The 144179-nt window shown below is 27.1% G+C and overlaps 6 protein-coding genes across 13 annotated transcripts; 5 read left to right on the top strand and 1 right to left on the bottom strand.

Annotated features, from left to right (window-relative positions):
• The first annotated feature begins 14007 nt into the window (after positions 1 to 14007).
• Positions 14008 to 14877, top strand: LOC129962815 (FMRFamide-activated amiloride-sensitive sodium channel-like). Its single transcript, XM_056076814.1, has one exon. The coding sequence runs from the start codon at positions 14008 to 14010 to the stop codon at positions 14875 to 14877; it is 870 nt and encodes a 289-aa protein (XP_055932789.1).
• Positions 14878 to 25510: 10633 nt separating this feature from the next.
• LOC129963245 (CAP-Gly domain-containing linker protein 3-like) lies at positions 25511 to 48385 on the top strand. Of its 3 annotated transcripts, none has more exons than XM_056077473.1 (13): positions 25511 to 25541; positions 34380 to 34681; positions 35232 to 35487; positions 36264 to 36407; positions 37735 to 37934; positions 40243 to 40378; positions 42331 to 42477; positions 43937 to 44053; positions 44898 to 45021; positions 45185 to 45261; positions 45367 to 45433; positions 46167 to 46267; positions 47286 to 48385. In XM_056077473.1, the coding sequence occupies exons 2-13, from the start codon at positions 34415 to 34417 to the stop codon at positions 47492 to 47494; spliced, it is 1845 nt and encodes a 614-aa protein (XP_055933448.1). In that variant the 5' UTR covers positions 25511 to 25541; positions 34380 to 34414; the 3' UTR covers positions 47495 to 48385. The 3 variants fall into 3 exon arrangements, with proteins under 3 accessions (XP_055933448.1, XP_055933446.1, XP_055933447.1); XM_056077471.1 differs by lacking the exon at positions 25511 to 25541 and adding an exon at positions 32664 to 32864; XM_056077472.1 differs by lacking the exon at positions 25511 to 25541 and adding an exon at positions 32669 to 32765.
• A 7171-nt stretch (positions 48386 to 55556) lies between these two features.
• On the top strand, positions 55557 to 72625 carry LOC129963138 (peptidyl-prolyl cis-trans isomerase E-like). Its single transcript, XM_056077236.1, has 12 exons — positions 55557 to 55722; positions 62606 to 62704; positions 65538 to 65581; positions 65669 to 65695; positions 67341 to 67422; positions 68478 to 68578; positions 69472 to 69598; positions 70250 to 70329; positions 70608 to 70713; positions 70796 to 70871; positions 71182 to 71248; positions 72506 to 72625. Exons 1-12 carry the CDS (start codon positions 55689 to 55691, stop codon positions 72572 to 72574), a joined length of 912 nt encoding a protein of 303 aa, XP_055933211.1. The 5' UTR covers positions 55557 to 55688; the 3' UTR covers positions 72575 to 72625.
• Positions 72626 to 73008: 383 nt separating this feature from the next.
• LOC129964098 (eukaryotic translation initiation factor 2-alpha kinase-like) lies at positions 73009 to 103053 on the bottom strand. Its single transcript, XM_056078780.1, has 17 exons — positions 103033 to 103053; positions 102442 to 102568; positions 99533 to 99667; positions 98654 to 98682; positions 94018 to 94101; positions 89292 to 89338; positions 88150 to 88249; positions 87075 to 87155; positions 83904 to 83997; positions 82840 to 82972; positions 80606 to 80756; positions 79198 to 79276; positions 79001 to 79104; positions 77171 to 77350; positions 75624 to 75761; positions 74487 to 74582; positions 73009 to 73392 (listed from the first exon to the last, which is right to left on the bottom strand). The coding sequence occupies exons 2-17, from the start codon at positions 102533 to 102535 to the stop codon at positions 73117 to 73119; spliced, it is 1821 nt and encodes a 606-aa protein (XP_055934755.1). The 5' UTR covers positions 102536 to 102568; positions 103033 to 103053; the 3' UTR covers positions 73009 to 73116.
• An 821-nt stretch (positions 103054 to 103874) lies between these two features.
• Positions 103875 to 119543, top strand: LOC129963068 (FAD synthase-like). Of its 6 annotated transcripts, none has more exons than XR_008783951.1 (5): positions 103875 to 104148; positions 107676 to 108748; positions 109238 to 109501; positions 112439 to 112578; positions 116267 to 116404. XR_008783951.1 is itself a non-coding variant. In XM_056077100.1 (5 exons), the coding sequence occupies exons 2-4, from the start codon at positions 107694 to 107696 to the stop codon at positions 112570 to 112572; spliced, it is 1467 nt and encodes a 488-aa protein (XP_055933075.1). In that variant the 5' UTR covers positions 103879 to 104148; positions 107676 to 107693; the 3' UTR covers positions 112573 to 112578; positions 116267 to 116404. The 6 variants fall into 6 exon arrangements, 5 of the variants coding, with proteins under 5 accessions (XP_055933075.1, XP_055933078.1, XP_055933077.1 ...); XM_056077100.1 differs by having other exon boundaries at positions 103879 to 104148; positions 112425 to 112578; XM_056077103.1 differs by having other exon boundaries at positions 103882 to 103997; positions 112425 to 112578.
• Positions 119544 to 124528: 4985 nt separating this feature from the next.
• On the top strand, positions 124529 to 128451 carry LOC129963604 (28S ribosomal protein S14, mitochondrial-like). The gene is made up of 3 exons (XM_056078073.1): positions 124529 to 124716; positions 126340 to 126483; positions 128219 to 128451. Exons 1-3 carry the CDS (start codon positions 124621 to 124623, stop codon positions 128399 to 128401), a joined length of 423 nt encoding a protein of 140 aa, XP_055934048.1. The 5' UTR covers positions 124529 to 124620; the 3' UTR covers positions 128402 to 128451.
• The last annotated feature ends 15728 nt before the right edge of the window (positions 128452 to 144179 follow it).

The raw sequence follows: 144179 nt of genomic DNA on the forward strand, positions 1-144179 counted from the left end.
TCCCGACAGACGTCTACAGGCATGGGTGGTCCTACAATGGGTCAGTTGGCAGATTTACGACCATATCCGTAAAGGAACGGAGCTTTACCTACTCACCATGGAACTCTCATCAATTGAACTCAGAACCAATTATGACACACGCGAACACCCTTTATAAATAAAGATAGAACACGCAAAAATGTGGCGAAAGGGAACGACCAGCATTAATACTTGATATACATTTATTAAGAAACGACATATAAGTTAATATAGGGTCAAAACATTATTTAACTAATAAAAAACATAAAAAGTTAAATGAATGTGAGCGGCACCTCTTACCTACTTACCGTCGAACTTTCTCATTGCCAATTTAGGCGCGAAACAATCATGTGATTATCGTGACTTAATCAATGACGCAACATGCGCTGAACAAAATATATTAGATTAGCTGCTCCCACTTATCTACGAGTTGTTTCTCTGATAAGTCAAACTCTTACAAAGAACAATTTTTCTAACAATAACTTTAAGAATCAGAAAGTTAAATGCATTTCCCATCAAAGAAAATTGTTCTTATTTTATCAAATAATTAGAAACTGATTATTTGATTGATTCTCTTTCAACCAATCTTCTTTATCCATATGATATGCTTACAACTTGAGAAAAAAAAAAGTGTTTCGTGTTTTTGATCTCATCAGGATTTACCCAATTTCTTTTGAAGACGAAATGATTACAAAAGCCACAAAAATCTAAAGCGCCATCTTCGATAATCGTTTGATGTTTTTTTCAACAAATTCTCAGTTCTCTGAGCAGAATGGATGATCTTGTCCATATAGCATTATATTATTATTATAATGTGATACCTGTAGATAATACGAAAGCTAATATTTTTAAAGATGTATTATTAAAGATTTCTTGATATAAATTAAATCCTGTAATGATGAATCAAACCGTTGCGAGTGATCAGCTACTGATCATGCAAGAAGGAGAAAGAAAGGTCCCTTGTTAAAAATTTAAGCGACTTGAATAATCATTCAAATAAATCTATAATCCTTCATTGACAGCATGTAGTTCAAATTTACATACTTGATTTAAAGGCTCTTTTCTGTCCTTTCCGTGTATATGAGGCCAAGTATTAAAATGAAAATCATTTTTGTATTGTCTTACCCTGTTGTGATTTTTTTTTCAACTTTGTCGCACACGGAATACTTAAAGAGAACTTATTGTAATCCTCAAAATATTTGTAATTCTTAAATCTTTAAATTGCAATTATCCCAAATTTGAAAGAATCATTTCTAGAATTTCGAAGTGTATTAACAAGATTACTCTAAATGGAACGACTTGGAAAACTGAATTTTAGTTTGTGAAATTTACTCCAATATAACAGTTATGTATAAAGTTTTTGATAATATATGATGAAGGGAAGTATGCTTGTTGATCCATGAGTGTGTGAACAGGATTACATAATAATGTACCGAACTAAAGAGACGAAATTAGAAAAAGCAATTTACTATCAAAATTGTGTATAAAAATTTTGGAACAATCGATGAAGGGAAACATATTATTCCACATTGGATATTCAATCTATTAATCATACAATGAATTTTAACACAAGATGATATGTAGTGTTAAAGAGATCATAACAAAAGGAGTTCAACATACTCAATAAAGGATAATATTGCTTCATTCCACTAGACAAAGCGAAGAGCAGGTAAAAAAACACACACACACAGCCGAAACAAATACAACACTTGCAACAGCACTCACGCAAAAAGAAAATCTTCCCTAAACTGTAACAACACTACAATAGTGCTCTGATTGCAGTTAGAAATTTTAATCCATGCTCAACATTCCGAAGAGAAAATTGGTTCCCCAAGAATATGACCTCTCTACTTTTTATAGTTTCTCAACAGAATATAGAACTGCTTAGAAGGATTATCAGACCTTTGCTCCTAATAGAGATACCGTCAAAATTCTAGTACTTTCTGGAACCTTCATTATTATCACCAGATTCGTTTCAAAAGTTTAGGCCATTTATCTGATCCATTAAAGAGATTTGTAAATCTTTCTTCTGTTCTACGATACTAACTGCACAGAGAAGCAAAAATTCAGATTCGGAGCAAAATTGTAAAAGTGCGCGAGAATGTCTTTGATATAGCGGTGCAACAACAAAAACGCAAGATACATCCGAACCTTAGCTGGAAGGCATTACAGATACTAAACAAACTCATTTATGCCCTTTTTTTAAAGACAAATTTGATGAAGAAAAAATAATATCACATGTTGAACGCTACTTATTCTTGCTAAACCACTCGTCATGACTGGGGGTGAACACCAAGGACTACTTTGCTACTAAGGAAAGAGCTTCTGATATTATGATTGTCTAAAATTCAGTAAATGAAAATTCTTTGACTAAAAGGTACCATTAAAATTCGTTTAATATCCATCTTTCATTGATTTTCCTTGTCGTAATCGTTTAAGCGTAGAAAAACATTTAAACTTTGATCCATTTTTAAATTAAAACCTCTTAATGAGCATCTATTATCCAAAAAGTAACTATTAGCTAAATTTGGTAGTTCTAGATCGAGTGCCCAACACGACGGTTTAAATTATTTTTGTCTGACGCTTAATGAATTGCGCAATTTACAGAAAATATGCCAGCAGATAAATTTTATTATGTCAAAATACCTATGTGTGGTAGCCTCAGACGTCATCAGCCACTTACACCTCTTTGTTAAAAATATCTAAAATTATCACTAATCAATTATTTTTATTTTTTATGCTTTATTATTTATTATTACTTATTGGGCCAAAAAAAATTAATATCATCCGCTCCAGTGAAATTATTTGCAGTCAAAAAGGTTATTAAAAGATATATATAAAAAATTACATTGTATAATTGCACTTGTCAGCTTTATAAAAAAATGTCTATATATGCAGTTTAGTTTAGTTATATTAATGTCCCGTTGTAAAGCAACACTAGGACTATTTTGGGACGGACCTCGTCATTTTGAACCGTGGTCAGATGACGAGGACTGAGCTGTCACCCCCTCTCCACACCACACCACACCACACCAACGGGAGGACGTTTGGCATGACGGATTTAACGTGCAACAGATCCCCTTACACAACGGTTCTTCGGTGGAATTGGGCCTCGTACCTGAAACCCTACGGCTCACAAGCCGAGACCTTACCACCAAACCACCGCGGCCCCTTTCTATATATGCAGGCTAAGCGAATAAAGATTTATCAAATTTATTCGTTATGTTCAACTTTAAAAAATAAAACATTTATTCATTATGCTAATATTTTTTAAAAATAAAACGGTGCAATCGATTCCCAAGTGCATTCTGCAACTCATTGTAAATTATATCAGAATAATTCGAAAGAGCTTCTGAACTCCTACAATGAAGTTGTTAAAAGAAAAGACGTGTGAGAGAATATCTACATTCATTCCGATACCCATGAAAAAGTAGTAGTAAATAGGAGGAGCATGCTAGGCAGAATTGAGTTGTTTTCCTCCAACTTATTATTAATTTTACAATACTATAACCGAAAAAGAATATCAATTCTATATTATATAGTTATCTAGTTCCTTTGTAGGTAAATCTCTCAAAATATCAATCATGTATATCAATGGTCTCTCTAAATTCCAAAAGTAATAAAAGAAAAATGCGTTTTTAACTAACAAAATCAAATACCTGGACTAGTTAGAGGAACGATTTATCACACAATAGTTTGTGAATAAATGAATAAATCATTTAAAGAATAAAAGAATTTCTTTAAAATAATATTTGAACATTTTTCAATTCTGTTATAATAAAATGTCACAATTTTTCGTTCGTTTTTCGTATCTTTTTTAATCAGATAAACACATGATATAAGTGGGAAAAAAGTGGAACTAGCCTGATGATGTATAAGTAGATGATAGGTATAAATGGAAAAAAATGGAATAACAAAATAAAAAATTTATGACGAATAAAAAATATTAGATAACACTTTTGATTTCTAAAATTGAAATTGTCGTAATTAGAGAATTGTCCTAAAGTTTCAAAATTAGTTTCACACACTTAAACTAAAGATGCCAACTATTTCAGTTAACAATACTGATTATCTATGCATTCTCAAATTTGTTTCTTACTTTGTAGAATCATAATCTGCAAACTGATAAAATTTGCTTTATAAACAAGCTAATATTTAAGAGATAAAATCGTCCCAGCTGAGAAGTAACTGAGCAATCAACAATAAATAGTCCCTGATCAGCAACTCATTTTAACGAATCCAGTTTCTTTTATCATCTGCAAGCGTTTTTTTTCGTGTTCTTGAATTAATCCAGTTGTATTGCTATTTGCGAAGTTAGCAAGAAACCAATGAATTTTATTTTCTTTTTAAACTTTTCATTGCGTAGTTAAAATTGTTAAATTTTGTTTCTCAAACCCCATTGAGATATTACAGAGCAATACTCTGTTAAGATCGTTATTATTTCTGTATTACACATATCTCATTCTGCTTCAATCTATATATCAGAATTTAATATTGACTTCACATCCAGAGATCTAACCAAACGTTTTTCGTTTCAGAATATTGTTTGCAACAAGGATTTCCGTTTTAATTTCTTCTTTATTTGCAACCGAGTTTCCAATCTTCCTCTTTGGATCGTTTGCCGTTCCATGCACTCCTCCTCCACTTCCCCGAAATGAGAACACCGAGGGTGGAGGTTGGCGAGGATGGAAGGTCTTATTGAAATCCCCTCTCCTCAAATACAAGATGTCATCGGAATCAATTGGAGCAAAAATCTGTCTCTCTTTTTCTGCCGCCTGCATTTCCAATTTCGAGGAATCCGTCGTTTTTTCCACCCCCCACCTCCCATATAATCGTTTGCTTTTATCTATTCATTGATTCACCACTCTATAGGTCTGAGGGGACCGAAATGTTCGTCCTGCTCCCCCCCCCCTCCCCCCCGTCATCCCTGATTCATTCCACGCTTTCATTATAGAAAAAGAAGAAAAAGCAACTTTGCAGTAAGTTACAACTTCCATTGCTTTTGGTAAAAACCTGGACTGTATTTATTATGTCAGGAAATCTAATCTTGTTGGTATATCAAAGTGTGTAATATATTTTCTTACTCGGGTTATTCCCAATTTCAAAGATATCGTGGCTTGGAAAATTTCTTTTCTGTTCATATAATGGTACAAATTTTCGATGAACTGGCTTTTAAATATCATACCAGTTCTTTTTACATAAAATTCTTATCTTAAACCAGACCATACATTCACTTCCTATGACAATAAATTTGATACTGTCCCTAACTTTTAATTCATAGCAAATCCTATGAAAAGATTTTTGATTCTTTTATTGATTTTTAATTCATTGCAAATTACACTAAATGCACGTGTATCCTATGACAAGAGTTTTGATTCTATCACTGATTTTTTATTCATATCAAACCACAATAAATGCGCATACATCCTATGACAATATTTTGATTATGTGGCTGATTTTTAATTTATAACAAATTACACTAAATGTACGTGTATCCTACAGCAAGATTTTTTACTATGTCTCTTATTTTTATTTCATAGAAACTACATTAAATTCACGTGCATCATATAACAAGACATTTGATTCTGGTACTGATTTTTAATTCATAGCAAACTATGCTAATGCACATGTAACGATTCTTTATAAAAATTGGATAAAGTATCAGATTCCAACTATTATAGTTTAAAGCCTATAGTAGCTGGAGGCTACTATAGGTTTCATACAAAACCTATACTTTAAGACAGCGGTTCTTAACCTATGGGTCGCGACCCAAGATTGGGTCGCGAAGCATATTTCTTGGGTCGCGCTGAGTCGAACCAAAAAAGTTAGTAATACACCAAATTTCAGACATTTTAGAAATGACGACTTGAATAAATATCAACAAATGAATGTGTATCGAAAATGAATGGGATTAACAAGATCAAAAAATATCAGCTGATTAAAAAGCGAGAGCAAAAAAAGTACGTGTGATGATAATAACGGTGAGAACTAAAGGGAGCAGAGCTGGCGAGGGCGTACAAGAGAAGCGCGCCAAATATCTTAATTTACTTGTTGAAGACAATAATATTGATATCACAGATTTTGAAATACAGAAAATTATTATTAATCATTTAGAAAAACTAATAGCAGACTTTGATCGATATTTCCCTGCAGACAATGTTTTCAAATATAATTGGGTTCTAATGCCATTTCATTTTGATGTAAGTGATTTGCATGAGGAATTTGTTAGTATTAATCAATTTCAAGAACAATTAATAGAAATACAAAGTGACCAAGCACTTCGATACAATTTCTACAAAAACACTGAATCTTGATTTGCTTTCTGGTTAAAATTAAAAACCGAAAAGCCAATAATTGTTAAAGAAGCCCTAAAAGTATTATTGCTCTTTTCAACAACATATATGTGTGAGGCTGGGTTTTCGGCTCAGTGTGTAATCAAAAACAATTACCGGAACAAGTTAAATCCTGAAATAGATATAAGGTGCTCCTTGACAAGCATTCAACCGAGGTTTGAAGATCTTTCAAAATGTATTCAAGCACAAGGTTCTCATTAAAACTGTATGACTTGCATTTAAAATTTAAAAGACTTAACATATGTTTTGATATTTCTTTTTTTTAGGACTAAGTTAAAATGTCAATTATTTTCAAAAAGTTATAAATATATTTTGATTTGGTTAATAAAAATTATTAAAAACACTTGATTATTAATTAAATTTTTCTTGGATCGAAAAGTACTTTTGTTTATCTTTATTATTAAAAAAATAAATAAAAAATTTGTAAGTTAAAAAAAAATTATCATCGTAGGATTGAAGATTTTTTAAAAATACGATCTAAAATAAAGCAATGAAAAAATTATGACTTTTTCTCAAATATTTCTCAAATTTGGGTCACGGCTTAAAAAGGTTAAGAACCACTGCTTTAAGACCTTCATACTTTCACCTTCTTAAGACTTTACTTTAAGACCTTCATAAAAAATTACATCTAAAATTATGTTTTCAATAAACGAAAATATTGCACATAGGCTTTAATTATGGTGTGCATTAGCAAAATAATCTTCACTATTAAAAATGACTCCCACGGAAGTTTTCCTTTTTGACTTTCTCTTATATTTACATATCATAGCCCATTTTGTATTTAGCTTCGTAGTATAGTAAAGAAAATCGATTATGTGTCTTATACCTCCTCACTTTAGTGTATTAGGTCCTAAATTCAGTATAGGCTATAACTGTAATGCCAAGATCACATATTGAATTTAGATTATTAAGTTTAAAAATTCAAACATATTATCACTGAAAAATTTATGAATAACATGTCACGAAAAATTAGGAATAAATTATCACTGAAAAATTTATGCATAGTATTAAATTAAAATACATATTCAAGCGCGTTAATAAAATCAAAGGCATGCTACGATTAAAATATTTTGCTGTTTAACAATGTAGTTGTATTATGGAGAATTAAATCATTGGATGCATTTTGTAGGATTAGAAATTACATGGCTATGATCGATATATATTTGCTTCCTATCAAATAAAAACGCTAAAAAAATTAACAACTGTTTTTCTCTTTTCAATTTTGGCAACATCATATAGGTAGTTAAAAGGATTCCATTGCAAATGAACGCCACCTTTGTATTATATTAATGCTCTTAGGATGGATAATGGATTAGACAAGCATGAAATGATTCAATGTACTGAATGAAATATTTTGATTGTCAGTGTGAATTTGAAAATTTAATTACGACCTATTACAATTTCTGACTTTTTTTCTTGCTTAGAATAATTCAGACGTTTTTACTTCAGGCTCTTTTTCGAATTGTTAATTTAAATCTATGCTTTTAGTCCATCTCTGTTTTTCACATGCATTTAGATATATATAATCTTACTGGAACTCGTAGAATCAAAGATTTAAAAAATAACCCAGTAATTACAAATTAAGATAAAATCTTATGATGTGGAATTGAATCAATAAAAATTCGTTTCATTCGGTCTAAAAGATTTTTTTTTCTTCCGATTTTGTCTAGCACGAAATGATGTTTATAATAGGCTAGTCTGCTACAAATAGAGATAGTGAACAAAAGTTTCTTTTGTCTTCATTGTATCCTTTTCTCTCTCTCTGTCTTTGTTTATAACTACAAACTAAAATTAATTGACATTAATAAATGTTATATATGCTTATAATAAACTTTCTTTGCCTATATTTAAATAATAATACAATAACACAGTCGAAAAGAAAAACAGTTTCTAATTTCATCAAAAATAAAATCATGACTTGGATCAATTTGTTCACTCTCATTTTATATATATATATATATATATATATATATATATATATTCTTGAAAGGAAAAGAATTTCGAAATATCAATTTGTAAATTTATTATTTCAAAATAGTAATACAATCACCAAAATATATGTTAGGAGGTTATAAAAAAAACACCGACTGTTCGTTTTTTCAGAACTTAAATCAGTCATTTCCAGAGACCGTAGTTACCGTATTTGAACATAGAAATCATTACAAACGACTTTTCTTTGTGGTGCCATCTATTGGCAAATTAAAGAAATACAAGTTAAATAAAAGTCTTTTGAGGATGTAATTCGAAAAAGAAAGCAAAAGAAAAGAAAATACAACATACTTGCTATTTCATAAATTTATAATATTGAAATTTAGTATTTTCCAGCTACACTCCCCTCACCTCCCCTCCCCCCCAAAAAACTATGGAATTAATGCTCAAAACTGAAATCATTTAAGATATTTTAGAATTTCTGTTGCTCTAATAAAAAAAATAACCGCAGCAATTTTTAATATCCTCATTTAAATTGATCATTAACACAGCTATATAAAGTAAAATAAAATCCCTTGCTGAAAGATATTTATTAAAAGTAAGAGAATTGTAAAATGTAATAAATAATTGGAAATAATATATATGGGTACTTAAAGTACTTAAATTTAAAGTAATACGAACAGCCATTTTTTCATTCATATATTATCAGGAATATATTATTAAATAGGTAAAGTAGGCAACGGCATAGGGGCTTTGCATCTATGAAGAGTTCTCAAAAGAAGGCCTCAATATTTTTTGCAGCATTTTTAGAGTAATTTAATTTTATACAGTAATTGAATTTATAAAGAACTTATTCAAATTACAATCAAGTAACTCTTAAAGTTTGAAATTTCATTCTAAAGTCATTCTTAATTAATTACCTTTTACAGGTTTCATATTAAGTTTCTTCATAACTTGAATATATATATATATATAATTATTTTTTTTAAAAAAACAGCTGCTTTTATAATGAAAGAGTAATTAAAATCTATTAAAAAGTTTTGTCATTTTTTAAATTACTATAATAGTATAAAATTTATTATAAATCTAAATTTTGCATTTTTTTTATTCGCGATGTATTGGAAATAATTGTTTTGAAAGTGGTACGCAACTTAATATTATATTTATTCAGTTTGTCAAAAAGTGTTCCTTAAAACTGTTTTTATAGAGATAAAATTAAAACCAATACAAAATTATGGTTTTTGGGCGTTGGAGAAGGAAAATCGAGAGGGGACCAGAAAGACTTGCATTGTCTAAGGACCCGTCCGGGGCTTAATCGGGTCTCAACAAAGTCGAAGGAGTGTTTCCACTTTAATTTTGCAATTTCGATTACATTTCAATGTCGGAAATGAGAAATAATTTGTTCGCAAATGATTTAAAAGCAACCGTAAAAACGTCATTCTTCTTATCTCCCGGTTATAAAAGATAGCAAGGTATGAAAGGAATAAAAACTCCCTATCTGAAAAGAAAATCATTTAGAATGTATATATATATATATATATATATATATATAATGTTCTATTTAAATATATTAAACATATTCTATAAACATATTAAATATTCTATTTAAATGGACTTATAGAGGTATCCATGTCTCAAACAGGCTTAGGGCCTCATCAAGTCTAAATCAAGCACTGACTGAGTAAATTTTCCAATATTGTCTAGTCTCAGTCGGAAGCGGGAGCAAAAAAATGGACTATAAAATAGGCTATATAAAAAATAAAATTTATATTTATTGAACTGGGAAAATTTAAAATCATACAGAATGGTACACAAAATCATAAGCATCTTAAAGCATTAAATTAAAAAATGTTGTCAGGGGATTGGAAATGTCATTCTTGAAAATAATATGAAAATAACATCTCACAAATGAATTAAAGTAATATTTTTAGTTACATGATTTGTTATTTGTATTATTCAAATTTCAGAATTAATTTTGATTGCCTTCTTTTTTCTTTTAATTCCAGTTCGAATTGGGACCAATATTCAACTTTTACTGGTATTATATTACCTCGAAATCTGTCTGTCTAATTCAATATTTCATCAATATTGTTAACAATATATTCATGTCATTTACGTGCTTGCTAGATCAAAAGAATGTTTCACGAATGTCATTTGCTTTCACAATAATCATGTGCTCTAGTCTGGAATCGTCATTAACAACGTAATAAGTGCAGCGTACGAGTAAAATAAATCGAGTTAGACCTTTCATGACTGGAGTCTGATACATCCGGCATTCTCTAATTGCTTTATATTGACTGACAACGATTAAATCTGACATTCCCAGTAACGAAACGCTAACTCAGTACTATGCTCTGAAAATGATCAGAAGGAAATTTTTGACACGAATTACAGCCAGATCCGTTGCCATTAAAAGGTCAAAGAACCCAATACCATTACTAGAAGGATTATTTATCCTCCATGCCTTTTCTGAATTCTCACGAAATTCAGAGAAATCTCAGCTAAAATTCTCCCTAGAATTTTAAATTGATATTGTGGACATTTTTCAGAACATTGAATAATAGGAGAGGGTATATATTTAAAATATTTTCAGCTGCTGTTTTTTGCGAAAAAGAAAAAGCAATAAATGCTTGTGTCAAAAATTTAACAAAATAAAACAGACCATTGAGTTAATGGATATAAGTTAAGTTTATAAGAAACAGTTGAGTTTTTATTCGAGTTAAGTTTTAATACGAAAGATGGTGTTGAATTTCCTTTATATACAATGAATTTTTGAATTATACACTTATTATTTGTTACTTCAATCACAAGCTTTTTTCATTTCTGTACTTTTTTGCCGGAAAATTATCTTTCACACAAATAAGTAATTTCGAAAAGCACCACTGCTATCAGAGACAGTCATCCAAAAACTGTGCTTAAAATTTATTAAAAACGATTCAAATTTTGAATCAATATAATAAAGGTGCTGTATCAGCTACAAGGGAAAATGACTTGCAAATTATCTCTCATAATCCACAGAAAATCATAATTTAATATTTAAGGCGAGATTAGCAATCGCCGAGTGCTACCATTTAAAAATCCGAAAAGTATGCAGAGATTTATTAAATTCAAAACATTTGATGTAAATTATAACTAAAACGAAATGTACAAATAACAAGTGACTAGAATTAAAATATCAAAGAAAAATCGGCAAGGAAACAATACTGGCAATTGAAAGATCATTAAATATTATCAATAACATTACAAAATTCGTCTGGTAATTTTATGAAATGCGATCAGCAAATTAGATAATGGAAAGCGACACCTTATTCCGAATATTCCAGAAAGTACCAAGCGCAATTAAAATGTAACACAGCCAAATATGTACATAAAAAATTGCACTTGTAGAAAGCAATAATACAAGCAAACAGCAGATCGCTAATTAAATAACAACAACAGAACTCAGGGAACACGGCTTACCTGCTCGCTCTATGAACTCATTTCTGGAGAGATAAAGTGCTCGTGTGAGTGCCTCCTCTTTATACAGTCTCTCGAAACTAAATGATGTGCACAGATATTTCTTCATAAGAATCTATAAAAATCGGTTCTTAATAGAAATAAAATACTAATTCTTGTAGTTTCCAGAATCTTCATTTTTGTAGCTGAAGTCAGGGTGTCATTGACTTGTCCTGAGTGATTCCTGTGAGATTCTTATGAACCATTAAGAATCTCACTAAAGCTCTCAAGATTAACATGGCAAGGAAGCAGTACTAAAAATTCTTAGAATTACATAGATCATCCAGCAAATTACGTTTAATAGTTATGTGATATACGATTTGACACCAATAAAAAGGTCCGTTTATGCACACAAAAGAGACGGAATAAGTATAATGATATCAAAACAATATCGATCAGAATTTGATATATAAATATATATCTTTGAGGAAATCATGAAAATCCAGTTTCGTATAAGAAATTTAATTGAAATTAAACGCAACTAATGTTCTGTCCTAAATAGCTGGTCGCCAAAAGCGACGAGTTTCAAAATATGGATATATGTATTATTAATAATTCTAAAAATGATCAAAAGGGAATGAAAGTGTATAAAGGAAATCAAATAATCTAATTGAAAAGGAATTTGAAAAAAAAATGATGATAAGAAATAGTTCAATCTTAGACGTTATGCCTAATAGATAGCTTAATATATTATTTGGAAAAGTTAAATGAATATACTAAGAAATTTAATCCTAAAAAGTGTTGGGTTTTCAGGTAGTAAATTATAATTTTGAATGTGTCGTCATTATTTAATTCGTTTTTCATTATTACTAAGCACTTAAATATGATAAATTTATCGATTGAAAAAAATGACACAATGCTTTCAATTCATTTTTATTGAATTTTCAGCAAGCAATCATATTATGTCTCTTGTGATCATTTTAAAAACATAAAACGTGATTCCGTGCAATTATGGAGGATTTAAATATTGCAAGATTGCAACTAAAACTACTTTTCCTAATGCATTATTTTCTACTCATTAAAAAAAAATAAAAATAGGATTTTTATTTCGTAATAATAATAATTGCACTCTATTTTTATAAAAGCCTTTTTTACAAATAGATTATGTTTTTATATTATTAATGTATTAAAAAGATATTAATTCACTCTAAAGTCATTAGAGAAATCTTTTGTTCCGAATTGTAGATGGATTTGATTTTTTTAAATAAATTTTGCCTTTTAGATCGATAATTTCTGAAACACACTTGGCTAGTTAATTGTAATCGCTGGTTCACAAATGTTATCTGTAGCGACGAATTCATTTAAATGCATCTCTCTCTCCCAAACTATGCTTCGTTTGGACATTTGTAAAATCCATTTGCTAGGAAAAAAATTTCCCATCATTAAAATCTCGACTGAAAAAAAGACAACATAAATAGGCCATCTCTATATACCGTTTGCATATTCAAAGATTTGTTGCATTATAAATCTTTCAATTCTTTGCAATAGTAATTTTCCTAAATAATAAAAGTTTGTATATTGTCCAAGAATGTGTTCAAACCGTCAGTAAAAGTATATAATAAAATGAAGATTATTTTAAATAATTTATAACATAATATCCAAATTAGGTAATCTTTAAAAAAATTCAGTATATAATTCTAAAACAATTAAAATTCTAGAGTACCTTAAGATGACTACCTTGATCAAAAAATTGTGTAGCAGAATTTCAAGAATATTGGAAAACTCATCAATTTACGCCATTTCACAGATAAATAATTCTTATTATAGTTTCTGTAAAACTTTATGGTTCTTAGTGTTTTCAGCATGTCTTATTGGAAGTATCTACCATATAAGAAGATTTTACAACTTGTATTGCCAATTTCCAGTTGTGGTAAATTTTAACATCAATCAGAAGAGTAGGTTGAAATTTCCAGGGGTAAGTGTTTGTAATTTGAATAGAATGAAAAATATTAACGATAGCAGATGTATTCGTAAAACAGTATCGCCAGATTTTGAAGGAACACCCCTCATATTTTCGGAGCACCAAAGTCTACACCATTGCAGGAAAAGTAAAGGTGATACAGATATTTATAATAGAAAAAAGAATTCATCATTAATTTTTTTGAAATCCTACTATGAATTAAGCAAACAGGCGAGATATAACATAGGGCATTATCCTTTCAAATTTATCTCTGAATGTTCATTCAATGGCAAACCTTGTTCTGAAACTCAGATGGATCCATTTGTAACATTTCGGTATGGAAACTGCATCACATTCAACAAACACTCAAATTTACATACTTCGAAAATCGGCGTTGGAAGTGGTTTAATTCTCAAATTAGAACTTGAGTGCTTTTGTTATTTACCTACTACAGATACATATGGAGCAAGGATTTTAATTCATGATCCAAACGAAAAGCCAAATCCAGAAGAAGAAGGTTTTAATATCAGTCCAGGATATGAAATATTAATATCCATGAAAAAAATCATTACTCAAAGATTGCCTGCACCATACAAAGATAAATGTATGGACTATAAAAAAAGAACAAATGGATCTCCAGTGAGCAAAAATGATTGTGTTCGAAGATGTATTCAAGAAAAGAATTTTGCAGAATGCGGGTGCATCGACCAAACTTTGGGAGTAATGATTCACTTGAAATCTTGCGATGCCACAAACGAGACACAATCATGTTGCTTGCACGATGTTCTTACAGATATGGGTAGCCATGGCCCACCCTGTAATTGTCCCTTACCTTGCAGTACGTTTAATTATAAATCAGTGTTATCAAGATCAACTTTACCGAAAGGAAATTCACTCATAGAAATGACTTTATCCAATGTTTATGATAACAAATGCATGTTAAAGCAAGAAAAAGTTAGAGTAAATGTATATTATTCCAGCATGGAAGAACACATTTATAAACAACATCCTAAGTGGTTAATATCAGAGTTCCTCGGATTTTTAGGGAACGAGTTTGGAATTTGGCTGGGATTGTCTTTAATGGTGGTATTTGAGGTTATTGAAAAATTGAGACAGTTTGCAGCTTATATCTTTATCACTTTGCTAAAAGGCAAGATGAAGTGTTTTTATTCGCAACGTTAAATCTCGTAAAACATGATGAAAAATACCAATTCTTTTTTCTAATGTGTAGCTAGTGAAATTCAGCTTTAGTGCATTAATATTACAGTACTCGAATATCCGGCTTAATGTGGCGGAAGTGCAGACCGGATAACAAAAAGGCCGGATAGGCCGAGACTTTATGAACTCATTTACTTTAACTACCAACACCAGAAGACATAGTTTTTTAACAAAATGTTTTACGTAATACGTATTTTCTCACTTTTCATTGAATACTAAACCCTCCATTTATCTCAAGCCATGTCGAATGTGAACACGGCCGCGGCAACGCGTCGAATTAAAATAGAAAACCCTGTACATGTCGTTTAAATATGTTTATATACTGCACTGTACTGCACATTCAAGAATTTAATAGAGGAAAAGTAAGCTAAAGAACATAAACTGTTCACATTTTAACAGAAATCTAGTGATGCCTAACTTAAATGCAAGAAACATTGACGTAAATCGTAGGCCTCATTCTTAAGAAAATTGACTCAAACTAGTTTTATTTTTCACTGATAAAGGATTACACAGATAAGAAAAGGTAACCCTAAAATAAGAATCAAACTTAGCAGTTTTTTAAAAAATTTTGAAAAGTTAATAGATTACTGCTTCTGCAACGCCTTGCCTTCCTCATTTAATTAGATTTAAAAAAACTAGGCCGGATTGTACGGAGGCCGGATTGTACGGAAGCCGGATTATCGCGAATCGGATACTCAGGACGTATTGTATATTTTTACCGCAGATTCGAATGTCAGATCTATAGGTAATATGCATTAAAACAGATAATGTAAATTTTGACTTTTCATAAGCTATTCGGATTAGTAATGTGTAGTTTGTTTATAAAGTCCTTGTGCTATTTAACATATTCGTAACTGTATAAGTATTTAGAATATTATCAATTTTTTTTAATCTCTAAAATATGAATGTTAAAAATTCAGCTTATCAATTGCTAATTAAATAAATCATGTAAAAAGATAATATCTGAGAAGTTTGTGAGATTTTCTAACACAATTCCGTTTTTAAAAAAATGAGTTGCCGACGAAATGTTTTTGCCTAATTTTAAAGAATATTATTAATTTTTTTAATTTTTTTTAAATTTGCAAAAAAAAATTAAAATCAGAATTAAATGCATAATTTTGAAGAAATCAACTGGACTTCATTCTAGGTAAACAATAAATTCAATAATAAAGCAAGATTCAATCACATACTTTTAAATGTAATTTTAATATCAAAAGTAAATACATTTGTGGTTTCATCTATGCATTTTATTCTTGCAAAAATTGAGTTTCCTGCAACAAAATCAATGTCTCTCAATAACAGCTATACTTTTCTTTCATCATAATTGTTATTTTAATTTACATCTGTTACAAAAAATTTATTTCAGTGAAGCAGAGCAAATTTTAATAAATATTTTTCTTTTGTAACTTTGTTGAATACATTCAAAGCAACGCTTTTTCAGTGTCCGTTTGTTCACAATTTTGTGAAACCCGATTATAAATAAACAGAATGTAAAAAATTAAGTATTCCAGATGTTATGATAAATTTAAAACCACCTCATTGAAATCAAACATGCAAACGATTATTCATAAACTGAATCAGAAAGCAAATCCCGCAGATTACTTTTTTTTATTTGAGTTTGGCATTGCTTTTAATATTTTAAATTAATAGATCTAATTTTTTTTACTACACAAAGAATTTTTGAATTTTTAGTTGAAAGTATTTTAGCTACGAAATAAACAGATTTTAACAATATATTGATGCAAGTAAAAAATTCCAAATTACTATTAAAATGTCTAAAAATAAATAATAGAAATTCGTTTTTCAATTCAAAATTTAACAAAAAAGCAAAATGCGCACAATAAAAGAATTTCATTTCATTAATTATCTATAATGTAAACTAAAATAAATAACTAAAATTTTGTTTTTTATATAATAATTTTAGTTATATTTTGTTTTTTATAACTAAAATTTTGTTTTTTATTTGCAGAACAAAATCTTTATTCTGCAAATCCATTATTTTAATACATTTAACTAGCGTTCACTGGAGGACAAATGCTAGAAAGTTGAAATTTTTTTAAAAAAATCCTCTTTACTTCATTCTTTAAAAAAAATTCGTGGATTCTTAAGAAAACAAACGATATGAATTGAATAAAATGTTATCTAATACTTAAAAAAAAAAGAAAGAAAGAAACGATAACCATTTGCATAAACATCAATCAGGATAATACATGATTAAGATGTTTGCGACATGTGTTCGCCAAATTTTAATGCGTGTTTACTTAACCGAGTAAAGCCATTGATTTTTTTTTTTTTTTTTTTTTTTTTTTTTTTGTAATTACGTGTTTTGTTTTAAGGAAAACAATGAAACGATTTCCACTTTAAATAAGATGAAAAAGAATGATAGCTTGATTTGCTTATTGAATTACGCAAATAATCGTAACATTAATGAAACAATTAAATTTCCAGTTCTTTCAATGTCTTGTGTATTTTTCAGCTGCCAGCCAAATACATTAATGATAGTTGCTGTTATATAAGTAAGTGAGGTTAAAAACATTATTTTGATTTCAGTAATTGTGTGAATTTTTTTTTTTTTTTTTTTTTGATAATTTCCATCGATAAATTCGTCTCTCGATAACTGACGATTTATTTTAGAATCTATGAATGTTATCTTGAATATATAAATATCCTAGTTTAATATCTAGTCAAATGAATGTATTTAATTTATTGCTTTCAATAAATAATTTCATTTGTTACTGTCAATAATTATGTAGTTTATTATTGTCAATTTCTGGATATCCTTAAAAATTACTATGTGCAGCAATTATTAAATTTCTAAGAACAAAATAATTTTTTTTTCCTGAATATTGAATTTGTCCTATCTAGAGGGAGGGTGTGGATGTTTCATTTGTCCAACTGATGCAATATTTGAACTATAAATATTTCGGACAATGCAATTTATTAAATAAAAAATAATATTAAAAATTCATTTAAAATAAAATAAAAAAATGACAGAGGCTTTCTATCGATCTTTTAAAAAGTTGCATAACCAGCAATCACATGGAGTGAGATCAGGGCGAAGAAATTGCTGATCATTTTTTCATCATGGAAATTTGTCGTAATAGAAAGCAAAGGATTTGAATAATATGGGAAGATACACTGTTCTTCATTCATATTGTGTTTTGCGTACACCGATATTGTAAAGACGTTGGAATTACAAAGTTCGGCAACATATATAATAATACTGTTGCCCAATGATGGAACAGTTTCAATTCTTGTAGAAATCACCACTTCAAAATCACTAATAAGATCTAATATTATTTTAATGTTTCATAGATCTTCTATTCCTTTCTTATCTTTCGAATCATTTGAATCTATTCCGCATAATTTGAGCGGTAGGATTATAGATATTGTATTTGAATTTTTACTGCACAATGCCCTTAATCGGAAAAATTTTGTATTGTTCGTTATTTAATATATAGCGAACATTTTATATAAAGCACTTATTATTACTTTATTTCACAAACAAGACGTCTTCGGAGCTGTCTGAGTGGATGAAATTTAATCTGAACGAGCCTTTATTTTTATAAAGGCTTGTTCAGATTAAATTTATTTAATTATTAAATCATTTATTATTTAATAAGAAAGAAGAGCCTCTATTTTTATAAGAAAGAAGAGGAAGATTTATATTTCGTCCAATAATTTATTCAATGATTTACTTAAAATTTTGAGGATAGCTTAGCGAATATATTATTTATTCCTGAACTAAAACATAAACTGTCTTTCTATCCATTCTTTAAATATTGGCGTTCGACTGATAAATAACAGGAAATTTTCAATTTTTTTCACATTGTGAAGTATTAATATGACCATGAAATATTTCTAATTGAATAGATTACTTATTCTCTAATTCAGAAACTGCAGAACTATCGAGAAATTATTATATCAAATTTGAACAAAAAATATGCATTAGATTTTTATTTATGAAATTTTTCGTAAGAAAATTCTATATATTTGAAAAATAGCATCGAAAGATGTAAAACAGGATTAAAACGTATGTAAATGTAAATATAAAAATCAGTGTAACTTCCCAAAAAATGGACTTAGAAACAAATTCTAACAGTTTCATAAATAAAGCTGTTCTAATATTAAGAATATTAAATTCAAAATTTCATAGATTTTGACAAAAAAATACTTTTTAACGTAGTCTTCTACTGTTTAAAAAAGTTAAAATTTTGCAGTTCACATTAGAAGAGAATGGCTAAGCACAAACAGAACTTGATCAACAATAAAAATCAAAATAGCCAGAATTAGTCACAATAAAATAAAATTTCTTACATCGAAGTATATTAGCCCAAGCACAAAGACTATTATTAAATCTTATTAACAACAAATAAAGGCAGTTACGCGTTACTGATTCTCAAATATTGCATTTAAGCTTATTGTTATATTATGAAAACGATTTTAAAGTTTTTTTTTCTATAATTTGATGGCTCGGAATTTACTATCCGATATATAAGAGTAAGAAATAAACAAAAGGTTGTTAAAATCGGAGAAAAACCGAGAGTCTTTTTTTTTTTTTTTTTCTATTTACTCTTATTTTACTTTCCTATTTTGTTGCGTTTTTTAAATGTTTTATTTAGTCCACTTTCTTTTTTTCATTGTCACATTTGTGATTTCGACAGGCACATACCTAATGATGGATGGCGTTTTAAAAATGTATGCATATTTACAATTTTGTTGATAAAACCTTATATCAAATTCCATTTATTTAGAGCAATAGGTTTTTAAGTTATTTTATCTGCCTTCACATAATACAGATAGTCGAATTTCTTCCAAAATTTCACAAATATCAACAGTTTTAAAGATGGGATCGCAAACCAAATTTCAGCCTTCTTTTTGCCTGTTTATGAGCTATCGTGTTTACAGACTGAAAAACAAAATTTTCGAAAGCACATATTTCTTTTTATCATTTTTTTTTTTTGGGGGGGGGGGAAGGGAATGACAAAAAAAAAAACCCTCCAAATTTTTTAGTTCGATTTTTTTTTTACTGCAATATTTTCACATTGTATAAATGTAAAATAATGATAATAATAAATAAATAAATAACATTCAGTAATTCGTAGCTTTCTCTAATATTGGAAGTAAATATTTAGATTTCTAGAAATTATTAAAAAACAAGACTTATGAAAGAAAACATTCATATTCTTAAAAAACATTATAAGACTTTTAGCAAAATGTATAAACTTTTCAGTTTATTTTTGGTGCTTTTATCAATTTCAAAGAAAGATTGATTTAGAATACAAATGAAAATAAGATTTTAAAAAATAAATAATCCCGTAAAAGACTGCCATTTCATTCAAGCTTATACTACAAACAGAACAGATCTCAAATACAGCTGTAAAAAAAGAATTTACAGGAAATTCGAATCTTTAGTCCAGGACATCATGAATATGTTTGAGGTTTAATTTGCTGGTCTTCATTTTATTTTTAAAATTTTTGCTTAATTATATAGCAGTGATAACACGCATACGATGCATATAATAAATATATCGACGCCAAGCTTTTGAATATACATCCAGTAAATAAAACAATGAAAAGCGTTGTGATAAATATACCTAAAAATAATTTTCAATTTATTAAAACTTTTATAAAAATTGTTCGGAAAAATAGTTGGTATATCTTAAAAGCTTAGTTTTGACTCTTAGAGTAGTCTAAAAATGACTTCTGTTCAATAATATTTTCAGAAGTCATTGAAGATAAATGTAAAAAATTTTATTAATTTTTAATTAAAAATCTAATTACTCTTTTTCTAATGAGCATCTATTTCTAATAAATAAATTATTAAATTGTGTAGTTCTAGGTCCAACAGTTTACCCTATGGAAATGTTTGAAACGTTAATTGCATTCATGCATAGTACTACTCGCAGATGCAGTTTGCAGATAGTGTCAGAGTTTATAAGCATGATCATGTTATAATAACTTAAAAATGAAACATGTTTGCTATTACTTGTAATGAATACAATTTTTTTCTGAAATCTCATTATGTAAATAAAACCACTTGAAAACTAAATTCAGAAACTGAAACCATTAGATTGAAACCATTGAGACTGAAACTGAAACCATTAAATTGAAAACATTTTTAACTCTAAATTAAGAATTTCGAATACACACATTTCAATATAACTGCGTAAAAAATAGTGTTATTTTCTGCTATCGCGGTATGTGAATTAATTCATTAAATTTTACAAAACAATTACATTCATTAAACCTTCTTATTTTGTCATTAAATAATACTATATTTGTTTTATGTCTTTTTCCTAGATATGCATTCATTTGAGAGTTGAAAATTCTTTTTTCATTCGGAAACAGATCACGAGACAAAATGTAAGAGATAAGAAATTATGATATCCGTCTCGAATATCCTTATTGTAGCTTCAAAACCAGACATTAATCCAACATATCAAATCAAATCACAAGGATAAAAAGATCAGTTTCAACTCAAGCCATTTGAATTTCCTGCTGATATAGTTTTCCTGTTCTTTTTGTTCCCACCGTAACTTCCTTTTTTTTTAGAATAAACATACACTACTTCTCATTCAAGAACCCGAAGCACCAAAAACCATCACATCAAATAATCATGACACAAATGCAAATGGTTTATCAACCACAGGCATCTCACTGCGAAGAGTTTCTTTTTGTTTACTCATTCGCTTGCCTTCTTTTCATTTGATGTTTATTTTATTTCAATGGATGTCTACTTCAAAATGCAGCAGATGTTTAATGGGTTTTGGGATGTTTGCCTGTTAACCACTGAACCGTCTAGCTGATAGATTTGGCCCTTCAATTGATTACAATTTCTTCTATTTTGAATTTCTTTTTAGTTTCATATTGTTTATAGGCTAGCGTACTACTTCTAAATTTTGACATATGTGATGTGACACGATGTGGGTTGTCATAATTGCTAGCATTAATTTTTTTATTAAATAAATAAAAAGTATCATATTAAATTAATATTAAGTAATCAAAATCTCAAAATCGAATTTTGTGACAATTATTACAATATTTATTCTTCATATGTTTCCTGTGTGAGGAAAGGAGAGGGAATAAATCAGCGGGAGTGGTCTCCATAAAACTTTCTCGCATACTCTTTAATAAGGATGTTATCCCAGTGAACGCCTCGCATGGTATTAACGTACAATAGCTACGAAATATTAACTTTTAGCGTGAAAGCATTTTTACTGATCGCGCGAACCTTGGCGAGTATTTTGGCGATCAATACCTGGCATGCCAGCAAAAGTATAAAAAATCGAATTTGTGTTTTAGACGAGTTGTTTCCAGCCGATTCATACAAAAATTCGAGATAAAACTATACTTATAGTCACAAAAAACGTTTGGTTTTATAAATTTAAGTCATTTCTTATTGAGCAATCGCGTTTACATGTTTCTAAAAGTACAGACAGACGCACAATCAACCCCTAGTTGAATTTCGTTCAAAATTTAGTAGGGGTTCTATACTAAAGAAGCTAAAATTATGTACTGAATTTTATCTATTTAGCTGCCTTCGTTTTGTAGTTATCATGCTAAATTATGTTCAAACAGCCGGACAGATGGATCTCCTCGGAGCGAAATTTACACAAAATTTGATAATCTACAAATTTGGTTTTAAGCTTGCATACCAAATTTCATCTCCCTAGCTCAAAGCGTTGTTTTTGATCACAGACAGGCAAACGGACATTTTCTAAAAATGAGTTTTTCGAATCAAAGAGATCTAAACGTGGAGATTCGTTAAAATGTCGAATTCGAATTTTTTGACGATCTCTATACTTTCTCTTTCTCTATGTATACGAGAAAGTAAAAAAAAAAAGATATTATCATAAAACATGCATGTTGGCAATTACTTTTAATAAATTTTTAGCTGGAAAAACTGAGCTCCTAGAATAAAAATAGTTTTTTTATGTCACTTTTTATATCAGATCGTCACATCTAAAATACCGCAGCAATTTAAAAAAATATTCACGTTGAAACAGGAAATGCGGTAATGGATCTGAGTGAATCTCTGAAGTCACTGGATCTAGGCATGCCACTGCCAGGGACTGGTTGGTAAAGGCGGCAGCAAGAAGGTTGGTTAAAAAAGTGCAATTAGCCGGTTATCAAATAAATACATTTTAAAAAATACGACACTTATGAAAATATTAAGACTAGAAAGTATGTTTACATTGAATTATTAAAATCATTATTATATAAATCAAAGTATAATTAATTAATTGTTTATTTATGATGTATCGGAATATCATTCATTTAACTGATTACATTATATTCCCTGTGGTTTAATATAACATAAATTTTATAACATTTAACATACTTAATATTATTTGTTTGAATTTTATTATTTCTTTATAATTCATAATAATAATTAAGTGCTTTTATTTATAAATAAAAAAAATTAATAATTAGGTGTCATTAATTTCGTCATTCTTTCCATTATATTAAAAACATAAACATACATATATTCACCGAGTTACTACAAAAATTTAAATAAAATTAATCATGAAAATGTTAAGAAAAGTTTATATCATGGCTAAATTGAAAATATATCTAAATTTTTTGCTAACCAAAATGTCTCAAGGGATCGCGTAATACCAGAACAATATAAAGCTATTATTTGTATTTATCCTATGAAATATTATTACATCAATGTCTTATGTAATCTAAAATAACCGCTGTATATCTCTAAATGCAATGAAAGACAAAAAATCTATTATCTTTGAAAGAGAATTCGTAAAATAATTAGAGTCGATGGCATCTTCGACCTCAATTGTGTCAATGGAAACAATTGTTCCAAGATAGGGAAGACGACTTGAGGCGACTCCTCACAAACAGACTCTTTACCTATCCGAAGTTACTGACAGACTGACTGATACATTTTCCAAAAATGTATTTATCGAACTCAGTGAGGTCTAAAACGCGGAGATTCATCAAAATCCTGAGTTCGACTTTTTTGACGATTATTAAACTTTCTCTATACCTGCGTATAAGAGAAAGTAAAAAATTATGAATTAATAATGGCAATCATTAAACCACAATCCAATAATATTTAAACTATTTTTACAAATTTTCGATTAAATTAATGTAATTTCGGTTTTAATTTGATATATAGTAACAAAACAATTAATTCTATTTATAAAAAATGTCACGTCATTAAAATTTGTTCATCTAAATATTTTGAACTAATACACTATAATTTCTCTCATCATGAATTTCTGCATAATTCAGAATTCCAAATTTAAATGCCATGCAAGGTTTTTTTGTCTTCTCAGAATTCATGAGAATTGAAACTAAAACTAAAATATTATTTTGAATTTAAACTGTTTAGATTCACATTAATTCATAGATTCATTTATTGTTACGAGAAATTGAAAGCGACATATCCAAAGGCGAAAGAAATGTTGGTCGCTTCAATTGAACTATTTTTATTGATTGGTCGATATACATTTTCTCTACAAGATAAACTCTTTGAAACAGCTTAACTTAATCTTTATGATAGATTAATTAATTAATTAAAATAATTAGCTCATCTTCAATATTTTTAAAAAAGGGGTTGAAAGTTAATAACATACCGTTCTTGATTAATTATTAAAAAATGGTAGAAAAATAATTTAAAATTAATAGAAAATTAGTCATTAAAATTGATACACATTTTCACAGCTGTGCATTTCTGATACACAAAGTGAACTCATCAAAACGGCTTAACTTGCTTTTTATGGTTGAAATACGACCATTAGAATAATTATCACATATTCAATCAATAAAAAAAAAGAAAATTAGTAACATCGCGTTCTTGATTCATTAAAATCGATACACATTTTCACAACTGTGCATCTTTGATGAACAAAGTAAACTTTCCGAAACGGCTTAGCTTGCTTTTTGTGTTAAAATAAGATTAGAATAATTACCTCATATTCAATCATTAAAAAAAGATGGAAATTAGTAACATAGCGCTCTTGATTCACTAAAATCGATACACATTTTCACAACTGTGCATCTTAGATGAACAAAGTAAATTCTCCGAAACAGCTTACTTTGCTTTTAATGACTGAAATAAGATTAGAATAATTGCCTCATATTCAATCATTAAAAATGTGGTATAAAATTAGTAGCATGGCGTTCTTGATTCAATAAACCTTTAAATTTCAATTCCATTAACCTTTAATGTATTAGTCTTTTCTGACATTATTAAAACGCCATTATAAATAAGACATTCTAGCCTCGAGGCCATTTCCAGAACATACTAGAAACATAAAAGGAAAGATTATGAACTCACTATATTATTCGCTACCATCACTATTCAAACTATTTTCCTAAAGCGTCCAGTATTTATTTTGAAATCTGATTTATTTATTAGCGACGCTTTCAGCCTGCTTGGTGTTCTTTATGAAGAGTGACATAAAGCCTGTTGCGCGAGTTGACCAAAATAAGGCGATGTCACCGCATACAATACTTTCCCACATCAGCATACTTCACGCTTGGCCAATTCGGTTCCGTCTCATCCGCACGCTCCATTGGCTTCTTTCCTTCAAATCGAATTTCGCACTTCGCCCAATGCAAATCTGTCGGATACAACCTTTGGACGCCGGAAGTCACACCATGTGAGTGTTGTTCTTCAGTTTCTTTGTTTTTGTTGCTCAAACGCATCGTCTGCCTCTCATTTTATAGTTTTAGAAAATCATAACATTTTCGTAAAAATCGGTCCCAAATTTGATATTGTTTCTCATTCGAAACTGTATTAATAGTTTAGAAATTTTTATCAGTGCGAAAGTGTTAAAGGAATAGAAGCTGAAAGTCAGCGTGCGAAGCGTCATTTAAATTTCCTTAAAAACAGCTTAATTTTAATAGCCCTTACATAAGGGCCTTAAAAAAGTTTTTTTTTTGTTGTTATTGTTCAGATTTTTTTTTTTTTTTTTCTGTAGAAAAAGTTATTAGAGAGCAGACAAACTTAAAGAATTAGGTAACGAAATTTCAGAAAAGAAACATACATTTTTTTTTTTTTTTTTTTTTTTTTGCTTAATTGAAAAAATTATCATGAATTTTATATCATTCTTTCATATTCTTTCATAACCTTTTTTTTTTTTTTTTCAAAAAATTGAGATGTTAATGAAGTGATGAGAATTAATGATTGTTCTTAATACAACTAACTAACTAATATGGTAATAAAATAATTTTAGATACTTACTTAATTCTTAATAAATTAATTTTAGATACTTCAGAAATATTTTCGTAAGAAACTTCTATAAAAAAACAGTTTACATTATTTGTTTTAATGTTTTTGATAAATGTTCAGTGTTTACTGATGATATTTTATGATTGTATAAAACTGGATACTTTCCTGTTAAGAAATATTTTCGTAAGAGACTTGCATTAAAAAAACATTTATACTTTATTTATTTTAATGTTTTTGATAAATATTCAGCAATCGCTAATAATATTTTATATTTATATAAAACTGGATATTTCCCTTGGCTTGGTTTATTTCAATATAATACATAGCTTTATATTTAAAATTATATTTATTATTATTTTTTTAAAGCTATAAAATGTTTATTTTTAAGAGAGAATTTTACTACTGACCTGATAAATATTTTCACAAAAAGCACTGAAACTGATCATTGGTCCTTAAATTTGCAGTATGCTCCAATAATTTTAATGAATATTCCCGATTTTATTCATTTTTTCCCTTCTCTTTCTTTTCGACTAACGAAAATTTCTATTTATAACAATTTTTTTAAAAGGTAAACAAATCTCATTACGCTCATTTGGAACACTTTAGTTCTACTTCAGAATTGTAATTTAATAGCAAATTTACACTGTTCTACAGAGTAGTGCTTGCGTAATGTGAACATTTTAAATTCAAGTTTAATGATATTTTGATATTTCTTCACTGTTGCCATGGATTTCCTCGTAATGTAACGTTTAAACATCGTCTGTAATTTAGATTTAATTTGATGAATTCGAAGTGAAAATTAAAAACTGGGGAAGTGAAAATTAAAACGGTTTTGTAGAGTTTATTTAATTGTTTTACAGCGTTTATTAAATTTAAAAATCTCCAAATATCTGCGAAAGTTTTGAGTCCTATATCATCTTATATTGAATCTGGAAAAACAATTTTTTTTACAGGTAAAACCCGAGGAAAAGAAAACTTCTATTTAAAAAATTTTCCCCCCTTTTCTTTCTCTTGGAGTGTTTATTCGCGCTTTTACGGAAGACTCTATTATATTTCCAATATATCTAGGTGTGTAGCCATGTGCTTAAAATAAAATTCTATTACGATACACAATAACAATAAAAACCGATTTAAAATGTAGAATTAGTTATTCCATATTTTTAAAAGGTATATTTCTTCACTTAACGAACACTTCGTAATACCAGCGATTCGTATGACAAATAAAACAAAATGTAAAAAAGTGACTCGTTTAATGAGAGATGTTTCGCGGAACTGGTAACGATCAAACGCCGCGACCTGTATTAATCTGTATTGATCCTTGTTTAAAGAGAGCTCTTATATAGACACGGAAGACGTTTTGACCGGTTAATGTTAAAGAACTCGACTTCGAGGGATTTTAAAAAGTGCTTGTTGAGCTTTACTCGAAGAAATTTTGTCCCTGGCCAAGATTATGTGGATTCAGATCGATAGCAACGGCCTCGATAAGCTGACCGGCGAACATAAGCAGAATTAATGAAGAGCTTATAGAGCTTCAGTCTGTGTCACAGTAAAAAGGAAATTAGTCAGTAGAAAAAGAAACATAACCCAGCAACATCCTTCCAATTAAATAAGGGAGATGATGAAATTATGAGAAATCATTGCATCGCATGTTGAGAAGCATTACACTCTAATACGACAGCAGCTATGCGCGCTACAAATTCATTCAACAATAATGCTGTGCTTCATTTTTGCTAAATTTTGAAGAGTAGTCAAAGAAAAATATCTTTAAATAAATTTTCTTGTTGAAAAAAACTCACACTATAAAAAATAAATTACAGTAATTTAAATTTGAGATATTTTTTCCGATATGAAGCTCATTGTTCTATTTTATATGGATTTCCAGACAGACGGTGGTGACGGTTCTGTTTGCCGATTCTATCAACAATAGCATTATGCCTTCGAATGAAGAGACCTAGTTTCAGTGACGGATTCAGGCAATTTGTTTCCCTAAGCAGTGCAAATTAAGAAGTTACATTTTAAAATTAATTGATTAGTTTAGTTTTACATTTCAGCACAATTTTACTTTTTCGTATGCGAAATATAGTGAAAATCGTCAAAAAATTAGAATTTGTGATTTTAATGAATTTCCACGAATCAGAATGTTGTCATGGTTGTTGGAATGTTGTGTCAGAATGTCACATTTTTGGCATTATATCTGTCTGTCTATGAAGACGATGGATCAAAAACGCTTCAAGTTATATAGCTGAAATTTGGCATGTGAAATTGCGACCAAATTTGTAGATTTCTGTCAAATTTTGAACGAAATACAGGAGTATTATCCATTTATTGAACTCGATAACTACAAAATGCAAGGTAAATTTTAAAAAAAAAGTCGATGAAATTTGATATACTGGTTTATCATCTGAAATATAGATTTTAATCAAATTTTAAACAAATCCGTCAAACGTTTGACCTTCTGTCAGTCTGTACTTTTGCATGCATATAAATGCAATGACTTAAATCAATGAAATTCGCTATGTTATCTTGTGACTACAACTGCAATTTCGTGTCAAATTTTAGTGTTACGTTAAAATATACTTATATAAAATATTTTAGCGTTATATTAAGCATATATTTAAAATCCATAATAACAGCCATTCATTAATGCCATGCAAGATATTCGTGCCCTCACACAATGTCCACAATTTTATACGAAAGACGAGATTAAGACATTCATTGGCGGAAAAGTTTAGGAAGACCACTCTTGTGGTTAACTTATCACTTGCTAAAGATTTCTTTTTGATAAATGTTTACTTTGTCATACATGGAATATATAAATAAAAAATATCGCAATTGTCAACCACTGTAATTCGAGCTCAAAATTTTGATGAATCTACAATTCAGACCTTCTTCCTTGAAAAACGCATGTTTGAAATTATATCTGTTTGTGACCATGACAACTGGAAAATATTTTGAGCTAAACGGATGAAATTGGTATATAGTCTGTATACTATTTCTGTCAAATTTGGAACGAATTCCATGTTGTGGAAATCTGTCGGCTCTGCTGTCCGAATACAGCTGAAAATGAAAACTACAAAACGTAAAGGGCTAGATAAATAAAATTTCATTAAAAACATATCTTATACTGGAACCCAAATAACGCAAAAAAAAAAAAAAAAAAAAAAAAAAGCTTTATCTTGATCAGAAAGAGTGAAAAAAATTTAAGTTGAAATTATTATAACAATAATGAAAACGATTTTGAGTTTCATTAGAACAATAAAATATGCTGTTGCAAAATATGCCTAAAATATTCTTAAAGTTAATTAAAATTAGAAAAAATTGCCAGCAAAAAATTAATGTAATTAAAAAGATAATTTTTTGAAATTTAAGATGACGTAAAAATCATTTTTTGTTTTAATATTATCGGCAGTTGTAATTGAAAAAAAACATCAAAATTTCGGCACATTTTTGATTAATTTAAATGTTAAAAATGTGCTCCGAAGTGCAGATTTCCACTCTCCAAACTATATGTGTGTCAAGTTTGTAAGCTCTAAGTCAAACAGCTTAGCTTGTAGAGTGCCAATACACATATACAGAGAAAAAAATACTCTCATATTTATTACTAGTAGGGATAAAAAAGTATTTAAAATAAATCTTGCAATAAATTTGCATTAAAATAAAAAAGGAATTCAAGAAATACTAACAATTATGACTTCGACTGGTGTAGTGAAAAGAGCCATGCCACAATGCCATAAAACATTAAAGTTATTTTTTTGTATTGAGTTTAAAGTAAAAGAATACATTTGATAATTATGAGTTCATGCAAACGATCATGATGGGTGCACACAAAGCGTGTTAGGCATGTAAGGAAATTAATAAGAAATTTAATAAGGTGCCTCAGTTTTATTAAGAGGAGATAGTTTTCTCTTAACTGTTGGTAAATAAGGGAGTGAACTGTCCCAATTGGTACTTGGCCGCTTTTGTGAAGACGCAAATAACAAGACTGAAGGCAAAAGAAACCCTTAAGAGGTTCATTCAAATCTGAGGATTTTTTTTTTTTTTGAGAAAATTTAGCTGAAATATATTCTGGATATGCTTTAAAATTATCTATCTTTTTAAATGTTATGCAAGATTTCATGTTTGATACACATGGCACATTTGTGATGCGCATTAACTACTGATTTTGAAATACTTGCAGTTTCTTTAATCATATAGTCACGACAAAATAAAGTATTTCTCTAGCCACGGCTACTGGTTTCCAAATGGGGAAAGCCATAGAGCAGCACTGATCGGATGATGGATTTATATTACAAAAATGTGGGCTAAATTAGCGATTTGCTCTTCCGAGTCATAAATTGACTCAGATAAATATTCATGTCTCGGACTTGATTGATGACCGCTTTCAGCTATTCATCCAAGATTAATTCTGAGTCAAGTAACAGTTTTAAGTTTTTGCATTCAATGGTCCAGAGGACGCAATGATCGAATATTCGGATTTGGTATAAACATGGCACCTTTTTTCGTTGAAAGTCAGATAAGCACATTTATTTGTATCCTACAGGCAACGAACCAGAACTGTAATTGAGGTGCATTATTTAATGAACTTTTGATGATTTGCTATGGACTTAAATGTTTAGTATTGAAAATAGCTGCGGTGTCATCAACAAAAATTACTAAGTGACAATGTGGAATCTATAAAAAAGTTTAGTGGAGAAGGCTCCTCCTGATTATAAAACTAGCCCCAGTGAAAAATCCATGATTAGCTTTATTATTATCATTATTTATTTATTTATTTGCTTTAATGTCTGGAAAGTTTTTTTTTAAGCATGTAGATTTTTTTACCATATTCAGCAAATTTAATTTAGAATGAAATAAATTTGTGAAGATAAATTCAATTGATATCCACAATCATTTATGGCTAAACTTAATTCTCGCATTGTTGGCAATTCAATATTTCATATAAAATTCGACTGTTTGCCCGAACTGATATTATAAAAAATAAATTTTAATGTAGACGTTATTTCAATTTCATTCTTTTACTATAATAACTAATAACAATTTAAAAAATTAATTAAATATGCACGAATTATGAAGAAATTTCTTTTGTGGCTTAAACTCTAATCCTGTGTTTTTACAATATTAAAATGATATTTCAAGAAAATTCTCTGGTCTAAAACTTGAACTGAAAAAATGATAATTAAATATGTAAGATAGCAACTTCATTCATATATTTAAAGGGTAAAAAATTGGGGATTGCATTTTTTGGAAATCTATTTAGTGGAGTATCATAAAATTATCGTTATTATATAAGATTTATATTGAACTTTTGCTTTTTGATTTCCTATATCTTCGTATTCCATCTCCATGCGTGGATAGCCATTATAATAACCAGACCTCATTGAGTTCGAATTATTTTTCCCTGAAAGCAAATACAATTGATTATTTTCTTTTAAAAAAATTATTTAAATGATTGCTCATTTAACTTCAATGAATTTCCTGCAATATATATAGAGAGAGAAGGAAAGAGATGGTTGTGTTTTTTCCCCTTAAGCAAATAATTATTTTTTATAATATATATATATATATATATATATATATATATATATATATATATATAGAAAAGACGATTCTGATGATGTTTTTTTTCAATATTTCTTCCATGTTGTGTGTGTGTGTTTTTAAAAGGTATCTGAAAAAATGAATTAATATTGGGTAAATAAAATAAATTTTTTTCGTGTTTGTTATGTACGTTCATAATTTATATTATGAATACGTTAAATAATTCTAGTTTCATTTTTTTATGTTCAAATAAAGATTAACATTAAAAAATTTTTGCTTACCTGACAAAAAATGTTTGCCTTGAATATGCCCCGTTTATTAGATAATCAAATATAATAATTTGAGCTAAAAAAATATTCCTCTCTAACATATATTGTCTAATAATTCTCGTACTGTAGAAGAACTATATATTAAGAGAGTAAGAGACTGAGAGAAAATTATGCAATACATTAAAAAAAATTAATATTTTTTTAATAAATGTGTTGATTTATTTCGCCTTTTAACCAGTACAATTACAAAAAGAGAACTTATTTAAGCTTCTGAAGTATGTTTATTAAGCTTCTTTAAAACAGTTTAAGCGAATCTAATAATATAATATATAAGCGAATCTAATTTTGAAGTTCTGTAACCATGGTAACAACGCCTTATACCGAAAAAGAGCAAGTATGTGCTGCCATCATGATTCAAATTCTTATCCACTCAATTAATTCAAATTGTAAAGACAGCCAAATTTTGTTAAATAAAGGGCGAATTTTTGTTAATTTAAATTAAGGATATAAAACAAAATTAAATTTAAAATTTGAAAAAAAATTACATTTTAATGACTTTTTTTATTGCCCGTGTGCAAGATCTCTTAATAAAGAAATTTAATTATTCTTTTTGTGTAATTCTTTTTTTATAATTTCAAAATATCTCACGTAGAAATAATTCATATTTTAAAAGATTGCCGAGTAAGTTTGACTTATCAAGGACATTTCATAATTATCTTTGAGTTGGCAGTTGGCATGGTGACAGCAATCCCCGGGATGTTGTTTTGATTATTTTATGAATTTGTTATACGCTTGACGGTGATGCGTTACATTACTAGATTAGTTTTCACTGCTTGGTTTTAAATGTGAGCAGACTAAAATTTTTGTTTTAATTATAAACTATTTGTCTCAAAGTGATACTGGTATAAAAAATAGCTCATATTATGTGATGTTATGATGACCAAGTAAGTCCCGAAAATTTCGTTTATTTTCATCAATTTTCAGATATGAGAAACTGAGAAATCTGAATTATTGTATCTAAGGACTTTTTTTTCTTTCAAATTCCTAATCAATTTAAAAAAAAGAAAAGAAATGTTGTTAAATTTACCATTTTATCTATGTCATTAGCATTAAACTAAACGAATGTTATTGGCCAAAATTTTAGATATAGCTGTAGAAATGTTGATTTATTATGACCAAATAATGGTAAAATAGAAAGGGCCTTCTTGTAAACAAAAAATGAAGACAGGTTTCTAACATTAGTTTTACGTTTAATGCTTATTGAAACGGAGAGGAAAGATTATTATCTATTTTGAATTATTCTGATCTATTATAAAATATTCTGGTTCGTCCTTAATGCCTTTTTTTAATAAATATAGTATTCCTTTTCTTATTAAGAATAATAAAAAAAAACTTTTTGAGAGTATTTATCAATTAATTTTCCTTTTGCTAGTGAAAATCCTTTAAATATCTTATTACTTAACATGTACTCTAATCGTCATGGTTTAATTATATGCTTTGGGCTTATCGAAACTATTTATTTACAATTTTTTTCTAAATCATTGTATATAAAAGCAATGCATACCAATAAAAAGAAGTTTCTCTTTCTGTTGAATTACAGCATCTATTTATTAGTCTACTGGAATTGAAAAACAGTAGTATAATTTTAGCTGTTTTCTTTAAAATGGATAGAAACATTTTCTTTAAGCTGTTTTATTTAGTATTTTTATATTACTTCAAAAGCATTGTTCATCAACCATAAATGTTGGAGCAAATCATAACTTTTTTATTAGTATGGTAACTTCCTAAATATGCCCAACAACATTATATTATGAAATGTACAATTTTTCACTGATGCTGCTTTAAGATCATTATATTTGGTACTTTTTATTTTTATTGTTAATTAGCCAATGAAAACAGTCCTTTCTTTTATTTTATAATATTCAAAGCTAATCAAAAAACATAAAAGTTTATTAATATTATTATTTTTTTAATATTGTTGTTTCTTGCATTTTCAGATATTGTATAATTAACGTGTTGAATGTGATATGTATGATCTTGAAAAATTAGTACGTTTCATTTTCCAAGATTTGGAATAAGGTTTAAAAAGCATTTATGGAGTACTATTTATATTTGTATATTCTAAACTCCCATTAATGTCATTAATTCCTATTAATTAAAAATTATTCATAAAATTTTGATTGTATAGAAAAATCTTTTATTTAAATTCTATACCTTAATGTTAAGATGTTTAACTATGAATTTTTCATTAATTTCTTTCATTGTTTAATTTGTGTATCATTTTATTGCCTTCAATTTTAGTTCAGTTATTCTTAAAATTTCTTATATAAAATCAAATTGATCACTAAATTATGAAAGATTCAAAATGTGTCGGGGGGAAAACCCAGTTAACAGTGTATTTAAAATCTAAATATATATATATTATTTCTTTATTAAAAATTATCATGCTTTTGTAATAGGTCTTCCTTGTCATAATTTATTGTCACAAAAATTCATGACTGCCACACAAGATATGGCTCCCAGCAAAGCTGTGGAGAATGTGAAGCCAGTAGAAGGACGACGGCAACCTATCATCCATCCTTCATCTGATGCTCCTCTTTGCAAAAGCTGTCACCAACTAGACCTTCTTTTCTTTGATCCCAGCTGCCCTGGCTGCATGGAGATTCTTCAAAATCCAGGAACCTCTATTCCACAAATATTTGCCATTATCCGTCAGTGGATGCCTCAGACGCAGCAAAACATAGAAATGTTGGCGAATGAGGCATGTGAAATTTCTGATACATTCTCATCTTGATGACTTTTTACAATGCCTAAAAATTAGTAATATTTTGGATTAAAAGAATTTTTTTTTTTTTTTTTTTTTTTTTTTTTGTTCTATGTATACTTACATTGAAGGCTTCTACAAAAATATTTTTCTTTAGCAAGATACAAATTACATAAAAAACATTCATTAAAAGACTTTTTAAATATTTAAAAAATATATTCAATTTCAATTATTTGTGTATTTATCCTTAAAACAAATGTGTGTTAGATTTCTTATTGTTACTTTATGATTTGATTATTTATTTTACTGTCAAATAGGAAATAATCATTCAATTTTTATTTATAATAACTATTCATAGGGAAAATTGAAATTGAATGTTTTCTAGTTTATTATACTTTAAATATGTTTTTAATTGTTTTTTTTTCTTGTTTTAGTATAGTTTTTAGATTATTAAAATATTTTGTGTTAGACTCGTCATAGTTTTTGATTTACACTCAGAATTTTTAAAAATCACTGAATTATTTCTAATTGTTCACCTGTATCATAGATTTTGAAGCGTGGTGCCAATGTGAATGATAGAGATGGATTAACAGACATGACTCTACTTCATTACGCATGCAAAGCAGGTGCAAGTGGGGTAGGAGATGTGACTGTAGCCACCAGGACTGTTGGGCTACTCCTTGATAAAGGAGCTGATATACATTTACGATGTCGTTGGACTGATATGGCTGCTATACACTATGCTGCATATTTTGATGTAGCATCAGTAATTGAGCTTCTTCTGAAAGCCAGCAAAGGTTTAGGTATGTGGTTTTTAATTATTTGTAAATAAATATTGATTTTTTTTAAACTGTAATATTTTTGTGCTTAAAGTAAAAATTATCCTATATAGCATTCTAAATGATTGATTAAAACAGAATGCATGCACATATAATTTATCACAGTGTTTATATGTGCATTCATTTAATAATTAATATTGTTTCCAATTTTCCTTCCTTTGAATTGTTATTTTTTGTTACATTTTATAATAGTTTGTATTTACAAAATTCTGATAGTTGTTTAATGTAAAAAATGTGTTTTTATTCTATTATCTTTTTATGTAGGCAGTATTTTTCTATAAAATTAATATACCTAATATGTGCTATACTTATTTATCATAAACTGGTGGCATTTGAGAATAAACAATTTCTTAATGTATAATTTTTTACTTCTGGTTTCTCTTGAAATGTGTAAAAAAATATGTAAAGAAAGTACATGAAAATTATTTTACTTTGAATTTAAGTAAATGTTTACTTGATCTATTTCTAAAAGCACTTGAGAGATTAATCTTGGTATTATGATCTGTTTGCCAAATATAATTTTTTGATCAGTTTTATTTTAAATGTGAAAAATGCATATTCAGATTAATTATAATAGATGTATTGATTTTTTTTAAAATTTACTATCTGAACTTAATGTATAATTTTCAAGAAGTTTTAATTTTTTTCAAAGATCCCAGATAAATCTGAATTGTCATATGTAGTATGCATTTAGACAACTTAAACAATAATTTCTATAAAATAATTGTGCTTGTCTATAGACATCAATAGCCCTTGCCGAGAGTTCGAAGGTGGCTCTCCCTTGCATATTGCTGCCACAAACCTCTGCACAGAAGCTGTTAAACTCTTATTAGAACATGATGCAGATGTCACTCTGAAAGATTATTCTGGACGTACTCCTTTAGGTTTGTATTCAAGATTTGTTTATAATTTTTTTTTAAAGAAAAGATTTTGTGATTTACTATTATAATGTTATAATTGATTGTTATAAAATTTAAAACAAAATATCTTTTGATTTTGAAATATGTACTATCTGAACTTGAACTGTGGTTTTCATGTATATAAAATTATTTCTTGAATCAAAATCTATGAGATGGCAGATACTCCTTTTAAATCCTTTACAGACTCCTTTTAAAATCCCATATTAAATTATCTTGCATGAAGTTACAGGAATGAATTTTTCTTCTGATTCCTCACTTAATTAAACTGTTTCTAAAAATGCAAATGTACATTCTATTTCCCTAGTATATACTGTTTACATAAGTAGCATATCAATTACTAAAACTATATGGTGAAAATGAAAATTATTTTAGATTGTTATTTTTTTAGACATAGATGAATATTGATGAACATTTTATAAATGAAATAGAATGTCTTATAAGTGATAGAAAATTCTAAGAAATTTTTTAATACATCCCCTGAAAGTAAAAAACAGCAATGAAGAGAAAAAAATATTAATATTCTCTTTTTATACTATGTATATGTATTCAGATTAATATTACCAGGTGAATCAATTGCTCTTTTCTCCATTTTAATTATGATAAAATTTCTTAAAGTTTGCTAAACTGAAAAACCCATGCTTTATGAATTATCTTAATACCTCGTAACTTTTCATCCATGTTTTTTTTTTTTTTTTTTAATTTGCCATGCTCAGATGTAGATTAAAGCACAAAGTTTTCATTAAATAAGACAAATATGATTTCCTTATTTAAGACTGATATGAAATCTGTTGACATCATATTATTTATTATTTGTGTTTTTTATTTCTTACTGCTTATTTTAAATAAATGATTATATATATACTTACCTTTAAAAAACTTGAAACTTCTCTTTGTGAAATATTTGTAATGTGGTTTTCATGTATATAAAATTATTTCTTGAATCAAAATCTATGAGATGGCAGATACTCCTTTTAAATCCTTTACAGACTCCTTTTAAAATCCCATATTAAATTATCTTGCATGAAGTTACAGGAATGAATTTTTCTTCTGATTCCTCACTTAATTAAACTGTTGTTTTATAATATGTATTATTTTAACTGAATGAATATATTACTAAATTAGGATTTACTTCCTTAAATTTTATTAATTTAATTTTACTTAATTTTTACTTACTTACTTAATTTTTAAAAATATTTATTTTATATAATGTATTGTAGTTTTAGTGCTAGAATCTTTTTAAGTATATAGATGTAAGTGAACAATTTAAAATATATATATTATTTTCTTATAGAATGCATACCTGACTTCCCTTCTACCCAACATACTCCTGACTTGCGTGAAGTGATTAGCTCCCTACGCCAACTTCTTGAGGCAGCAACACCTAAGCACCTAGTTCAGGAGCAGCCACAGTATGGAAGTATTGGGGGCAAAGCTGTCCTGAAAGCTATCGGAGTTCAAATAGGAGACAAGGTCTTGGTTGGAGGAGCTAAGGTACATTTTGAATTCTTAAATGGTTCTTTTATTGGCACTTATGTTTTTTTTTTTTTTTGTCCCCTAATATTTGTTATTTCCACATTTGATTTTTTTTAAGAGGCTTATCACTCTGACTTAGTCTTACTTTTGTAATGAAACAAAGACAATTTTGATGCTTACTTTATGATTTCGAAGCCTGGTCAGATAATAATCATGATACCTAAACCCTTATTTGCTACAGGATGTCAGAGGTTTTAACTTATATCAAGTAGCAGATTAAGAATCATGTCTCAAACTGGCAAACTTCCTGATTCGAAAAATGAGATTGTCACCAAGTAATTGTAACCCTTTTTAAGTACATTGATCCCTTCACAAATTGATAAAGTTTCTACCAATTTCCCTTTTCATTGGTGATAATAACTTATAAACCCACTTAAAGAATTTATTATATTTTGTCCAAAACTATTATTGAGTTATAAATTACAGTAAATTTAGAAGACTAAAATCGATGTTTTCTTAAATATTTCAAGCATCTTGTGGGATCATATTTAAGTTGTGATTAAAGTAAGTTCTATGAACAAAACTTTTTTTTAAACTTAAATTTAAAATAAGAGTCTTTTCATTATCTTTATTATTAATAATGAAACAAAGAAGATATTGTAGTTCATCAAATTTAATTTTTGTTTTGTAGATTTAACCATTAAAGCATCACACATAGCATTAAAGCATGCACATCTTTTAAAATAGACTTAATTCATTGGTAGACTTTTCTATTTTCCTGTCTTGTAATGTGATTTTAAGAGAGTAAGAATGAAATGCTCATAATAGAAATTGATTCATATATATATATATATATATATATATATATATATATATATATATATATATATACTATGACAATATATGGCAATGCAAATGCATCACTTGAGAAGGTAAATAAATTTAATTTTGAAGTTGTAGTGTTTCATTTTGTATTAACCTATTAATTCTTTGTTAATATTGAATATTCAATATCTTTGACAATGCTGTGATTGCTTCAGTGTCAAACAACAGTTTGTCATTTCTATAAATTTCAAATAATAAAAAGTAACATATTATTTTGCATGTGATAAATTTTCATTGAAGGAAAATATCAATATTTAGCTCCAAATTTAATTGCTTAATTCAATCTGCAGCTTTGTGTTATTAATATTCCAAAAATAACTAATCATGATCATTAATTGATATGAGAATGAATTTATTTTAGGTTTAATTTACTTTATCTCATTTTTAAAAAAACACAACAAATATCAAAATTACTGTTATTTTTATCTACTATTATTAATTTACAAATTAGAAAGTATTGTTCTGGATACTCAGAAATATATTTTGATTCGATTTCATAGTTAAATGTGAGGCCTTGATTTTTTTTCTCCATATCTTTTAATAATTATTTTTAAAGATGCAACATAATATTTTTTATTTAGAAATTCTTTCTTGATAATATTTTATACAACACTTTACAACCATGTTTACAATAACCTCCCGGTTATTTATGAATTACACATATGTTCCCAGTTTTGAGGACCTCCAACAATGAGTTGTTTGAAATGTGAATTAGAAATTATTACAAAATTGTGAAAATCTAACCTGCATTTGCTTTTTGTATTCCCTGGCCCATTTGTATTTCCACTCAAATTAAACATATACAGAAAAGAAAAAAAAATTGTAGTTATATGCATTAAAAATATAGCCTAATATAATAGATTAAAATATCAAGGAAAATTGTGTGTGATTGTGCGTGAGGGAGAGAGAGAATAAGTGAGTGAGAAATATTGTGATTATGAATAATGTGGGACCCATTCATTCCTTTTTAATATTTCAGAAGAGTTTTTCTTTGCTCTGTGTTAATATAATAAATAATTTTCTCCAATCCACATAATAAAAAATCGACTGTCCAACTTAATATTGCTTTTTGTTAAAAATAAACTAAGCAAAAGCCTAAATTTAAATGAGATAATAGATAAATTTGCTAAAATTAAAAGAAGAAAAATATTGTTAATGTGCTATAAATTTATTAGTATTATTTATTAAAAATCAATGTTCATGTTATCTTTTTGTTTTAAAAACATTTTTATTTATTCATTTGCTGGAGGCAGCATTTTATATTTGACTAAGATTTTAAAACTCCATTGGCATTAAAATATCATAATTCAGATTCACTCAAATTAAGTTTCATCACTTTATATTTTTATTTATATTGCATTAAAAAATTGTTTATGTGCTTTGTATGATCAAGAGCGTTAATATATAATTTTTTTTCATTGAATATTTTTCTCCTTAAAAGATGGGGATATTAAGGTACTGTGGAGGTACACAATTTGCTCAAGGCATCTGGGCAGGAGTAGAATTAGAAGAACCCCTTGGGAAGAATGATGGAACACTCAAAGGTGTCACTTACTTCAAATGTGCCCAGAACCATGGTAAGCAAATCAGTACTATATACAGAATTTAAAAACCCTATCTATACTAGAAATTTTGTTACATTACTAACTTAAAATTAATAGATTAAATAAAATGGTTCCTTTCTTATTTCTTACTATGTTTCTTTTCAAACTGTTTTACATAAGTTAAAATTTCATATTAATAAAGCAATTTGATAAAAAACCAAACTTTAAATATCTTCTGCCTTTGTTATTATTCTTGTTCTGTATAAATTTAAAACATAATATGATTTATAAAAACCTATTTTATGCTTAACAGCATTGCCCTATATGTTAAATGATAAGATCTTTTTTATATATATATGAAAGAAATTGTTATAAGTTAAGTCTTTCAAAAAAAATAATTAAATTATTTCAAAATTATCTAAGATTTGCAAAAAAAAAAAAAAAAACTAAGAATTAGTGAATTGATAAAAATCAAAATTAGATTTCACAATGGCAACCAAAGTAATCTTTTTAATATAACAAGAATTAACACTGCATGTAATTAAATAAATTGACAACAGTGACTATATCAGTTAATTCTGAAATTTGATTTTCTGAATTCAACAAAATTCCATATTGTTTGCAAAGCATATTATTGGGAATTATTAATAAAAGAAACCAGTATATTGTTGATAAAAAAAAAATTCTATAAATCCTGATTCTTTATAAAAGGAATGTGTAATATTATCTACATTACTGAGATCTTATCTTGAAATCATACATCCTATAGCATTGTTAAAAAAAAAAAAATGCCTTTTTAATTATCTGTAGTCTGTAATAAATTCATTGATTATGTGACTGTATTATTAATCTAATGAGAAATTTTAAATGATTGATCATGAATATGAAAAACTAAATTACAAATTTCAAAAATTTTGTGTATAAATCAGTTGATGTTACCAATCATATTTAAAAAAATTCCACAAATGATTTACATGATGTGTATATATATGCATTTTCCATCTGTAATTACCATTATCATAATACTTATGCATTTTCTAATTATTGGCAGTGTAATTACAGCAAAAATTATTACTATTGATTAATTATTATTAAGTAAGTGTTATTATTGATTTTCATAGATATAATTATTAATTTGCATTAATATAAGCAGATTTTAATATCCTGTGTTTTAGCTTATTACTTTTGATTAGTAATTTCTATTTTCATACAAACTTTTTACATGCCTGTGAAAACCATTGAATAAGCAGAAATTTTTCATGAAATATTATTTCTTTACATAAATGATTTCTAAATTTTTGATCATGTGTTTTTAAAACTGATTAGTTAAAGCAATTGCATATCAATGGATTTTTTTAATGCATAATGACATGCTATTGAAATAACTTAAAATGTAATACATAATAACATTGTAATACATAATAACATAACAACATTTTTTTATCTGCATAAGATAATAAAATAAGGTTTTTTCATATTTCATTTCATTTTTAACTTGTGAAAAAAAAGGATATTTTTATTGTTTTAAAATGTACTACTTTATTATCACTCATTTTGTATTTTCTTAGAAAAAAGTATTGAAATTAAAATTCATTATGACTTTATGGTTTGCTTTTAAAAATCTATTATGCTGTAATTATACTTTTTCACAAAAATTGATTATTTCAGTGTCAACTTAACATTATTTTTCTTCAGCATGCCAATACATCGAATTGAATAGATTCTTGACACTTCTTGTTATTGTATTTTTGGGTTTTCTCACTTCATTTCAACAAGCGTTTTTTCATATTGGTAATTTTTGTAATTGAAATTTTGATCCTTCTTTTATAATTTTTTTACTAATCTATTTCTGCATTATCATTTTTTTTATATATTTGTTCCTGACTTAAATTTTTTTTTTTTTTTTTTTTTTTTTTTTTTGCAAGAAGTAAGCTATTAAATATTATTATGTATAAATTTTTGAAGAGTCTTTGTGTATTTTTTAGGAATATTTGCTCCCATCAATAAAATTTCAAAGTATGATTTCAATCATTCACGTAATCGATCACCATGCATCTCTAGGAATTCTCCTCCTAGAAGCATATCATTTTCTAGAGTAAATGTATCTCATGTCACTTCCAAAATTGAAACAGGTGAAGTTTTGATTTAATTATTTGTATGTTTATAAAAACCATTTCAATGTCAATTGTCTTATTTTTCCCCATTTTTGTATCTTACTAACATGCATTTATATTTATGTTTTTTAAAAGATTATATGGAAAGAAATTTTTTATTCCATTTAAATCCAGAAACTAACTTTTCTGTCATAAAAAAAAAAAGATATTTAAAATTTTTCTATTTCTGTTACTTTCATGGTACAGTAATATTATTTACTTTTGTTTTATTTTTACAAATTTATTTTCCATTTTTTTTATAGTTTTTAATTTTTTTGAAAATTTTATCAAATTTTTACTTACATTATTTAAAGAATTCTTTTGAAGATTATGGAACTTAGTATGAATAAATATGTAGCTTAAAATAATTTTATGTTGCTTGTTATTTCTTAGGGTGGGGGGAAGAATTATTTTATAAAACTCTTTGGAATGATATATCTTTGATAATATCACAGAATGTGTCAAATAAATGAAAGATAATAGCTTAATTATGTTATTTTTCAGCATATTTCAATTATGTTAGGCAAAAAGAATTATTGAATCTTACTTCATAATTTTAAGATGTCACCTTAATGTTTGACACTAATTTTAAATGATAATTTAAAAAAGATATTCTTGAATTCAAAAATTAGTTATTAAAATATCAGAACAAATTATATTTCTGTACTATTTATTTATCTTCAGATTTAAATATATCATTATTTTCTTTGTCTCGGAGCATTGTTTTGCTGATAAAATCTGAAAGTAATGTACTTACATAACAATAAAAAAAAAGTCTGCATAATAAATTTAGTGCTTTCCAGGACATAATTTTTTTCCCTTCTTTTCATATTAATAAATTTATGTTTTTTAACATGAAAAGAAATTAATGTTTACCGAGAAAATATTAATTGTAATAAATGCTTTCTTATTAATAGATAGTTTTCAGATTGTATTAAGGATTAAATTCATCTTTTTAAAAAAATAATAATAATTGACTTAAAATTTAAAAATGTATGTCTTAAAATTTAAAAAGACATTTGTCTTCATTTTGTCTTTAAACAAACAGTGCATAGACTCTTTCCCAAGTAATGCTTCATAACCATTTAATTAGTTTAACTAGTAATTAATTTTAAATAAATTATAATATTTGCCAAATATAAAAACAACTGCTGGTATAACCTTATATTTTGCATCTGGTAATATTTTAAATGTGTAGATTGATTTCATCTTTTTTCATATAAATAAAAAAAAAATGTGCTAATAGGGTTTCCTGTCATTTACTTAATGATAGTTTTTATGATTATTAATGGCATCTTCTTAAAAATGGATTTTACATGTTTAATTGAAGTTTAAAACAAATTCAGTTTGAGATGGAAACTTTATTATACTTTTAAATTTAAAAATAAACAGATTATTATTTTATTTATTTGTTTTGTTAAATGAATTTAATTTTCAGGTCTCTCTACATTGCGAAGACAGAATTCAGATGATTTTGCTGTTGGTGACAGAGTTCTAGTGTCTGGACATCGAAAAGGTACCATTCGTTTTGCTGGAGAGACAGAGTTTGCATCAGGTAAAAAGACAAATATTTATTTTTAAAAAATAAAACCAATATCATTAAAGATTTTATCATAGAACAACTTGAAGAAAATTTACTTGTTAAGGGAAAAGAATGAAATTGCAGGTCTTTTGAGAATGCATATCTATATATGTATGAGAAAGCATTATTTTTATTTTCTAATAGAAATCTTAAAACAGAATTTCCTGTTTTAGTTGAGATTATACATAAAAAATGAAAAAGCTTGTTTTCTAACTTACAAAATTGCCAAATAATATGACCTAAAAAGATTGTTTAATATTTTAGGAAAAACAATTATTTGTTTTGATAAAAATTTATATATATTTAATATTTTTTTTATATGAATTATTTTTGAAGTACTCTAAAATTTTGTTTCCTTAAGCTCTTTCTGATAATCTGGTGAATTTCAATTCCCAAATATAGTTAATGTTCATGTCACATGTTTTGCTCATGTATTGTACCAAAAGTAACTGCATATCTAAACTTTTCAGATTTTGAAGCTCTGTATTAGATTATGAATAAAATGTTAATGTGCATTTATTAAAGATTTTTTTTTTTTCCTGCCTCTGCGAATAAATTTGCATTTGTTAATCCCTTGTTTTTGCACCTTTGACATACTTAACTTTTGTAATAGTATTTAACTCTTAACCTAATATGCTTTTTGATTATTCATTTCCTCATTTAGAGTTTTTCGTTTATTCTCATATGCTTGAATATAAACAAACTAATGTATAATTTGATTTTATCAGTTTTAAATTAAAATATTTTTCTAAACACAATGTAATGAAAAATTTCAGTACAATTTGTATTTTCCCATCTGAGTTATTATTATTTCTAGGTTTTTGGTATGGAATTGAATTAGATAAACCCCAAGGAAAAAATGATGGTTCAATAAATGGTGTTCAGTATTTCACCTGTTCGCCTGGATATGGACTATTTGCACCACCTCATCGCATTAGCAGGTGCAATGTTTACTTTCATAAAATTTCTGTGTAATTTTCATGCATTAATTTAATTTTTTGTAATTATTTTAGTTTATAAAAATGACAAAGAATAATGTACACAGTTTAATGTGTTATTTTTATTTTTTTAATTACTTATTGTTGTCTAATGATCTCGTTTCAGGCTTTTCAAGCATTCCGAGGAAGATTGCTCAGATCATGACTCTGCTGACCTAAGTCTGATGAGCAAAAGCTCAACAGGTTATTCATTTTTAATTTGCTGTGCTATTTTATTTTGCTATGGTTAAACAGTTATTGAATTATAAAATTTGAATTATATGTAAGCTTTACTTTTTCTTCTTCTAGACGGTGAAAATGGAATTTTAAGTCCAAGTTCACCACGTTCCACACTCACTAGCCAAAGATCAATTAGGTATCGAAATTTTTTTTAAAAAATTATAATAATTATTAAACATTATAGAACTTGAAAGTTGAATCTGTGTTTTATAAATTTTATAACTTGATACTATTAATTTCAAATGCCTCTAATTTTAATAGTCGGTCAAAATGTACAATTGTAATTTTTGCTCATAAAGGATTTTATTATTTTTTTTATCCAAAATTGTATATAATTTAATTGCAGAATAAATTTGGACTTTATATATGAATATTTATTAATTTTTGGTTATTGTGTTTTATATATATATATTTTTTTATGTTATGAGTTGATTTCTTAATAGCATGTATAAAAAAATGCATTTCAATAAATTAGACTGGAAAATGTTATTTATAAATTAATCTGTTAAAACACCATATTATTTTGTTTAAACTATATGAAATATTTTACAGTAAAAATTTTGTGAAAAAATTCCCTTTTGTATATTATTTTTGGTATTATACCTATATGAATCACATATAGTAGTTAGTTATGTACTTGAAAAATAATTATTCAACTGTCATATTTGTTTCAGTTTTCAAAGCCTGGTTAGAATATGAAATAATTATATTTTCCTGTGTATGCAGTATTATTTTCCGATATATGTGTGCATTAAAATTATAGTTGTATAATGAAATAAATAATGGCTTTGTTTTGGATTTTTTTCTTTTGTATTGTAATGTTTATTTATAATGCCATATTTTCTTAAAAACTCTTGCTTATTTGCTAGGAAAAGTTCCAGGTTTTCTCATCAACTTTCAAGCCCTTCCAATTCCCAAAAAAGTTGCTGGCTCACAATAGGCATCAATGTGTTTGTTAATAATGAAATAGGTATGCAAAACATCTTAATTGTTACAATTATTGTTGTTTATTACCAATCTTATAAAAAATATTTTATTATATTTAAATATGCATATATTACAGTTCGTTTAAGGGGGGGGGGGAGAAACCTTAGTGAATGAAATTTTAGCAAAATGTTTGGTGTAAAAAGTAGCATAAGTAACAAAATAAAGTTTTTATTTCTATTTCCCATGCATACTTCTCAAAGTATCTAAAATTTCATGTATCAAAAGATAAAAATATAATGAAGATTTTTTTTATTAATTTAAAAAGACAAGATTTTTCTTAATAAATATTTTATGAGCATTTGAAGCTTCTTTCTGTTTGAAGTATTTAATGATTTTTTGTTAAAATTTCCCTATATTTTTAAATTGAATGTTACTATAAATCATGATACTGTGATAAAATTTGAAATATATTACTCTCTTTGACATATGTGTATGAAATTTCGTTAAGTTTTATTTAATTGTTTTTGAGATATCATATGTTCTGAAAACCATTCGTAATGAAATCGTACTTTAAAACATGTATTTAAAAAATGTATCTTGCACATTAGTTAATCTAATTTTGATAGACACAAATGCAGTCTTCAAGCTTTTTTAAACAAATTGTCTGAAATAAGCAAAGTGGCTGAGTAGACAGAATTGACATAAAGAAATATTATTTTTGAAAAATTGTGTGGTAAAAGTAAAATAAATTGGTCCTGTCTGGCTTAAAATAAATTGGTCATGTCTGGCTTCATTTTTATCTCTTATGTGTTATTGAACTGCTGTATGTATAGTTCTCTCTTACATAGATAGAATAAGAATACTGTTTTAGAATTGATGAAGTTTGGGCTTTATTTTTGAATCATAAAATAAATCGTGAATTTCTTTTTAAGGAGAAAGTACCTTTACCACCTAGGTCGATATCTTATTTTAAATTAGAGCTTTCCCAATTTGTATATAAGTTGTTTGTATACATTTTATTAAATCAAAATAGCTAATTAATGTGAAATATTATTTTGTAGGTGTTGTTCGTTATATTGGCCCCGTGGACTTTGCTGATGGAACTTGGTTGGGCATAGAGCTTAGAGCACCCAAAGGCAAGAATGACGGAACTGTGCAAGGGAAAAGTTACTTTTCCTGCCGCCCTAATTATGGATTGCTTGTACGTCCCAATCGAGTGACAGTGAGAGGTATAAATGGGGCAAAACTTTTAAACGAATCATCATCCTGATGATAATGAAAATTGTGGCTGTTATATATTTGTTAGATTGATTGCTTTGAAAGGTTATGTTGATTGTAATTGTGGCATGTTTGACACTTTCTTTCATGGCAACATTAAATCATCTTTGTTCAATATCAAAATTTTTTTAAATTATAAATGTTTGTTATCTTCATAATTAAATGTTCCTTGCTTACTGGACATATCATGATAAGAGGTATAACTTTTTGTCCTATAAGTTATCTTACTACTTTATTTATCAGATATATATATTAGGCACTTAAAAAATGTTCAAACAACTTTTTTTTTAGTTGCGATTAGAATAATCTCCATGCCCATCAATTTGTTTTAATAGTATAATTATTTATTTAATAAGTATTCACGGTTTATTTTATTTCACAAATGAAGCTAGTGCTTTATGAATAAAATTTTAAAAAATCCATTTAATTATTTATAATTTACTTCTCTTTGATCAACAACAGTCTTTTTTTTAGAGCATAATTCTGCTTTATAATCATTGCTTTTAAAAATTTACCATTTCCTTCATATTTAGTAAATTTCAATGTGATGTTTAGTATTTAATACTTTTTCATTATGTTTTCATTATTTAGTTGGCATGTGTATGTTGCATTTGAATGCACTTTTTAATTATTAACCATTCCATGAATTGTTTTAGTGATTATAGTTTTTGTTGCTTTTGGGATTATATTCTGTGATATTGTTGTTCCCTGCTTGTAAATTGCACTTTTACACTGTGACTTATTTTTATCTATTATTATGTGCAATCATTTTAAAATATTGTCAGTATAAACAAAATCAATCATGTGATTTTATTTGTAACTAAATTTTATTTCAGTTTTATGTTGCAAAAGGCTATTCTACTTAATATTATAATATGTATATTGCAGTTAGTGTGATTGATTAATTATTATTAATAAGAGCTGATTTCAAAATTTGGTCAGTGTTAACAATTACCAGTTATTATTAACATCAATTATTGTTATTATTAATAAAAACCAATTAATCACATTGACCATCGCTTATACAATCTTAATAATTTACTATTCAATACTTAAAACTTCCATTCTATGGAGGATAAAATTTATTCAGAAGAGAATAATATTTAAATTTATTTCTCAGTTTCTTTACAACTATATAATGTTAAACTTTTTAGAGTTAAATGTATTTTGAAACTATGGAAATAAATGAGAAAGTTAACTATTTTAAAATAAATTTTGATAGTTTATTGCTTAAGTCACTGTAAAAGTTGCAAACTATAATCATTTACAGAATTGTTTTTGCTCCCTTCCCAAGCTTATTTTGTAATATTTATTTCTTTGAAATTTTTCTGTTGTTTTTCGTTGACAGAAAAAATAATTGAACTTATTTTAATTATATTTAAGTGAATTTGCAGTTTAAGTATTGAACTTTTGGTTGTGATAAATACAATAAATTATAACATTCCATTTAATTAATGATCAAAATTGTGATTTTTTTCCCCCTCTTGTGTATTATTTATTTGTAAATGGTATTCTTGTAAATTTATTACATTTTAGTTGTCTTTATGGTTATAATGTTTCTGAAGTATGGAATCTGAGTGATATTTTGTACAAAGTCTTAAGTATATTCTTGTACAGAATTAGTAAATGTCTATGAATTCTTAACTTTTTCATTGTGTGTATATGTATCTGTAAATAATTAGTCATGTTTTTTAAATGTTAAAAATTAGGTATTTATTATCCTTATTATACTGAGTAAAACCCTGTGATATGTAATTATTAGTTAAATTGTTTGAAGTTTTTCAGTTATTGATTATAGTGTTAGCGTATTTTATCTATTTAAATAAAAAGTATACACAGTAAATGTTTTTATTTTATGATTTTATTAGAAATTTTCCATTAATTATCATTCAGTCATATTATTTTATTTCTCATTAACTTTGAATTTATGCTGTTGACAGTGCAGTTTATATGCTATAATATAGTGCATAATTTATTTAAATATTCTTATGAGTTTAAAATAGTTCAGTTTCCTATAGGATTATATGAAATCCGTATGAACATGACATCTTAATGTAAATATAAATAAAAAAATATTGTCTTCTTGATTTAGATTTATTAATAGAAGGAATTTTGTAGAATATATTATGTGCTGTACTGAATATTATGTACTTGATCTTATATACAGTGTAATATCATTTCATAATGCATTTTAAGATGATAATAACTGTATGTCAGAATTCCTTCAGTAATGTTTTTCTGTTGTACTATTATTATTGATGATATAAAACAGCATTATAAACAGTATGATTTAAAACAGCATTATAAACAGTATGATATAAAACAGCATTAGTTATTATTTTTTGAAAAAAATTAACCTAGAAATATACAAGATTTGAAATATACAAGATTGTAGTTTGTTATTATTGTTGTTGTGCATACTCCTTGTTAATTCAATATTCTCCCCACTTTTTTGCTGATCCTTTGATATCATCATTCATACATAATGTATTACTAAAGTATTCCATTATATTTCATCTTTTTTTTATATATGTATATTATATACGTATAGAATATATAAGCAGTATTTATTATTGAATATATATTGCATTTTTGTATTATGTGTAATTTAAGTAACATAATTTTTCAAATCAATTCTATCAATATACTTTTTGTTTTGTTAAAATACAATTTTAGTAAATACTCTTCATTTTTATTGTAAAGAAAAAAATTATTCATTTCTGAATGCTTTTACAAATATTTTCTTTTCTGAATAGGATTTTCTTATTTTTACTGATTTCAAAGGCATTAAAAAAACAAACATGCAACAGTTTTACTCTGTATTGCATTGTACTATTACTGATTTATGCATGAATTTATATGCACACAGTTTTTTTTATTAATTAAATTCAAATTGTTATTAGTAAACACTAAATTGTAATGATTATTTATTTTTATTTTTTTTATGTGAACCAGTGTTTCTTTTTTATATGTGTTTTATGTTTATGTATTGACATTAAGTATGTCTGTCACTCCCTCTAATTAATTTTTTTAATATTAAAAAGGAAATGCTTATTCAGTTGAAATACTAGTACAGCTGATGGAAACAAAATGAATACTAGTACATTTGATGGAAACAAAATGAAAGTTTTGTAGCTGATATTTCTACATTGACCTCAGATATTTAAAGTTAAGATCAAATATTAAAAATTAATCAAAACTTACTATGAATATTTATTTTTCCTGATTAAAACTTTTATTAGTTTTACCTCCTTTCTTCTTCTTTGTTATTAAAAATTAAATCTCTCCAATTTCTATAAATATAGATTTAAAAAAAATATTCACATGCAATATGGCTACTTTTATTGACAATTGTATATTTACTAATGAATTTCTATCTGTAACAATCAACTTAATTTTTGCATTATAAATACATTTTGCTTGTTGCTTACCATGTGAACTAAATGCACTTTGACCTTTCAGAAAAGTACACTTTTAAAATAATTTTCATGCAACTTTTATCCTCTTCACTCTAAAATGTAATTTTTAATGTAATATTGAAGCACCTACTGTTTTAGATTAATGCAAATGAAATTTGTTAAGTGTACATGTATATTTTTATGACAGTATTATCAAACCAATGTAATATAACTATAGTAAATATATTTTGTACAATATTTTGAAAAGCCAACAAATAAAATAATTTGTTATATCTTTTTTATTGCTTCATGTGTTCATAGTAATGAATTGTTCATTTGAATAATCAGTTTTTTAAATCAATACTTAAGTGTAAATTCCAGCATCAATCTATCCAAAGGTGCTGTGTGTGGCTGTTGACTTCCTAATACAGATATATTGAAAAACAAGTGTTAACTCATTTTTTAAATTTGTTTACTTTTATTTGTATTGATATAGCATATTAATAGGGATTTTGGATCTAACATAACATATTTTGGATATAACATATTAATGGGTCTCTGTACTTGTCTTCTAATGTAGAATACAAAATAAATAAATAATTACATAATAATAATATAAATTCGAGACTTTAACATAGTATACAAAATAAATAAACAGCTTTGTGTATGGCCTTATTCACAAAATCATTTGAATTTATTAAATAACTATATTTGCAATACCACTTTCTTTCCATAAAATGGCTTTACATGGAATTTGAGAACCTTGTAATTTAACCAACAATCCACTGCAGATCGGTGACACAAAATTATATATTTAGAAGAAATAAAACTTTAATATATTATTAATGAGATACCACATATTTAAAATTCTCATGCTTATTACAATAGATTTTTTTTTACCATTGGAAACCTGCAGATCTTTGACAGATGTTCAAAATAACCTAAGTCTTCGATCTTTTTAACACAGACTAAAAATTAATGTTTTTGGATTGCACACTTTTTAATACTCTTTTAGAAATAATGTATACTTTCTATCTGTATATCTTATGGGAATTCTATAAAGAAAAAGTCAAGATGCTCAATATTTTGTCTTTCAATTAAATAATATATAGTACCAAACATTTAGAAAATTAGCAAACCTGATGTGCATATGCGTTTACTTTCAGTGTGTGTGTTTTGTTTTTAATATCTATTTTTATATGTTTATCTGTAAAGATTTCAGTTTAGTGCAGATATTTTAAGGCTTTTTATAAAAATAATAATCAGTATAATTTTAATGGACATTGAGGATTTACGTATTTAAGCAATCCAATTTTAAATTATCGATTATTTGGTTTAGTTGTTTAATTGGCATTTCTATAAAATAAAAAAATAGCTCCATTGTTATAAATTACAAATTCTGCTGAAGATATTTAAAAAAATCAAAATACATTAAATGCATTTTGTATATCACACATTGACTATAAGTGACTGTAGGTAGAAAACAAAGAAAAAGGGGTATAACTTGCCAATAGCAATAATGCATTTAGTAATGGTTTTTCCATTTCAGCAATAATTCAACAAATTATTTTGCAATTATATCAACAATTATTATATCAATTATATCCTCTTTTTAAAAAAATAATAATATTTATTAATTTTTTAATTCAGCAATTTTGGCTATCTAATTTGCAAATACTTATTAAATCTTTTTTTTATCATCTTACTTTTAAACAATTTAAATAATAATATTTTTTTTTTTAAAGCCTTCTGTAATTCTATGAATGCTTAATGCATGTAGAATGATCAGAGTACGATATTTATTTCTGAAACTTAAGCAAAGCCACATAAGAGTGAAAGCTAAATGATGTATTAATAAAAAGGAAGAAGGATGCTTCTATCTTATTTCTAAATATGTTAGAAAACTTAAAGCTTATCTGTAAGATAATTTTAAATAAGCATTGAATAAGAACCTTTTTAAATACCACCTAAATTAATTACTGTGATTTTTATGTTCTAACATCAGATAAATGTTTCACTTCCAGGTTGATTCTTCATGAATTTTGTCTTTATTTCTTTACTATAAAAACTTATGCTTTGCTAAATTTTTAAAAATGCACATTTTGGGTAAATTTTAACATCTATGGTTTAGAGTTATATGAGAAATGGGTGGTGAAGCAATTAATGCCCTGCAAAATAGTCATGTCAGTAGTCATTCACTATTTGAAGGCTTATACTAAATATATATATATATATATATATATATATATATATATATATATATATATATTTCACCCTTTAAAAAATGTATGGTAGAAGTTCTATACCTTGATAGCAAAATATTTTACATCGAAATTTTTTAATGTTTTTAATTTTCTTACAAAGGACTTAAACAACACGTCCCCTCCCACCTTTGAAGAAAGTTGAATATTTTTTCAACATCCTTTCATGATTCTTATCCTTGTTAAATATTTTTCATTTGCACTGGAAGTACAGAGGAAGATTTTCACACAATCAGCATTCAAAATCTGCTATTTTTAAATAATATTTTGTTGGGTGTTATTTTCTTTGAAGGTTCAGAACAAAGCTAGTCACCTAGGCTGGATTTTTTCATTAAAATCTCAACCTCCTTCTATATTTTATTTAGGAAACCAATTCATTTTCAGTATATGTGCTTAAATTTATTCAGTTTTTTTAATAGAATTTCTAGACCCAAAAGACCATAATGGACAATAAGTTTAGCGAAACGCATATCGAGCAAATTGGGATTCAAAATAATATATCAATTATAAGCATAAAAAACATCACCATAAATTATTGCCTATATGGATAACAATAATTTTAAATTTAGAAACTTTAATACTTTTGATAACAGATTGCATTTAATAAATTACAAGAGCATATTTTACAAATTTTTTTCCATTAATGTTGGTGAATATTTTCACAGAAGCTTCCTTTTAAAAATTACTTTTGGAATTAAAAATATATATATATATTTTTATTAAAAATTGTCAATGACAAATTCAAAATATTTATGTTATGAATATACCAGACAGCAGAGAAATAGGACAAAGATCAACAAAGTTTTTTTGTTTCCAGCTACTTATTTTTGGATAATAAAACATGTTTTAGTAATTCTTGCTTCAAGAATATTTTTTAAGTTTGAGAAACTATAACATCACTGTAAATGAGAAATCCATTCGTGCTTTCAACAAGTTTACATGGAGCAAGTTTGTGTGTGTGTGTGTGTGTGTGTTATTTTAGTCAAAAATTTATAAAATGAATAATTTTACTACTCATGTTTAAAACTCCTTTTAAAGCAATTTTTCAAACAAACTAGTAATGAAAGATAAATCACATTTTTGTTGTAAAAGTGATTTTTACGCATCTTGCTATTTACCCCAAAATATATGTCATATTGGAATAAATTTCTTGGCAGTTTTACAAAGATCAGATAGATTCACATATTTTGAAAATCATCTTCCCAGCAACATTTCTCTTAGAACTAAAATTTAATTTTTTTCAAGTTTCAATGAAAATCGCCTGAAAATATTTTGAATGCAATACATGAATGTGAATGATCATACCTGAAATTGAAATTTAGCGAATAATCTTTCAATTACTTTTGATTTACAGTATAATACGCATACTATAAATCAAAATTTTTTGTGTCTTGAATGACAGCATTATTGATTATTCTATAATATAGCAATATGAAAAGGAGTTTCTACGAAGTATTTCTAATCTTAACAGCTGCACTTAAATAGAAGCCCCTACTGCTTTGAAATTGTTAGAATCTACTGCCGGATGTAAAGATGTCTTACCAAATCTTTCATGCATTGGTAAGTGTATCAGACAAAATTAGTATTCTTAATATACCCGATATGTCAAATGCAGCAATATGCAATGATGAGAATAAACATCCATTCACACGATCAACAAGTCCTTTATATAGAATTGAAATTTTAATTACTTCTTCCTTCCCCTCTAATACAACATGATATAGTGGGCCAATTCCATAAACATTAAAATTTGATTCACTCCCCACCTTTGAAGTGGTTGTAATTTTAAGAGACAAGAAACGCGTCTTGTCTCGCAAGGCGATTTTAAAAATCGCGCCAAGTAATGGATTCTTAGATCCGAAGATTACAATAATCATTAAATTTTATTACCCAATAATTATAATAAATAACTGTAATTTTTTTAAGTAATTAGCCTTTCTTTGGATGAAATATTTAGTAAAATCAAACATTAAAAAAAAAGGCGTTGAATTACGTAACTTCAATCTCACTTATCAGCTGACTGGTTTTACTGCTAATAACATATAATATTCAAAAACAATTTAGAAATAAAAAAAAGAACCATTCATTTTGTGTTTTTGATATTTAGAAGTGACATTACTTTTTCAGCATATGGAAGGCACCGGCGTATAATAATTTTCTGCAGTAAATTGTTCGATCATTGAACATTGTGAATCCCGCTAACAAGAAGGATAACGAAAGATAATATCCGGAAAATAATAAATTAATAAGTTCGAATGCTCTCAGAATCAGTCAAAAATAGAATTCCACCAAAGTATATTACAAACGATTTTAGACATTTTTTTAATTTTTTTATTTAGGTCAATTGTTATACTTTTTAACTTTATTTTTGGCAACTATAACACATGCGGTTTTTCAAAACATAAACATAGTTCATTTATGTATTGTTTGGAATGATATTTTTTAACTATAAATCTCTTGCACTTATAAGTGGGAATTTTCGTTTTAATTCATAGAAAATATTGGTGATATCTCCCAGATTACAAGAATGTCTTCAAGTACAAAGCGTACTGTTTATGTCGGTAAGAAAAGAAAATACTGTAGTTTGTTGTTTGTTCCTTTCTTTAGCACAAATTCCAACATCAGTAGCGTAAGTAAACATTTTGCGGTAGCTCACATTATGAGCCCCCCCCCCCTCCCGTCTCTCTTTTAATAAACTGACCAATTTAATTTCAACATTTTGTTTCATGATTTTATGAAATTTTAATTGTTTTGAATTACTATGATTAATGATTGCGCGGCATCATGTTTATATGGAATATTATTTAAGCAGAAGCTTTTAATTTGTAAATGCTACATGAGAGTAATAAAGCATAGAACCTGACTAATTATACCTGACTTTATTTACTTATCGACTAAGTTATTAATTTTTTTTAATTGATCTGTCTATTGTAGGGTTTATACAAAAACCGACTTTTTGAAAAACCGGTTTTCGAATTCGTCATTTCCAAAAAAAAACAGTTTTAGCCGGTTTTCGAATTTTTGTCAAAAAAAATTGAATAGGGAAAAATAAAATATTTTTCCCTATTCTATTTTTTATTTTATTTTAATTTATATAAAATAACAAAAAACGAAATCAATATCGAAGCCAAAATATAAAAAACAAAATTAAAGATTACATATACATATTACCTACATAAAATAACGAAAACTCAATCAAAAATTTCAAATAATATTTATATTATTTTCACTAATTTTAATTTCTTCTAAGAAAATAGGATTTTTAAAAACATGAAATATCCACTGAACGGTGGCTAAGTCTCGTTCTTATTTTGGACACAATATTTCCTGAAATTGAAAATACTCGTTCACTAGTTACTGAGTTTGGCATCAAATTACAAATCTAAGTTTTTTGTTCTTTTATTCGTTTGTTCAAAAAATGAAAATTCAGCTTTCAGTGTCTTTGGATTTGTAAGTTTTTCTTCAGGGTCTTCAAGAAACTAAACAATTATATTATTTCCGACAATTATTTTATGAACTGATTTCAAATGATTATGTAGATTGCTCGTAGTTGATCCTTTGCAGCTCAACATTTTATTACAATGATTTCAGATTGCCTTGTCTATCCCGAACTTTTTGAAACTATCCCAAACTTCCAACTTACATATTTTTATCTAAAAATGAAATTAAAGTTATTGAATAAATATTTTTGACGTTTACTTTACAATTTTATTATTTCAACTATTAATATTAATACAATTTAAAATAATCTAATCTACACATTTTCTAGAAATTAAAAAAAACATTTCTTAATCTAATTCCGATGCTTGCTAAAGACATAATTTATGTTAAAACATTGCGAAAGAAAATATGGAATATTTTAACACCCTGTGTTTAATTTAAAATTCCATTAAACAGAAGCCAGAACTTCTTATTTCACACTAATTTTTGATAGAAGAAATTTATATAATAAAATTTAAATTTTAAAATAGAAAATATAAACATAAAAACTAAGCATACTTAATATTTACGTTATTTTTACCAAATATAACAACTTTATATTTTTGTTCCCAGTTTTCACATTCACAATATTAAGCAAACCTGTCGTGACTCGAGACGGATCGGATTCTGAGAACACATATCGACAATTCCATTTCATTTAGGGATGAGACGCAGAATGATGAGACATTTGATCTTGGATTTCTCGCATTAGATACTTTTTTAATTCTATTTTTTTTTTCACGTGTATATGAGTGTTATGTCATTTCTGACAGCATTTTATTTTAACTGAATATTTCGTATTGATATGGCTAGTTCAAGTGATGTTAAAAAGCTTTCAAGAGTGGTACGAAGAAATTTTATATGATATCATTAAATACTGTGATCAAGAAGCAGAAAACTGGGAATTATTTATTCCTTTCACATGTTCTTCGAAACGAGCCAGTCAAATTGCCGACGTTTCTATTAGCACCGACTTCATACCGATAGACAAAACATCCAATGAGAAGCAAGAGATGAACTTTATCAAACTTTTGTTTCACCTAGAAAAAAAAAGTGAAAAGGGATGTTCATGAAAAACATGAATTGACGAATTCGAGGCACAACTGTGCAGTGCACAAGCACTGGCCAACGCAACTTGCAACATTGAAAAAATATGTTTGCTGCCCATTGCATAGAATGAATAGCAAATCAAATAAATTCAGAATTAATTTTTACATAAATAATATGAATTTTTAAAACCGGTTTTCTTAATTTAAATACCGGTTTTCGAATGTGACAAATTTACTTCAAAAAACCGTTTTTTTTAAAACCGGGTTTGAAAACTGTCAAACCCTTGTCTATTGCCTTCCTCAGCCAGCAGCCCTAGGTATCTCCCAAATCAGAAACTGTCACTGCCCAAGATTGTAAATTGGCCTTCAAAATGTACATAAAGAGACATATAACTTTAATTCAGTCATAGCTACTTTCAGTCACCTAAATAAAAAAAAGATTGTTTCTTCATCAATTAAATAACATTTTCTCATAATTTTTATATAATTCGTGTATCTTAATCGATTTGCAAGAAATTCAGAAAAATAATACATGTGTCAATCATAAGGTTTTTTTTGTTTTCATTTTTTTACCTCAGAAAATAGGGGCCGCAGTGGCCTGATGATAAGATCTCGGCTTCGGAACCGGAGGGTTTCAGGTTCGTGTCTCAATTCCACGAAAGAACTGTCGTGTAAGGGGGTCCGTTGCACGTTAAATTTCTCGTGACCGGACGTCCTCCCGCTGGTGTGCCGTGGTGTGGAGAGGGGGGTGCCAGCTCAGGTGTCGCCCTCGTCATCTGACCGAGGTTCAAAATTACGAGGTCCGTCCCAAAATAGCCCTAGTGTTGCTTTAAATGGGATGTTAATATAACTAAACTAAACCAAACTACTTCAGAAAATATATTACCTTGATGTAACACATGTATGTTGACAGTGCAAGAAAAATAATTGAATATTATTTGAATTGTTAGTTGTGTTTTTATACAGAGTACAAAATACAGATTTTTGTTTTAAGTTGTCAATGTGATTTCGTTTGAATTCTATAAAATTCAATTTTACATATACAGTTAACAGTAATTTGAATACTTGATATTCAGTATTAATGAGGAAATGCTTGATAAAGGATTTTAGTTATGACAAAATTTCCAATTGAAATTATGTTTGTATTAAATTTTAGTAACTACTAGAGAGTTTTCATATATGTTTGCTACAGTCAAAAACATACTAGTTATTAATTATCCCTATAAATGGAACCTTATGCCGAAACGGAAGCACAAAACTGGATTACAGCGAGGGCAAATAATTAGGATCTATTTGCCAAAGCGGATGTAAAAGCACTGCTTCACACCTAACAGATCATAATACTCACAAGGAAGACACGAATGGATAACCGACGTTGGTGAGCTATTGCTCGCTTGGTTTATTACTTGGAGATAACTCTTTGCGACCATCCACAATAAGATAAGAACCCCCAAATCTCTTATAAGAGTACTCTTAACAAAGTAGTTGGTAAGCCCTGATATTTTAAGTTTCAGTACTGTTTTGTATATTGTGCATAATAACCTTTCTAATGAAGTTGAATCTCAACCCTTCATAGTATCTTTAAAAACTTAAGTGTCTAGGTAATCTATTTCAAATCACACAATGCTTTTTGCCTTTATACAATTTCACAATCTGATTCTTTAAATAAACAGTTCAGATAATTAGCAGAATATTTTTTTCTTAGTTTTCTACAATAGAAAAACTTATGTGATTAAATATTTGATCAACAAAAAGAATAATATAATTTTCTTTGTAATAATAAAATGAGAAACATTTTAAAAATCATACTAAAAAATTATTTTTGAAAAAAATGATAAAATGCATGAAAAATTGTAAACAATTAATATAATTAGAAAACAAAACTTTTAAAATTTTTAAGAATTGGTTTTGTGCAATTATATATAGATGTAGAAGAATATTAAAATGTTGCTTAATTTTTAATTATATGACATTTTTAAAAAGGCCTTTAATATGTACATTTTCACTCACCCAATTGCCAAATTTGATAGCTGTAGGCCAAATGGGCTATCCTGTAATGTACCAATGTATGCATATCCTTTCTCTTTAATATTAATTGAGATATATATTTTTATTTGTTTTAGTTGGTATATCATGGGGAAATAATGACTCATATTCATAAAGAATTAAACAGAATTTTTGGTTAAAATTTCCTTATTAACAAATAAAAGCATTTAATTGCTAAAATTACAATATGTACAGATTTGCAGATTGAATAGATTTTAATTAAGACATTACTAACAGAAATTTATTTGAGATAGTTATTTATATATACATAGTGCATATTTATCAAACAAAAAGATTCCAGTTTTCAATTAATTACAGATTATTCACAGAGCATGGACGCTATACAGTAAATCAGCTCAGATTTGCAACCAATTTTTAATAGTTTTAAGGCAGTCTAAAGCACCAATGATTGCATGCAATACTGACTCATTAAAGACACAATAGTAGTTCTTTGATTTGTGATTTCAGCAAGCTTTTATACTCTCAGTTTGGTTTAGTTTAGTTACATTAGCATCCCACTTTTAAAGCAATATTAGGGCTATTTGGGGACGGACCTCTTAATTTTGATCCACCATCAGATTGCGAAGACGACACCTCAGCTGTTACCTCCTCTTCAAACTTTCACACCACACCAGCTAAAGGACATTTGGTCCCGATGGATTTAACGTGCACCAGACCTGCTTATACAACGATTCTTCAGTGGAATCGAGTCTCGAACCTGAAACCCTCCGGTTTCGAAGCCAAGACCTTACCACCAGACCACTGTGGCCCATTTATACTCTCAGAAAACTCCTGAATTAGAAAAAAATAAAGGAATAGAAATTTTGCAAAGTGAACTCGGTTACAAAATCCCGAAAAATATTGCTAAGTCACCAACTTAGTGTGAAAAAAACACCGAAGAATCAAAATCAGATAAAAATCACATGCTTATTATAGGGAAATGATAAATCCTACACAAATATAGAGCTAAAGATTATTACAGGTTGTCCAAAAGAAAAGTGCAGATTTAAAATATGTATTTATTATGAATAATTAAAGGCACATAGAATACATTACTGGATAAAGGAAAATTTATATTATGCATTCAAGATTAGCTGTATTTGTTATGTGATAAATGTTGAACTGGAAGTTCATTTCTTGCCGCATGTGAAGTAAATGGTTCTTGCTTATTGAATCCCTGTTCTAAAAATTAGCCTTCCCTGTCTTGTAGAGCATCAGTCATAAATTTTAATCTTACTTCATGTTTTTGTTATAAAGTCCTAACCTGTTTCTTCCTTTACTTGTGAATTTCTTAAGATTAAGGTCAAAGAAAGCAGTTTGGATAGATTCAACATTTTCATTTGACATGCAAGGATGACCAATGCTTTTCCCTTTGCATATTCAACTATTTTCTATGAATTTCTTGTTCTATCTGTAAATCTGTTTACAATAAAGTGATTCTTTATTTAAATTATGACAAAACAATAATAAACAATGCAACAAAGATTCACACTTTGCATGCTGCAGCATGTAAAATAACTTTCCTTTAGGCCTTGACATTTTTTGATAAACAAATAGTCTTTTTTGAGATTATTCTAATGTAAAGTATGAAGCTCTGAGCTTCCTTTTATTCAATAATTTGTCGTATATGTCTTTATTTATTGTTTTTCATTAGAAATAAATATTTTAAATCTACTGCTTCTTTTGTGAATAATCTGTATTTTAAAGGATATGGCATGAACAAGCATGATAATGATGAACAAATGATTAATATATTATAAATATATAATTAATTATACTATAGTTATTTAATAATTCATTTGAAACAAATAATTTAGGTGTGTTGCAGGTCCATGGCTGAAAATAATTGGCTTTTGGAATAAACTTATTTATTTTTCTATGGGAGTGCAAAATTTGTTCATGAGGACAAAAGATGTAATATGTATATTTACATCGTGACACAAGCATAAAGTGTGGGAAGTTTTTCCCTCCATGTTTTTACTAAGACATTCTTTTAGGGATTTCTTTGACACATATAAATTTAGGAAAAGGATTCTGAGGTATCTTTGAAATTATGACATAGGTATGCTTTAAGGGTTTTTATCTTTATTTTTTATTTATTTGGAATATGAGAAGCTAAAACACATGTTAGATATTATTAAATAAAAAATTGGGATTTGGATAAAAAAAAGAAAAATAATAAAATCGATCGAAAAATAATAAAATGACTTGGGTTAATTTAAGATAAAAAGTAAGAAATTAGCTAAGATTTAAATTTTATATGTATTCTAACTAGATTTATAAAATTTTTCATTGAATCTGCTTACATTCATTCCATCCTTCCTAAGCAAAAATAATTCACCTCTCAAAATAAACTGTGTTATTTAAGATAAAAGTTCAGTTATTTATATAAGTCAAGTCTATATTTAATAAGTATTATTGAAATGAAAAATATTTAAAAATAAATTTATGAAAGAAGATTATTTGTTAAAAGAATTCCTGTAAGTCTTGATTTATTATGTGACATTTCTTTTATTTCTAGTGTCCCAAGTTTAGTTTGCTGTCCAACAATCTGAACGTAAATAACATACAGATAACTGAATTTTATTATTGTCAGAGAATGTGTATATATAAAGCAGAATTCAAGAGTTCTATATTTATACATTTGCTTTCAAAATAAAGTGGCCTTGAGACAAGCTGATTTCTGTATGGTGTATGCAGTTTGTTACAAATTTCTCTAATCTAAACTGTCAGACTAAACTGAAGTTTAAATTCAATTTTATTCAATAAATATTGTGTTTTTAATAAATTAATTTGTATTTTGTGCTTTTAATAATTTGTTTATTCTTCCCAAATACATTTTTTTCCTTCTCTCCCCCCCCCTCTTTAGGTGGTTTAGCAGAGGAAGTGAACAAAGATATTATTCATGCTGCTTTCATTCCTTTTGGTGAAATAATTGATATTCAGATTCCATTAGATTATGAAACACGTATCCTTTTTCTGATTATTAGTTTTTATTCTAATCTGAAACTATATGTATATATAATTAACTTCTTAAAACTGAATTTAATGATTAGTTGAAATCTAGCTTAAGATGTCCCTTCACCTTGCCAAGGATGGCAAGTTAGCAATCAAGATAATTGACTAGATAAACAATACTGTAAAACAGTTGGTTTATCTAGCCTAATTTATTTATTATTGTCAGCTTTTTTTTTTAATTTTAATATTAGCATTATTGGTATTTTAAATTAAATTTCAGCTTAATAATTTAATCTATAATTTATATTTTTAATCCATCCATGATTGCTGATTTATACTGTCTCTTCTTCCTTTTCTCTTTTTTCCTAAGCCAGATTCACTTTTATTTCGAACTGGAGTTATAAATCTTGAGAAAAATCTTCTCTTGAAAATTGCAAATCTACTTCTACATTTTCAAATAAATGATCTTGTGGGCATTATTTCTTACCTTTTTATTTCTAGAAATGTAAGTAATGCCCACTTCTGAAATGTGAATGTAATATCTGTAATTTTACTGTACTTAAATAAATAAATATTACCATTCTTAATCAAGATCTCAGTTGTCAAACATGAGTTTTATAGCTGTTCATTCAGTGTTGACAATTGTTGCCTAGGAGCATGTTAACAGAATTATACAATTAGTTAGTGCTGTATTGAACTTGATTTGGTTCATTTTTATATAAAATTGGATCTGGATCAACTGTTATATAATTCTTATCATAACTACTAACGTATATAAAAAAAAATGTTAAAAGAAATCTAATATGTTAATACCTTAATCGTTATGATTAAGTATAAAACATTTAAACATAATGCAATACTCTGATGTATGGATTTCAATTGGCTTTGCTTATATAATCAAAATTCATAACTAGATTCTGATAATAAAACTCAGCCTAAAATCTATTATTACAAAAATAATTCAAAATTTGAAAATTCAATCTTTTTCTCAATGCAATCATTAATATATTTACTTTGCTAAAATTTGCTGTAAAAAAATGTGTATAATTTGATTTCCACGGTGACCACAATAAAACCCAAAATCATGTAAAAAACAGCCACACTAAGAACAACCATACACACTTTCACTTTGAGTTTCGATCAGCTAAATGCGAGTAATTCTAGCTTTGCATTATTTTCGGCATCATTTTAATAACAGCCGCTGTAATCCTTAGAATTTGTCCATCTTTGGGATTTTGTCATTATTATTTTTTTTTTATAAGTGCTCATTGCTTTTTCTAAAGTCTTTGTGCTGAACATTCTAAAAATGAAATTTAGTAGGAAAATAAATTTTTCTTCTGTTCACCATTTCTTGAATGAAAATAGCCTTTATTTTAAGTTATTGCAAATTATACCAGATTTTTTTTTCTCTGCATATATTTTGTCTTGTTTTTATCACTCACCCCTTATTCTATAATCATATTAATTGGAAAATAGAAGTTAAATGGATAAAGAAAGAAAATCAGCAAGAGTTTATTTATTTGTAATTAAGTAAATTTGCTATCAAAATTTTCTTGAAAATTTGTTGCCTTAGAAATATTTAAACTATACAGAAATATTTTAATTATTTTTCCTACTATTAAGATTTACTGAGTTTCTTTATATTGATATAAAATTTTATCATGTAAATCTTAAATGAATACAATATTTTAAAATAGTGTAATTATATGATACATATTTTAATTTGTTTCCTTGTATGAAATGTAATTTTCTTACAAAAATTATGATGACCCCCCCCCCTTGTTATTATAAAATAATAATAACAGGGGGGGTGTCATTGCATGTTTCAGACAGTGATAGAACAAATAATAGTATCGGCTTTTTTTATTCTCTGAATTCTAATGATCAAATTCTTTTTGTATTAGATTATCATATAGTAAAGTTATTAATGGGGGGGGGGGGAATAAATTAAAAATTATGATTTGATTCTCTCTAAAAATAAATGTAATGATCATCAAAGAGTAACGCCATTCTCTGATTTAACAATCAGTTGATACCTCATCTTGCTTGAAAAAAAATTATGAGATAAGGCTTCCTTCATTAAAAATAAATAAATAAAAAAAATTGAAACCAGTTTATTTTCTCTATGGCAATCTCTAACTGGGTAACTTGCATATTTTTAGTATGTATGCTATATTTCAAAACTCATGACTACTGAGGAAAGAGTAAAAATGTAGCATTGGATAACAGAAAAAACAAAATGCTTAAAAAAATATATATAAAAAAAGGAAGCGAAGGTGAGAGAGATTAATAAAATGAAGCATCGGATTGTATTCAATTTTCTAAAAGGACTAATGAAGACTGAAAAATTGGAGCACTCCTAAATAATGAAAACAATTAAGAAATTGAATGGGAAAGTTGTGTTGTTATTCTGGGTTGTTAAACATAAAAAATTTTTATTAGTATAAAAAATCTTTTAATTTATCTTTCATATTAAAATATAGATGGGATTCAGTCATTCTGAAAATATTTTTAATCTAGAGTATGAGAAATTAATTCTCTAAACCATTCCCATGGCCATTTTTGAAAGTGAGAATATGAAACATTGAAAACTCTAGTATTGCCAGATGTAAATTTGAAGAGTGAAACTGGTAGAAACTAGAATATATCAACTAGAAAAAAGAAAAAACATTTTTTTGGTATGCAATGTTGGTTATATTTCTTTAATTTAGCATTTTAAAAATGTTGAGTTTGTATTGACTATAGCCAAACACTGAAATGTACAATAGAATATATATATTTAGCTGATAATTTAAAGAAATCTACTGAGTTTGAGTTTTTATTATCTTAACTGTATATCACAGAAAAGCATCGAGGATTTGCATTTGTGGAATTCGAAGCAGCAGAGGTAATGATTGTAATATCAATTTGCATATGTATTTCTCTAATATTAGTCTGTAAAGATATTTACTTTATTTATTTAATTTTTTTACAGGAAGCTGCTGCTGCTATAGATAATATGGTATGTATAATTATCATTTTTGTATGCTCCTTTCTTAATTATAAAAAATTGTTACAAATTTATTTTTACCCTATTATTTTTTTAAAATTTATGTATTTGAAACTAGAGGTCCAAATAATTTTAGATATTTTTTTCTTAGTGTTATAATTAAAAATTGTTGGCACATTTTGAAAGTTATTTGTCGAAAATATCATGTATTTTCTTGAATCAGGATGACGAACACAATAAACCAATTGCAAATCATTAAAATTTAATTCTACTAATTTATTTTATCTTACATAGAATATTGATGCTGTTTATTCATAAGGAATCAAATCTTGGTTCACAATATTCTCATGTATTCAAGCTATATTCTGAGTTTTTCATTTTTAGTAAAGTTTTACATTCTTTAAAGAAAATTCATATAAGCAGTTATGAGGGAGAAAGAATGCAATGCAAAAATTTCTTTGTTATGTTTATGGACTATTAATTTAATTCATATATGATGAAATTCTCCATTAATGTTGTAGTTTTAATGACTCTGGATAAAATGATACTTAAGCTTTTTTTAGTTGTTAATTATTTTTGTATATTTGCCTTTTGTGTTATCCATGCTTCTATTCCGATCTACTTATTTTAAGCATTTGAAGTAATGTCTATTGAAGTAAGCTTTTATGAAAGTGATTAGTGACTAGTGACTTTTTTTTTTTTGAAGTAATGAAGTACCTATTTTTATTTAATTCTAATTCTCCTAGGGAACCAGCTGGTCAAGGAATATTGTTTGTATTTAATTTCGTTTATACCCTTGAACTTAGAATTTATGATTCCCTCAACAAAGTATTTTAAACATCAAATTGTTATAAGCAGCCATGTTATTTTAATAGTCATGCACTTGCTTTGCTTATTATGTAAATGAATATTCTCGATGGAGTCAAGTTCCACCATAGTGCACCATATGGAATTGCACCATAGTGTCATTAAAAATGTGAATATCCAAAATTTCTAATTGCACATTGTCTTTTATAGTAATTGGAACTGCACTTTCTAATTATTCATGTAATTTGCACAACTAATAATTAGAATATTCCTTCTTCATGTTTCATGAATGAAAGAAAATCTTGCAATTAAATATTTAATGGTATAGTAAAGCATTTTTTTTTTTTTTTTTTTTACAGCAATGAAAAATGTTATTGAAAATTATGCAAGATTATTTTTAAAATTTTTTCCACGTTCAGATAAAAGCTTCAGTATTAAATTGGCTTCAGTAGAAAGATTATTTTTTTAATTAGATTGTTTTTGATTTAAAATTATTTTTGTGTAATAATATTTTTGCAGGTAAGTGCTAAAAGCTAAAAAGAAATAATTCTCACCTGCACATTTCCACTTTCCCAAATTAATTTGTGCCAATTGTGATAGTTCAACTTGAATGGCCTGAGCTGCAAAACACCAACAAAAAAGAAACATTCTGCTTCATTATTTGTAGATATTTTTCATTTATATTATTAACCAAGATTAAAATTTAGTTTTAATGTAATATTTCAAGCATTTCATTAAAGTTTGTAGCTATATTCTACTTCAACCCTATTTTCTAAATTCATTTAAGTATATTATTTGGGATACTATGACTCTCTAAAAGTATTTTTATTTATTTATTTTATTCTTTCAGAATGATTCTGAACTCTTTGGGAGAACAATACGTGTGAATTTAGCAAAACCTATGAGGATAAAAGAAGGTTCTACCAGAGCAGGTTATACATCATTATTCATTATTTTATTGTTATAAATAATGAATTTATGTTAAATTTCACAGTTTATTGAACTGATTAGTTTTACTTTATAAATCTACAATGATAAGAAGAAATTCTTCATTAGATGTTGTTTTTGCAATCATTTTTCATGTTTTGGTTCAGTTAAATATTGTTGAATATTTTTGTTGAAGAGCTTTCCATATATCTTATGGAGATAATTCTAAAAATAAAAAAAAAAGTTACTAAGCATTATTATAATTATTGTCAGCTGTTTGAAAGGAAATTTGGCAAAGTATATTTTCAAGTATTTTATTTAATATCAAATTAAGTACTTTTTTTACAACCTTAAAATATCCCAAATATTATATTTGAATATATATATCCCAAATATAGTCCTATTTGATATACACAAAAGCTTCGGAATATTACTTGATGCTTTGACTACAAGTGCTTAAGATGTCGAATAAAAACAGAATAAAAATTAAAAATGGATTTTTTTTATCATAAATATTGCTCATACAAATAATTATAATTAGCGTAATCACTTTGAAAGGATGGTAGAACCTTAGCTTTGGGGTTAAAGAGTTGTGAATTCAAGATTCGATTCTATCAAAGATTCCTTTTGAAAGCAGGCCAGGTGCATGTTAAATTGAAATGGATTGTTGTTGGTGTAATTTGAAAATTGGGATAAGAAAGGCATTGATTTGGTTATCATTATCTATTACAATTCAAATTATCGATTTGGTTATATCTATTACAATTCAAAATCACTAGTATGCATCTATGTAAATGATAAGTAAATAGGCCACCTAAAAATGTAACAGCAAGCATTGTGATGGTATAATTCTTAAACATCTGGTTTACAAACATTTTTACTTTTGCAGCAGTGCTTTAAAAAGCTTTCAGCGCATGGAAAACAATACTCTATACAAATTAAAACTGATTTGCTGCACTTCTACAAAATAGAATACAGAATTGCTTATATTCTGCATTTCTGTTCCCAAAGTTAATTTAATCAAATTAACATATTATTATTATTATTTAATTTTGTGCAGTGTGGTCTGATGATAACTGGCTTAAAGAGCATGCTGGTGAAACTCTCCAAGCAGATGAAACAGAAGATGGTGAAAATAAAAGAAAACATGATGAAGATGAGGTATTATTTTTTTATCTGTGCTTTTCATTAGTGCTCTTATCTAAATTACATTGAATAATTTCCTATTTCACAATTTTATATTGTGATTGAAAGGAATATTATAATTTATACGGAGAGTATATAATGCATCAGTTCCATTCTGAAACGGGAATCATCAGTAAAATGATCTCAACACTAGTTAATGTTATTTCAGTCATCTTACCACAACATATAATTTGGATCCCAAGATTACAGTCTTAATTAACACAAGGTTTCTTTGCAAACAGATTTATTTTATGCTAGCTGCCCCTCACAGTATGCAAGGTTAATTAAATTTCTTAATTGCAATCTGAACCAATTTTTGTTTATTACTTCTAGCAATTTTTATAAATAAAAAAAACCTATTCTGAATTCTTGTTGGGGCATATTTTTTTAATATGGTTGTTTACATACAGCACCAAAATGTTAAAACCATTCACACAATTGTTTCACTATGTCCTTTCATCCATTTTCCCAATCATACACTGCATCATAACCTATCAAGTATCGTAACCCATGTATATCATAACCCATCAAGTATCTTCACAAAGATCTATCCCCCCATACACATACAAAAAAATTTATTTAATCTTTTTTACAATCCTTAAAGGAACTTTTCAAGCTTTTTTTTTCCTATGTGCATTGAAAGATGATGTTGAAAATTTTACATATTTCTCTTTAGCAAAAGTGAAACTCATTAGACATTTCTTAATAATGTTAATACTAATTAATTTTGAACTACTAACTTCTTACCTTTCATTGAACTTAATTTAATAAAATTAACAAAAAAAGTGTTTTTGCTGTCCCTTTAGTTTTTCCTACTACTATACATTTAGCATTGATTTTTTAAAAACCTTTTTTCTCCTCTAATCCAGGAGGAAGATCCTGAAAGAAAAAGACAAAAATCCAATCCAATTGTTTACTTTGACATATCTATTGATGGTCAAGAAATTGGGAGGATACAGATAATGCTTAGAAAAGACATAGTTCCTCTTACAGCTGGTATGAGTATTTACTTATTATCTGTTATCATTTTATAACACTTATTTAGGGGGTTTTTTTAAAAAAAGCAAAGGCAAAGTTTACCTAAACGGATTAGACTTTGGCATGAATTTTTCTCTTAAATTTAATTGCAACTTTTATTAATTAATATACTTTTATTATATCATTTAACATGTATTGTTTATTCTCTGATTTTTCTTTCTCCTTTTAATATGGTTCTTAATTTAGATTTTTTTAAAGTTATTTTTCTTTTTAATTAATTTGAATTTTAAACAACGATAGATTTATAGCTATATTTATTTCTCATTTGAACTTTAGAATTGAAACTATAATGGCAGAATGCATTTTCAAAACATTAAAATAGGAAGTAATTGGTTATATATAAATGTAGATGGCCATTTTTACTTGACTTTTAATCATTTTTATTATTCTCATATGTTTTAAATATATTACATTTCAAACTCAAAATTATCTTTTTTGGTAAAATTTAATTAGTTTATTTAAGTTGAATCAAATAATTTTTAAAACATTCTAGATAATTTTTTTTTTTTTTTTTTTTTTTTTGCCATTGGATAAATTTTAATAAAAAGAAATGCATTTTGATTATGTTTGATATATTATTGATATTTTCCTAAAATTTGTTTTTACTAGAAAACTTTCGCTGTTTGTGTACACACGAAAAAGGATATGGATACAGAGGAAGTATATTTCATCGTATAATACCACAATTTGTATCCTTTAATCTATGATGAATGAATCTGTCTTTATTTTATGATGAAAAAATTTTTGTTAATAATTATGTTTTATGATTTTACTGTTATGATAATATTAATGATATAAGTAACTGCTTCATATAAATAATGTTGAATTCACTGATAATTAAAAGTTGAAAAGGTTAAAATGTATGTATTAAAATAAATTGATTATTTTTAGACCTGAAACTTACTAAAATAAAACCATTCCATTCTGAATGCATTAAATGTAGCAATTTCTTGACAACTATTCATAGATGTGTCAGGGTGGCGACATCACTAAAAATGATGGAACTGGAGGACGTTCAATATATGGGAGAAAGTTTGAAGATGAAAACTTCACTTTAAAACATGTTGGGCCAGGTAGTCATTTTTTTAAGTTTTCTCTTCTGGTTCTGAAAGTTTTGTTGCAATCATTACAGGAACTAAACTCTTATCTTTTTAGGTTTGCTTTCCATGGCCAACTCTGGTCCAAATACCAACAGCTCTCAGTTTTTCCTTACAACAGCTAAAACAGAGTGGTAAGTATAATTTTTGTATTGTGAATACCTAATCTAAAACTGTTTAAGTTAAAATGCAATTAAAAAAATCATACTGTATATTGTGGAACATAAATGGATTATATTTTTACATTAAAATGAAAATTATGTTCATATAATTTAATTATTTATGTTCTGCATTTTATAAAATTACAATTCCTTTTTCTTCTGTTATCTTTAATTTTGTATTTTTTAAATCAAAATAGCTGTTCTATGTGGTTTTTATCATTGTATAAGTATATGTATTCATCTATGTTAATATCTACTGCAAAACTCTTTTAATTTCTTTTAGGTTGGATGGTAAACATGTAGTGTTTGGTCAGGTGGTTAGTGGGATGGAAGTAGTTAAGAGAATGGAGGTAATCATATTAATAATTTTTTCATAGAACTTACAAGAAATAAACTATTTGTTTTTAAATTGAATATGTTATTTTAGAAAAAATATACAGATACTAATGCAATTCAATTTCAACTACTTAAAAATGTAAAGTTAAATTGATTATCACTGAATAAAACATATCTTTGCTCAACTTTCAGTACTCACAAAATTGTAATATTTCATGTATATAGAATACCTCGAGATTAACATTACTTTAACTAATGAAAAAATAATATTGTATAAAAAAATGCAAAAGGGAAATTTTGTAGGTTTTAATGCAATTAAAATTTTGATATACTTTTCATATGCAAAAGATACACTAATTAAATGGTGTTCAAAATTGTATCAAAAAGGCCACAAAGCAATGAAAAGTGTTGAGAGATTAACCACAAAGAAAAAAATTTTTTTTTTTTTTTTTTTTTTTTTTTTGCAATTCAAATATGAATCCATTTTATCAATTGTGTGCTTAAGGAAAGTTTATCCTCTCTTCATATAGAAAATACATTATATTTAATGAATTATTCTTTACCATTTATAGATACAAAAGTCACAAATTACTTAGGCTTTTGATTAAAATATTCTTGTAATTAAAAAACAAAAATATAAGTCAAGTCTGTGCATTAAAACAATGTAATGAAAATCATTTCTTAAAATAACATTGCAAATTTAATGCACTGTTTTCACTTAATTCATACCCAAACCCTTTACATAACAATTGTATTATAAGGGGGGGAGGGCAAAAAAAAATAAATAAAGTTTGCCTAAAATAAATTACAACTCTTGTGGGGAAAAAAAAATATTTTGAATAGATTTCTTAAATGTTAAGTGCTTTAGAGATTGTTGATTTAGGAAAATAAATCTGTAAAAAACATATAGCCATCTTTACGATCAAAATTAATTTGGGATATTTCTGCTTATAATGGATGATATTTAGCAATGGCGATATCAACATTTATATTATCGTTTTCCAGGAATATGATGAAGCATATATTGATTATCAGTCATCTTTACTTTTAATGAAATTAACCCTCTGCAATTCAGAGGCAATTCTTGATCACTTAGTTGTGACAATTTGAATTTTTTAAAAAAGTTATATTTTAATTCCTTTGCGTATGAGAGGTGCTTAGAAGCTTCAATACAGTACAGTGCGAAATATTATTTACAATATTCTGAAACATGTATTTAAAAATTTATCTCTTGAAAATAAACATACTTCAAATCTCATTTTATTTTTCAGAAATGTGGTTCTCAGCTTGGAAAACCATCACAGAAAGTTGTAATCAGTAATTGTGGACAATTATCTTGATTTATATGTAAAACTTTTTATTAATAAATTGTGTATTATATTATGTAAAAATTTGTTTTAAATACAATGATTTTTCTCAGTCTAGAAAATAATGTTGTGTTGCAACTTCACTGCCTTACAATGTTCTACGATCATGTATTTTTCTCTTGCGAAATACTAAAGTGATTCCAAAATTATATTGATGGTTGTACGCTAGATGTGCATGAATTAACTTCATCTTTCTTTGAGAAAAGAAAGATGAAGGATTTCAAGTAATCCCTGAATTTTTCTTCATAATTTTAGAATCTATGTACTTTCTTTAGAAAATTTTTAGCAGATAACAACTTAGAGTGAAAAGGAGCATTTATTCTTAAATATGGAATTTATCCAAATGATTTAACACAGTTGATAGATTTTTTCGTTTAGAGTGAAATAAAGAATAAAATCATTGCATGCTCTTTAATACAAAATGATTTTTAAAAAAATCGTCTTTATTAAAATCATTTAAATATCACAGCATTGTCTAAAATAAAATAAAAATGGGAACTTGGATGTTTCAGACTTCACTGTAGTCTGTCCATGTGCTCTTTTAACAACTTCACTTCCTCTGAAATCTGCTGAAAAAGACGTTCTTTGTTGACTAATGCTTCTTCTATTTCCCGCTTTTGCTCCTGGAATTTTTGCTCCATTGCCCACCTTTGTTCTTGGAGTCTTTGCTCCATCACTTGCTCTTGCTCATGTAGCTTTTGTGTCAGTGCCTTCTCCCGTTCTTGAAATTCCTGTTCTTTATTGGCTAACTCTCTCTCCAGTTCTTTCACTTTTTGTTCAAGATTACTTCCCTGGACAATTACAATTGAATTATTCAAATATGGTAAACAGCTATAGTATGACAAGAGAATTACAAATGCTTTCTCCCTGAATAAATGAAAAATATTTGGAAGATCAAACTATGAATTCCTCCAAAAGTACCCTTTTTTTTTTTAATTGCATATTTAGAAGATATACTTAGCAATACTCTGTATTAAAAATATTTGGTCAAAATTAAATACAAAAAAATATATTCAGATTAATTAGAATGTTTTACATTTTACCTATAATTCTCCTTAACCCATTGCATGGGGGAAACTTTTTTTTCAGTCTCGTATTAGAGCACAAGTCATTTAATAATGCATATTTAGTAAATATGTGATGGGGGGGGGACTCCTACACACACACAAGTCCTTCAAGAAATATGCTTGCATCCATTATGTTAAATGAATTTTTAACTTCAGGATTTACAGTAATTTCATTTTTATAGGTACATAGAATGTTCAATTCCAAGGCACATTGTAACAAGTAATATTTTACTATTTAAAGCAAACTTTAATAATTTATAACTTCACAAAGTAAAATTAACATTAACTAATCATGAATATGAAATACATAGATATTTCTGGGTTAAAAATTCCTTAAAAAAAATAGCTATGGAATTAAAGTTTTGCTGTGACTACCCCAAATCACATAGTTAACATTCATATATTCTCTCTGAATACCTTCAGTTCATTCACTATTATATGCAAAGATAGATTTAAGGGATTTTGAAGATAATCACATGCACCATAACACATTTGATATCTGATGTAAAATAGATGTAACTTGTGTGTCAAAGGGAAATTACATAAGGCAATTATTACATAACCAAATGACACTGATTTTTACTGTATCAAGTCTTCTTATTGTTTATAAGAAAGTTGTATTTATTTTGAATAACATTGTTTTTCTCCATTTGCTTAGAAGCATTCTTGTAAATGACTATAAATCCTGGGGTAAAAATTTGTTAATAAACACTCATTAGATTTGTTCAAAATTAAAAAAGACTACGCACATTTTCTGCTAAAAATGAGTGGAAAGATAAAGTGAAAGTAATGGATATTGAAAATTCATCTTTCCATACCTCAATTTTTTCCTTAAATAGTGGCATATTCAGGATTTCTTTGGCATCTTTTCTAGAAGTATGATCTTCTTGAAGGAGGTTTTTCAACAGTGGTATCTACAAAATTTTAAAGTAAAAACATTTGAATATATTAATCTCATGATTTCCAAACAAAGTATTTTAATGCATCAAATTATGGTACACACTAGATCCGTGTTATTTTAATAGTTTTATACTTCTGTTTATTATATATATGACCCTTCCTAATGGAATAAAAAATTAATGTAATATAATGCTATGTAAAGCATATCTGTCCAAATTATCTTCAAATAGTACATTGTCTTTTGTGATAAAATTGCATAAATAATAAGCAAAATATAATAAGATAAAAGAAATTATTTACTTTCAGCAATGCAAGAAAAACATATGATTAAATATTTGATGAAACAAATGGTTTAAATTACTTAATAGCTTTAAATATTCTTTTGCAATATTTTTTTTTTGATGTCAAAGTTTAGGGGGGAAGGGGAATGAATATCTAAATTGAATTCATAAAAAGTTTGAAATTTTAAAGTGGTGTAAAAAATTTTGTGCAATAAGAATTTTGAGGATAAATGTAAAAATGTTGCCAAATTTTCATTTCTCTCTCCCTCCCTCACACACACACACACACACACACACACACACACATGCATCCTCACATTTGTATCTAATTTCATATCATTAAGTCAAACAGTGTAGCTGTAGAATCAAACTAGTCTAGCTCTATCGCCAATCATTCTTTTTAATTATTAATAAAGATAACTAGCTGCTCCAAATTCAGCAATATTGAAATGCAGACAATAGTATTGCTTATCATATGCGAGTAAATTTCTCTTAATAAAATTAAAATACAACATAATGGTTAATAGCTAGCTCTACTAATAATAAAGGAAATTATGTGCCTATATTAACGAAGACGAGAATCTAAATAAGTTTCAATTCTTTTTCTATGCAAAATATATTTGAAATCTAAATTTTCATTTACGTACATAAATCTTATTATATAATTCAAATATCTTGGATTAAATTCCCAAGTTTTATATATTGTTAAATTCCAATTTGTTTTGACAACTAATCAATGGAAACATTAAAAATAAATCTACAGAATTTTCTCACATATTCAGGCCATTTCTGCTCAATTTCTTCTGGTATGACATTTTGCTTAAAATTATCAATTATTTTAAAGAACTCCATTTTGGTTCCAATTTTAACTAGAAGTTCAATCAGAATGATCCCCAAGCTGTACATGTCCACCTAAAAATAAAGCACATATTTAAGAGTCATTTTAAAATTAAATTTCTCTATATTAATACATAAATTACAAAAGTAAATTGATAGCAATACAATTTATTATAATTTCAGAATTACGATTCCATCTTTGAAACTTTTTTCAATTTGCAGTCAAAAGGAAGAAGAGGGATTTTAGAACTCCAATAGAACATTTGTTTCAAATTTAATAAAATAAGAAAATTTTCATTTTTGTCACAATATTAAGATTTTCAAATGATTTAAGTTGTACTAGTAGCTTACAAAATATCTTAAGCCAATTATTATGTGTAGAAACAATAATCTTTAACAAAATTTTCCAATTAGTAAATATAAAGACCAACAAAAAATTTTGTTTACATCTTAAAGAGAATTGTAAAAAGAAAAAATATCTCCCCCACCTCTTTTTTGTTTTGTGTTCATTGAACTTTTAAATATCAATTAATAATTTTTTTATCATAATTCATAAAATTTAGAACATAATATGATGCAGAACATGGAAATTTAGATTTTTTCCTTTTTTTTAAAAAAAAACAAAGATTATGTAAAAAACTGAAATTACTTCCTTAACAAAAAATATCAAGACAATTAAAATTTCTAGTTTTCTGATGTAGTCAAATTTATTGATAAATTGTAAATTCATTATAAAACTAATTTTCCCAATGCAGCGAAATGTTTATAAAACAATTTAAATAGTTGTTAAAAATTGTAAAATACAGCCAAAGTAACAATTTTAAAAATAAATGCTTATTATTATGACCTCAAGAATTGACAAGAATGAAAAAAAAAAAATTTAAATAACAAACATTTCGTTAAATCTTATTTTTATACTACATTTAATTGGAAAAAAATTCGAGATTTCTTAAATGTTTTACACAAACAATATGTATTTGATTAAAAAATATGCTATACAAATTTTTGTTCAAAAATTAATTGAACTGTGCTTAAGGTTATTTTCTGTAAGATTTTCTCAGATTTTACTGAGCATATTAGACCTTTCATTCTAGTCAACTCTTTTAAATTCATAGTTAAATTAGTTGCAAAATCAATGCAACATAATCCAAAATTAATCACTTTCCCTTTTGTATGATAGACTATCAATGATTTCATCTTTTCAAAAATATTATCAAATCAGTTTTACAAAAGTAAGAATGTAATGAATATTAAAATATGTTAGATAATGAAAATATATATAATCACTACATATTTTTTACAATTTAAAATACATTTGCTGAAACTGCAATTAAATAGAAAAAACAAGATAACATCTTTGATCATGGCAATCAATGTCACAGAAGTATTTCTAAGTAGTGAAGAAAATAATCTGTTCAGATTTAATAAAATTAGTATGAAAAGTGTAAATGAATAAAAATGAAATGAAATAATCATGGCACTACCTTGGAATCATAAACTGAATTGCTTCTTTGTTCTGGAGCAGCGTAAGGTAAAGTTCCCAGATTTGTACTATGATTTGAACTACTTTCTTCTTCGTCTGATGAAGTGTGGCATAAAGTAGCCAACCCAAAGTCGCCAACTTTCATAACACCTTTGGATTTTGAGAAAAATATATTTTGAGGCTGTAAAAAGAAAGGTTTTTCCCCCATTAATTTCAATAGGTAAAATAATTATTCATTTAAAAAAAAAAACAGAAAATAGTTGCGATTTAGAATACTGCTTTGCTTCTTTGTATTCTGTTGATTCTCATTTTAAAAAAAAGTTCTTGCGTCAAAAACCGCACACAGTATTAAAAACTCATTATATATGAATACGTGCACATCTTTAATCACTAGTATCTATATCATCAGCAACATTGAAAGAAAATATAGCTTTGAAAATTACGTAATGAAATTTCACATACTCTGAATTATGCATGCATTTTGAATGTCATTCCAATGAATAAAAATATATAAACACATATATTGCGGGTTAGATTGTAGCAATTATGTACAATGATCCTTAGATGTTTCAGACATACAATTAATAATGAATTTTCTATATGATGGAATTCTGTAACTTTATTCAGCTATATTTCTTAAAATTTTAATTATAGTCCATAAATCAATATGGAATTTATGGTAATGACACATTTAATACACTATAGATTAATGTCATTACTAGAATACAATTAGAATTCTCAAATTTAAGAAATAATCATAAAATCAGAAACCTACTAAATAGAACAAAAGCTGATGACATTAAGAAAATTCTCAAAATTTTTAACCCTTAACTGGAGAAGTGAAATTTTAGGACTTAACTGGGGAGGTGCGGTCTACGAGACCGCATTTCATTTATACTCAAATTTTCTAATGAATATATTAGTATGAAAAACTGCCTATATATTTTGCAGATATTTTTCTTGATATACAGATACGTTTTAGAAATTTTTCAAAATATATTCAGTAAATTCGTTGGAACATACATTTTCTTCTCAAATTACATGTTATAATAAGTAATATTCTTGAAAAAACATTACTTTTTAAATCATTTGCTTTTACAGTATATGAAGGTACATATAATAATGTAAAATTCAACAATTATATGAAAAATAAAAAATTGACCTTTTTTTTTATTAGCTTGCGTGACTTTCATAGTGTGGTTTTCTAGGGCATCTTAACCATACAGGTTAAGAACTAGTATAAAAATCAACCTATAAATTCTGTATACATCTTAGTATATTAAAAGATTTTATAAATTTTTCAAAATACATTATCACTAGAAAAATTAATTATGTTTGAACATACATATCAGAATCAATTGAATGCAAACTTTCATCTTAAAAACTCTTCTGTACAATAATCCTTATCACTAAATCACTTTCTGCTTCATAATAGGATCAGTAAATTGGATGATATTTCGGCACCCAAGTTTTAGTGCCATCTGCCAAGCCTTGTTTATCATTGGGACACTAACAGGGAGAATTATTTTAAAAAGCATCCGTTGAAATCGGTTGAAGAAGTGCACAAAACAGGAGGGTACAGGGTTAATCCATTCAAATGAACTAAAAATAGAATAGGGGTGACCGAAAATCCATTGCTAGCGGTCTCGCAGACCACACATCCCCAGTTAAGGGTTAAGTTAAAAATTATAAAAATGAATTCAAAAACTCAGTCTGATATAATGAAACCATAAAATTTAAAACTATAAAAATTAATTTACCAGTAACAAGATACATCACATTCATTTTATTCCATTCAAAGTAAATAAACTACAAATAAAAAGGTACTAACTTTCAGATCTCTATGAATGATTTGCTTTTCGTGAATATATGCTACTCCACAAAGAATTTCTTTAAATATATCTGGAACACTTTTGATAAAAGGAAGAGTACCACCTAAAAAAAAAAAAAAAAACTGGCATTTTAAAACAAACATAAAAGATTTTTTTTAAAAAAAGGACAAAAATTAAAGGGATTTAATAATAATGCCTTCATTTCTTGCATCAAGCCACTGACGAAGATCGTAATCACAGAATTCCATTTGAATACACAGCATCATCTTGATTCTCTAATTGTAAAAAAATAAAATTCGTATTATAATTTTGAAATCAAAAAAAGTTCCAAACAAACAAATAGCAAAAAGAATATTTAATTTGGTTTCATTGAAAATATACAAATGCTGAGGTCTTAAATATGTACAAGTATACAAAATATGGCAAATTTATTATTTTTTTTTTAACTTACAAATTCATTAAAATTTGAAATTAAAATGGATTATCAATCCATTATAATACTACTAAGTAGCATTATTGAAGAAAAAGTATAAATTACTTTTCATTAATGTTACAAATTAATGAAAAGTAATAAAAGTTTTCATTAATGTTACAATGAAAAAGTATAAATTACATTTCATTAATGTGCACCATTGTGCATTCATTTAAGAAAGTAAGTAGCATTATTGAAGGAAAAAAAAAATCAGTTATTCTAAAATAAATTTATTAAATTACAATCATAAAGCTGACAAGTGAAATTTGAATAGTATCTAATAATTATTGTTAATTATCAGTAAGAATTCTATATTTTCACAATTAATGGTAAAAAACATTTAGAAAATAGTTTTCAAATAGTTACATCTTTTCTCTATTATACTACTACAAATTTCATTACATAAAAAAAAAATCTATATATATCCATCTAATATTAAGTATAAATTACTTGCCTTCAATCAAATGATTTGTATTTTACTATAATGTAGCCTTATTATGCAAATTAGCAATTGAGTTGCAGTAAGAACATGAAATATCCTTACAAAAAATTAAAAACATATTCCTTAACAATTTTGTATAGTTGTACTTAAAAAAAAATTATGGAGGAATGATTTTGATAGAAACTGAATTTGATGAGAAACAGTACTGTGTTATGAAAGCCAGAGATTTCAAAATGATAGCAATGCATGAACTTTCTGGCAAGATTAATAAACAATTTTCTTCTAAAAGTATTAAATTCATGTTCATAGGTTTAAAGGAATTAAATTAGTCTATAGTAATTGTTTTAGTTGCAATTAGTTTTTTCTTTAAATTTACCCAGTTTTTAATAGAGAAACCAATCAGAGTAAAAGGTATTTTATTCCTACCAGTTAAACTATTTGTTCTATATTAAACCATTTTTTTATTAAATATTCCTTAATAAAATCCATTAAATATTTGGCTTTGCCCCAACTTTAATATGTATGTCTTCTGCTCAATTTAAACTCTTCAGATTATCTTTTTTTTTTCTTACCACAATTGTTTTATTATTTTCAATAATTAAACCTTTAAGTCATAATAAGACTTTAGACAGTGCATTTTATATATTGGAAACAGAAATTGTCAGCAATGAGAATTTATAAAATTTTTACCAAGATAGGAAAATTGCACTTGGGTGGAGATTCTTCATTTTTTGAAGAACAGTTGGCTAAAAATGATTTGCTTTGATTGCTGGAGCTGGATTTAGAGTCATTTGTATCATCTTGAAATATAATACTACTAGATTCACTGCAAGTGGAGACTCTAGGGAAGAAAAAAAAAACTTTAGATGCCAAAAAAGTTATCAAAAAAAATTTCCAGGAAACTTAAAAAATATTTACAATTTTAATCAAATTAGTTCTAGATGTAGGATATTCTTCTGAAAAAATTTTGTCTTAGTGCCTGTATATATTGTTAACTCCTTACAATAAATTGACGAGGCTAGCTCATCATTGATTTTCATGTCATCATACAATGATGAGCTACATACATCTTGTGACTAAAATTATTTGCACATTATTTGGCATTACTATTAGATACGAGTCGGACATATTTTGTTGGTTGGATTTCAATCCTGCAAATATTAAGTGTGAATATTGATCAAAAAATATTTTTACTAAAAGAAGAAAATGTTATGAAATAAACACTATAATGGATAAAGGTAATGAACACTATGAAGTCCAAGATGTTTGGAATTATTATAAAGAATCAAAATGCTGCAATTCAGGATAGTAAACTTATAAAAAGGGGCCTCACTACAAGAATAAAGTTAGATTTCCCAGTTAGTGTGAATAATGCAGGATTCCTCTGCACCAACCAAAATTTTAAAAGTACTACATGCTTGTAGACTTTTAGATATTCTTAAAATTCAAAGTAAAAACTTGAATAATCCTCAACAGAAAATGAGAATAATTCAAATTTTTTTAGAACGAATATTGGATTCGAAAAACGTTTATGAAACAAAAATTGTTAATATTTAATTTGTATTGATCAGTTCTTGAAAACCTGAATTCATTAGTGAAGTACACAGTTAATTTGTAAGAAATCTAATAAAAATTAGAGCATTTGAAAATTTCTTGAACAGAAAAATTGATACAAAATTAGTAAAACTAAAGGCTTTTCCAATATTAAATAATTTGCAGTTTACTTATTTAAATAAATTGATTCAAATAATGGATATAGCATTTATCCTTTATAAAATATGAAAAACAAAAAACATTTATATCATTCAAAAGAACAGTTAAACTTCATATGTTTTTCATTATAATAAAACATATTTCCATCTGGTTAAAAAAAATAATCTAATGCAAGAGTAAATAAAGAATAACGATCCAATTGCTTTCATTTTAAGAAATACTGTTCTCAATTTGTATGTAATGTTACATGTAAACATTTGAATTATTTATGGCTCAAATAATTTTATGATTGTGCTCAACTATCCTGAGTATCCGGTTGGTTACGATAAAGTTGCAATTTGAATATCACATTTATAAATCGTGGATTTTTTCCCCCCTTAATACAGAGGGATCTGAAAGGGTTCTAAAGACTTTAAGGAAATTAGGAAAGAAAGGGTTTTAATGGTAGGTGAAGCACACAAAAATAAATTAGCTTTATGTTAGATCATTTTGCATACTAGCATTACACAAAGAATAAAAAAATGAAAAGATGAAAGATACGGCTTTCAAAAGCTCGTTAATTAACAATGAGCACAACCTTAAAATTTTACAGCTTTTAAAAAATAAAAATGTGAGATGCAAGGCAACGTTAACATAAACTAAATTTTAAACAACAAAATGGAAAATTAAATTTTTATAGAGAAACTCAACAAAAATATATCTTTAATATTTCTTTTGAGCAAATTTAAAATCATGAGGTTGTCTCTTTAATTTATACAATCCATTTTGATATTCAAAATTTCACATTTTCAAACCATACATTTCACATTTTTATTGCATTAAAACATTTATCCATGAATGATATTTTTCTTAAATTGTATTAAGTAATTTGTAAAGTAAGTTCTTAGTTCTTTAGTAATGAAATAAATTATATTACCAAAATATCTTACAACCCTCCTTTTAAATTTTAATAAAAATTTAGTAAAAAAAGATTAAAAAATACATACTGCTTTCTTGGAAGTAACATATGCAGTTCAACTTCAATATTTGGTTTATCAGCAATTTTAATCTGATTTTTTACTATTTAAAATTTTATACAGAAGCATAAAATTTTATAAAAGGGAAGCAATTTTTACAAGTGTTATATTCATTCCCCCCTCCCCCTCAACAAACGAGATTGAATTTTCACAATATAAATCATTAAAAGGACCAAGTATTTTAGGAATTATTACTTTTGTATTCTATAAGAATGTGCAGAAAAAGGAGCATTTTTGGAATCTATAGATTGATCATAAGTGGTATCGTTATCTGTAAACTCATCATCAGTGTAATCACTTTCTGAATCCAGTTCCTCAGAGCTCAAATCTAAATTGCAAAAATAAAAACAAAATCATTAAAAAATATGATCATTGCAGAATTGTCAAAAAAATACAACATAATTTAAACCATAAAAGTCGCATTTCAGGAACAAACGCCACTTGAAAAGTTTGACGTCTTAAGAATTAAGAATTTTGTCCAAACAAATCCAACTTTTAATATATTAAATATGGAACATTCTTTTTCTCTTCATAATAATTGTCAATCTGGCAGAAAAAGAACCAATCAACATTGTATGGAATAAATAATTTAATTATAATATTTAATCTTCTATTGGAAAGTGAATCAGTGGCAAAGTTGGGTAGAGTTTAAATATCTGGGAAATCTGCAAAGCAAAGTTAGTTACGGGGAAAAAAAGATCAGCATTCCTAATTAATGAATTTATCAGAATAGTTTTCTATTTCTTGCTCTTGGCATCTTGTTTAAAGAATAATAATACTTTTAAGTTAAATTTAATATGTATTCAGAAATATAAACATTATAGGAATGCTGCAATCCATAAGAATTTTATTGGAAATAATTTTAAAACCTCATATGTTTTTCCATTGTGAATACTTCCTATCAATTTTGAACATTTATTGGGCATCTTTGAACATTCATTGGTATTAAAAGGTAACCATTCATTAATATTCATTACTTTGACTGCTAATTATTTGTATTATATAAACAATAAATAATAAAACATTGTCAAATTAAATTAGCATTTTAAAACAATATAAAGAAAATACATTAATAACTAACCTCTTAAACCAATTGGGTAGGCTGAGTTTGAGTTGTTTAGATATTGTTAATAATTCATAGAGTATAAAAGAGCAATATAAGTTAAAAATGCTTTTAAGTAGAATAATGCAATATAGCATGCAAACATGTTTCATATGAAATTTAAGAGAAAAATTGAAAGAAATATATATATATATACCACATGGTTCATCCACAGGTTGCACCCAAGCATTGTTGTAGGCCACAACATATTTATTACTCAAACTAGACAAGTTTCTCACTTCACGCATCACCTTAAATATAAATCAGGCAATTTCATTATAAATATATATTATATTTATATAGTCTTGAACTTAAAATATTTTTCCATAAATCAAAAACATTATTTTGCAGAACCTTCTTTTGTTTAAAAATAAATTGTTGTGCTTCTTGAGCTATGCAGTTGAAACTGATTAAGTAATTTCAAGAAAATAAAGAGCTTACACAGTGGAGTTTTAAAATCCGATATGAACGAAGTCTTATTTTGCTTCAAAAGAACTCGTATTAAAGTTCAACTTTAATCTTTGAAAACTAAGAACTGGTAATTTTAAAGTGTCTCCCAATTTCTGTAAAGGTAGCTTCTCTTTATTTCTGACTATTGAGAATTGTCTTAGTGATTATAAAACTTATACTTTGATATCCAGCTTTCAATTAACAAAGCAAATTAAGGAATCTCTTTTCATAATAAAAAAATCTGAAAAATGGAATTATTTTTAATATAAATGCATTAATTTCATAAAATATTTATTAAAATACTACTAACATTTGATAACAAAATATTCACCATTTATATATTTTTAAAAAAATGGCAAAAACTGAAGAACCAGTTCCTCAATCAAAACCACAGTATCCATTTTGCCACATTGTATTTCATATAAAAGTCTATGTCACCTAATTACATTATCAATTGTCCCCTATTCTCAATTAAAGTCAATCTTCGAAAAAAAATCTAAGAACTACTTTACTGTGCATTTTCATTGGAAAGTTAACCTTGACGAAGTTTGCTTCACATAATCACTAAATAAAGTAGGTAATCCTGTTAGAGTATAACATTCTGCATTCTTCTACAATTTTGTTCAATGAATATCGGATAATAGTGTGAAAATGTAATTACAATACTGTTAAGCATTATATGCTGCAGGGAATGATTTACCAATTTCACATGAAAGCTCATTTCCCTATACAAGTCAAATGCCATCTGCCTTTCCTCCTTTATTTTTTTGATAGACATTGTAAAAGATGCAGCCTTTAATAGATAAGACCGATTTTATCAATTTTTGTCAATAGCCAATTCCGTCACTTTGCAAGGATATTGAATGCATCATTACTACAAATAGGTTTATGAATTATAATCAAGAGATTACAAAGTGTTGCTAATCAAAATAACAGTGCTAATAAAGTCACCACACAGGAAAGTCATTTCTTACTGCACCAAAGAAGCATAGTGCAAATTCATAGCCAGCTAATCCTCAAATGATTATATCTATGTTGGTTCTTGTAGTTATATATTAGTTTTTATTCATTTAAATGGCATTTAATATACACATATAACAGAGCATCTGGAGTTTCAATACATTACTTTTAAAGTTGTATCATCATTTCTATTTCAATATCGATATTGATACAGGTATCTTAAATATGCATATGAATACTAACATTCCGAATGCTCTATCATTATTTTATACAATCATATTTTAAAACAGTACTTTTTTTTATATAAGAGTCATTTCATCAATACTCTTATCAATATAGTTACATTAACGTCCTTAATATAGGTACTGAAAACAGCCAGCATTAACAAAATTAATCGAGCCATGTCAATCAACTTGGATGAATTTTCTCTTAAATATTGGTTGAAAGGAATTAAATTCTTAGATTTTGGATCCAAAAGTTTCATTAGAGGAAATTCAGAAATTTCATTTCCATTTCTTCAAAATTTCCAACAGCAACGTTTATTTTCCCACAAATTTCAAAATACTATCAAAAGTTATTCCTGGAAATCAAATTTCATCGGTCTAGGTCTATTCATTTCGAACTTTTTCCCGTTCGAACTGAATTTTGAACTTCTAATGATAAAATAAAATTTTTGGACTTTTATAAACATCTTGAAAAATAATACATTTATCAACTCAAAGTCTTTTTGTTATGAAAATATAAAAAAAGGTATTTTTAAATTTTACATACATTTTTATCATAAAAATCATTGTTAGCATGACATAGTTTATACTTAATTTTTTTTAATTGATAATATATATAAATGTAAACAAAGGAAATAGTGCATTATAAATGGGTACATTCCAACAAGCAAAAAAATTTTTTCTGTATTTCTTTGAAAATGTTGTATTTAGAGATGCATGCACAAATTTCAAATTGTTGACAACTCTTTTAGGGGGGGGGGTACAAAAATGAGCCAAATAGTTTTAAAATAATAAAGTTCAAAATAGTATTAAAAAGTTTCATTCCTCATATAATATTTATCAACCTATAAATGCATGAATAAATTATTTTTTTATGAGCATAAACATCAAGTTTAAGTTTAAATAATTATTTTTCTATTAGTCAAAAATATTATAAAAGTTTTTAAAAATCTTGGTGCTTCACTTTATTTATTATATTTTGTTTTGAAAAGATAAAAATTCTCATTCTAAACTTTAGAGAAAAAAAATTTCTTGCGATTGAAAACAAAGTACCAAAAACTATTTTAGATAGAAATTTCTGTTTAAATCAAAGTCCATCATTTTTTCCCCCTTCCATAAAAAAAATTAGTTAAAAAAAGTTGAGTTAGTAAGATTTTGTTAACCACTCTCATAATAGATTTTAAAAGTGATTTAAGTAAATTAGTAATTTAGATAAATAATTTGGCAAAAAACATACAATTTTTTAACTTCATTTTAAAACAAATATCAAAAGTTATATGCAAGATTTAAATTCAAAACGAATTTGTAGAAATGTTGCATATTTTAGTCAGCACATCAACATAAAGCGACATTTAATGCTTGAAGGTGTAATTGTTAATCAATGCATCATGCATATTAATAGTTTGAAAACATAACTATGAGCAAATAGTATCCCATTCATAATGTATTGAATTGCGGATGATTATAAATTAGGCATTCTTGATATGAATTTATAGTACCCATTCTTGGGTTTTCTTATAATTCAGCGTTGTCCTTGGTTCCTACAATAAATAAGAATTTTTAGGATTGTTTGTACAGTATACACAATGTATACCTCCTCTTACTGCAACTATATTCAGAATTCTAAATTCAACTAAGGACATGATAAATTTAACTTGAATCGATAGAATACCCAATATTAGAAACATATCTACCTTGACATAGTCCGAGTCTTTGCGATATTCAAAAATAATTTTTTTGACAGCATAAGTTCCACCATCCACTTTATGCCTAGCCTGAAAAACAAAAATATAAAATAGAAGAAAGCTCTTCTATTTAGATCGTTTAAAATGTTTTGTTTTTTTCTCTTCCTTCTATAGGAAATTATAATTAACGAACACCCACTAGCAACATTCTAAAATCCAGATACAACAACAAAAACATAAAAAGGTAATCATTATATATGCATTTGATATTTTTGTTAATAAAACAATATACAACAAAGAAAAAAAAGATATGAAAATGCAACTTATAAATGCATTAAATTTTTGTAAAGGCAATTCTAAAATTTTCACAAAGCTTCGAAATTAAATAAAGCTATGTGAAAAACATATTTTATATAGAAATTTATAGTAATAATCATTACTTGTGTTTAAAGAAAACTTTTTTCAGGGAAAGTTTATAGCGAGGCATTAATTTAGATTTAATACAAATTAAAAAATAGGAATTTATTAAGTATATAAATTCTTACAATTTCTGAAAATGTTCATCTTTCACAAAAAACATATATAAATTCTGAATAAACAGTAACTTTACATTTATTCAAAAACTGATACATGCCACAAATTCTAAAATTTAGATTTCTATCGGTTTATAATTACTATTATAAATTCTATAAATTAAAGATATTTTGATTGTTGGCTTAAACTTTTAGTGATATATATGATGGTATGATATAGAGAAATGTCTACTTTTCTAGAATATGTAAAAGCTAGCTTCAATCACCAATAAAATGACTTCCTGTTGTGTTTTCACTGAGTAAGCGTTACATGCAATCAGTATTTTTTAACAGCAAAGACATAACTGATACTGATTGAGAATCCGAGTTAATTTTTTACATTGTGTTTGCCCATACTTGGCAAGCAAAATAATCTGTATATTATAAAAACTAGATTTTTGTTTAAATGTATATTTTAAACAACTGTAAATAAAAATTTCCATTTATGTTGTCTTAAAAGTTTATTTAATCCAAAACCCTGCTTAAACTATAATATTATGAACATGACTTACCTTACAAACTACACCAAATCCTCCACGAGCTATAACCTCCAATTCATCAAATGCTTCATTGTATTTTTCAATTTTTGAAATCGGAATACAGCTCTCCTCTCTATAAAAACAATAACTATATCATGATTTGTTTTTTTTTTTTAATTGACGCTTGTTCATACCATAAAAATCAATTTTACATAGAGTTTCCTATTAGTTTAAAAGCATACCACATATTAATTACTTTAAACCTCATAGTAGATTTAAACGAGACATAATCATTAGAAAGACAATTTAGCATTTAATGTATTACTAGTAATATTTTAGCAAGAACACATGGTGGCAATTTTCTTGCATCCAGCAAGTAAAAATTTTTTGAAACAAAAGAATGTTCTAATTGCAACTGTGAAATATTTCAATTTTACCCAAGTTTAAAAATACTTTCCTTTAGCAATACTTTCCTTTCCAATAGCAAGGATAAATTCAAATAGGAGGAAGAGAATCAAGGTTTTTGAAAATGAAAGCTGTTTAAAATATTTGTACTTTCTTTTACAAAAATCATTCCATATTTTAATTCTTTAAAATAAGTCTAAAATAACAAGAATAAAGATTAAACAAATGGAACTGAAAAATAACCAGGCAATACTTCTCGTGAATGAATATGAACTTCTGAATAAATTAAAGTATACAATAATGTACTCATTAATAATCAATAAACGAGTGAATCAAAAGATTTGATACACATGTCTAAGTTTTCAACCTACTCTTCATACCATAATATTAAAGAAGAAATGGATATAACAAATGGTTAGAATATATCAAATATAAAGAAATTCTGTTTTCAATTAAAATAGTATAACAATCCTATTACTGCCAATTAAAAGTTAAGCAGATATTTTTAAAAAACTGATTTAAATTTGTAGATCTAATTACAGGAAAAATTTTGAAACAATTTTTTTGAATTTTACAGAATTAAAATGTTATAACACTTTGAAACATGACTATGGACTAAAAATTATAATTTACATAATAAAAGCAATATTAATTTTTATAAGAATGTTAACATACCATGCAATCAATTCCTTAAATATATTGAGAATTTCTTAAATTATTCAATTACTAGTTTTTAAATAAAATAATTAAAAAATACACATACAACTTACTCTTCATAGGTTAATTCATTTGAAAGAGGACCTATACTCTGGTGAACCTAGAAAGGCAGGAAATTTTACTTTTCAGACATTTATATTGTAAATATTCACCACTTATTTCTTCTCAGAATGATAGTTATATATAACATATGGATAAATAAAGTTAATTTTTAGCCATATATCTGGCAGCCTACAATGCTTTCCCCTACCCCCTTTCGAGAATACAATCTACATAATTAATTTTTCACTAGAAAGTTTACAGACAAGAGATCAAGACAAGTGCATTCAGAAGATTAAGATCAAATCTAATATTTTAGACAAATAAGAATTTTTAAATATTTTTTTAAAATGTGTCAGTATGAAAAGTTTATAAAAGAAGAATTACACACATGGAAAAACCCTGCACATATACATTAAAAATATAACAACAAGCTTTATTTTTCTTCATATAATTTCCATAATTATTTCTACAAAATAAAATTCTACACGAATTGTGGGGGAAAAAAAAATAAAATGCCATTTCAAAATTTTTATATTGTAGCATTGTTACAAAAATGTTAAAAATTATATTCTAGTAAAATAAAGTTCAGAAGAATATTTTGCAAGATAATATATTAATGTTATGGTAAAACACCAAAATCTGGAGAATGTCGACAAACACAGTCGCTTGGTGTATGTCCGAAATATTTGCTAAATACCCTTATTTCTGACTCTCACTGGTGAATGTCGACATTCACCATGCACTAATGGTGAATGTTGAACATGTCCGAGATTTATATTTTTTTCTCCGTAATTCAGTCGCGATAAATTTTTCGCCTCTCTTTCTGAGAGGAATAACTAAGAACTTAAAACACACAGTACTTTCAAAATGAGAAAGGAAAATAATAGAAGTAAAAAACTTAATTATACAGTACGTTCTAAATGAGACAATAAAATAGTAATAAAAAACTAAATTATGCGAATCAAACCTTATTTATTGCAACATCTTAAACTATTATGACACTTTGAATTGCACAAGAGGCCCTTGCTTTTACAACTGCATTTATTTGTGGAACACTTCCTTTTGCAATGACAGCGTGTATAGCCTTGCCCACCGCTTCTCAAATTAGCTGCAGCTGCTTCTCTCAGTGAAATTTCTTGAAAAGAAATCTTATCTATAGAAAGGAGCTTTTCTTTATAAATTTCAAACTGATTACGTGTGTAAAGCTGGTTGAGGGTACCATTTTCATTTGCAAGTTTATAGAAGTTGGAGCCTTCTATTCCAACAACAACCGCTAACACATTTTGGTTATCTGTACAACCACGGTCGACATCAGGGACTTGTATTCGTACAGTATCACCAATTTGAGCAGGAGGAAATTGATTTTGTGAGGTTCGCAACATTTTTGTTGCTTGCAGTAGAAGATTCTCTTTCGTAGCCACTCTTTTTATAGAAATTAACTCGTGTTTTTCATTCAGAACTTGATGTGAAGATGTGGTAGATTGCAAGTCCTCTTCAATATTTTTCTTTAGAATTTGGTTTTCGGTTTGACCACCGCTCAAATTGTTTTCAGAAGTATTGCCAGTTTCTTCAAGCTGTTCTTCGGTTTTAAAAGTATTGGCGATTTCTTCATGTTGTTCCTCAGTTTCAATACTTGCGATTTGTTTGCTAGGCAAAAAAGACGATGCTATGCCTCTTTTCGCTTTAATGCCAAACATGGCTTCAGAAGGACTTTGGCGTATTCCTTCGTGGTATGTAGTGTTCTTGGCAGACTGAACAAAGGGTAAACCTTCTGACCATTTATTTGTATTGTTATCGTTCATCCATGCAGTTAGCATATTCTGTATATCCTGATTGGCCCTTTCAACTGAGCCTTGTGTTTGACTGTGACGAGGCTTTCCATGAACTATCTTATCTTTCTACATAGCGCATATTTCGGATATGACTTGATTACTGAATTCTCAACCATTATTTGATTGCAATATTGCTGGAGCACCGAATGTTAAAAATATTGGAAGAACGTGATACGCTACTTCTTCAGCCCTCTTAGTTTTCAAAGGTCGTAGCTGGACAAACTTAGTTAAATGATCTTGATACACCATTATGAACTTATATTCACCATCTGAGTTTGACTGCAGATCTATCAGATCAACTTGACATCTTGAGTTTAACTCAGAACTGATCATTGGTTTCACAACAATACCTTTCTTAGGTGCACTGTGTTTCATTGACACTGTTTGCATAGATTTAAATACAACATTACAACTTCATATGTAATATTTTGTATTTATTTTGCAACTCTTTAAGCATACACGTTCTTCCTCCATGGCCTGTCCTGGTGCGAGCTTCATATAGTATACTGAACAATTCCTCATTAGTAACATAATACTGTATATTCGTTTCTCCTGGTTTTAATGGTACAATAAACTTCTCTTCATTAATTTTTAAAATATCAAAACGTTTTAATCGTCTAATCCAAAGGTGTGTTGCACTTAGTTTTAGCAAAAACCACTTCAGAAAGTATTTTAGAGTACTTTTCTCGAGAAAAATAAAAATTGTCTTCTCGTTTACCCGCAATTAATACATTTAACTTTTCAAGAAAAAGATCATGATTCACTGCAGTATCCATTCTGTATAAATCGGGAAATCAAAAAAAAAATTAAGAAAACTTTGCTATCACCATCGAACCTTGCATATGCATAAGACTGACAAAGCTGACTGACTCCACCAGAACAAAGGATTTGGCGAGAAACAGCCAGTCACCTCTTTGTCAGCTCCTCTCTTTTCGACCTCCACCAGAGCATATCTGCGATTGTCGACATACACCGGTGAGGGTCTGAATGTACAAGAATGTAATGAAATATTCGATCTTTCACCGACGTATTTGGTGTTTGTCGACATTCTCTGATTTCGGTCTTTCATGGTAACATTAATACTCAAAACAGAAAACATTAATTCTCTCAAGAAAACTAGTTTTGAAACTGAGATTGCAAACTAAAGACCATGGTTTAACTTTGTGAGTATTGGGAACTTTTGAAAAATTTATCTGTATCAAGCCCTCAGTCAAATATTGTTGTGTATTTTAATTGAACATTTACAGAAAAACATCAATTTAATATGCATACATAGTCAATGCGATTCTAAAGACTCGCCAAAAAACATTTCCATACATAAACAAAAAGGAAGAACCTCGTTTTTTCTAATAATCTAAGAATTAATTGTGAACTGAAAATAACAGCAATATCAAGATAGCTTTTCAAGATAAATATGTTTAAAGTAAAGAGCATTAAATTTATAATCGTAAACATATCTTTTAATATAGTATGCATTTTACAATTTAATTTCTAGTATGTTTATTAAACAAATATTATGCAATTTTGTATTTTATATAACTGTTAAACTATCAATCAATTATTTTACCTCCTTAAGAATTTAATGTTTCTTTTGGGGGGAAAAAATCACATTTAAGATTACTGAAACTTTCAATATTTCTCTGTTTGTAATTAAGTGCTTAGAAACAAACAGAAATAAAAGTAAAGTTTTAAAATCTAAAAAAGTTCCAGAATTATACAGACAGGTGTTCTGTGTATGAATTGCACGATTTTATAGTAATTTTTTTAAAAACAAAAACCTTAACTGGAATTAAATTCCATTATAACAATATTAAATATATTTTTTCTTTATCATATACTTTTAAATAAGTTTATTCATGCAATTCCAACTTAATTCTTTATAACAATTACTTGTAAATCATATAACCGAGATAAAATAAAAAAGTTTTCTTGACAATAAGCAATTTTAATTTAACACAAAGTACATACTTTAAACATCCCTCCACGCTACAGATGATTCAGATTGCCAATAACATGTTGATTTTTGCCAATAAAGGTTAGAACTATTTGTTCCAGTTTAGCAATAAACAAACAAATTGTTGAATTAAGATTACTATGCTATTAAAATAAATTTGGCTATCAAGATTATAGTGCTTAAAAAGATTCAACTAAGATAATTATTTAAAAAATTCGTTTAAAAGAATATTTTCATTTCCTATTTTGACAGTTGAATTCATAATGATTTAATAAAACTGATCTTTTTTTTAAATCTATCAGGTCAAACAGGAAAAGGCAGTAAGCAGACATCACAAGAAATAATAACCGAATCCATTATTTTGACAGAAGAAAAATAAAGTAATAAGCATTTTTTTTTTTATTTAGTTAGACAAACTTAAAATTTTTTAAAACTTCATTACAAGATTTTTTCTGAAATGGCTCTAATGTTGAAATGCAGTCAAATGTCACAAAATATTTAAGTTAGTACTTTCCTGTCAAATTTGCAAGCAGTAAAAGGAAAAAGACATTTCGGAAACAGATTTAACAGGCATCAAGCCTAGATAAGAGATATCAGATAAATAAGAGTGTCAACAAATCTTTGCCAATCTCAAATGGAAATTGTGCGAATATAAAAGAATCTGCAGCACATTTGATTATATGCAAAGTCCAAGTATCGCTAAATAAAAAGTTTTTATCATTAGATTTTTTTTGTATTATGATCCATCTCATCCGAGATGGGTTTCTTGTCATATTTCTATGCAATACTGCTTTCACCCTTTTTATTTATCCAAATAGTTTGTATACCAAGCCATGAATAAGCAGGAGAACTTTGGTCTCTTTATAGAAATAATATCGCTATTTTTCTGATATACATAGTAAAAATAAAATTATACAACATGGACAGATAAAATATTTAAAATAAACTTACCTGCTTTATATGTTCATAAAATCTCAATGCTACATGCCTTCTCATTCGTGCTAAATTGTCTACATCTATTACAGAATCTACCAACTGTAAAAGATAAATTATCAAACAAATAGAAAATGTAAATTTTATCAGTTTATTAAACAAAATACAAGTCTGAAAATAATTTTGAAAATGACAAAACAAATGGTTATATTGAGATGTTTATGCAAATTTTTTTTAAATATCTGCGATAACATTTTGCTCAACCATGTACCACTTTGGTGTAAGTAATAAAAATCAATGAATCTTCCTTTCACTAATTAACACAATGGATCTCGTTTACTTTTAATACTACTTGTTTACTTTTAGTTTAGAATAATATTAAAACTCCCCCCCCCCACTCCATGTCAACCATAAATGTCGGTTTTCAGGTTGAATGCATGTACTGAATAATGCCTGCATTTCCCAATTTTATGGCACATAAATTTTAAAAATAGCTTGTAGTAAAATAATGCAATTTCTGACAAAATAAATAAATACAACTTACAATTCCTGCATACTTAATTTGCTTATTACTTTGACAGCATTTAATATTTTATCCATCTAGAACCACTTTTCTGAGGAAATTTTTATATATTATTCTTAGAAAAAAAAATAAGATACAATCCTACAATTGAAGAATAAATAAGAAAGCGCAGTATTTATTATTGATAAAGGAAAGTTCAATGGAAGATTTTAAAAATCTTTGAAATTGTGGATCTTTTTCTCATCTATTTTTAATTACAAATTTGAAGGAAAATGTCGTAAGATTTTAATACCTTTTTGCATATCCTCATTTAGGATCACAACCAATAATTTAAAAGCCTTTGCTATTAAAGAAATATTTTAAAAGTTTGGTTAAAATGCAATATTACAAGTTACATTATCATAAAGATTAAATTTAGGTTTCTTTTATATTATATATAACTCTTTACAGACCGATACACGTTTGCACTATTAATTCTAATGCTATTAATAATATTGCATTAATTAATATATGTTTACATGATTCATATAATCTTTAGTCTAGACATAACTGGTCTTGTTTACACAAAGAAAATTTTTTCCTCTATGATTATCAGAATTATAAACCAAAAGGGAGAAAACAGACAAACTGAATTTCATTTCTTTTTTAAAACATTTAGATTTTAGAAAAAATATATTCATATTTATAGTCTATTTTGAAACAGCACCATGTTATTTCATGCAAGAATACAAAATTCAATTTTAACTAGTCCAAATCGGACAAAAAATATATAATTGAAATGTATAAAATACTAACATAAATAAACTATAAAATACTAAAAATAAAAACTTTTTAAATGCCAATAACTGTGTACAGATTGCCTCAAACCTGATATCTTGCTATATTCTGTAATCCATTTTATTTTTAAAATGGATTCCTAAATTTAAATATGAATTTAGTTATGTTCAATTATCAAACATTTATACTTTCTTGAATACAAAGAAAGTATTATAATTATCAAATATCTCAGCATCGAGATTTTTATCAATCTCCACATTTCAGATCTCCTAGATGACAGAATTATCAACTTCAGAGAGGGAGAAAGAGAGAAACGGATCAAATTGCAAAACACATTCTTGCAATTATGTCTCTGAACATAACTCAGAAATGCTTTAAGACAAATGGATGACATTTGATAAGTCTTTACATTAAATTTGTAGATATTTATCAAATTTTACATTAAATCCCTTCACATTCTAATTGTCTAAATTCAGATATAACCATAAAACAGAAAGAGCCAGATGCATAAAATTTGATATATAGATTTAACCTTTAAAATGTAATTTTATATCAAATTTTAAAACCAAATCCAATAAAGAATTAATCATCCATTTGTAGTTTTGATGCATTGAAATACAATTAATCAAAAAGGCAACTTGAATAAATGAAATTAGGTGCAAAGTTTTACCATCTAAAGTATAGATCCTTATCAAATTTCCATCCAAATCTGCAAAGGAGTTAACTATTCATCTGTAATTTTGAATTCTAATAACCGAAATAACTCAAAAACTCAATTTGGTAGGGGATCTTATTACTAAAGTCTTTCATACAGCCATGAAACCTAGCACACAGATAGTCTCGATAGCAATTTAATGCACATTAACCTGTTAACTGGATACGACGAAATATTTCAATGCAAAACGAATTGAATATAAGTTAATTACCTGGTTAAAAGGTTAAAGCCTGAATTTTAAAGTTTATTATAGGAAAAATTTTAATGTTTTATATTGATCTGTATGCTTTTCTCTCATATTTGTCTATAGTATTATATCTAATGTATTAAAAAACAACAAAGAGAGCAAACAGTTGCCTTTTCAAAGAAACTTGTTTTGTACCTATAACACAATTTTTTGAATTTCCAGAAATTTTGAAAAACTAGTTCCTAAAAATTTTAAGATTTAAAACTAAACTTCCTGCATTCAACATTATAGTTTTATAATCATTCAGTTTTTTTTAGGAGATATTCATACGTTTCTCTCTAAAGCAAGGAAAATCAAAATATCCTTATTCATTGATTTTTAATTGTTTTTCGATTGAGTTAAAAGGTTTTCTTAAATTTACAGCTGAGAGAGGGACTTGCTGTGCTGATTTTTCAAATAAGTTGTTGATAAGCATTGAGTTTTATAAGTACAAATTATATCAAACTTGAATGCAGTAGAAAACTGTTTCGAATTTGGAATTCCTATTAAAGCCGAATCATAATAAGATTGTAATCACCATCAGATTATAATTATATCTTTATTATAGATCATTCTTGTACTTTTATCCAAGCTTTATATCATTGCTATGAAGAATAAAATTTTAAAAATATTGATTTGGCACATAATTTCATAACTATATTGATGTAAATTTATAATCTTGCTTCTTACTGCAGTTAGTTCCACCATAAAAAAAGTTTTATAGGCAGATCCGATGGATAAATGAAAAAGGCTGCAGGCTTGCCAACTTGAAGACAAAATGGAAGTTTCTAAAATCAAAAGGAATTTTGGCAATAGGGCAATTAAAATACGAATTATAACGATCATTTCAAACGTATGTGTTCTGGTCTTGTAATTTACAAAAAGTAAAAGACCGAGCTGGAGACTGTTGAGTTCAAGTGACTAGTGAGTTGAAGACCGAGTTGTGTGATGGTCTTGAGAATCAAGTATTGAAGCAGCATCACATTGTGTACTTAGAAACCAGTTGTATAGACGAGTCAGTAGTGAAGTTCAGCTAAAGCGAGTATACATTGGAGGAATTACTTGTTGCACAGTGGTTTAGTACAACAAGTGCACATTTCAGGGACATGAATAATTGCGTGAAGTCCCTTTACCTGTTGAATTCTGTTCGAGCACACTGTGCTATTACAGTTGCACACTATTGATTAGTTACTTGTGTGCTGCTATTTTTTTTTGCAAGTTTGTTCTTGTGTGTGTCTTGGTATCTGTGTATTCATGTTGAATAAACATTGATCTCGATTAATGAGCTGCTGGATTGTTTCACTATACATCTATTACATTAACTTCATTGATATTCATTTTTCTTGAGGATTTTTTAAAAAGGTCTTTTCTGCAACAATATTTTATGTTGCGGTGATAATATTTATTGCTATTTAATTTCTGTAACATTCATCTGATCATCGAATTGCCATTAATAATTCAAATTCTCAAAAGAAAACATAATGCTCAACATGCATGCGAAGAATTAATATAGCAGAAAATATTTTTTAATATTTATGTTACTGAAAATTCATGTTACATATAAAATTATATTTCTTTAAATACAGTGCCAATGCTAAGCCATTTAATTTTGTTTTTAAACTACACAGGAAAAGAGAATTATATATTCCCTGGGATATGCAAAGAGAGACATGAATATTTTTGAAAAGGGCATCCGATATTGTTATTGCTGTTAGTGCAACAAAGCTTTGAAACGCACATTTGGGCAGATCTTTTACAAATTGCATATTCCCTAGATGTATGAGAAAAGTAAGCGTAATTTCATTTGCAAGTTGAATTTAAAACAAATAGTATATTTTTTTCTCTATTTAATTGAATGACAAGGAGGTTTTACTTATTTCATACTTCTCATGACTAATTGTAGATATTAGTAAGATGAGCTGGAAAAATTCAGTTGAATGCAATATTTATTTCTGTACTATATATGAGAGCAAAGACTTTGCAAAAGTATTTGAAGAATAGAAAAGCGAGAAGAAATAAATAAAAGCAGTTTCTCCCGACACTCATTATGTTAGCCAATGGGTTTTGGTAAGAACTATTAATGATTAAAAGGATAAAAAATAATCCTTTAAAAATCCTTAGGTTTTCATATTTTATATATAAAAAATTTTTAATCAACATTGAATTTCCTAATATTATAAAACTTTTAAATAATTTAAATCGCACAAGGTTCTTAAATGTCATTTTAAAAAAGGTATATAGTGAAAAAGAAAGCAAAATAAATGAAAAAATGACCTATGCAAGAAAGGAAATCTAATATTAAATAATATTTTAGATATGCAGCTTTTAAAATCAATTATGTAATAGAAAAATTGAATAAAGAAAGTGAATTGACTGTAATAAAATTCAGATATAAAATATAATTTAAACTTACCTTATTTGCTTCAAAACTCTTGTATAAACCTAGAAATGTTGAAAAATAATTTACATCAATAGATGCACATTTTAATTCTTCATAATGTTTTTAGAGCAAGATATCCAAAAAAGTAAGAATTAACTAAGCGTTTATTGCATAAATAAAGAAAAAAAAAAAGAAATATAATGTTATAATAAAGTGTGAAAGAGGGTGATAAAAGAAATTCTGCGAGTCTTGAAGCATGATGAAAAATAAGTGGGAAAAATATTCAATTAAATTTATTAAGGAATGAAAGATTAAAATTAACCACTATTATAAAGTGCTCTTGCTCACCAAAAATCAAATAATGATCACCAGATTACACTGCTCACTTGCCATTTATTATGCATATCTACTAGTATCGAGGTTTTACAAATATATTCATTATTAAAAGTAAAGCTAAATTACTTGAATTAACATTAATTATTTATCAATTAAAATTCAATCATCAATTTCCAAAATTAAAATTCTCATAGTAAAGAGATAAGTAAATGTTAAATTGTATAATTTTATCTTCCAAGATGTTTAAGAGTCATATTTGAATTTACATCTCATTCCTAGTTTAATTCAGATTAATTTATACATTTCAATCAATTTTGAGGTGCTATGTTCTTAATACAAAAAATTCATTATTTCATTCCATATTCCAATCAATAATATATATCTTTTTTTCTTCTTTACATTAACCAATTTAAAAAAAAAAAAAAAAAATTAAAGTTTTAGAGGGATTTAAGGCTACGTGGCTTGTATAAAATATGCTTGTAATAGATAATTACAAAATTATGAAATATAAATATTTAACATATTAATATGAAATAGAAATTTAAAGAAGAAGTTTATTTATAATAGTAAACTTACTATTAAATAACTTCTTCCTCCTATAATCATCTTTTTCCAAAATATAACAAAGTGTTTCTATTAGAACATGAAGAAGAAATGTACGATCCTTTATTGATGTAGCATCAGTGCTCTCTTCCAATGTAAGAGGATCAACTAACAAAATGGAATTCAAAATTTTAATTTGCATAAATTATGCAAGATCATATAAAAATAATTTTAAATATGATACAGAATAACCATACAATGATTAAATAACTACAATCGGCTGATGTGAAAAAAAGTTTGGTAATTACTTATTCCAAAACTAAATTTTATATTGCAGTTCCCCCCCCCCATCCCACATCAAAACTTTGGCATACACAGACTACTTAATTTCAAATCATTCAAAATTTAGAAGTAATACTACTTACGAGTGAAGTGTACAATCATGAATAAGCATTTCTATGCAAAGTAGAAAAATATTTCAAACATCCTGAATATATAAGCCCATTTTTATTCAGTTTCAAATTTATTATTTAATAAAGTCAATGAATGATACAAAGTAAAGTAATAGGATAGTTTCTTAATTTCAGAATCTCTTATTCCTCTCCTTATATTCCCTACTATTATTAATTAAGATTCATGAAAAACTACAGCTAAAGGATAATAAAGAATGAAAAATAATCGCATAATGTAAGAAGGCGTATGGAAAAATTTATGTATTTATAAATAAGAAAAATTTTTCAATTCAATATATATTAAATTTTTGGTTCCCAATTTTTCTGTGATAAAAAGAAACTAAGACATTTTTATAGTCTCCAAGACTGTACTTTTCAGAAGTTTCTTTTACAAAGTAAGGTACACCATTTTCCTTTGTGCTGGAGAATGAAAATATTAAAAAGAAAATCGTGTTTGGCTATTGATGGAATTTAAATACAATGCAAAAATCAAGTAAATAATTAAATTTATATATTGAAAATATTACAGATAATGAAAAACTACAATACCTGTACACAAACTTTCTTTCCAATGCGATTTCTCCTAGATTTAAAAACTTTGAATATTAAATAGCCAGTTCACCATTGCTTATTGAAAGAATTCAGATAATCATAGAATTTATTTTTCCTAAATAGATACTTAATCGTCAACATTATACTACGAAATATCACAAAATAAACTATGCGTCAAAAGATAGCTTTAATGTATGTATAACCAGTCATACTGAATGATAATCTGCATATTTTTATCCAAAATATTTATTGACTAGCACTTAACTACCTGCCTAGAGATATTAAGTATATTTAGTAGTATGCAAGTTGTCATAGTTAGAAATATATGTATATATGTAATGATATTTTAAAAACTCGTAATTCAATCCATATTAATTTCCAAAACTATCTTAATTTAGCCCATCATAACTTCATTCTAAAATATTCTCTTATTTTGTGATCCAATTCCACTTTCGGTTCAATTCCTTTTGTAAAAATAATGCGCCATCAGTACTACATATCAAATGAAAGTGATATTTTTGCCCTTATCAAAGGTCCTTCTATCGGCGCATAGCCAAAAATCCTATGTTATACAAGACTAGTGATCATTTGTTTTGGCCATTTTTCACTCTTCTTTCTTACTTCTGCTTTTGTGCTGCACTGCGTCGGCTTGTAAATAAATTGCTTCCCCGAGATTCATATCAAAGAGAATTAAAAATACAACTTCTCGTCTATGCCTTCAAACCTGCACTCTGCTTCAACCAAAATAATGAAATCTTACAAACATACATACATATAAAAACAGTAGAAATCAGAAAATAACTTTGAAACTAGCATCACTGAAAATCTTTGTAATACTTTATAATTTTAAGATGACAGAAAAAAAAATTTTTTTCCCCCATAATAAGCTTTCAAAGACTAGAAAACAACAAAATTATGGAGAAAAAAAAATACAAAAAAAAGTGAACTTTGAACTTTTATTGATGCTAAACAAGGAAAATTAAGACATTTTAAGTTAATCATTTCATTAAGTGTTATAGATAGCATCCTAAAATTAAAGATACGAGCAGCAATGTTCATTGTAAAAGTCATGCATGCTTGATTATGAACACTTATTACTGCAATAGATTACAATATCAATTTTCTTTTATTTAAAGGAAGAGGAATTAAATGCAAGTGCACATCAAATTTAAAGCCTTTCTTAGTTATACACCCAAAGTACTTCTTTTACCTTTGAGGCAATTTATTGGAGTTTAAAATTCAATTATAAAACCTTGAATAATGAAATTAAGACTTGAATCATTAAAATTGAAAATATCAATCGAAGACGATTACAACTTACAGATATCTAAAAAATAAACAAAAGTTACTATATTGATTAAGAGTAAGAGGCTGATAACAAATTAGTACATCTTGTTACTCTGGCATGCTACTTTTCTCCTGAATAATTATTAAATGCAAACCAGATACATCAAGTATAATAACGTTTTGGTACAAAATAATAAACATTTCTAAACTTCGTAAACACATTTTGATGGTTGATTAACACACAATTAAAATGATATTTTACGTTAACATTTATATTATCTGCTGTCCGACTAGTTGAAAAGCAATGAATTTTTCATAGAAAAGTAAAGTCGATAATCACATTTAATAATTTTAAAGACTTCAGCTATAAAAATTATCAAACTGAAAATTATAATTCAAAATACAGCACTTAAGATTTATTTCAATGCATTGCTATTAAATTCCAGTTCATTATTAAAATAAGCAAGCAAAATTCATTTTTAAAGTTAATTTAATTGATTATGTGAAATTAAAAAACTTATAAAAAGGAAAATAAATCTTTAAAATCCATACATCAAACATAATTTAGTAGATATACAAACATTTCAATTATCATATTTCAAATATTTAGGAAAATAATTTTTTTTTTTTTTACAGAAATGCAGACCATACCTGTTATTCCTTCGTCAAATTGAGCTAAGGTCTTTTTTAATATATCTGCTTTTTCTTTAGTAAAAGAAGGCCTTTTTCTGAACTTATCAGACATGTTTTCAATACCCAAGAAGAACCGACTAGATACCTAAAATAAAATCCTTTTTAGTCTACTGAGTATTCATATAACTTTAAAATTGAGTTTCATATTGAAATGCTAAATCAAAAAGATTAAAAAAACAAAAGATAAAATTAAAATTATCTAAGAAATTGATAACAAACATTATATAAATTAATAACATTAGAAGTTTTATTAATTTGTAAAAAAAAGAATTCAATGTTAACTTTTAAAGAATTCAAAAGTTTTACTTAAATAATTTTTCCCATCTAAATATATTTTTAAATTAAACACTTTATGGTGAAATGAATTGAAATGCCCCATACACATAGTTTTCTTCAAATATAATACCATTATGCAGAATTCACTTTAACTGGTTATGTTAACATTCTGCTTTAGAATCAAGAGATGCTTATTTCCCCTTTACCATATAATCAACTTAGAAGTACAAGTATTTTTAATAAGACTCCTGAAGTAACAGACAATATACTTACGATAACCAGATATATTTCAAATATATCACAAAACTATAACGATATTGAAATGGCTCAGGTATTTCGTAGATGTGATGGATATAAAGAGAAACAAGAATTTCGAGCTAATGTAATTATTTATTTGAGAAATGATGAACGCATGTAAAAATATAATTACCTGAAACCCTTTAATTAATAAAATAAATTTATATACAATAATTTTCTTCTAAATTTAAATTTCTGGCGGATTACCTATGATATATTATTCATATTTTGCATTAATCGCAAACAGATATTAGTATTTACGTTCTTCTCACACAATTAAGACTGATGTTATAAATAAAGAGCATACCTTAAGGGTAAACTACACATTCAACAGTTAAAAATCCCTCTCTGTTCAATGTATATGCATGCGGATTTTCAGAACCGGATGTTTTGGATTTTCAGAGGAAAAAAAAAAAAGAAAAACATTAGCTTAGAATAGCCGTAAAAACCACTGCACGATTTTTGAAAAAGTGAATTTTTAATAGCTAGTTTGGTCTTATATTTGAACAATTTGTAATTCATAATCTACAATAATATAAAGAGAAATTTGCATAAAATGATGATGCAATGTGAGGAAAAATTCCGGGAAATTACATTTGTTCCCATAGTAACAGTCACAGTTTCAGCACAATCAGATACAATAGGAAAAACAAAACCATGAAAATAATTGGATTAATGCAACAATCCATTTAATTTAATTAAATTTTTTTTAAAATTCCGTCGAGCTTTTAGGAATAACGAGCAGACAAATTATAAAGCATTTCTTCATTTACACTATTAATTTAAAATTTCATATAAGATGCAGCATGATAAGATTCCTCGGTAGCTCATCGGCATCTCCGCTTCATTTTTGTTGATATTAACCTTTATTGCCTTTTTAAAAAGATTTATTGCCGTTCTGAAGAGGAAAAAATTTCACAGATTTTAGTTAGGTTTCAGAAGTAAAATTTTATGAAGATATTTAGAATTGCATTCAAAATTTAAGCTACACAAAGCAGTATAAGCATATTCTTTAAAATTAGAGTTGGCTCAAGGAAAATAATTATTAATTAACATTTATATTTATTTGTTGCTTCAACTTATTTTATTAAGGTATATTTTTGTATGCGTTTTACTTAGAAGAATTGTTACATATTTCTTCGGTTATTTATCATATTAATAAAAGTGTTTTAGAATTACCGTAATTGAAACATTGCATTTTTTCCAATTAACAAAAAGGGCGAAGTTTCATATTACTACATACGAGAATGTTATTGAAAATATTAAAAGATATATTTACTGTTGTTCTCTTTAAGATGTTTTAGACTTGAAAATCTGAGTAGGTAGGTGGGATATTACTGTATACCAAAAGAATATCGCATGCATTATTTATATGATGTAGAAAAATTATGCCAAAAAAAAACTAGTATAAAATTTTGTTTATTTTAAATGCAATTATAAAATTTTCACTTGTATCCATCTTAATAACCACAATTTTTAAAAATCAATGTTTTCATTTATATATACAGTGGCTTCCAAATTTGAGTATACACTACTCTTTCTTTAATTTTATTCTTTTTTATCTTAACATTCCTATTTATGACTAATATTTATAAGAATGACAAAATATACATTAACAAAAGTATTAGGCTAAAAAACAAAATGGAGGAATCGATAATATTTTTATTACAGTAATTTTTATGTCAAAGTTACAAATTCCAAAGTTGCAAAATTGAGTATACACTTTATAAGTTATGCGACTTGACTACCACTATTTATTTGCAAATGAATAAGTAAAATAGTTTTGTTACTTTCATTGGCAGTCATTGATTTCCAAGTGAAAACAAACGTTTTGGGTATCATAATGAGTTCCAGCAATGAAACAAATGTTGAGATTCGGAAACTCGTTATTCGATTGTCTGAAGATGGCAAATCTCTATGAGAAATTGCAAGGGAAATTCAACGCAGTCACAGATGCATTCAAAAAATTATCCAGAAATATTAAATATATGGCTAAATTGCTAATAAACCTGGAAGAAGAAGAAAGGAAATCCTCAGTGCCACGTCCAAGAGAAGAGTTATTCGAGAGGTAGCAAACAATTCTAAGGTGAGTACTACAAAAATTGTTACATCGACTTCAATAACAATTTTGAAGTGTGTTTCTCCAGAAACAATTCGAAGAATAATTTTAAAAGTAAATTATAATGGTCACGTAGCCAGAACAAAACCGTTCATTTCCAAAGTAAATCGAAAGAAAAGAATTTCATTTGCTAAAAGTCATATTTCAAAGCCTCCTGACTTCTGGAATCAGGTAATATTCAGTGACGAAAGTAAGTTCAATGTTTTTGGTAGTGATGGTCGATGTTATGTTTGGAGAAAGCCCAATTCTGAACTTCTTCCTAAAAACACCAATCCTTCTGTCAAGCATGGAGGTGGTTTACTTCTTGTATGGGGCTGTATGTCTGCAAAAGGAGTGGGAAATTTAGTTTTCATTGATGGAATCATGAACAAAATTAAATGTTTGGATATATTCAAGAACAATTTAAAACAAATTGTTCAGAATTTGGGTTTAGAGTCAAGTTTTCTGTTTCAACAAGATAATGACCCAAAACATACAGATAAAATAGTTAAATTATGGTTGTTGTATAATTGTAAAATGCAATTGCACACCCCTCATCAAACTCCAGATCTCAATGTGATTGAAAATTTGTGGACACAATTAGGAAAATCAGTTCAAAAACACGATATTAGAGGCAAGGAACACTTAATACTTTTGTTAATGTATATTTTGTCGTTCTTATAAATATTAGCCATAAATAGGAATGGTAAGATCAAAAAGAATAAAATTAAAGAAGAAAGAGTATAGTGTATACCCAATTTTGGGACCACTGTATATATATATATATCATGCTGATCAATTTACTGGATAGAATGGTTCAGTATACAATTTAATAATTTCTTTTAAATGTAGATGTGTTCAAGTGTAAATTATTTTAATATTAGATATAACCTTTCTCCATCATCTGGCAAAGCTTGATTGACTTAGCATAAAAGTATACTGTGTGGGAAATTAATAGATGCATTACTTGTTGAATTTTCAAATGCATATCTTTTGATGATGACATAAACATTTTTGCTTTGAGTTGTAAAATCTCATGTGCACAATAAATAATAAAAATGTATTGAAGTTTATTTCTGTTATGTTAAAAGTATTTTTAAAGCATATATATATATATATAAGAAAAATTGAAAAGCAATATATAAAATATACTTTATTCAAATAAACTGAATTAGTGATAAAATTATACCTGGTACAGATTGTACAATATTCTTTAGCTTAACCAAATGAATATTGATTGATAATGAAAATCAAAGTGGAAAAACCAAATGAATATTGATTGATAATGAAAATCAAAGTGGAAAAACCTCTAAATATTTTGTATCCTTGCTTGGGAAATGTTGTTCATAAATCGGAAGACAGAAATATATACTAATAAAGAGGGCTGACTTTAAGATCTGTATTTGTTTAGAGTAAACCATTGAAATAATTGAAGCCCGAAATAATTGTTTAGTAAAAGAGCTGATTAAGAGAATTGTGATGTTTACATTAAATCCAGTATTAAATGAGTAGATGTCTCAGTTTTAAACTAATGATTTAAAGTAAACTAAAAATAGTAGGCAGTTATTTTGGTACCTATGTATGAACTATATACCAAATATCAAAATAATTGCAACTACAGCAATTAAACACAAAAAAAAAAGTTGCCATAGTAGTTATAGTTAAAATGTGACTATTGTTCAGATTTTGCTACCATGGTGGCCGCTTAATGTGACTTTGGTTAATTTATCATTTGCTTTAAATTATCAGAATGCTCAGGTCCTGAACTAATGTGTTCAATGTGCATAAATATATTTGTATTGAGTGGACAGTATATTATTTACTGGTATCAGTTTTGAAGTTGATAATCTGTTGAAAACCATAAACTAAGGTTAAATGCAATTAAAATACAATAGCAAAATAGTTTTTTAAAAAAGAGCTGGCAAAAGTAAAGTTCTTAGCAATCATAAAAGTTTAATTGAAATGAGTCAACACAATGCTATGGCGCAGTTGAAAATTTCACTGCCTGTTCATTATTAAATTGTGAGAATTTTTGTGATCATCAAACAATAAACAGTGATGATTCTGATGCCAACGAACATGTCAAAGAAATTAAAGTGAAATCATTCTGAAATAATTAAAGTGGCATTTACTATACTAAATTAAGCTTGAAGTTTGCCATTGGTATGCAGTTAAGCTAAAGATTGGCATTTGCATGTGGTTAATACAGAAGTATCATTATTTGGTTTGTCAATTTCTTCGAATGTGAAACTTATATTGATTCCATCAACTGTGTTTAATCATTTAAATAGATAAAAATCTTAAGTGAATAAGATGTTCCTTGGTCTTATGTGCTGTATAAACTATTATTATTGAAAGAAATCTTCTTTGGCAATATAGATATCTTAAATAGAGTTGAATTAATTGGACATTTAAAAGTAGTACTACCTGTACTATTAGTTGCATATAATTATATATATTATAATTTCTATTTGTATTGATAAAATTTTCTTATTTTTATCTTAATTTGTTTCATTGACAGATTTTGTTGATCATTGCCATGGAGACAAGACCCACTGCATCAATCCTTATAATAGGAGATGAAATTCTCAAAGGTCAGACCAAAGATTCCAATTCTCATTTTCTTTGTCGAGAACTATATGCATCCGGGGTTCACGTATTGCGTGTATCTGTCATCCCAGATGACATTGATGTGATTGCCAAAGAAGTTTTGGAACATTCTAAAAAATTTACTTTTGTTCTTACTTCAGGAGGTATAGGTCCTACTCATGATGATGTAACATATGAGGGTGTTGCCAAAGCATTTGGTGAAAAATTGGTTTTAAATAAAGATTTACAAGCTATTGTTATGCAGCTTTGCCTTAAACTTGGCTTGGATGATGGTGCTGCTTTAAAAATGTCTCATGTACCAGAATCAGCTGAAATTCACAATACTGGAAATTCTAGAATTCCTTTCATTCCGATTGTATCTGTAAAGAATGTCTTCATATTTCCTGGTATTCCATCTTACCTGGAATTGGCATTTATGAAATTAAAATCTATATTCTGTCAGAAGGCTATGCCTTATTTTACTCAAAATCTGTATGTGCAAGTTAATGAATTTGATATTACTGAAATTTTAAACAAAGCTGTAAAGGAGTATAAGGAAACTGTTAAGTTTGGTTCTTATCCTGATTTAGATAATGATTACTATCAAGTAAAATTAACCCTTGAAGCTGATTCTAAAAGTTCTCTCATTGAAGCAGAAGCTTTTTTAAGGAGCCACCTTCCCCAAAATAGTATTGTTGGCCAATATCCTCCCAATTCACCTGAAGCTCTACAAGCACTCTTGGATATTGGCAAAGTAAACCAAGAGCTTGCAAAACCTGTAAAAGACAGCCTGAAAGTTTTGGAAGAGTGTTTTAAAAAGTATTCTCCAGAGGGTGTTTGTTTAAGTTTCAATGGAGGTAAAGACTGTACAGTTTTATTGCATCTCACATACCTCTATTTGGCAAAGGAATATCCAGAAAATATGCCCAAATTAAAAGTTTTATATGTTCATAGCAAACAATCTTTTCCTGAGATAGAAGAGTTTTTAAACTTAAGTGTTCAGAGGTAATTATTACAAATCAGGATTTTCATTTTGTTTAAATAGTAAAACAATTTTCTATCTTGCCTAGTTGTCAACAGTATAATTCATTTTCAAGATAGATTAGTATTTATCCATCTTATTTATAAAAAGTGCATAATTTAAAAAAACCCGTCTTGCTTAGAATAACTTTATCTTTTACAAATTACAAAAATGATGATGCAAATGAGTTTATGAATTTTGTAATCAAACAATCAGCAATATACATAATGTTTTGTTTATTCTAATTTATAATGAATGAACTTGTTTTAAAATTATTCACTTCAAAATAATAATGATAATATGACTTTAAACTTTAAACTTTCTTTAGCTTATAATGATGATAGTGTTTATGATGATGTTTAGCTTATAAGGATTTAGCATGATGATTGTGTATTTATTTTTCAAATAATTAAATTCTATTCTTATTTGTTGCATTTATCTATTTTTTGTTCTAAAATGCTTTTCTTTGAAAGGTATAATTTGGAATTGCTTTCCTATGAACAGCCTATCAAAGATGCCTTATGCAAACTACAACAAAATCAACCTCAGATAAAGGCTGTACTAATGGGCTCTCGCCGCACTGATCCACATTGCTCAGAACTCCAGCCCTTCCAAATGACAGATAGTGACTGGCCTCAGTTCATGCGTGTCAATCCTCTTTCTGACTGGTCATATCCTCAAGTGTGGGCATTTTTGCGTCAGCTGGAAGTTCCTTATTGTAGCTTGTATGATAAAGGGTAATTTAAATATTGACTTTACTTTTTTGTTTACTTCATTCTGTTTCTATTATTTTTCTTTTAATTACTATTTTTAATAAAGAGCTAAACATTTTTCCAAGCTCTTGAACTATATTTATTTTATATATTTTTATCAAGTTTTTTTATTCATAGTTGATAGTTCCTAAGTATTTGATAAAGGGTAATTGCTGCTGACACTGTTCATCTGTCTGAAGAACACTTCTCATGAATTGTCTTCATTTACAGAAGTTGCTGAAGAAACAGGTTACTGTAGAAAGGGTTCATTTCGAATAATTGAAGTTCATTCAGCTTCTTTCATTGGCATTCTTAGCACTAATTTGGTCATATATAATATTATTGCATTTAATTTGTGAAAACATTTTCCAAATTATATGAATACTCGTAATCTTGAAAATATATCTGATACCCCTATCATATGTATCAAAGAAAAATGTATATCAAATGGAGAAACTGAATAATTGTTTGTATATCTAATGACTGGACAATAAGAAAAAAAATCAATTAAGAAAAAGTTTATTTTATCCTACCTTAATTGTCTAAAGTAGGATTAATCCATGACACAAAAAAATTATCCTTATTTAAATGTTTGAATTTAATACATTTCATTTGTATTAATTCATGTAAGTAATTAACACAAATTCTCAAACAAGTGGAGGTAATCTGTCTAATTTAACAAAAAGCAATAGTATAATTATTTACATAATTATTTCATAATTTTTATAAAACATTGATATTTTAATATAAAGTAAAATGTTCATTATTAAGTATGCAGGAAACATTTCCAAAATTTATATTTATTTATTTTCTCTGAAGCTTATACTTTTCCAAACATAAAATCAACAACTATTACACTATCAATTTTTAGATTTTTTTAAAATTTGATTTGTTTCTTATTTTAAAATGCACAAGCTTTCTAAAACATAATTAACTTTTGCAAAGTTTATATGTAAAATTAGTTGGAATTTATAATTGAAGTGCCATAATTTAGGAGTTTGCTTGAGACCCCGGATTTAAAGGGAAGCCCAAATAAGGCATTAAAAAATTATTTGAACATCACTTCGTATTATTTCTACCAAAAAAAAAAAAATGTAAAGATTATTTTAAGCAGTATTCCAAATGACTAGTTATTCATTTTCCAAGGCTTTAAAAAGAAACCCAATTATTTCAAGAAAAACAGTTTCTTATGAATTGTCATTTCAAACATTAATGTAGAAAATTAACTTTTTTTTTCAATTAATATTAGTTGTCTTTGGCAGTATAAAAATGAAGAATCCCGGAAAATTTAATTTTTCTCTTAATATGGGAAGTAATTTTCTTAGAGAAGGCACTTTCCTTTTGTTGCGTGTAAAAGTCTTTGATTGTTTGCCAAATAGCACATTTATCTAAGTTTGTCAATTTCACAATTTTGGTGAGTAAGCTTTTTACAATGCTTTCCAAGTATTTTCAAAACTTCTGCTTTATCCAATTTATAACTTCATTTAAATTTTTCTAATTATGAATTCTGATATTCCAGTCTCTTGAGAAAAATCTTTTCCCAGCTTGTCAAAGATTTCTCGGCACTGTTAACACACAATTTTATGTGCTTTTGATTTAAAATCTTCTTTCTTAAAATGAAAGAGCATTCTAAAAGATGATAAAATTTAAAGTTTAAAATGATAATAATAAATAAAGGAATTCAATTAATTTTAAACAGGGAAAAGTTTTATAAAATATAGAAGTAAGCTCGGCGAATATAAGGACACATGTTACTGTGGCTGAAAAAGAAAATGAATGATAAACAGCTTTTTTTTATTATTATTATTGCCTCAAATTAACTCTAAGAGAAAAATAAATCCCAGACTTCTATTGAATTTATCCTATTTAAAATAGATCTTCCCTACTGTAGCATCCTTCTATAATGACCACCATAAATGATGACATTTCTTGAGAAGTGTTCACCTGATGAACAAGCAGTAATGTGAAAATACTTTGTAGTATAATTGCTTTATTTCTCAATAAAATAGTTTTGTTAATTAGAATAAACATTATTATCCTAAAAAATAATTAGCTGGTTGTGTTATTTAAGTTCATAGCCATTCTGGATAATGATGGGTAAATTAAAAATCAAACAAAAAAAATGTATCCTATTTACATTTGTATTTAAAAAGCTGATAGTATTAACAGTCATAGAGAAATTGAAGATAAAAGAAATGAAGACCATTAAAGTATTGTTTTATGACTGATAAAAATATTAATAATTAAAAATAGTTAATATTACTGGCATTATTCATTTTTATTCATTTATTTTTCAAAAACATTTATAATAAATAATCATTGTCATTTAAAGTAACATTTAAATTTATGAGTGAGGAATTTTAAAACTTTTCATAATTTATGTTTTCACAGTCGTTGGATTTGTATGAAAATTTTAGTGTTTTGTACTTATTTTAAGTAAATACTACCAAGGCTTGTCACATTTTAGTTAGTTCATTAACTTTCCAATGATTTTAAGAATGGTGGTAGCTTGGGATAGAATTTCAACTTCAAAAATGTATTATTCAGTTTGAAACTTTATTTTAGCAAAATATCTGCCTTGTATCTAGAGTGATGTTTGTTAAATCTGATGTTGAAGGTCAAATGACCTTCTTTTGATGTGGTATGAAATGAGCAATACCTACTCATTTTATACCACATCAAATAGTAAGAAATTTAATCTTGTATATATTCTCAAGTAAGGTGATGTTTTCTTCTGACTATAGAACAAAATTACAAAGCCCATCTTTTTGTAGCCCATGCATTGCTTCTAAAATTGTGGCATTAATAAAATTAAACTAAATCTCACGAATTTCTCTATAATTATTTTTTACTAATTCATAGTATGTTTTATCATGTGAAGTATGTAAATATATATATATATTTCCAGATATACTTCTCTAGGTTGCCAACACAATACACTTCCAAATGAACAACTTTTGGCCATAACTAAGTCTGGTCATAGCTATTATTTACCTGCTTATCTACTAAAAGAAGCCAAAGAAGAAAGAAAGGGGCGATTTGTCCACAAAGTATAAGAAAAGGTAAAATGTAATTGTTGCATTTCTTTAGGATAATTTTTATATTTACTATTCATTTATGAGCTTGTGCAATGATATAGGTATTAATGTGACTACTACATTATATTCAGAGTAACTTTTTTGTTCGGCATGAGCATCAACTAGGTAACATGTAAGTAACTCAGCAAGATCTGGAAGACATTCAATCTTGTATATATTCTCCAGTAAGTTGATAAGTATTAGGAAATACATAGTATGAGGATCTAAAGAGGAAAAAACATGTGAAATTAGGTTTAAGCAACCAGGAAAGTACGATTAATTAGTCTTCATGCTCTTCCAGCCACTTATGTATACTTTTAATTGTGAAACATTATTCATTATATCATTCTGTGATATACTATCTATCCTATAGAATGCATTTTTGTGACCTGAAAGAATCGGTGCTTACTTTATTGATCCAAAATGACTTCCACTATGATTAGTAAATACAGACCATTGACTGCTAATAAAAGTTTGCAGTCATCCATAAATGGGAGCTATGTATTTATTTGTCAAGTTATTTTTCACTCTACTATCTACTTACTACCCATGCATCAGAAGGAGCAAAAAATATGATTTATTGGATGAGGCTGAATTTCATCTGCTGCTTTAGGTCCAATGCTGGTATTAGTATGCAGTTACCTGGCTTCCCTCCCTCTCTATCAATGAATGATTATTAATTATAATAGCCCTCAGCTTCCATATTATTTATGGATGCTGGATTTGATTATATTATTTTGCCATCATTGATACTCTTTCACAATAACAACATACAAATAGTTCGTAAATTGGAATAGTTTGAAAATAATGTGATTCTTTATCTGAAAGCCAATAATCATTTTTTTAACTCTGATTAATAGCTAAGATTATTTATGCCAGTTACTGGTGTAATACTTAATGAATGTCTATAATTCCCATTATACATCCACCATATCTGCTAACTTTCAGTGCTATTTAGCTGTAGCTATTTTTGTTGATATCAAAGTCAAGAGATAATAGCATTAATGTGGTTGAACCATTTATATTTTTGCAATATTTTTTTTATTTATAATATCTTGTGTCAAATTTCTTCCTTTTCAGTATTAAGTTTATATGAATTTCATTATATAGCTAAGTGAAACTTACTTGCATGCATGAAGTACAATGGCATTGAGTTTACAATCCTGCATCCTCAATTTCAATTTATACCTGCTTAATTTTTGAAGAAGTATGATGTAAGATATGGCCAATTTTTAGATATAATATATGGCACCTCCAAATTTAATAAAAATTAATTAATTCCAAAAACCAAATCAAATTAAGATCATTGTTATACTGTGGGTTTCGAAATTGAATGTACACATGAACATATAAACTATGTTTTTACTTAATAGATTGAATTTTGCTTTAAAAAAAATTCCCTTCCAACTTGTGAAAAGAAAATTATGTAAAAATTATTTTTATATAAAAAAATAAAACATTTGGACAAAGAAAAATGTCACAAAATTGAGTATTTTTTATTTTGTTACAAAAGCAAATTATTATTTAATTCAAAACTTCGTACCTTGACTACAGTTTGTAATTACTTAAGCATGGATTCTACCAGTATTTTGCTTGTTTAAACTGAAATTTTGGCCCACTCTTCTTGTATGATCATGAGATTTTCTTTACTTATATCATATTAATGGACAGATTTCTCGAGATGAGACTATAATTTTTCTATTACATTGTATTAGATTTAATGGCATGTATAGCTGTTGTTTGCAATAGTACAACAAGTATAGCTTGGCAATCCTCGCAATATGCTTCACATCCTTGTCTTGCTGAAAGATAGAGTTTTACCCTAGTCCCACCTGGGGAATCCCATAAAAAAAGTTGCACTTTATTGGTATGTTTTTGTAAGTTATTTTTTTAAACATCAAGATATACTAGTCTATCCATAATGCCAACAAAGAAAACAAGTCATACTACTCTTTTTCTGCCTTATAATCCCAAACAAAGATGGATCTTGCTCCATATTTAACTGAAAATAGCACTATTCCAGAGTGTCTCCAGCCTTTGAAATGTATTCTTTTGCAAAGAGAGTCTTTTTTTTTTTAAGTTGATTAAAATTAATGAGTGATTTCCATATTGCAGTATAACCATGAAGTCCTGCATTATGAAGAACATCTAGAACAGTAAACTGACACAGTAAACAAATCTAAATTTTCAAACTGAAAGCTTTTTTCCAGCTACTGAGGACATTGATGATGAAAGTTATGGGGCACTTAACTTTGGGGGGGGGGGTCGTTTCTTTTTATTATTATTGAATATACAGTCCTCTTCTTTGCAGTAATGCTCAAAAAAATTTTATGTCCTCTTCCAGGAATTTTGGTCACACATCCAGTTCTATAATACTTCTGTAGTATTTTTTGGACACAACCGGGACTTTTTCCTATACATAAAGCAATTTCTCAGATAGATTTGCCAACTTTCAACTACTTGATGTCTAAACATATATTCTCAGAAATTTCTGTCCAAGAATTAATTATAAGAATTTTTATGTTAAAAAAAAATAATTGCATTCGTAAAAAATTATTCTTATGATGTATGCATCAAATGCTACTATAAAATGTTTTAAAGAAAATTTTCAACAAAAAAAAAAAGGGAAAGGGTTTAACCAACAAATTCTTTAGGTGTATATTCAGTTTTGTGACTTCAAATTTTGTGTTTGCCTTCATATTTGTTTTTTAGCCAATTATATTTCTTAATATATATTTTAACCTTCTAGTGTAGTCTTCTTCTAATGTATTATAATTTTACAACTTTAAAAAAAGATAGTATTTGGTGCATTCTCAATTTTGTGATTCATTGTATATAAGTGAATATTTTGAGATGAATATATATCAAAAGAGTTTAAGGTATTGCTGTAAAGTATGCTATTACAAAAGAATTCTTTGTTAATATAATACAGCTCAGAACTTGCCTTCATTTCAGATAAATTTTGTTTAACTCTGGCTTTACTGTCAGTGATATTCTCAGATTAAATATGCATAGATAGTATATATTTATTGTACTTATTTTTCAGTATACAATTTTTTTTTATTAAACATGCACAGTAAAATAAAAATAGTATTTTTTTCAATGACATATAAAATTTTAACTTTCAATTATCTCCCTACCCCTCTTGGTGCGTTTTTGAACTTAAATTTTGAGTCATTATCTCATTTGGAACCTAAAAAATTTGACAGAGGGCACATCTCTTTTTTTTTCAATTATGGAATAGAAAGATGATTTAAAAAAATTTTCAAGACTTTAAATATTTTTTTAAATTTTGCAAAATCAAAATGTTAATGTATTATTAATTAACCGTTGCTTTTTTAAAATAATTTTTTTTCCAAATGACCTTTGTGAGTCATGAAATATTTCATGTATAAAAATGAAGTCATAAAATTATTTTATCAAAAAACTATCATAGATAGGAACTTTTAAAAATATTTTCTCTTAAATTGATTTAATTTACATTTTTATTTTTATTGCACTGAAAATGAAAATTAAGAATCTGTAAACCTAATCTAGATAGCTTAAATCTCAAATTTAGGTAGCCTAGTTTATTTCTAAACCATGTAACTTTTATTTTCTTTTGCAGAACATGTTGTTTATTTAATTAAATTAAATCCTTTTTTATTTTTTTGTGAAATTATTTATCCCACAGATGGCATTTGTCCAGAATGTGTCTTTGAAAGAAATTGCTGATCTCTGTGACACATTGGGTCTCCTTGTGGATAGAATGATGGAACCAAATTCTCTGGCGATGGTGGTGGGAATAACAAAAAATGTGATATTCTCTAAATTGGCATCTAAAGTTCTATCCGAAGTGGAATTGCAACATCCCATTCAAAAAATCATCCATAATGCAGCCTTCCTGTACACTGTAGAGACCGGTGATGATAGTAAAGTGTTTCTGTTATTGTTCAAAGGAATTATGAATGGCATAGAAGATATGTTAAGAGACTCAAATGAAATAGAAGTGAGAAGAACAATATTAAAACAAATAGCATTCTTTAAATCATTTATACCTGATATATTCAGAAACATTCTAAATACTTATGCTCTATTTTCATATGTCAATTTTTGTTCTCCTCCCAAAGAACTGGAGGGTCTAATTTTGACATTCTTTGATTCAAAATTTTCTGCAAACATTTCAAAAAAATTATCCAGTCTGATATATTCTTTTCTTTCCCATAGTATTTCTAATTCCAGTCAAGCAATACATGCTCTTGAGTATTTTATATCAAATTTTGATGCTTTTTGTACAAAAGCCATTGCCCCTTTATCAGAATCAAGGATCTTAGAAGGATTTCTTCTTCACAAAAAATTGTCGCCACTTTTTAAACATAATAAATTGGTTTATTTTCTGGTGATTTTAAATCTGCCTTGCAAGTCAGATGATGCAATTTGGACAACAAATGGTGACTCTTTTTCAGAAAAAATGGAGCATTTATGGGACAATGTAGATAAGATATTGAAACAGTTAAAACATTTTGAAATTTCTTTGATCCTGACTGAAAATGGAGTTAGTATTGATTTTGAATCCCTCTGTTTGCAGAATGATATATTAATTATTAGTAGAGTATCAAAAGAAGATATTGAGAACATACTTCATCTACTTAATATTTCTCCATTGAACAATCTGCATGATTCTGTTGATCCAAAAAATATTGGTTATCTTGAATCACTTACATCACATGTTGTGAGTGGTACTTCATTCACTCATTTAAAGGCTTTTGTGAATAACCATGTATATCTTGTACCTCATCACATTTTACTGTGTGCTCCTTTGGAAGAAGTTCTAAAGGATTATTACTCAGAGTGCCTAAATTGTTTAAAAGCTGTAAAACAGTGGCTACAACCTAACAATAAGCAATTTTTTCATGAAGAAAAAATACAAAATCATTTTGAGAAGGATTGCAATTGGCTGTTAAATTATTCAAAACCTAATATGACTTTTGAAAGAAATTTACATAATTATGCTTCAGGGATTGCATTTCCATTTGGTTTATTTGAATTTGCTTTAAGAAATATTTTAGTGCAATTTTATAGTGAGAAGCTTTTATCTGTTAAAAAATTATGTGATATATTAGATTCTGCTCTGTTAACAGTTATACATAAACTCTGGAATACTCCCAAGTCAATGATAGTGGAAGAAAAAGACTACCTAGAATTTCAGAAGAAAGTAAAATGCAAAATAGATGTTCCAATTGAACCAGCATCAAACAAAGAAAATCTTCTGCTAAGGGTCTTACAATTAGTAGAACAATTAATTAAAATTGATGCTATTTTATCAATAAAATGATTATATAAAAAAATCTGTGAAAATTAAAAATCTTTCATTCAGTTTTGATCATTTGTTCATCAGGAGTAGATTCACTGTAGCTTACTTTTAAAAAATTCTGCATTAAAATTTTCTCTTCAGATGAAATATGTTGGTTCACTTTTAAACCTGTAGGAACAAAGATACAAGAATCAATTGACTCTTAGTAAATTTTTTATACATTTTATGCTAACAATCTTATTTTTATGTCAAATGGAAGTTTTAGTAATAGTTGATTAATTACTTTGTATGCCTCTAAATAAGTTCGAAATTCTCTTTTTTAAATTCAAGTTTAAAAATAATACGTAAATAAATTTTACATTCAATACCAATATATATATATGTATATTCATATATATATTATTTTTGACCAAGTAAAAACCTATTGGGGAAATCTTTAGTTATATTTTACTTTTTGCCTTTAATTATGGAAATAAAAAATACTAATTTTGATTATAGAAATAACAAACTGATTAGTTTTTAATTGATACTACATATGTTCCCTTTTTGTTCCTCTTACTTTTTATATGAAATACAAAAATTCTGAAATCAACTAATTTCTTTGTTTTCTTAAAAAAAAAATACTCATACTAAATAAAATTTATATATATTTTTAAAAAAATTAGATCTCTTATATGCAAAATACCTCATGAATTGTTTCATAAAAAGAATAATTTAAATTTTAAAAATATAATTTAAATTTTAAAAAAAATTCTGCAATAAATATTTATTAAAGACCGGAAATGGATTTTTTTTAAAAGCACTTTACTTGCCATTGAGTCATATGTTATGCTTAGGTGCTGTTTTACAAATCCTTTTCAAAAATTACCTTTAAATTAAGTTTTGCTTCAGATTTCTTGTAGTGAATATTATTTAATTTTGTGCTTTCATTTAATTAATTAGAATCATACACTGAATTTGATAAATTGAATTTTTTAAATTATTAATGTTATTTAATAATTTTGCTAATTTTTGTTTTCTTGATTTTATTATTCTAAAAGAATATACTGTTGTATAATTTTTTAAAAATTTTTTAATTTTATGATGTAGTATTAAGATTATGTTAAAAAATTTGCCTTTTTTATAATTTTCTTTAAAGATTTAATTGTAAATTCTTATAGGAAAATACTAAGACCAACTCTTTGTGAAATGAACTCAGATTGACCCATTTTACTTTCTCAGTTTATCAAATTTTACTAATTAAAATTAACTTATATAGAGATTAAATTAAATCATTTTCTAATTTTGGAAGTTGTGAGGGGGGGAGTAGGCTTGAATTGCTCCTAGAGACATTAATCTGGCCCCTACCCAGCTTTAATTTTTTTAAATATAAAAGAGAAAATAAAAAAAATAAAATTTTAACAACTTATCATTGGTTTTAAAAAAAAAACCATAAGTTTGTTTAATAAAATATTTAAAAGTGTTAAAAATTATCAGAAACAGTTGAAATTTTAAACAAAAATTAATTAAATCTACAAAATTGTTTACAATGTGTGTGTGTGTGTATTTTTAAAATTCCTAAAAAAATATACTATGCTTATTTATTTTTGATACTAAAATAATGAAAATTGTACATTATATATTTCTGCTTAGCACACTTTTTGCCAGGAATTTTCTTCAAAATATGAAGTTTTGATTATAATTTGCTATAAATTATTTGTTTAATTGTTGTTATCTATCTCAATAAACCCTGTTTATTGTACTAAAAGTATAAATTGATCACAGTTATTGTTATGAAAATGAATAAAATTTACAAAGAAGTTTTCTAAAGTGAATTTTTTTAAAAACTACATTAAGTGCTCATTTGGTTGATTTACTTCTTCATTAATTTTTTTTTACAAAGGTCATCTAAATCAATTTTTAATCCTTAACAATACAATAGAATTACATACACAATAATATTCTGATTGTAACAGTTAATATTTTTTGTTATATTAATATCCATCTCATCTTTCAAAACATTCAGTCGCCCACATACATCTACCCACATTCACAAAATGTATTCTGTCAGTTTAAAAGAATAATAAAGAGATAATTAGCAACCTGTAACTCAGAATCCAATCTTTTTTTTTTTTTTTTTCCTGTCAGATATTACAAAAATATTAACAATTATTTTAAAACTTACTGACATTTTATGATCATTTTCTAATAGCTGTGACTGCTATTAGAAGTTGATCATTTGAATTATTTTAATATCTTAAACAAATATAATATTAGCACAGTAATTAATGTATGAAACATTTTATAGTTGGAAATTAATCAAACTGTGAATTGATCTTGATTTTTATAATCAAATATTGAGATAGGGAACAAAATTCTTTGTTTTTAAAGTAAAACTGCTGGAGGAAGAAAAAAAAAAAAAAAACTAGACATTTGTATTTCAGTCAGATTTTTTAATTTAAAATAATTTTTTAAAGCCCATATCCCATAACTGTAATAAATGCTTAAAGCCAGGTTTTTATTGAAACAATTACTGAGTGTATAAAAAGCTAATATAACTCATCAAAATCTAATAAGTGTTAATTCCACCATTCATGAAGTGCTAGGAATCTTAAACTTTTAAACATTATGACCACTTTTTAGGAACCAATATTGGAACCCTTTTCATTCTTGGCACAAAGATGGTTTTTTTTTTTTTTTTTTTTTTTTTTTTTTCCCTCCAGCTATAAACAGCCCATAATCCTTTTCAAAAGAGGAAGTGTAAAAAACAAACATTAAATTTAATCTTATTAAAAAAAGTGGTGTTGGTTATCTTCCTATTGCAACCAATAATTGTCTAATGTGAACTTGGCTCAATATTCAATTTTTCAGAAATAAAGAGTCAATTTTGGTTTTTACGAATTTATTATAGCATAATTGTACTAACATCACATCTTGAAGCAACACAAGGATTATTTTGGGATTTTTAAGCAGGATGGTGTATCTTCTCGGAACATTTACTTTTGCCGATACTTAAACAATTAATCTCTGCATTGTTGAATTGACCATATTCCTTTTTTTTCCCCCATTGCCCTCTCCCAGGTCACACGATTTAACTTTCCAAGCATGGTTGCTCATTTCCTAAACCACTTGTATTAAAGTATTTTTTTAAAAAATTAACTACTTAATAAAGTATGTTTATTTTTTAATTTAAAAAATATTTTCTCCACTAACTGATTTAAAAATTGAATTCAAAGCACTAATATTTTTACATAAGTGATTCAAGAAATAAGCCATCATGCTTGATATGGTTAACATCTTGCAACATTTTCCTTTGGGGGCTCTTTGATGAACTAGTTTATGTACAGTGAAGCCTCTCTGAGTGGCTATTCCACGAGAATTTGCTAGCTTTGGCGGTTTTTCGTTGCAATTGCTATATTGTATAATATAAACAAATCTGACACATTTAAAATAAAGTTTGAGACTTATCTAAAGAGGAAAATAATGTTTTATTTAATTTTTTTTTTAACATTTTATTGAAAAAATGATGTAAAATTGTTTTTATGCTTCTCAGAAACAACCATTTTTCAAACTCGTCTTTCAGTTTAAAAAGTAAATCTCTAACCGATTTGTTTGTCATTGTGTCAGAATTTCCGATGACTTCATCTATTTTCCTCAAAGTCACTTGAGTTGAAAATTTAACTGGATTGCGAGTACAAATGATATTATTAAATTCCTCGTCAAAAACGGAATCAGCGCTTGAAAAACGTTCATTTGTAAAAACGTTTAAACACACAATATACCGTTATATTCATTTAAATCAATCTTAAAATAATTTTAAATTTGACTACATGCATGTAAAAAAAGCTTAAATTTGGTAAACTGATCGACCAAAATGCGTTCCTCCTAATCGGAATTTTCATTTAAGCACTCCACTGCTGCTTCGTGCTGGAAGAATTCACGATCGTATTCTATTCCAATAAGTTTTCAGAGCTTTGCTAATTGATCTTCCTTCGTTGAATAAATCTAATTGTCTCTCAATTTCTCTGCTACCGATTCCATAGCTAACGAGGCATTTAGCTATCACTTCGTGACATATTTTTTCCGGGAGGTTTTAATCCAGTCAAGAACATCTCTGACTGAAATTTTCTTTGAAAGTTCGCAAGCACTTTCGCATCCATTCATACGTACAGTGATATGTTGCCGAGCACATTATCTGTATTCTAGAAACATTTTATAACATCATGATTCAGTGGCTGAAACTTTGATGCTGTATTTACTGTAATAACTGAGCACTGTGTGCATGTCAGGCTTGCTACATTGTTCAACACAAGGAGAACTTTTCTGGTTTGATTCCTCATTTATTTATTTATATATATATATATATATATATATATATATATATATATATATATATATATATATATATATATATATATATATATATATATATATATATATATATTTCGATTACCGGGACTATTCTTCAAAAATGGATGATGTCATCCATGCCGTTTTATTATTATTCTCATACGGCTACACACCAAGACGCTTTAAATCTTTTCCTTTGTGCAGGTTGAGGTTCGAACTCGCAACGTTAGGATTCATAGCCGAGTAACAAAGCCACTAGACAAAAGAGTACACTCTTCTCCGGAAGTTGTTAGCTGGCTTATAATGTTACCACCACACCTTTAAAGTACCTGGATCTTTGACTTCGCCACACAGAGATTGAAAAGTAATGTTATTCTGTATACGAAATCTGCCCAATCATTGCTGGAAGAAAAATATTCAATTTCTAGAGCGTCTGCAAGTTCTTTTGCTTTCTGTTGAATCATAGATTCACTGACAGAAGTTTTCTTCGCACGAACAGTTTAAACCATTCCAAAAGAGCATTATTTTCGACATATTTTTCGTGTCTCTTCCGTTATATACCACAAAATTTGAAGTCTTCGTATTTTTTAAAAATCAAATCCATTTCTTTAATGGCTTTCGTTGATTTGCATTCTTTTGCAGTTGAATAATTCAGCTAATTTTCTCGTCGATTTGCCTCATATTGAATACCCTGCTCGAGATTTAGAAAACATGCTTTGACATATCGTTGCAACTCAGATCAATGGCCAACTAATGAAAGAAGCATGTATGGCATTTCTGACACAAAATTATCGGGATCCACTAAATAGCGAATAGAAAATAAGACGTACAACCGATCTTTCTTAGCCTGAACTTGAACTTTACAGCTCATAGTTAAAAACAGGAAGTGATTACATTTTCCTGAAAAATCAGATTTGCGGACCCATGATGCTGTGGTGAAGCTTTATAAGTCAGATAACAGCTACAAGACCTGAGTAATTATTTTTGTCTTGTGGTCATCTTACTCGGCTACGAACCCAAAGGTTGCGAGTTCGATCCTCGCTTATCGCCAATAGCAACATTGCAGTCTTCAGAAGGTGTTGGGTGTATGTTGCTGGAGGATATTTTATTATTAAGACTATGGGCTGAAAAATATGTGCCGTTAAGAGAGGTGACCGCTATACATAGGTGATCGTTCGCACAATTTCATTTTATAGTACATTAGGATTTCAAATCCCATACTTCCAAGGCATTCAAAATATTTTCGGATAAACATTTTTCTTTTTTCCTCCATAAACAAACCACATTACAGTTACATGCAAGTCAAGTTTTCTGTTTACCGTATGATGAACCTCAAAGATTTTGCTTAAATTTGTGATGAAAGCTTATACGCCAGTTAACAGCTACGCTACCCGAGCAATTGCTTTTGTATCGTGGACATGTTACTGGACTGCGAACCACAAACTCCCAGGTTCTATCCTCGCGCATCCAATTCACCACATTGGTGACCCGGACGTGATCCTTCAACCTTCGTACAGCTGTTGTGGCGCCATCTACCCGCAACTAAAGTCGTCAGACTCACTTGACACAGCAACTCAAAGCCATTAGATTCACTTGACGCAGCAACCCAAAGTCGTCAAACTCACTTGACGCAGCAACAGCAACCACTCACCCACACACGCTCGCCATAACGCTTGGCGCTACTCAAATGGGTACAGGCGCATTAGAATCAACAGCTAATACATCATCACTCAACAGCCATATCGTTCGTCTCACCTCCGACTCACTGGAGGGAGTCTATGATGAAAGCTTATAAGCCAGTTAACAGCTACCCGAGCAATTGCTTTTGTATCGTGGTCATGTTATTGGACTGCGAACCAGAAGGTGCCAGGTTCTATCCTCGCGCATCCAATTCACCACAAATTGCACTTCCTTATTAATCATAGGTTTTTTCCCTGTCAGATCAACAGTCATTCTGTAAAAGCGATTCGGATTAATCAGAATAAAGAAAATTCACAACTTTTATTGCTCTATATTAGTTAAATCTTAATCGCTATAAATTGGAAAATTGAATTTAAAAACTTCATAATCTGTTTTTTTTTTTTCTATTGCAAGTTTTATCACGGAACAATTTTGAACATTTGATTTATTTATTATTTCGACATATTCTGCGTCATAAATACATCATCATAATTTTTTGTTGATTCTAACTGCATTATTATCCAAGCATAAGCAAACTTCTTTTTTTTTTCCCCTTTTATTTTCATTTGATGATAATAATTTGCTCTAGTGTGAAATAAGCTCGATTGCAAGACAAATATGTCACTAGTGATAAAACCAGCATTTAAGGGCAATAATAAGACAAATTGAAATGAAAAGAATAGTAAACAAATATTTTAACAATAATTTATTTTCATTATAAAACGATGAATATTTTTCGAAATATTGTGAATGCTTTTTCTAATCCATTACAGAAAATATGTGGAACTACTCAATTGGTTAATAATATTGGAGCGCAAAGTGTAAATACAATTCAATTTTTAAAAACTGGAGTTTTAATTTGCCGTACTCAATTATATTTTTACAGATAACTAAACGAATTTTATTTCTTTTGTGATATATGAAATGATAATGATATTATATTTACCATTAAATTTACCAACCACTAAAACTTCATGGATGATCAGATTATTCGCGAAGCAGTTGTTGGTTTAAAATCTTGTACATATATTATTATTTGTATGTACATATGTTATACATTGTAAATTTTCAAATAATTATCTTATATTCTTATGCTGTTTTAATAAAGATGACATATATTTTAAATGAAAAGTTTATGAAAACTTTTCACTTAATGATAACATAATGATTTCACATAATGATTCCAAATAAGGAATTTATAAAGATGTTAATTTGGTATGAGGTACCAAAAGTGTGTGTAATAGCATGCAAAATTTTAGATATTAATATAAAAAAAATACTAAAGCTATTTGCAATTATGTGTGTATGCTGGTATTTATAAATGAATCTGTATATCCTAATATAAGCATATTCATAATTATGAAACAAGTTTCTTATTACTATACAAGTAATAAAACACAAAAGTCTTTCTCATGTAAACTTAAAATTCATTGGGATGATCATAGTAATTGCTTTTCCCATTTATAAAATTTAGGCTCCTCAGTTTGTTTGCATTAATATAAAGCATTTTGAAATTGCATAACACTAAATAGCAAGAGAAGATAATTCTGAGTTAAAGCATCAATGATCTTAAATATTTGGTTATTATTAAGTGATATTCATTGTAGGTTGATGAAAAAATGTAATTTTATGATAGATTCATTTTGTTATTCCAAAATTCCTTATTATGCTTGAGCATAATAAACTTTTGTGACTTTTAAAGTTTTTTTTTTTTTGTAGAAACTTAAATTGGCAAAATAAATAAAAATAGATTGAATATATTTTCTACCTTTCTTGACTTTAACAAAAGTTTTAGAACCAGGTTTAAGTTACTATAATGATAAAATCAAATTATTTTATTTAGAAAATAAAGGACTATTGTATCAAATTATTTTATTAAAAAAAAGATGATAATATCAAATTATTTTATTAAAAAAAAAGAACAATAATATCAAATTTCTTTACATTTAAAAAAAATCATTAAATAAAAATCATTACTTAAAATATTTTCGTATAACATTTAGAAATTAGACATGATGGGAATCCTTAAACATATATTAAATTATTTTATTGAAGTTAATCATTTCCTATAATTATTTATAATTTTAACTATACTCTACTTTTGGATCAAATGGGTTAAATATAATATTTTTTTATTTCATTCAAGTATTTATATTTTAATATAGTGATGTATTTGTATCATGATACCTGATAATTAATTATTTAAATCAGCTAAAATTATAAAAAAATTAATTACAATCTTATACAAAAAATTTTTTGTGGCATAACATTTGCATATTTCTTAAATAATCTCTTTTAAATTTATGTGAATATGTGTATTTATATAAATATTATTTTCCCATTTAAAACACCAGAATTAAATTAGTAGCATTTTGTACACTTTAAGTCTATACTATTATGAAAAATAATTCTTCTTAATAATTATATTTTGAATTGTTTTACAGTCTCTGATCCCTTGTAGAACCAAATATACTGATTGGCGGATGATTCGTGATGTTAAAAGAAGAAAAGTGGTTAAAGAGTATGCCAAACTACGATTGCAGATAAATGCAGTTCGTTTAAATACTATATTGCCAACAGAAATAAAGGTTTCCTTCAAAAATTTTGCATTATTTGAACAATTTTATAAAGGTTTAAGTTACTTTTCTGCAGACTAATAGAAGTTTTATATGTTTTGTATCAATAATTTTATGGGAAAAAAGTTCTATAAAACAAATAATTTAATTATTAATAATTATGAGAAGAGTTATTTATGTTCCATATATGATTATATTATAATGATAGCTTATATTCATATGAAAAAATTTTTAATAATGAAAATATTTATAGTAATTAAATTTGTATTTTATGAAGATATGTCAAAATTTTTTAAGATTAACTCTATTGTTTCGAAACAACTTTATTTATCAATACAAGCACATTGTCACTTTCAAAAATGTCTTCATGTGCTTCATATGATAGTCTGTAAGACAGATTTGCTAAATTTTGCATATTTTTTGTTCATACTGAAATAACAAAAGTGGTAATGTATGTGGTCATAAAAGTGTGAATTATACATTAACATTACAGTATAATGTCTCTTGGTAAACTTATGAATATTAATGCTTTCTACGACTAGGTGTGTGGTTTTTTACTGGCATACAAAACTAGCTAAATAATCCTGTAAAAGCATTCATTTAGGGAGAAAAAAAGATCTCATTTTAAATAAAAATATTAAAAAAATTTATTTACTGGCATGTTTTCACAATCATGAAAAGCAGTTCATTGTATTGAATGCTATTTATCAATCTTTGCATTAGTTCTGTGTTGAGTGCAAATATTAAATATATTTAACGATATACCAACTAAAGATACATGAATTAATTCAAAATGAACTTTAAAAATAGTATGAAATTCAGTAGAAATATTATGTATCAATCAAAGATATTATCAAATGTGTAATATTTTGTTGAGTTAGATTTTCCAAAATCAAAGCTAAGGAACATCAAAATTACAAAGTTATTATTATTATTTTTTTTTTTTTAAGATTGATTTGGTTGTGAATTTTGAATCTGTTTGTATGATTTATATTCATACTTATTGAAAACAATTAATTATATAGTGCATTCATTTTTGGTCACACATTATTAATGCTATATATGGTTGTCATAATAAATTCTCAAAAAATTACAGCTTATTCCAAATGTTTTTTCCCTTAATTGTTGGAAGTTGATTATTTTTCATTAATAATTTAAATAATTTATAGAAAATTTCAAAAAAGTCTTAAAATTGATTTAAAGCTTGTGAGTGTCAACTTAAATATGTTGAATATGAAGGTAATTACTTTGAAATATTATGAAATATTGAATATATTTTTAAATTAAAGAAAACTCAAAATAATTTTCAACTTAAAGAGGCACTTTTGAATTTTAATAAGGGAAAAAATAGTATTTAAATACATCTCTTTCTCATATTTTGGACATTTTAAATTTAATTTATTAAATGGACATTGACATATCATTTGTTTAGACAAAAGAAATGAAATAATATTCCATAACAATACATTAATATAGTATATTGTTATGGAACCTCGTCTGAAACTTTTCTTATGTTTTCTAATATTTATAAGTCAAATTTGAAGAAAACCTATCTTCAAATTTATATCTATTCTTTATTGTGTAAAAAGAATTTTGTCTTTTCAATTTTATTTAATTAGAATCCTTTGAATTTATGATAAAAATTTGTTACTTTGTTATAATTTTATTGGAAAATCAGTAAAAACTGATTATAAGTTTGATTTATTTTATAATATCAAGATGATGAAAGGCTTTATTTGTATTTTAGGAAATTGCTCAGAAAGAAATTGAAGCACTTCCTACAGATAGCTGCACTACAAAACTACATAAACGCTGTATCCTTACATCTAGAGCACGTGGTAGGTACCGAAAGTTCAGAATGTCTCGCATCATCTGGCGTCATTTGGCAGATTACAATCAAATTTCAGGAGCTGAGAGAGCTATGTGGTAGAAACACATCTGTATCTTAATTAGCGTTATTAAAGACTGTTGCAAGTTTGAGATTTGTCACTTTATTACTTTCATTTCAAAACACTTGAAATATATACCAAATATTTTCTCTAAAAAAATTTGGAAGTTTTTTCTAATGAGGGAAGATTTTTATATAGAAATCGACATGACCTTTATTGTTAATCTGAAAAATCAAGCATTATATTTGCTTTTTATTAAAGAAAATTGTAATCAAACATATTTTAATGTAATATAAGCACTTTTTATGACATTTTTTGTCAAAAATTTGAAGATAAAAATAAAAATCAGATAAAAAACATGAAACTTAGATAAAAGGGCTTGAAATAAATTGAAATTACATATCATTATCATTTATATATCTTTATATATTTTATATTATGAATGGTTATTTTTTTTTCTTTTTATAATATTTATTATACTATTATTGTTTTTTTTATTAAGACTCATGTATTTTTGGTTTTAATCTCGTCTTTAGACTTTTGTAATACATTTATATATTCCTTTTAAATACACTGATGCAATTATTATCTTTTTTCAATTTAAAGTTAAAGTTATCTTTAATCAATTAAACTATAAAACAAAAATCCAAGAAAATGCAATTTGCATCTTTAAAAAACAATTTGAAATCTTCGATTAAAAGATTTCTTTTATTTAGAAAAGTAGTTTTAAAACTTACTGTGACAAGAATGAAGGATTAGTGTTTACTTTTGTAATTACTTTGCCTTCCAAAAATGAAAGCTTATAAGAACAGCTTACCTCACTTAATGACCGATTTTTGTTTGGAACAAAAGATGGTCGATTTAGAGACAATTTCACTATTTATTTGATGTAGATTTTTTTTTTTTTTTCTTTTCCAGTTGGAACGATTTAACTCAACTGAATCGCTTTTCGTTAAATGAATTTTAGAAAACAATGACTGAACATTTTTCGTATTGGTTACTGTAAATGCTTCATCATAATATAAAGAGGATAATTGCATTTTTCAAAGTAAAAATTAATCTCCTATCAATAAATGTATTTTCGGAAATTAACGACTGAATGTCAGTCAAGATTATAACAGACTTGATAACTAATAAAATATCTTTTGGGGAACTGTGACGTTCCTTCTTTGACAAGTGAATAAATAAAGTACCTCTCTGGAAGCTGGAAGCAAAGGTAGATTTTTAATTGTCTAAGTCAATTTTTTAAAATTCTTTTTAATTCTTAGAAATAAAGCTGTAAAGTATTGCACATTCAAGCAACTTGATTTTATTGTTATCACATAAAGCAGCATTTATTGCAAAATAAATAATATTATGGTAACAAATATAAAAATAAAATGCAGATAATTTTGTTTCAAAGTTTAAAATATTTTATTGAAAAATTTTTGAAGTGTTTTTAAGCAAATGCTAAAAGATTGTATCCACAGAGAAGAACTCCTTCTCTGTGATTTTATATGCTGCTAAATTTATCATCTGAATATTAAACATATTGAAACTTGCAGGTGTGGTCTTCTCAAAACTTTCTCACATACTCTCTAATACAAGTGGTTATTCCAAAGAGAATTTTGCATGATATTGGCCATATGGTAGTTATGAAATATTAACCCTTGGCGTAAATTTAATATTTTTACTAAATCTATCATGTGATCTTTAGTGAGATTTTTAGCGATTAATTCTCTGGCATAAAGTTAAAAAAAATCTGAAAATTGAATTTGAGTTTTAGGCATGTTCTTCCCAACCGATTAAAACAAAAATGTGACTCAAAATTTTCCATGTAGTCACAAAATTCCTTATCAAATTTTATATATTTAAACAATTGCGTTTGTGAGTTATCTCTTTTACATGTTTCTGAAAGTGTAGAAAAACAGACGGTCAACTTCTTGTTGGATTTGGTTGAAAATCTGATACGCGTCTAAACTATATTTCTTAAATTTGAACAAAAATTGATAAATTTGTTGTAAAGACCGTATACCAAATTTCATCGTCTAGCTCAAAGCGTTTTTCAGTTATCTTGGTCACAGACAGATAGACATTTTTCAAAAAATGTGTTTCTCGAACTTAGGTTAGTCTAAAATTAGGTGATTTGTCAAAATTCCGAGTTCGAATGTTTTTACAATACAATACTTTCTCTTTTCTACTTTCTCTATATGATAGTAAATTTTTACGTTCTCTTAACTTCTAATACGAGAAAGTAAAAATGGATTATCATTTTCGTTTATTTTGATTTCAATTAAATGCAGAGAATAACGTTTCATGATACATAATGAGAATTTATTGTTTCATTTTTTAATCGTCTGCTTTATCGTTTAATCGTCTGCTTTAAAAATATCGTCTGCTTTTTTTTAAGATTGGAATTTAGATCTTATATTGCACTTTTGAATACTCCAAGTATTAATTGGAATAAAAGAGATTATATTATCAGTTTTTAAAAAAAAACATATTTGTGCTAAAGCATAATGGCTGTATTTTTTAAAAACAGTATACTCTCAATAATGCAGCAAACTTCCGACTAGATGACCACCAGGTTAATAAAAACTCCAGATTAACGAGATTCATTTAAATAACAAAATTTATGTTTATTGAACAAAATTATAAAAAAAAATTATTCTACGTGTAATAAAATATTGCAAAATATAATTCAAAACGTGCTTAGCAGTAGGGATGAGCGATGACCGAACTTTCATCCCGATATGTCATTCAACACATATCGATATTTTTCGATATATCGTGATATCATTATTTATTTATAGCTATTATAAGTTATAAATAATATCTCTTAACATATTGACTGATCAGAAGACTTTAGTACAAAAGTTTCAATTTATATAATAAAAAATATTTGCCTTTTTTCGAATAAAAATAGTTAGAAAATAATTGCATTAAAACTCTTTTAATAAAGTGAATCAATGCCAAAGCAATGTCTATATGCTACAATTTATAACATTGCTTTTTTTCAGTGTAATAACTTTTTAAATTTTACTCTTTTTACTGCTGACTTAAAAAAAAACTTTAATTTCTTTGATTCTTTATTAAAAAAGGGGGGGAGGTAAACGAAATACTGCTTTTAGCGAGTCAAATTAAGTAGTTTTAATAAATCATGAATTCAAAATCTGATGTCTTGAAAAATTAATTTTAGCTTCTTGAAAAATTAATTAAAGTTTCATTTTTTTATGCGAATACATTTGAGTGTGAGAATGCAAGCTGTGAGTAAAATTGTGGATTTAATCTGAATTAATCCTTTTTGCTTTTATTTCTGAAGTTGAATATTTAGCGATTAAACAGTCAACAACTTTCTGAAAACCGCAATTGTTTTTCCATAATGATATTTTTCAATTAGGGAACAAAAAACAGTTTAGTCCAAAATGCCATGCTTAAAACAAAAGAATATGTTAGAAATATATATATTAGAAATGCCAGTATTTGTAGAATGAAATTATATATATTAGAAATGACAGTATTTATAGAAATATCAACAAAAATTATGTATGAAGGTGGAAAGAATGAAGAGCAACAAAAATAAACACTAACCGGTAACCAAAACGAAATCGAAAATACAAATTGTGAATATCGATTTATTGTATTGCGATTCATTGTGAACATATATTCATGATCATGGTTTCGATAAATCGATATTTTTCGAAAACTGGCATAAAAAAAAATCGATTTTTTTTCGATAAATCGAAAATTGGCACAGCCTTACTTAATTCTGTTTTATGCCTTGGTAAGTTATTTCAAATCCGTTTAATATTGGTTGATCGCTATAAAAATCTGTTTCATAATAAGCATTTTCTTGAATAGCAAATTATTAAATCTTTTCTACAGTATTTGCTCATATTCAAAGAAGTCTACAACCTAAAACACAAACGCCCGCTAAATTTATTGATGCCTGTCAAATTTTTTGGTGAATATTTGACATAAATATGTACTTAAATATTTGTACAAAATTTGGTTAGCTCTAGATCTATAATACCATATAGAGTTCCAACAGACACAGTGATTCACACTTCTCTTTTATTATTGGTAAAGACGATTTATTTGAATTAATAGCAAATATAAATATGAACAGCAAAATAAATAAGCACAGCAGATATTTCCTTGATGTTTTTCTTAGTCTAGTCGAGTTATACTTTTTTATGGGAGGGGGAGGAAAAAAATACATAAAAACACTTTTACTGTATCAAGTTGTTGGATTGACCATCCAAAACATGCCACGGAACCAGAAAAGGATAAGATCAGAAAGAAGGGGGGGGGGGTGATTCAGTTGTGTATACTTCGAAGGGGTTATATTTATAAAGGGATTGTGTATACTTCGGTTTTTAGCGCTTAAATGAAGGTATTGATTCGAGAGGAAAACCCCATAAATTTAAAAAAAAAATTATGAAATGAGGTATTTAACATTATGATTGCGTAATTAAGGGATGAATAATTTTTAAAAAGCATAAGTTTGACTACTGGAATTTCTGCAATTACTTAGAACTGAAACTTATGCTCTTCCTTGTTACTGAAATTTCTGCAGGGGAATATCTAGGTAAAATGTTTGCGTTATTTGTTTTCTTGGAAAAAAAAAAGTATTATCGAAAAATGTCTATTAGAACTTTTCAATCTATTCGAATTTACAGAAGGAATAAAAATCCTATTCCAAAAGTGCTGTTCCACAGTTTCAAATGGTTCTTGTATGGCAGTTTTTTTTTTTTTTTAGATCAAAGTTACAAATTAAATTTGCAGTTAACATTTTGTTTCAATTACTCTTGGACGCATTCAAGCATATCGAAGAAAGCGATCAAATCAATGAAACGTATGCATGAACGCCCAGCTTTAAATCTTATTTTCACCACTTTTAAATGTCACGCAAATCTTTTTGAAAATTAAAATTCTTATATTTTAAATTTTTTTCATTAATTATATTATTTCTTAATTATAAAGCTTTATTTTTCGTCATCATCATTGGAATCCTTTTTAATACTCAATCAAAACAGTGCTAACAAAAATGTTCAATTAATAAGCTGAGTTTTATAAAAGATACCTTGATGAATAATTAATTAATGGTTTTAAATCAAAATCCCACCGAATTAAATAGTAAAATATATGATCTAGTTTTTTAAAAATAAAATAAAACAGAAAATATCTTTCCTTTATTAACAAAGACTAAAATATATATAGAATGAATGGATAAACATTAAGTTTTATGGAGAATTAAGTCTCCGAGAACTTTGTACCATTGCTTTGAAACGACCGAGCTCGAAATATCCAATATCATTTGTGATTTGTGCTCAGTGTTTGAAATAAACAAATATCTTGCATTTGTGGCTTTATATTATGAAACCTGCTGTATTTAAAAAGCAGTTGTAAGCAAAACATGGATTGATTTACATTTATTCAGTGAATGAACCGTGGAACCATTTTCTTTTAATTCTTCTCCATTAAATTAAAAATAAAGGAGTATATATATATATACTTTGGAGGGCAAGACTGTGCACTTCAAAGCTAGTTTCTTTTTATTTTAATTAATTGGCATCTTCTACCACAACTTTCAAAACTATAACAGTATAAAAATTACTCTTACATTACCTTAAAAAATTTAAATTTTTTGCGCATTTTTTTTTTTTTGAAATTTATAAAAAAAAAGTATATTAAGTGTATTTAAACAATATTTTTTATTGTTGAAATTAAACTAAAATAATTTTCATTGCTATTTCACCAATATTTCATCTTAGTTTTTAAATTCGATTATTGTAGATAAGATATGAAGATTCGTTTTATTTTTTTATATTGGGTTGGTTTCAGTATAAATTATGCTTTTAATAAACTTTTTGAAATTTAGCTGTAACTTAAATTAAGATTTAACTTAAGAACCAAACAATGGCATAAAATTTTCGAAATGTACCCATTTCTAAATACTGATACTTTTTCATGTGTTATAATTGAATATATAAAGATATAGAAAGAAAATCAGGCACATGCATAGTATAATGAACATAACTGTATGAGATTTCTAAAGTGGTATGAGTTATATGTCTATCAGCATTTGAAGTGTAATATTTTGTTAAAGAAGCCTTTAAACAAAGTTTCACAGAATATTTAATTGAAATTTTTATTACTATTAATTCGACGAACCAGTTGATCACAAAATTCGGCTTCTAGAAAATAAAATATCGTAAAATTTTGCTAAATTCATTCATAAATTTATATTCAACACTGATAATAAATTATGATAATAAAACTAGAAGAAAAAAATGAGTGTTATATTCTGATAAAGAAATACAGAAAAATAGAGCGCAAAAAAGAATAAGAAAAATTAAAGTAATATCTCTCTCTCAACAAATCATTAATCTGAATGCTATTTTAATCTTCGTAGTTGAAACAATGAAATATCTATTTATTTAATTGAAAATTTTATCAACCATTAATTCTTGTGAACCAATTGATCTCAAAATTCGGTTTGTATAAAATAAAGAACTGTAGAGTTTCGCTAAATCCATTCATAAATTATTATTCAGCGCTGATAATAGAAAAAAATGAGAGTTATATTCTGATAAAGAAATGCAAAAAATATAGCGCAAAAAAGAAAAAAATTGAGGTAATATATCTCCCTCAACAAGCTATTAATCTGAAAGTTATTGCTATCATTGTAGTTGAAAAAAAATGAACTATCTGTTTATTTACTTTCGCTCATAAATCAAATCTTACGAATTTAAATATTACCGCTCCAAGCGTAATAGTAATTGAAGCTCAAGTGCAATTTAGACAAAAATTTATCTCTTTTTGAAGGAAAGAATCAAATTTTCCCAGAAAATTTCAACACGATCAAGCTTCGTCATGCATGAAGTAGTATTTATTGCAGCATGTGGATCATTTTAATACTTTGTTTTTAAAATGTCACCTAAATAAAAATAGCAACGTACGTCTAGAGGATAACGGAGAACTTAATTATCTAAATATGAAGATGATCTTTTATGTTGGAAAAATAAAATATCAACTATCTCTAGATGTTTATATTTGAAAATACGAATTAAAATTTGTACTCTAGATAATTATTTCATAAGGAATCTATTTATGAATTATAAAAAGAATGTTGTCATTGGAAGTTTCAGAATTAATGAAGTTTTAAACTAGTAATGAACACTTAATGAAATTTTTAATTCTCTTAGTAGATGCTATATTCTTTAAAATAACACTTAGATATGATGAGAGATGTCACAATAATTTTGACAGCTCCGGTTTTTTTTCCCTTCGCAATTTCACGGTAATATTATTATAATACTAGCCGCTTTTGGCGATCAGTTGGCTCTACTTACGATCACATTTTTATGCATGATTTAATATTTAGGATTCCCTAATGGAAATATTTTTAAGCATCAAATTGCTGCAGAAATTGAAGCCGTGTTAGTTAATAGAATCACGCCTATTAAGTTTATTACATGTATGAATTATCCAAATAGAATCAAATAACATGACATCATAGAGTTTAAAAGCATGACTGTCCAGTTCATATGTTTTTGAACTCTCATGATACTGTAGGTTCATTTTCTTATTCATAATTTAAGTTACATGAGATTAAACAAAATTATTTCTTCTTAGCTTTCGATAATGGAAGAAAATCAAACGATTAAATATTTGATGAAACAATGAAATCTGGTTGAATTTCAGTGCAGCAGTGCAATCTATAATTAAAAATAAGGCATTTTGTTTTTAAATTTCCAAAATTCAGAAAATGTTCGAATAACTATTAAATTGATACATTTCTAAAGCTAATTATTTTAGCTTTAAAATGGTATAAAAATTATTTTCTTGTTATAATATTTTGGAGAGTTATAGTTGAAAAACGGCAACATTTTCATTAATTTTTAAGTAATTGAAATTGTAATTAAAATTTCAAAAAATCGCCCTCCAGGGACACATCCCCCCCCCACACTCCAAAGATTAATCTTTATCAAATTTGGTAATTTCAAATTTAATGGTCTGCCTGCGCGTGCGCTAGTACACACACTCACACAAGCACATACATTTATTTTTATAATTTGTCAAGCTTGGCAACAAGCTGTTTCGAAGGGAACATTAAAAATATTTAATTTCAGTTGATTCTTTTAAAATTTAAAGTCTATGATTTTATCAAATTGTCAAATATTAACGATATATTTTATTTTAATTATCTTTCACATGTTCTGTTTATTATATATGCAAACTTTTCCATTGGGGACTAGTCCTGTGACATCATAATGCTATTAAAAATGTAAATGTCCAGTTCATCCATCTATCATTTAAATTTTGCATATTTACTTTATTTTCCAATATTGTGCTTCGCTTTTTTATTCATCGTGTAAACTACACAGACCGAAACAGAATTCTTCTTCTTTAGCTTTAAAAACAAGGGAAGAAAATGAAAGTCATTAAATATTTAAGGAAACACTGAAAACGATTTGGATTTCAGAGCAAGAATGTAATTAATCTGTTATTAAAAATTAGGCACAAAAAAATTGCCAAAAATTAAGAAAAAATTTGCGCGATTTTTAAATGGGTATTATTAAAAAGACATTTCTTTCTTAGATTTTGTAACGGTTGGAAATTTATTCTTTTTCTGAAATATTTTCGAAAGTTATGGTGGGAGAATGCCGTTTTTTTTCTTTACATTTTAATCAACTAAAATTCTAATTAAAATTTCAAAAAATCGCTCCGAGTTGCACATTCCACCCTTCAATGTGCATATCTATTAAGACTGATAGCTATATGTCAGGCGGTAAAAGTCAACACTCATAAACACACATTATTCCTTATTATTAGTAGAAATAGGGTTAGAGATTAGTAGAGATATGTATAAATATCACGAATAAAAAATCGAGAGTTTTTCAATAATTCAAAGTTTTTATCAATGAGGAAATAATGCATGGTTTAGAATAGTTTAAAACCTGATTTAAAGAAATCGTTTGCATAATTTTTTCCAAAATGAAAAACAATATAAATTTTCTAAAAAATATTGAAATATGCGTGAGATGTTATTATTCTACAAAATAAACTTTTAGAACTCGCAACATTTTCATTGTAAAAAAATTAATATTTTATTTGCATAAATGAAAGCTAATTTATAAATTAATTTGTTAAAAGTTTTAAAATATCATTACACTTATTTTAAGTTTTATATTAATACATGTAGAACTTACTTGAAGTTTAAATATGAATATGTGTTTCATTATTTACAGCAGCATTTTTAAATCAACATAGAATTTAATCTACTTATACTGATAAAAGAACTGTAATTCGAGTCTCAATATAGCATTTAATTCGCCGTAACATGTAAATAGGATAAAATATTCGATTTATCAAAATAAAAACTAAAACATAGCAATATATTCTTTTGAATGTAAATTTTCATTGGTAACCTGCTGATTGTTGGAATTAATGATTGCTAAAAATTTCGATTAGCCATTTTATGTCACTTTTAATGGTTACTTAATGGCAATATTCTTTTAACTTTAAATTTCGATTGATGCATAATTTGCGTTAATTTAGAGACTACTATTTTGATCTAATTTGCAGCATTGAAATTTTGTGTGCATGATAATACATGTTTCATAATTTATGTAATATCATAGGAAATTATTCTATAAAAATTTCTATAAATCAAAAAAAAAATTCAGTGTATAATAAAAGAGTGCATTCCAAAGTAAAAGATAATACATATAAATTCAGTTATAGTTATTTATCAATTCATTATTTAAATTTTCCTTCATACTCTCTAATGATAGTGTTATTCTGCTCCTTCTGCTGAATTTTGGGAACATTGGGAAAGATAGTAAAAGCCATGAATACTCAGATATTTATTTCCACATTCCCTGCGGTAACAGTTGCAATTCCACAGTAAAGTATAGAAAATCAATAATTGGGTTTTAACCGCATATTATTGATGAACAAAAATAATTAAAAAAAATCTAACTTTGTCGAGAATCTAGTATTTTTATTCAATCTTACGGTAAAAGTATTTTTTTTATTTGGCGAATGATTGCTGGCACGCGGTTAATACACAAGTATCCGAAAATCGAATATGTACTTTGGAAGCCTCTTTTCAACTGATTGAAATCAAAATTTGACATAAAATTATAATCATAATCATAAGATCACATTCCGAATTTCTTTTCTTTGCGTCATTGCATTTCTGAGTTATCGCATTTACATGCTTGCAAAAATACATATCAACAGACGGCCAACCCTTCGACTGTTTCGATTCAAAATGTGATGAGAATCTACAATTTAGATGGTAAAACTGTGAATAAAGTTTTATTTACCTAATTGTCATGTTTATGAAATACCCCATTTACATGCATGCAGAAATACAGATTGATAGATGGTGAATAGAAACCCTTTGTCGATTTTGGTTCGATATTTGATTTAGTTATACATTATAGATGCTGAATTTGTGTACGGAGTTATATTTATCTAGCTCTTGCAATTATCGTGTTAATTTCATTCGGACAGTAGGACAGACAAACTCTCATGTATGGATTCCGATCGAAGTCTGACAAAATTCGACAGTTTTAGTGTTAAGTCCATAAAAATTTCAACTCAGAGAGCTTTTAAGTAGTAGTGTTCTCAGATTGAAAAACAACAGACAAGCATAGTTCCAAAAATGTGTTTCTAGAACTTAGGAAGTTCTGAGACGAGGAAATTCGTCAAAATCACGGGCTCAAATTTATTGACGATTGAAATAAATTCTCTTTGCAAAGTTTGTATTCTAGAAAATAAAAACGGATGATCAAAAAGGAAAAGCGCAAAAGTATGAGGTATTGGAAACAAACAAATTAAATGATGATGAATATCATATGAATGAAAAATTCTTAATCATTCATTACAAATTAAAATGCATTATGAATGTGATTACAATTCGAATTTATGAAAAAATATTTCTTTAAGCTCTTTTGTTTTTACGATTTTTGTTCTAATTTTCAATTTTTGATAAAAGAAAAATATTTTTTATTTTTATTTTAGTACGTTAATAAAAGTATGACATTAAATAAATTTCTTAATTTTTATTTTTATCTTCATCTAAAATGATCATGTGTAAATCATGAAAGTGATATCAACGAAAGTACAGAAAGAAATGGAAATAAAGAAAAGAATAGAAATATGAGAAAATTCTCTATTAAAAAAATGAAAAATAAAAAAATCAACCATATTTTATTTAGAATTCTTATTCTCAGAAATAGTATTTTTTCAACATTTTTGGCGACCAGTTGGTTTTCTGGGATAATTACGTGCGAAAAATTTTCTTTGTTTGTTTCTTGATCTTGATGCCTTTTCTAGAAAAGTGTTTTTTAATTTGAAATTCGTATTCGTATTTTAATTCGTATAGACGTGTAAATCCGTACTATTTTAGAACCTTTAAGCTTGTTTTATTCATTGTCCTATGCACCTGCTGAATTCTCTCTGCCTCATCAAAATTTTATCTTTAATCTGTACCGAGGAAAAATAAAATTTCAACTAAATCGATAACTTACTTACTAAATCGAAGCATGTTCATAAAATATGTAAGAATAATTAGTGAAATCTTCCAACAACTGAGGGTTTTTTTTTGTGTGTGTATGTGTGTAATACTGAGAAAATTTCATCATATTTATAACAGCTTAGTGAGTTTTTGATTACCGGTTCAATAAAAATAAGAAAACACAATTTCGAGTTTAAAAATTAATGATACGTTTTAATACATATAATTATATTACAGAAAAGAGCAGAAGTGTTTGAAATATTCCAAACTATAAAAATCATTAATTATTGCTTACTTTTTACAATTAGTACAAAATTCAAGCAAAGAAATTCATTTTTTAAAAATAATTCCATGCAAAGAAATTTGTTAAAGAAGTCTACTTTGGTAATTAGCAATGAAAAAAAATATACAGTATGGAATATTCGTAAAAGCAACGAAAGCGATTTTAATTTTATAACAATAATGAAAAAAATTCTGTTTTAAATCTGTCTAAAAAAATTTTTTTTTAATTAAAAAATATCGCACTGCAAGTAACATAGCAAATAATCAAAGAGAAGATAATTTTCAGAATTTTCAGATGTGGAACAATATTTTTAATTCTATAATATTTTCAAAAATTATTAGGAACAAAATGGTAAAAGTTCACATAATTTCTAAATAATTATAATTAAAATATCAAAATAAATAAACATAAATTAAATAATATATAAAATTAATTACCTAAATAAAGGAATCCTTTATTAGTAGAGATATACACAATAAAAATGAAATTACTTGATGGTACAGTAAAATAAAAATAAATAAATAAAAGCACTTTTATTAGTCTATTAAAAAGTAGAAATTAATTTTTTTATCAAAAATATCGAACAAATTCTTTAAAACATGAGGCGTTGATAGAAAAATTACATAAATTCAAATTTCAATCATATTTTTAGTGTACTGGAATTTTCAAAAAACGTTTAATAACTTTCTATCTTATAATATCCCCTGTGGCTTAAATTCTTCATTGTATTGTTATCAACAACTCAACTGTTTAGGATCTTGTTTCTATCACTGTATTATTATTTAAAAATATTTTCTACATTTTAGAATATTAATAAACGTGCTCTTTTATTACTGCTTATTGTTACGAGTTTGAAATATTACTTTCCTGCGAATTAAAACTTACTAATATGGAAGATAGTTTTACAGATATGGTAATGACCGCTGAATAGATGATGAGTCAATGACCCCCAGCCTTGGCGACAAACGTGACTACAAAAATGAAGGATTCAGAATTTTCAAGAATCTTGGTAATAATTCCATTAGACCTCAAGTTCCAGAGTTTCCTCTAGAGCAGTGGTGCGCAAACTATTTTCATTTGCGACCCCCTATTTTGTATAAAATTTTGTCGCGCCCCCTGGATAAATAGTAGAATTTTTGTTTAATCATCAACGAAGTTACAATGATATTCTTTCTGGGATTTGTTCTTACAGGTTGTTTTTAAAAGAGTGCCGTGATGTCATCGATTGAAAGAACGCCTTTATCAAAATAACGCACCAAACTTAAAAACCATCCTAAATTTTTTTATAAAAGTTGTAATATTATAAAAATTAGTTAATAAATCAACACAAAATTTTTTGAAACAATGCTTTATTTATGTATATGGGTAAAATATTTTTTAATGAAAAATACTTTCAAAAAACTTTACATCATAAGAGGTAGGGATTGCAATACCGGACCAAAATTTCAATACAGGTATTCGGTATTTTTTAAATCTTAATACCGGGATACCGGTATTAGAAATTTTGGAAAAAGAAAGAAAACACAGGTGTTTGTTTTTTATTTGCCAGTTTTGTTAGAGTGTAAATATCACAAAAAAATTATTTGTAACTTATAAATTATAACAGTATATAATCACAAAAAAGTAAAGAAACATCTTATTTATTTAAATCGCAAAAATAGTGTAAACATCACTATTCAGTTTGTGGTACTATTACAAATTTTTGAAATGTGATCTAAAAAAACGTAATGCATCAATTGTACTGTCATTAAGCCTGAAAAGTAATTTTGTGTAAAAATTACCAGCTGTCGAAAACGCTCTTTCGGCATCTACGCTAGTTGGTGGTACTGTTAGCAATGCGCGATATACTTTTTCCAAGTATTTACCTCTAAATTCCTCATCTTCAAATAAATCGATTTCTCGTCGGATGGTTTTGGATATAGCTGATTTCTGTATTGTATTTTGGTTCGTTGAAATTTTTTTATTTATTGCTAATTCTAATTTTTGTTCAAGAGACGATTCCTTTTCACTATCGACAGTAGTGACATCATAATCTTTAATAATTGAACCAAATTCTGAATGTGGATAGGTTTGTGGGAAAAATTTTTTTAGAAACTTTACTCTAACTTAATTAGATTTGAATTGATTATTTTATTTTCTTCTTTTTCATTTTCATTTTTAAAATCATTAGAATTATGCAAATACCATAAGACATTTTCTATTTCGGTATGCCTTTCTTCTGTGCGATTTTTCAATTTAATATAGTTGGAATCCGAAGTTTCTATATCCACAGTATTTGGATTCTTCTGTTCTTTATATTTTTGGTATAATACATCTATTACTACTAATTGAATTCCATGTGCATAGCACAACTGCTGATTTGCACCAATCAACTTTCCAACTATTTTTATAATTGTTGCTCCATCAGTCGTTATGGATACAATATTTTCTTTCAGGGATAATCTATGTTTCGCTAATTTAGATTTAAGCAATTAATTAAGCCATTAATTAGCTAATTTCGCCCGTTAGGGAGACATAAAAACAAAAACGTATACTATATTGCTGTGTTCGCGATACCTAAACATATAGTGGAGACAATTTAAAAAATTTCTAGTAAATACCGAAAAACCGGTATTTAAACTTGTGAATACCGGTATTACAAAATTGTACAAATGGCTCAAAATACCGGTATTCGGTATTCCGGTATTGCAATCCCTAATAAGAGGTCAATGCGAGGTATGTGCTTGCAAAGTGCTCATGATTGCTTCTCTGTTCGGATCTGTATTGGAAATCGCAAGCCATAAGTCATTCTCTGGATCCAATCTAGATCGATATTTTGTTTTAATGGAAACTAATTTTGAAAAGAGGTTCACATGAGTAAATCGATGCAAACTGAATTAAAATATTGATTGCCTTTCTCTTCAAATCGGCATATTCGTTTCCAATCGATAACCAAAGTTTTTGGCAAGTCAGAAAATTAAATTTAATGCGCAGTATTTCTTCGTTTGAAACATCAATTAACTGTTCTTTTTAATTTAAAAGGATATTGGCATTAATTATATTAAGCGAAAATGGATCACCTATCCAACCTAATTCATTTTCTTGAAATTTTTCGTACCTTTTCGTAAAGTTTTCAACCTATTTTATCAAATGGTGGGAAATGATGTTTTTAAATAACAAGGAATCCATATTATTTTCTTTAGTAAATTCTGAAAAGCACGGGAACATGTCTGTGTTATTTTTGTTCAATTTCCCTTGCCAAAGTATCAGCTTATTCTTAAAAGCTTCAATTTTACTGCTTACCGTTAAAATGTTTGTACTCTCTCCCTGTAGACTCATATTCAGATCGTTCAGTTTTTCGAAAATATCAAGCATGTAACTGAGTTTTCCGAACCAATCTTCATTAATGAATGAACGTGCCAATATACGTTTCTTTTTCACCAAAAATATATAAACTTCGTTTCTCAAGACGCCGCAATATTTTGCCGCGTGAGAACCATCTGACTTCGGAATGTAGTAATAATGTCTCATACACAGAACCCATCTTATTACAGAGTATTGAAAAGTGACGACTGTTAAGACTGTTGCTTTTAATGTAATTGATTATAATAACAACATCATTTAATATCTTGTGCAATTCTTCATCGATGTCTTTTGAAACTAGAGCTAGTCTATGTATCATGCAATGGTTGAATACTAAATGGGGAGGAATTTTCATTATTTACCTTCTTAGTCCTTTGTTACGACTTGTTAATACTGCAGCACCATCAGTGAAAACCGCGATACATTGGGTCCAGACAAGGTCATTTTCCTCAAAATATTTATTAATAGCTTCAAATATTTTCTCTCCAGTTGCTCTCTCTTCTAACTTTTTACAACATAAAAAATCTTCCGATATGTCTTCTTCAAAAACGTATCTCACATAAACAATTAATTGAGGCATTTTAGTAATGGCAGTGGTTTCGTCAAGTTGTAGACCAAACACAAGGAGAGTTTCATATTCGATGTAACAGAAACGATTCTATGTTACGTGATATGGCGG

The sequence above is a fragment of the Argiope bruennichi genome, chromosome 3 (assembly GCF_947563725.1).
Source record: "Argiope bruennichi chromosome 3, qqArgBrue1.1, whole genome shotgun sequence".
NCBI classification, from domain to species: domain Eukaryota; kingdom Metazoa; phylum Arthropoda; class Arachnida; order Araneae; family Araneidae; genus Argiope; species Argiope bruennichi.

Excerpts from the sequence above, each read along its gene's own strand:
- LOC129963068 (XM_056077099.1), top strand. The coding sequence starts at position 116,267 with ATGGCATTTGTCCAGAATGTGTCTTTGAAAGAAATTGCTGATCTCTGT.
- LOC129964098 (XM_056078780.1), bottom strand. The coding sequence starts at position 102,535 with ATGTCTGATAAGTTCAGAAAAAGGCCTTCTTTTACTAAAGAAAAAGCA. Across the intron at positions 87,156-88,149 it reads GATTTGGTGTAGTTTGTAAG|GCTAGGCATAAAGTGGATGG; the intron begins GTAAGTCATGTT and ends TTTGTTTTTCAG. Across the intron at positions 77,351-79,000 it reads TCATTCATAGAGATCTGAAA|CCTCAAAATATATTTTTCTC; the intron begins GTTAGTACCTTT and ends TTCTTTTTACAG.
- LOC129963245 (XM_056077473.1), top strand. The coding sequence starts at position 34,415 with ATGACTGCCACACAAGATATGGCTCCCAGCAAAGCTGTGGAGAATGTG. Across the intron at positions 36,408-37,734 it reads TTCTGGACGTACTCCTTTAG|AATGCATACCTGACTTCCCT; the intron begins GTTTGTATTCAA and ends ATTTTCTTATAG. Across the intron at positions 42,478-43,936 it reads CACTTCCAAAATTGAAACAG|GTCTCTCTACATTGCGAAGA; the intron begins GTGAAGTTTTGA and ends TTTAATTTTCAG.
- LOC129963604 (XM_056078073.1), top strand. The coding sequence starts at position 124,621 with ATGAATATTTTTCGAAATATTGTGAATGCTTTTTCTAATCCATTACAG. Across the intron at positions 124,717-126,339 it reads ATAATATTGGAGCGCAAAGT|TCTCTGATCCCTTGTAGAAC; the intron begins GTAAATACAATT and ends ATTGTTTTACAG. Across the intron at positions 126,484-128,218 it reads TATTGCCAACAGAAATAAAG|GAAATTGCTCAGAAAGAAAT; the intron begins GTTTCCTTCAAA and ends TTTGTATTTTAG.
- LOC129963138 (XM_056077236.1), top strand. The coding sequence starts at position 55,689 with ATGTCTTCAAGTACAAAGCGTACTGTTTATGTCG. Across the intron at positions 65,696-67,340 it reads CTGCTGCTATAGATAATATG|AATGATTCTGAACTCTTTGG; the intron begins GTATGTATAATT and ends TTATTCTTTCAG. Across the intron at positions 67,423-68,477 it reads AGAAGGTTCTACCAGAGCAG|TGTGGTCTGATGATAACTGG; the intron begins GTTATACATCAT and ends AATTTTGTGCAG.
- LOC129962815 (XM_056076814.1), top strand. The coding sequence starts at position 14,008 with ATGGATCCATTTGTAACATTTCGGTATGGAAACTGCATCACATTCAAC.